Consider the following 138,754-nt stretch of genomic DNA (forward strand, 5'->3'; position numbering starts at 1 on the left):
TGTCAACGATTTTGATATTTTAGTTGTGAACCAAAAGTGGATTTGGCACAATCACTACTAACATTTTTAATGTTATACTTTATAAGAAAATGTTTGCGATGATCAAACTAATAAAGAATTTGGCATGATCATCGACAATAATTTGCATAATATCCGAACTAAAAGTGGATTTGACTCAATTAGTACTAATATTTTTAAAGTTGCATTTTATTAGAAAAATGTTTGCATTGACCAAACGAAAAGAGGATTTGGTGTAGTTATCAACATTAAAAGTTTGGATAATGATCAAAAGGTTGAACAAGCCTAAATATACTAGATGATGTTAGTTAAATAAATTAACGAGAAATGTTATGAAAACTTTTCTTTAACATTCTCTAACACTCAATCTTCTATTGAGTGAAACTCATATGAGTCTCACTTTATGTGGAATTTATTTCCAATTTGTGACACCCACATGCATTTCACCCCGTAAGAGAGCGGGTGTTAGAGACATGTTCAGAAAGAAAAGTCTTCGTAACTTTCTCATAGATTAATGGTAAATAAATGGATAGTGAGAACATTACCTCCCGAAGAACAAAGAATTTGTGAAAGCTTCTTTGTCTATCTTATTACTATCTGTGCTCACAATACTAATGAACTAAGGTAATATTTATCGATGATTTTACACTCTTATTTTCTTCTCAAAGTTTCATTCTTTTTGTGCCCATTCTTTTTAGCGATTCAGTAGCCAGAGAAATTCACACTTTTGTTATGATGTTGGTTCCTATTTATATTCAAAAATTAGGTTAAAGTATAAGAAAGAGACCAAAATATGCTAGGCTGGAGATAGTGCAAGGTTGGTGGGTGGTTGGCAGGAAATACAGTGTCTGAGACGTGCATGTGAAGTTAGATTTCAAAATGGGAAGTGGAGAAAGCAATTGATAAAGACAGGTTGAGAGCAACCTCAAAATGAAGGATCCATTAAATTTATTTTGCCACTGCTTTTCAAATTTGTTTTCTTTCCCTTGTTGTGAGAGTTTTAGTTCAAACACTATAAAAAAAAGACGGTTTTCACCAAAATTATTGAACATTTTTTTTAGCACCTTGCAATCTTGCATCGGTAACCATTACATTGCAGGTTAAATTTATATTGATATGAAATGCTTGCACATTGGATAGTTTAATGCTTATTAGTGCCCATGAAGGTTTAGATCGATCTTTCATGAACTTTTTATCTGTGATATAAATCTAAATTAAATTGATTTATATGGAATTGAAGCTTCTCTAAGTGGCAGCACTTGCTTCAAAGAGCAGAATTCATAAGCTTAATAGGATACACTATTAGTCTGATCATATAACTTGGTAGACAACATAGTCTTGCTATTTTTATTAGTTATATAACAACAAAATGATCATTGTAAACTCCATTATATGTAGAATCCATTTGGTCTTACAAAACTTGTAGCTTAAGGTATCTCATGTACATTTTTCACTTCCATAAAGACTAAATTTTTTCGAACTTGATACCTACACTTCCATAGTAGATTATACACTAGTTTTATGACCTAAAAGTACACCAAATATGGAGTATAAATGTGTAGAAAATTAGTTTTTTACTCTTGGTGTCATTAAAAAAAACTAATTTTCTACACATTTATACTCCATATTTGGTGTACTTTTAGGTCATAAAACTAGTGTATAATCTAATAAAGATTATTGTTGGTGTCATTAAAAAAATAGGAATTTAGATTATATATTTTTTTTATATTGTTAGTGTCATTTAAATATATAATCATGGTTAGTTTGATTTGTTATAATGTGAAAGCAAAAAACATTTACATTTTTGCTTTTAATCAAAATCAAAATTTAATTAAAAAAACACTGTTCATAATTTTCAAACGGTAGCACAATAAAAAGAGCGGAAAAAATACGCTAACTGACCCGTCTTTTCGCTAGTTAGAGTGTGGTAAGAATCTATGGTAAATAATGAGTTGAGTTGGATGCTTAGTTGACAAGTTTGTTTTGTCTTAATTCCTCTCAAAAAAAGTTTGTTATGTCTTAGTAAGACAAATAGTGGGGGATGATTTGTAGTGGGTATGCAAATTTATCGTGGGAACCATTATGAAGTATAGAGAGTGTGTTTTCCTCTGAGGAGAACGTGTGTTTAGCTGGCTCCAGACCCTACAACAAGTTCATGTTATGCACAGTGCCTTAATTTTTAATCCTTAATAAAAAAAAACACTGTTCATAATTTTCAAACGGTAGCACAATAAAAAGAGCGGAAAAAATACGCTAACTGACCCGTCTTTTCGCTAGTTAGAGTGTGGTAAGAATCTATGGTAAATAATGAGTTGAGTTGGATGCTTAGTTGACAAGTTTGTTTTGTCTTAATTCCTCTCAAAAAAAGTTTGTTATGTCTTAGTAAGACAAATAGTGGGGGATGATTTGTAGTGGGTATGCAAATTTATCGTGGGAACCATTATGAAGTATAGAGAGTGTGTTTTCCTCTGAGGAGAACGTGTGTTTAGCTGGCTCCAGACCCTACAACAAGTTCATGTTATGCACAGTGCCTTAATTTTTAATCCTTAATAAAAAAAACACTGTTCATAATTTTCAAACGGTAGCACAATAAAAAGAGCGGAAAAAATACGCTAACTGACCCGTCTTTTCGCTAGTTAGAGTGTGGTAAGAATCTATGGTAAATAATGAGTTGAGTTGGATGCTTAGTTGACAAGTTTGTTTTGTCTTAATTCCTCTCAAAAAAAGTTTGTTATGTCTTAGTAAGACAAATAGTGGGGGATGATTTGTAGTGGGTATGCAAATTTATCGTGGGAACCATTATGAAGTATAGAGAGTGTGTTTTCCTCTGAGGAGAACGTGTGTTTAGCTGGCTCCAGACCCTACAACAAGTTCATGTTATGCACAGTGCCTTAATTTTTAATCCTTATAACGTCTATTATTATGTCTTTACAACCCAGCTTCTATGTCATTGACTATTAAAGACATTTTGACAAAAAAATATATAAAGTAATGTACATCAGCAAATATGCAAAGTTATGAACCTTTGTGAGCCTTTTTTAAAATTAATTCTTTAAATTGTAATAACACCACATAATCAATTCACAACTACTACCCTACCACTTACTAATATTGAAAAAACAATGGTTTCTTTGTAGCACAGTATCCATTTGATGAAATTTGTGACCCATAGCTGCACTTTTACTTAAAAGTGTGGAATGATGATGGAGATCCAACAATAACAAACATTTTCTCCTTTTCACTACCTTCTGTACAACTTTTAAATAGTGGCACAAATATTTTGTATAGAAAATTTGTATTAATTTGGGTTTGTAACAGACAACTAATCCAATTAACAATACATCAAAGAGACAAAAAAAAAAAAATTGAAGAAAAGAAACATATGGTGGCAAAGAAAAATAAAATGACTAACCCCAATCAATATAAAAAAGTTTGGCAATCACCACCTTTTTAAAATAATTATATCTCACCAGGGACCCATTCCCCCTATGAATCGGAGGGTTATAACAACAAAAAAAAAATTGTTATATCTTGTTTATATATATTACATTGGCACGCAGATGTTGATGAAGACCTCAATCCCAGACCAAGTATGCTATATAGCTCAATGGCCAGCTTTGTAGCAATTCATATACTCCAGGAACTTAAGTATATGCACACCTTATGATTATATATCAGCCATGAGTGACAGAGAAAGAATAGTTCCAAGGCTGTACCTAGGACTCCTTTCTTTGGGTGCTTTCCCCACTAGCAGACCGGGCTGCCTGGAACTTAATGACATACTTTTTTTGCAACTCTCTAAGCCTTTCAAGCAGTTCCAGAAAAGTTGGTCGACGAGTTGGATCACTGGTTGGAATGAACAAGCATATAAGTAGACATAATATGTTTGGTGATTGCACAACATTGGCTTCAATATTAATGGAATAAGAATACAAGGCTGATCGATGAGATTAAGAATTTGCATAAAAGAGTATCAATATCAATAAGAGAAGTGCGCAGCACCCTTTTCTCAACCAATAACATACAAAGTGTTGGAAAGAGTGTCAAAGAGTGCACCGCTAGCAATTCTCAACTAAACAATCCAAAACCAAAGGCATTTATGCAACCACTAATATCTTATTGCATTGCGGTACGGAAATGAAATATGGGCTTCATGAAGTATGCTACCTAATATTAAATAAATAAAAACGCCAGGAATTTCAATTTGATGAAACAACAATTGATGTTTTAGGTAAGATGATCACCTATTTAGGACACAGATCACAATTGCATTGATCTATGTTCTTTTGGGTGATAAAATTTATGCTTTATTATGAGCAATGAGGAAAAAGATAACAAGTACAAAGTTTAACAATGGGATGAGAATGCACACCTGTGCCAACAGATCTCAATTAAAGAAGCCCACCCTGGATCAACATCTTTTGGAATTTCTGGACGCTGATTCATGAACCCTACAGCTCCAATTACCTGCAAGATTCCTAGAGGAAAAGTTGTTCATATATGAAAGTCACAGTAATACATAGTTGCATAAAAAAGAAATATTCAGAGGTCACATCAGAAGGAACAAGGCAAACAAAATTTAACTGCTGCCAACACACTGTTCTTAAAATATCTAACCAAATTGAGAAACATTATTATTTTGGCAGTGGCTTTTCATTCAATAGGTTTGCAATCTCCTTGTTTTGTACGTAGTATGTATGCATGAAAGCAATACCTGCATTGGGTTGAGATTATCCCAAGGAATCTTTTCAGTCGCGAGTTCCCATAATATCACCCCAAAGCTGTACACATCAGACCTGATGTTCACAAGAAGCAGAAAAATAAGATATTCAAAGGCTGAAATTTATGTTAAAACATGTGGGAAGAGAGAGTAATAAAGGGCATAGATTGAACACACTTCTCATCTGACGGTTCATTACGAAGAACTTCTGGTGCCATCCATTGAGGCTACAAAGAAGAAAAAAGGTAGAATCAATAAGAAATTTTGAGTCTCTTTAGTAGCGAAAATGTAAAGGAGGCAATTTCAAACAGATTTAAAATATTATGCTCCATGAAAAAGATGATGAGCCTACCGTGCCCCTTCCTGTCTTAGTTGTGAGATATGTTTCATGCTTAAGACGTGAAAGACCAAAATCACCAACCTGTATGGTTAACAAATAATTTAAGATATTGTTCAACCCGATAGAAAACAATGCTATGAAATCCTCAAGCGATCAAGCGCAAGTATCCAATCCAACATTGTAGGATAAATAGAAAATGACAAGTGACATACCTTCACAGTCCAATTCTTATCAACTAGAAGATTTGAAGACTTCAAATCTCTATGGACAATCGGCGGGTTATAATGATGAAGATAATTTATGCCTCGCGCCTGAAAAAAAGTAAGCCGTCAGTATACAACATTGCATTGCTTCAAACACAGTGAAAGAGGTGCTTTTTAAGATGGCAATGGAATGCATGTTTCATTACAATGCAATATATTTATTTTTAATAAAAAAGAAAGATATCATGTAGTAGATTATTCTATTTAACAAATACTCACAATATCCAAGGCCATCTGAACTCGTCGTCTCCAGTCAAGTTTGGGCGTGTTTCGGTGTAACAAGCGACACAAGCTTCCACTGAAGTTATCAAATACAGTTACAAATGACAACAACAATAATCGGCCTAGTTCAGTACTTTGTGAGACACAACACAACTATAATAAAAATGTGAGGATACGAAGAATCAACTCAAAAGTAAGGTTCAGAACAAACCGCGGGAGAAACTCTGTCACAATGCAGAGACGTTGGGGTGAAGTCACTGCTCCCATAAAGAGAAGAATATTTGGGTGCCGAAGTCTTTTCATGACAGATACCTTCACATAACAACATATCATCAAATTAATGTTAGGAAGAGTAAATTTTTAGGGGGCTGCCAAGCACTCGGGAGATTCACAAGAAGAAAGTGATCAAAGAAAGAGAAACTTCTAAGAAATAAGAACTTGATTTATGGCTAAACTCAATAACTAATAGTTCCTCTTCACTAATCCAAAATTTCTGCCATTCATTTAGTTGACAAAATATAAGAGATTTTAAACAAAAAAGATTGTAAAAAAAAATATAATGCAATCTTGGTTAAAAACTAAAATCACAGTATTGTGTATGATAAAATACTATGTGGGCATGTGGCTAACAAAGTAATGCTGACAAACTAACTAGTATTTTAATTGAAGGATGAGTGATGAAGACATAAATCCATCCAATCAAAAGGAAAACCAAAACTCTTTTTCTTTCCTCAATAAATGAACTGACCTCCCATCCTCATAAACATTTTAAAAAGTAACAATGTTATGTCTCCTAGCCCCTAGGTCCATGGATGTTTTGTTTAAGAGGATTGGTTTTGTCATCCAAAAAGGGTTAGTGGCGCAGCTTGTTGCCCGCTTGTCTTCCATTCTTTTGTAATTATATTTTTCAACAGTATATAAAATTATTCAGTTATGATACTTAAAAAAAAAAAAAAAAAAAACACTACTCCCTCCGTCTCAAATTAGGTATCCTCTTTCCTAATTTTCTCTGTCTCAAATTATTTGTCCCTTTAATAATACCAATACAATATTTATTATTCTTTTCCATTAACATACCTTGTTTATTGCATTTCAATCATCTATAACTACTCCACTAACTATAATGGGTGTTTTAGTAAATCATACATATTTTACCATTAAAATCAACACTATTAATTGTTTCCTTAATAATCGTGTAAAACTCAAATGGGACACCTATTTTGAGACGGAGGGAGTATCTCTTTCGGTTATAACTTAAGTTTGTTAAATCACTCTATGAAAACCATACATTCATCGTTAAACCTAAATGTATGGTTTTACGTTTTATGATGTTGATTAGATCCTTTCTAAAATAGGCCATATACCCCAGCAAAAGAAATAACATGAGCTCTCATTCTATGACAAGTCAATGTAAGTTTTCATCACCTTTATGCGTTAGATAAAAGCACATACCATACTGATTCCTTGCTAATTCAACATGATCACTGTTGATCCTTATAGAAAAAACCTAAAATACTGAAGCAATATCATATTTTCTATTATAGATCTGAGCCCAACTTGCAGTGCATGTGGATTAGTGTGTCACAAAATATGCAGTAGATGGTAAAACAAAAGGTAAACATCGTCTATGTTAAATCCTTAGAGGAAAACATATTATCTTTAATGATTTTTCCTCTCCGAATCATATTGGCAATGAAAAAATGTTTTTTCAACTTATGCCGACTACCCGACCTTATTGGATTAGATTCGGTCTTTGGCCTAACATAGTCAGCAAATTAGACTGAAAGAAAGCATACCTCTTGTCTGAAGGATAGTATCAAATCATCTGAATACTCTTGCTTTGAGAAAACCTTGACAGCAACATCCTGCAAAAAACATGAATATAAGCGGACATCAGAGTTGCAATCACCAAAATGTAGTTTGTCAACCTGTAAGATGCATTCTATCAATGTCAGGCTTAGAGCAGCCAAACACATTTTACAGGCCTACAAGAAATCTTAATGTTCTTTAGTCCCAGAACGTCGAATTCGACAAATTAAAGGACCTCAGTATATTAAATGCTAGTAACTCAAGTAGCAATATAGACGTAACTTTGCATGATCAACGTATATGAGAAACTTAACTATATACCGCAAGCGACAAAGAAATATTGTCCTAGTAAATTGCTTGTAGAATATACTTTTATAATGCATGAATACAAACCATAAATTAGAGGAAGAGAAAAGAGCATACCGATCCATACCACAGAGCATGGTATACAGTTCCACAACAACCTGCAATTCAACAACAGAGAGGTGAATGGGAAACAAGTAAAGCATAAAATTCATAATCACCATTGATAACTAGATATTGGGGTTCGCAAGCTTGGGCTCCATAAATTATCAAAATTCTTAAAGAAGCAAACAAAATTTCAAGCTGAACTCTGAAAAAAGATAATTTGTCAAGATTTTAAACAAATACTTATTAAAGTATAGATATAGTCAAAAGATTATTTTTACAAACTTGCCCCTTTAGTTAAGAGTGCAACTTACCCTGTCCAATTTGTTCTCGAATTGTCAAATCCTCCCACAAAATTTCATAATCAAAGCAATCATTGTCTGCGTCCACTTTACTGCTGACAGCACCACTGCCAGTACTCCCGCAGCTGCTGGCACTACTTGTGCTGTTAACATTATAGGAGGAAGAACGGGATAGTGAAGCCTCATTATTAGTAGGGTGATTACTTTCACCAGCCTGCTTTTCGTGCTTCAAGCCAGAAGAAATAATCTTCTGGTTAACTGACTCATTTTCTTGATCGTTCTGCCTCCACGGCTCAGCAGGACGAACGTTCCTTGCCTCTGATTCTTCTCGATCATTTGTTCTCCATGGCCATGTTGATGTTTTCTTTTGAATCCAGGTTTCAGGCTTAGTAGGTAAACTTTTGTTAACAGGTTTTCCTTCACTCTCATCACCAGAGTCTCTCGAAGTTTTTGCTTCAAACTTTTCCTCAACACGATAAAATACACCAACAGGGGACTGTGGCAAATCACCTTTAGGCGTGCTAGCTCCGCTTGAATTAGCATCTTCTCTGTGTTCTGAGAAACCAAGTTCAGAATGTTGACTTTCTCCATTCCCACCTTCACGGTCCATGTTATTTTCTCCCGTCCAGATCTTCGACTTAACTTTGTTACCCATCTTCGACGCCTGTTTAAGAGTTCTAACAAATCACAAAACATACCACAGGATACTAAATTGCATAAACATTCAAAGTTAACGAGCTAACCAAATTTGAAATTTTAGATGCTAGAGCAGTTTGTAGTGGCTGCTGAGAGTCAAAGCCAAGTTTATTTGAAACACTACTGCTACGACGGATACTATAATCCGATTCAGCATTCTTTACACCAAAGAATGGAGCTCTCATTTCAAGAAACGGACGAGAATCACTCGACACACAGATAATCCCAACTAAACTTCCATCATCATAAAAAGGAGTATTAGTTGTTACAGCTAAAAACCTTTCTCCTTTCTTGTTCTTGACTAGGAATTGACCACTCCATCTCTCTCCCTTCATAACACAATTCACTGTATCACAAGCTAATTCCCAATCCCTAGAGTCCACAAGCAAATCAATCCCATCCTGTCCCAAAACTTCATCTGCTGCATAACCGTATAGATTTTCAGCACTACGGTTCCTGCACAATTATCCCAAGAAAAAATAATAAAATTTTCGTTCACTAAAGTTCCTACAATTCAATTCACGCAATCAACATAACAGATCATTACACATTCAATAAACAACAAATCCAGGAAGCACATCAATTTTTTAACTATACATCTTATCATGATTCTAAATTGCAATTGGGCTCGTAGTTGCAGTGAAATTTTATATTTCAACAAAATAAAGTCAGATGCAACCAATGCAGTCGCAATTGCAATTCCATTGCAAATACCTCTAACCTTTATAATTAATATTGCAACTTCAGTTGTGATTTCAAACCACAATTTAAAACTACGCGTCTCAATTTCAAGTTCAGTCTATGTAGTCAAAATTGCTATGCCGTTGCCTCTAAAACCTTTATACTGCGACTTCAATTGCAGTTGCGGACCACAATTTAAAACCATAAATCTAATACATTGTATTGTATCTCACAAATCACAAACTTCATTTACCATAACATATAACATTGGAGTAAATAAATAAATAAACAAAAATAGTATTAAAAAAAGGGGGCCAAAATAGAAATATTACCAGTAAATGATACGAGAATTAAGATCCAAAATATGAAGAGAATGTCCCAAAGAATGTAAAATATTGAGATAATGTTTTTCAGTGAAATTAACAAGCGCGTGAGCATGAGTTTCCTTTCTGAGAGGTGAAGAGTGTTTGAAAGAACAAGAACCTTTGTTCCAAGAACCTAATCTAGAACGTTGAGGTGACACAGAGTGAGACCTTTGACGATGATGATGATGTTGTTGTCTTCCATCACTAAGTTTAAGCTTTGACATTTCTTGTTTCATGTAAGCATGTCCTTCTTCTAACTCTTGGATCTTCTTCTCAACTGCTTTCTCTCTTTCTTCACTTCCCATCATTTTTTCTTCTTTAATTATTATTATTCCTCTTCATTCTTCTTATACCTCTCTCTCTCTCTCTGTTCTGTTTATGTCTATCTTAAACAGTTAATTAAACTAACAAGAAAGTCTTATCTGGTTTCATTTTTTCTTAGATATTCTTGTTTCTTACTCCATTCATATGTATATCTAAAAATTTAGTGCAAAGTGTGTTCCATCTTTTTTTTTCGTTTTTTAATTAGATATTTATCTTAGATGCGGGACTAATTCTCGTATTGTAATAGATAACAAAACTCTATTTAATACTGTTTTTAAATTTAGATTTAAATATGAACTAAAGTGTGTTCTATCCTATCACAAAATTACATAATGAAATAATAATCAATGATCTCCATTAAAAATGAATCGTGCAAGAAAAACACAATTGGTTACCTTTCTTCAAATTTTAGGTTACTAAGGCACATTCTTTATTAATCAAATATAACAAAAATACCAAAAAGTTACGAGATTTTTTTATTGATAATTATTGTTAATTATTGTAATTGTAAAATCAAAAGTAAACAACCACGCTCAAAACTGGAACTTGTGATGTAACGACCTGTGATTGATTTGAAATTTTAATATTTGACCAATAGAAATGGAGCGTGTCATCCAAACATAGTTTGAGCGTTTGATTATGTGTGTCTCTCGTTTTAGTTTAAAGTCGCTTCATTCATCCATTTGCGTTAATCCTATTAGAGTGTGTTTACTGTTTTTCTCTTTAGACACTAGACATTGTCTTTTAGCTTGTGATTTGGACAATACTGGGCATGATATTTCCCTCTTTCATTTAAAATTGTGTGACGAGTTATCCCAACAAATAACAATATCTAAATTTGTTCATACATTTACATATCAGTTTCTTAACTTTGACCCAATGACCTAAATATCTAAATCACTTTTTCTTTTCTTTTTTTCTCAAAAGCAACACATCACTTAGAATTAAAATGAATTGTATTTTGTCTCTTCCCTTTACATCAATTAAAATGGTTAGTATTTCCTAGCAGATATTATGGAATAAGCTCAAGCAATTCAATTTTATAAGTAAATTGAGTAATATATAAATAAGGGTTTTGCTAGAAGATACATTTTAGTTTTTATGAAGGTGTCTTTTAGCAACTCACATCTCAAGGTGTAATTATCTATTTTTTAGTTATAACTTGTTAAAAGACACCTTCATAAAAATTAATGGATGTATCTTAGCATATGCATATAGGAGTTGCTAGAAGATATCCTTTAGTTTTTATGAAGGTGTTTTTTAGCAACTCACATCTCAAAGTGTAATTATCCACTTTTTAGTTATAAGTTGCTAAAAGACGTCTTCATAAAAATTAGTTGGTGTCTTCTAGCAAAACCCTATGAATAAATCAATATTGTTGATAGAGAAATGATATTTGAACAACCATTTTTGACAACTTTTGTGATAACTTTCTCTCTCATACTCACATTACCTTTTTACTTTCTCTCTCTATTGCTTTAGTTTTTGTGTCAATACCTCATTTCCTTTGTAAATTTTTGGTTGTCACAAAAGTTGTCACATATATGGATGTTCAAATAACACAACTCTTGTTGATATTATAGATTTATGCATAACAAATTATGAAGGATTTAAATATAGACCGTGAACGGGTCCCGAAACGATCAAACGGAGGTCAGGGAAAGAAAATAATTAATTTTTATACATTTGATGATGTGATGTTAAACTTGAAAGTTAGTCGAAGTATATATAACGCAGTTAACTCTTAATTATCTTTTTTCAAGTGATTGCGTTGTTGAAGAAATTATACCCCTTAATTGTAGGTTCTTTAACTACTCCAAAAAGTTTTAAGTATGATGTTTTTAGGGTGTTCGACCTATTAAACTAAGAAATGTATAAAATAAAGATAAAAGCAAAAAAGATAAAAGGATAAAAATGTGTAAAGAGTTGTGTTATTTGAACATCCATATATGTGACAACTTTTGTGACAGCCAAAATTTTACAAAGGAAATAAGATATTAGCACAAAAACCAAAGCAATAGAGAGAGGAAGTAAAAAGATAATGTGAGTATGAGAGAGAAAGTTGTCATAAAAGTTGTCAAAAATGGTTGTTCAAATATCATTTCTCATGTGTAAAATAGTTTGTTTGATTGATTGTGTGTTGAACAAAATGTACAAGTCTAATATTTGTTAGCAAACACTAGTCCTAGTGATGGCCAAAATGATGTGGCCTAAATAATGGACAGTGATTCACGGCAGTCAATTAAATGCCACAGTCACACAGTCAACTAAAACTCAGCCATTGGATCTATTACACGGTTCAGATCTAATTATTTAATTTTCTTCTCCATGTCCACCCAAAACGACGGATTAATAAAAATTGAAAAACACCATTTTTAACTTCCATTTTCTTCTTGTAAATTTTTTTTCCATTTTCTTCTTGATTCAGATAGGTTCATAGGTTGCACTGGTGATGGGTTTTTTCAATTTATTTACTCAATTTCAATCGGCAAAATGACCCACAACTGCAAACTCAATTTCACAATTATTCGACATCGGCAAAACGATCCACAACTGCAACGACCCTTTGGTTTAACTCAGATGGTTCGTTGTTTTTTGAATGGGGTGTACGACAACGATGGAAAACAGTAGATGTAGTGGTGCGGTGTGTTGCGGTTGAGGCAACATGTGGAGGTGTGTCGGCTTCAGTGTCGACATGAACCAGAATATGAAATGGAGTAAATTGGCATGAACTCGAATTCGATAGTGTTGGTATATATGAATTGGCATTCACCTCTGTTGAAATGAATTGACAAGAGAACATGAGTATCTTCATTGGAACAAAAGAATCGATTTATGCAGAAGCATGGGAACGAACTATGAAAGTGTCTTTTCACTCTTTACATTCACATGCTTTGTCCTTATCATGGGAAACCGACAAAGTATTAGATTTCAACCTTAGAATAGATTGGACGGCAAAGGTTTATTTGACTGCGTGACTGCGTATTTTCTCTGACTGTAGTGAATCACAGTCCCTAAATAATCTAGATTTACTTAGCTGTTTAGGCGGGTAATGCATGACTTCCCCTCTACGATCTTCATTTTTGCAGCATAATTTGTTGAGTTGGCCACATGTTTATAGCTTCTTCTACCGTGTGGCTTTAGTGCTCATAGTCGTTTCTATTAGTGGCACTATAAATACGGAGCGTGAGTTGATTTCCTAATTGTCTAGTTCCACAAAACTTGATTAAGTTTGATGACTTCACGACTTTTATATACCTCAGTAAACTAAAAAAAATAAATCAGATTACATGTATTGGACTGCGCTTGCGTTTGCGCTTGCCTAACCTACCATTAGAAGAAGATGTGGGATACTCTTCCAACTTTGAGTGATATGTAATCTCAATCTCACCAAAGCCTTCCAAAATGATGCATTGTTTTACTTCACACCTCCATATTTATACTCTACCCCTATCCAAGCATATGATATTCATAATATAAACTTAGTTGTAACCCACCAAAAATAATTGTTTGGGCTAAAAAGTCCAAAAATCCATATTTTGAAAAATCCGGTTTAATATTTAAATAGGAAGTTTTTTTTAAACAAAATATCAAATATGAATATAGATTTCCCCAAAAAAAAAAATATGAATATGGATATGGGATTCCGGTCCTATTTATAAGAAAAAGTTGATTTTTTAGATACATTGAATAACTTATGTATCTAGTCAAGAATCTAAACCAAATACATAATTTATTCAATGTATCTAAAAAGTCATTTGTTTCTTATAAATAGGACTGGAGGGAGTATATTTTTAATATTGAAAGTATTATTACAAACGTTTAAAGCTTTGGGCCAACTTTTTCCATATGCAAATATGGATGGAAATAGATTGATTTCCGCTCTTCCCCCAGCACATTTCGCTCCCACCCAACCAAACTGACCAAAATACCCCTGCGTTAGTTAACTAAGCATGTGTAAATCAAAAGTGACTTAATTTTACACATGCGTGACTTAAGTCACGCAGGTTATAAACTCAATGTGACTTAACTCACTCTTCATCTTTTTGGCCATATGAGTTACTACTTGCAACCATGAATATTGACTTCTGGATTTATAACGATTGAATGGTGCTTCTTCAAACTAACATAATGAAATCGAAATATATTGAATTTAATACATATTCGATTGTTAATCCATGAATATTGTGCTTTGTTTTATGGTTACTGTGAGAAAAGCCACACACAAAAATCGTGAAGAAGCCACATGTGGGAAGGGAGTGAGTCACATAGCCACACAAAAATCATGAAGAAGCCAATTGCGAAGAAGCTTTGTTTTGTGGAAAAGAGGATTCAATTGTACTTAATTTTGGATCTGTGCCTTGATGTTTTTGAATATTTTAGCATTACTCTTTAAATTTGATTTTCTAATTTGTGGTTATAATGGTAATCAAAGAGAAACTATAAATAAAAAGCGATAAACCAAGTGCAGATTGCAGAGTAACCATTGTGTAGGAGAGAATAGCAGTCAGTGTGAAAAAATGGAAGTAATGGTAAGGAATTGCATAAGTTACATTCTGAATATGTGAAAACAAAACCAGCGTGAGTTAACTCACGCGGGGGTATAACAGAAAATTATGCTGAGCGCGAGCAAAAAGTGCATGAGGAAGAGCATAAATCAAATAGATTAGTTCGACCGATTTAGATCCAGCTAGGTTTAAATTATTTTAAATGGATCAGACTAAAGCTTTTTAAAAAAAAAATCATATTTAGCTAAACATGTCAGACTTCAGGGCTCAGAGAAAGCCTTCTAAATCTACCATGTCGGTATGTTTGAGTAAATATGAATGTTTTTTTATCCTTTCAAAAAAATGAATGTTTTTTTTTATAGTTATTCTTGTTATATTAGATTGTATGCTCCGCGTTAAACATGATTATCTTTTTCTTTACAAAAGATATTTTCATAAATTTTAAAAAAATTAATTCACATTAATTTTTGACGTATTTAAATATATCATTATCAAATATAATAAAAATATTTTTGACAAAAATAAACGATATTCATTCATTCAAATTGATAGAATACATTGATACGAGACAAATTCAAAGCTGCTAAGAACAAAAATGATGAATATGCGAACAAACTCATAGTGTCCATGTTAATAGTATAAAACGACAAAGTAATACGCCTACAAATATGACTATATTCAAGCCATTGAAATACTCATGTTTTCGGATCTGCAACGTTGACGACGCAAAAGTCATTGATTGAATCTGCACATGTCAAAACTAATCTTTCAACCTGAATCAAATAAACACCGTACTAAGACGGGAAATCAACACACCGCACGAAAAATTAAAATAAACAAAGTCGTGCTAAACGACGAAATCAGAAAAGAAAACGAAAGAAAACTAATATATGTGAAAATAATTTATTTATCTAAAAGAGAAAGAAAAACAAATTTGAGAGGTGATTCAAAATCAAAATTGACCTTAAACCATCCCTCTTCAATAGATCAAGAAGAGGAAAAGTTACAATGGCTAGGATTTTGAGAAGGAGACACTCTCTAAATAGCATGTTAAATCTTAGGCTTAATTGCACCCCCCCCCCCCCTATATTTTACCAATTGTGCGATTTTGCACCCCCTGTTTTTAATTTAGCGATTTTGCACCCTATAATTTTCCCCTTTTTTGGTTTGAAGACCCCTCATATATTTTAGTGATGACATGTCTGGTTTTGATGATGTGTCTTCAATTAATGTTTGTCATGTGTGTAAATTATATTAAAAAAAAAAACAAAAAATGGAATTTTCAAATTAGACACATGGAAAATTTTCAAAATTCAAAAAATGAAGACATATGGAAAAAAATCTCACAAGCTACTCCTCTCTCCCGTCGGGGAAACCGTGTCTCCCTATTCAATCCTCCTCCAACATTCCCGCATCGCCGTCACCCCGACACCTTCCTTCTCGCCATCGACAAAAATAATCGCGGCCTCCTCATCAACCTCCGCCGTTATGCTCTTCTCCATCGTATCACGTTCAAACACCGAGTCGGAGCGGTGAAATTCAGGGCCGACAGGAAACTCATCGCCGTCGCCGTCGGGAAGCTTGTTCAGATCTGGAGGTCGCGTGCTTTTCGTAAAGAGTATTTTTTTTCGTTTGAATTGATTTGTACTTTTGCTGATTTTCATGCGAAAGTTACTGCTTTTTTGATTGGAGTAGTGATTCTAATTATTTGCTTGTCGCTACGTCTAAGGATTTTACAACGAGGATTTTATGTTTGAAGAAGGTTTATGGTGGTGTTGAGTATAAGCCTTTTTTGTTTTTAGGTCGTAGGGATGTGGAAGGGGATTTGATGGTTGAGGATGATGATGATGCGGATAAGAGGAAGGGATGCAAAAGGGCAATTGATGTTTTCCAATAATTTGAAAATTCCATTTTTTGTTTTTTTAAAATATAATTTACACACATGGCAAACATTAAATGAAGACACATCATCAATATCAGACATGTCATCACTAAAATATATGAGGGGCCTTCAAACCAAAAAGGGGGGGAATTATAGGGTGCAAAATCGCTCAATTAAAAACATGGGGTGCAAAATCGCACAATTGACAAAATATAGGGGGAAAAAGTACAATTAAGCCTAAATCTTAAAATACAACTTGATCACATTAATATACCATTTTACTAGTCTATTTAAATATGTGTTAGATTGTTTATTTAAAGGCTTAAAAAATTAAAACATATACATTGGTTGTTAAATTAGTGAATTCGATGTCATGCATGTTAGTTGCCGAAATCTGCAACCACGAGTTCGTAGTTGTAAATCAACCACCACTTTGGGTTGTGATCCATGAGTTAACAATTTCGATTACGGTGTCCGATCTAACAATTTCGAAGGACCAACCTAATCATTTGTGTTTTTTTTTCTTTTGTGTTAAATTTATGTTTTTTTTTTGTCATATAGCCTAGTGACTAGATCACACACTTTTTAAAATGTGGAAAAGTGGAGTAACTATCGACTAAACTACCCTTATGGAACTCGTTTAGCGAGAAAATAATTTTGACTTATGCTCACTATATATAATTTAGGGTTAAATATGTTTTTAGTCCCTATAAATATGTCAACTTATCGTTTTAGTCCCTCTAAAATTTTCCTTCAACTTTTAGTCCCTATAAAATTTTCAATCTTCACTTTTGGTCCCTCTTTTAAAGTAAACTCATATGTATAATTCATATTTTTTAATGAAATTTTCCAGAAAAATCCAAAATATTAAAAGAATCACTCCCAAAAAATTAGAATTTTTTAACTAAACATGAATTTAATATGAATTTTTATATTTTTTACGGTTAAAAATTCATATTTAATTTGTGTTTTGTTAAAAAATTCTAATTTTCTTTGGGAATTTGTTTTAGAATATTTTACACATTTGTGCACAATTTCATTAAAAAATACAAAAGTTAAATTAAAAATAGGGACAAAAAGTAGTGATTGAAAATTTTATAGGGACTAAAAGTTGAAGAAAAATTTTAGAGGGACTAAAACAAAAAGTTGACAAATTTAAAGGGACCAAAAACATATTTAACCCTATAATTTAACACATAAGTAGTACTTTTTGCTCTCTATATAATTTAACTTATACAATTTTTTTATATTACATATGCAATTTTTTTTTGTAGTGTCCGGGGTTCGAACCCCAGACCTTACATATATTATGCATTGTCCTTACCAACTGAGTTAAAATCACGGGGACATTACATATGCAATATGTTGCTTGCTCGAGTTTTTTAGTGACAAAATAATTACAACTTTATAGTCAAATTAATGATAAATTAAAATGGTCATAAATTACACTTGACATTCCTAAAAAAATAAAAAATTAATGACATCATATCTATTTAGATTCTCTAGCATAAAATTTGAAATTAATTAATTAATTTTTTTTCTTATGTCAGACTTAGACCTTATATCAGTGTTATGTCAAATTAATCATAAATTTTATGATATCTCTAAAATATTACGCTAAATATTAAAATGGAGCTTAATTTGATTGGTATATCATCAGCTCTTAGTCTATTAAAAAAGATGCCATATACTCTAAATGCGTTTTCATAAAATAAGCATTTAAAAAAACAGACCCAATAATTTTCAATAAAAAATGTTACACTTTTTGCCTGCAAGTGTAGCTTCTGTGTTTAAAAAATATAATGAAAAATAATTATTTGTTCTTGTTAAAAAAAATTGTTGGAAGGTCTAAAGCTATGATTTTATTTTAGTATGATATATGATAGATATACGTTAGACCTAAATCTTAAGTTTTTTGACTACAGCTAGGTGACTTTAATATTTTATGCATACCAATACCAGAATTTATATTTTTTAGAAAATTGCTTAATAAGTGTTTATGAATCTTCCAGCGGAAGTGGCTAAACAGTGTTAATTGAAATTAACTAGTAGAGTAGTGCTTTGTGCTGTACATGCACGGCTATACGTTAAGTACTACTCTTTCATGTATTTTTAAAATATAGGAGTAGTAACTAATAGTAATAACTTATAGAAAATTAGGAATTGTGTATGGCTATATTAAAAAAACAACTTTTTTTTTTGGAAAATAAAATACTTTTAAAATAGTTGAGCACAAATTAGCTAGTATTAAAAAAAGTTACTTTTTTGTTATTAAAATTCTATAGTGTAAATAAGTGATTTTTCTTTGTGTGTAAACTCGGTATCGTGAGGAAAGCTCGAGTTCAAACTCATGTTATCTCTTGAATATAATGTAAATAGTGATTGATATTCTAGCTTATATTTACTTTTTGTTAGTATTTTTTCTTGTAAAATAGTCAACTTTTTCTACTGTATATATTTACTCCATTAAATTTAAAATATTAATTGATATTTTAGTTTGAATAGTTAAACATCTAAGAATATTATCAATTAAGGTTTTAGCGAGTTGACACACCAGTTATGTCGCGAGTTCAACTCCAACCTTAATTAACCTCAAGCAGAATTCACCTAATTTTTTTTTTCTCATAACAAATAACACCCCAGGAATGCGAAGTTTTAAATTAAAATTAAATTTAGTCTGATTACAGGTTGTGAGCTTATTAATTTGGACACCGGCATGATGGCTGATAATCTACCTGATCTCATGCTAATTCCTCATGTGGTTAATTTTGTGGCAACAAATATCACATGGTGGGGGCAAGCTTGCCATTTATAGGTGACAGAGAAATATATAAAGACGTACTTCTTGATAGATCGATTCATAAATGCATTCTCGCTCATAATTTTTAATGCTAGGTACAGTTTTTACTTATAAACTCAAAATAAAAAGAAGTTCACCTTTTTTGGTGATACATAAAAATAGAAATTAATTAATGGTCGATCTATATATATTTATATATATATATATATATATATATATATATATATATATATATATATATATATATATATATATATCCTTGATCTAGATCTGTTATGGTTATTAATATTCTTACCAACTTGGAGAGGAGAAACAGGCTTGTTAATTTTTTTTTATTCGGACTCTATTATATTAAAATAACTGGAAAATGTTTTTCAATATAAAACAAAAAATAATTTAATGTTTTAAATTTGAAAAGTTTTAGGGACTGGTTTTTTTTTCCTGATTGATGTTCATTATTGTAATTTGCAACTCAAACCGTTCATAATTTTCATCTAAATTGTTAATGATTGTAGTCAAGCTTCTCCAATGTTATTAGTACACTTCGCAAAACTTGACATCTTCACAAATAGTAAAATATTTTCACGTGGAGTTTTTTTTTTTTTTTAGCCTCTTCTCTCTATTTTTTTTCCATCAGATTATTGATTAATTACAAATCCTATATTTCTCTCTCTTTTCTTTTTATTTCGCTATTCTTTTACACTTATTTAACAGTTTTCACTAGGTGCGCGGGAATAGTGTATTTGAACAAGACTAAGGTTGTTGACGGTTGGGACATGATAATTATGAATACACCGGCTAATAGATTGTCTTCCAACAAGTTTGACATTTAGGTCATGTAATTAGTCAGAAGAACTACATGAGAGATGCCCCTAAGTCTTTGTGTATTAATGGCATGTGCTCCTATAAATAGAACTCCAATTGCCAAGCATTCTCATTACAAGAGCAAATCAAGTTTTTCCAGCTCTATTACAATTTTCTGTTTTAATTTGTGCAAATTAAGATGGGAAATTTACACAAGTATGTTGTAGTACTTGCTGTGATATTTGCATTGGTGATAGGAACATCTGAATGCCGGAAAATACAAAAAGATGAATTTGTTGACAACTTTGGTGGAGGTGGCGTGGGTGGTGGTGCCGGCGGAGGTTTTGGTGGCGGCAGTGGTGGAGGTGTTGGAGGAGGACTTGGACACGGTGGTGGCTTTGGAGGCGGTGCTGGAGGTGGTGCAGGTGGAGGCTATGGAGGTGGTAAAGGTGGTGGTTTTGGAGGAGGAATTGGAGGTGGTCATGGTGGTGGACTAGGTGGAGGTGGTGGTGGAATTGGAGGTGGACATGGTGGTGGAATCGGGGGAGGAAGCGGTGGTGGTATAGGTGGAGGAGGAGGCTCTGGTGGAGGCATTGGAGGTGGTGCTGGAACTGGTGGAGGTGCCGGAGGTGGCTTCGGAGGTGGTAATGGTGGTGGTGTAGGTGGAGGAGGAGGAGCCGGTGGAGGCATTGGAGGTGGTTCTGGTGGTGGTGCAGGCGGAGGAATTGGTGGGGGTGGGGGTGCAGGTGGAGGTGCTGGTGGAGGCTTTGGAGGTGGTGCTGGAGCCGGTGGAGGTGCGGGTGGTGGAGTAGGTGGAGGTTCTGGTGGAGGCTTTGGGGGTGGTGCTGGAGGTGGTGGAGGTGCAGGTGGAGGGGCTGGTGGAGGATTTGGCGGTGGTGCCGGAGGTGGTGCTGGTGGAGGCTTTGGAGGCGGCGCAGGTGGTGGTTTTGGAGGCGGTGCTGGCGGTGATAGGGTTTGAGTTAAAATATTTTTAATCCTATTATGTAATGTGTTATTCTTGAAAGTAATGAAATAAATGCAACTTCTTATTAAATATGACACACGATCTTGTTCAATTGGTAAAGTTGATGCAAATTTTAAAATATTTTATGCATCTCCACTTGTACCGCCAAATTCTTACAAATCAAAGCACAATAAATCTTGTGATTTCCATTTTCGTAGAAGATCGATTTCTATTTATACTTGAATGAAAATTCTAAGGCCATAACAGAAAAATGGTATAAGTAACTTCTTACCTAATAAATCATGTGTATAGTGTAAAAAGTATAATATAAGGGTAAAACATATATTGTTTGGCTTGTTTTTTTTGGTCTTTTTGGATGCATATCTGTAATGTTATTTTAAAATAGAAAATAAAGATTTTTCAGAGGTAGTTTCATGTACTATATCATGTTATTATATGCTTAGTTTATTTGTAGGAAGGGGAGAAAATTCGGTGAGTATCATTCTAATTATAATTCTTTGTTTTTTACAATATCTCTAATTATAATTATAAACCATTAAAATGTTTAAGAATCATTCGAGTAGGGATTGATGAGTCAGAACACCCCTTATATTTTTATATAGGATATGTTTGTTATAAGTTATAAACTATTGATATTCAATAATTTATAGATTCAATTTTAGACATTGTTTTTAAAAAGTAGGGTTAATCGCACAAAATGACCTTGTAATATGTAAAATTTGAAAAATTACCATATAGGAAAAACACAGACTCTAATCATGTAATTTGAGGTTTTTTTTATTAAGGAAGAGAGAATTTTCCTATTCGTGACGCCGTATTTTGTCGTAGACATAAAGTAAAGAAAAGTGACTTAAAAGTTGAATTTTTTCACCATTTTTTGCAGTCATGTTTAAAACCTTAAAATATAATTTTCCACATAAATTAGAATTTTTTGATGAGGGACGAATTAATTATGATTTTTTTTTGTGTTGCAAATTTTCTCTCAATATCAATTGTTTTTTTTTTAAATTCAAATTTAAAAAAAGTTTAGAAAATATAGATACTATAAAACACAAAAAAAAAAGAATTAATTAAAAAAATGTGATACATGAAATATAAATGCAATAAAAGAATATTTTTTTGAAGAAAAATGCAATAAAAGAATATGTATCCGTCTTTCCGTTTTTATTATTTATATTGTAAGTTCCCTAAAATCAAGAGGAAAAAAAAAAGTTCCCTAAAAAAAGATAATTTGTGTTGTAATAGTTATTTCTATCTGCAATGTTCATTTTTAATTCGTAATTATAGCTATTTTACAAACTTGTGTAAGAATAGATATATCCATTGACGCTATGGGTATGTTTGGATGACAATAGAAAGTGAAAGGAAAGATAGTGAAAGGAAAGATTGTTGAAGGATAGAAAGTGAGTAGAAAGTGTGTGGAAAGTGGGATGATTGTTTAGTTGTTTGGTATGAATGAAAGTGAAAAGAAAGTGAAAAGAAAGAAAGATATATATATATTTATGAAATGACATAAATAGCCTTTGTTTTTAGTGTTTTTTTAAGGATAACCTTTGTATTTAGAGATAATACTTGATGCTATCTATATATACTTTAAAAAAGACGGTAATATTTTTGAAAAAGTTATAAAAAAAAAAAATAAAAAAAAACAACATGTCTGAAGCCTTGAAGTGAAAAGCATCTTAATTGAAGAAAAGAAAGAGAACATGCACGGCCCAAAAATAATTTGCTCAACAAATGAGGGTGTTTTAGTCAATTCATCATATGGGAGATTTACATCATGTTTCCGCGCTCCATGGGAAGGAAAGTTTTCAGGCGCGGGACCCACCAATCTGAGGGCTTTCCATCCTTTCTGACATGCATACCAAACAATGGAAATACGTTTTCCCACAAACTTTCAATCCTCTCATCTATCCATCCTTTCACTTTCTGCGGAAACAAACGATGCCTATATGCTGGAAAATCAAAGGATCCGTGTTCCACTAGTTGATCATATGATGGAAGTCATTGCCTTTTTTTTTTTTTTTATCATGGTTGAGCTACTCCTAAATGGACACATTGTTGTATGTCTTGTAGTCATAACATGTTATTTTGATGCTTTGTGCGGATAAGCTCTTGGTTCATGATGACGAGAGAGATGATACCAACGTCACATCAAATGTAATATACTCCATAAAGAAAGGAAAAAGAGCAAATGATATTTTAACAACCATTTGGTACAACCTATTTGACAACCAGCATTTTCACTCTTTTCATTGATCAAAAACAATGGAGAGAGAAAAAGAAAGAGAGAGTGTAAGAATATAATGTGAGTATGAGAGAGAAAATTGTCTAAAAGTTGTCATAAAATGGTTGTACAAATATCATTTCTCAAGGAAAAACTAGAAAGGAAAAAATATTACTCCCTCCGTTTCAAAATGAGTGTCGTTTTAGCCAAAAAAATTTGTTTCAAAATGAATGTCACTTTCAGTTTCCAATGCACTATTAATTACTTTTTCCCAATAGTACCCCTAAATTATTATTATGCACACTACTTCCAAAGTACCATATTTTACTTTAATTTATAATGATGGGAAATGCACCAATAGTTAACAAGGCTATTTTAGTAAAAATGTCATGTCTATAGATAACATTATTGTATTTCTTAATATGTGTGTAACAATCTAAAACGAAACTCATTTTAAAACGGAAGGAGTAAAACTTTTCAACTGACTTGGAAATGATTATCACTTTGAAAAAAGTGAAATACTTACCGTGACTGAGACTGAGAGTACAATACATAACTACTCCCTCCGTCCCTATATGTAAACACCCATTTGATTAAAAATTTGCACCTAAATGTAAACCCCTTTTCAAATTCCTAGATGCATTTATTATTTTTTTCCTAAACATACCCTTAATTAATACTACTAACTTATCTACAAATATAAAAAGTCAAATTTAATACACATAAAAACAAAGGATAATTTGGTAATGTTAACACATAAAGTAGACAATTTGGTAATTACACTAACAACTTTTTTTTTAAGAAATGTGAAAAAAAAACAAAAGGGGTTTATACTTTATAGGGACAGAGGGAGTAATTTTAATTGTGTAGTGCACTATTTATTTATAGTTTCTCACATCTCTCAATGTTGACTAAATTGCCGATGTGGGACTATTAGCTACTACTACTCTGTATGTGTTTGAAACAACTTGTATCTCTTTACAAATGTGAATTCATACGCCAACAGCTTTCTTCCTCCTTATTCCAATTTGGTGGTAAGCCATCTTCCAACAAATATGTAATTCTATTGGTTTATTTACTAGACAAGATAAAAAAAACATCATGAAAAAGGGAGAGAAAAAAGAAGTCAAGAACATAGAAACCAAGTTTTACAAAACAAACGGTGGGGTGGGGCAAAAATGAGTCACGACTCATTTTCATCGGTTCCTGCTAAAAAAAACAAATATCCAAACACAATGAAAAAGCTAGAGGAAGGAATTAAGAAAATTAATGGCTGCCATGGTAGATATATTGAGAAAAAAAGCTAGAGAAAAGAATTAAGAAAATTATATATATAAATTATCGAGCTAATCCATAAACCAAACGAGCCGAACTATGTATAATTCAAGTTCAGCTCATTTAGTTAACGAACTTAATTTCCAGCTCCAAGTTTAGTTCATGAACCAAACTCAACGAGTTAAATATCGAATCGAGTTCCGAACTATATTCGAGTTGGTTCGGTTCATTGTCAGCCTTGCTTGTGGGAAACTATTCCACCATATTGTGGGAGTATGGTCGTCGTTCCCGCAAGACTAAACCCCCACTGGTCATTTATATCTCTTTCTTCTCTAATAAATGTGTACATAGTTTGAAAAATATTTCTGAATAAAAAAGGACAACCTACATTATTTCCAAACTTCATTAATGATGAAAGGTGTTAAGGCTAGTTTTAAGTCAAAACTTCCCCATTACAGTTTACGCGGTTATGAACAAGATGCCAGACATGTTCAACTAGTATGGTGCACTCTCATTCCTAATTGTTGATATAACATGTATCACTGTCAGGTCGTTCCTACGAATCTGGAGGCTCGGTTCTGTAAGTGAAAAGATGTCCATAATAAAATAAAATGTATTTTTTTTTAAAATAACGATGTTCTATTTAAATTTTTTAAAAGATAAATACAAGGTGTCGTATATATACGGTACATCCAAAGGTGAAAATCACTACCGTATACATGAGGAACCTCAAACCACCCTAAAAAAAAAAGATCACCTAACACTTAAGGGATTTACATTTCCCACCCTGTGGGTTTCCTCGCGCGCCCTATTTTTTCCAAAAATGCCCTTGAGTTTTCGGATTTTATAATCTGGAAAGGTGTTTTCTTTTGTTAAAGGATGAAAAAATGAGTAACGGATTTTTCCGGATTTTGTAATCCGGAAACTTCAAAAAATAGGGCGCGATACATGATGTTTCCGGATTACATAATCCGAAAACCCCCTAAACACCCTTTTTCAAGGTAAAACAGTTCGGATTATATAATCCGAACTGTATCAGCACAAATTCTAAACGTGTTTGTAACATGGATAGTCATTTTAGGGACAATATTAATCTTCCTAACTCTCATCCTTCTGTTTTTGGGTCATTGTTACCTGTTCTTAGTCAAAAATCAGGTTTTCGGGCTACTTGATCAGATTGCTCCGAAACTTCCCCAGAAAATCAGAAAAAATTTAAGGACCATGACTCCCGTAAAAGGGACTTCTTACGGGACTCCGCCCCTCAAAATCCAAAATTCCATCGTTTAGACCAATTTTTCATTTTTTTTAAATTTTTCATATACTCAGAAAAATCCAAAAAAAATTTCATTAGTTTTATTTGATTTTTAAAATTTTTTTTGGTGCTATTTTTATATTTTTATGATTTTATTTGACAGATTTTTAGCATTTTTTACTTAGTTTTTTTGTTGTTTTTAAAAGCAAAACTCAGAATTGCTGAAATGTAAGAAAGTCTGATGACTGATTATACATAAGAATTGTCCGGATTATAAAATCCGAAATAGTAAACATGAATCCTGATTTTAAAATCCGGAATGCACAAGGACATTTTTGAAAATTTTACAGGGCGCGGGAGAAGGCCATAAGGTGGGAAAAGTAACACTCAACACTTAATAATGCTACTGGACTACAATTTTTTTGTGAGTCCCAAACCTCGGGGAGGCCCAGTTCCATTGAGCAGTTTGCACACTCCAAGGTCCGGCCCTGACTATGAAAATAAACATTTTATTTGTTAAACAATTTTTATTTACCTTTTTTTTTTTAGAGAACAATTTTTATTTACCTGTCATTCTTATTTCTTCCATATGCTGCAGACCGAAAAGGAATGGATACATTTGGTAGGTATCATCTTATCTATTGCAACGATAAAAATATTGGAAACTAGTATGGAGCCCGTGCCAAGCACGGTAAATAAATCATTATTAAAAAATAGGGGTAATAGTCACTTTAGTCCCTGAATATGTAATGATTAGTCATTTTAGTCCTTCATTGTATCAAAATTTCAAAATAGTCCCTGATTGTGCATTCTGTTAGTCAAAATAATCCTTGACACTAAAATAACCTCTCAATGTTCACAATAACTCTTTTCATATAGGGACTAAAATGATAATAAACATGTACTTATAAGGACTAATATGACAATAAGTAAATATATTGGAGGACTAATCCGACAATATTAATGAAATATTCTAACATTAAGGACTGTTTTGACTAACAAAATGCACAATCAGGGACTACTTTGAAGTTTTGATACATTGAAGGACTATTTTGACTACTCATTACAATTTCAGAGACCAAAGTGACTATTACCCCTTAAAAAATAATTTAATTTTATGTTATAGATTCACCGCACATATTTTAAAAAGATTTTAACTAAAAATAGACAGGTATTATAAAACATGATTTAACATAAATTAGATTTATAATGAAAAATATATATTAGTCTCACACACTATTGGTTGATATGTAGTAGCATATTCTTGTATGAATATAATTAGTTATTAATTATCTAATGTATATTGAATAATTTTTTTAAAAGATATAAGTAAATATTGGGTCATTTGGATGATAGCATTGGCCCAATTTTAATATCATTTTTGTGGATCGCCTCTTAGTTTAGGTGTTAATGATGTTTTTATTTAAATGTTGATTATGTTTTTATGATTAAATAGCTTTGTGGTGAAAACATCCTACACAATCTATGATCTCAGGTTCTCTACATTAGTGCTGTCATCATGTGTTAAAATTGTGTTTAGAAGTTTCTTGTGAATCAAGTCTTGTTAGAACTTATTATTTTAGTCATTTGATACGAAACATTGTGTTGATTCGTATCAATCATGCCCGCAGGTTCACTTGGTCCTCTAAAATGACATTTTGATACGATTCAATGTTTTTCTTTAAATCTTTGATACGATTCAGTTTAGCCCTCTGTCCAAGATTTTGGCCTGATTGATACATATCAATATTCTTTGATTCGTTTCAATCTTCATATGGGTTTCATGATACAATTCAAACTCTTGCCTTTGGAAGTTTGAATCGATTTAACCTTCATCTGAAAATTGTCTGATTGGTATCTAGTGATCCGTATCAATCTTCATGATGTTCAGATTATCTCATTTTACACTATTTGAATCATATCAAGCTTTTTGTGAATCATATTATTGCGTTGTTTTTCGACTAAAATCAACTATTTTCACTCACACATATATCTCATACCCACACATTTTTTATTCATTAAAACATTTTGCATATAGACTCTAAATTCTCCAAACTCTCTCTCTCTCTCTCTCTCTCTCTCTACATCTTCTTAAGATTAAACACTTTTTTCTAAGATCTTTGTAGAGTGTGAGGTGTAAATCATTAGGGTGCTATAGGAATTGTAGTTTTGTTTCTCTCAAGGGTATTGCTGGAAGATCAAAGACTTGAAGAAAATAAGGCACTTTTCACCTCCAAGTGTTTTAGGGGTTGTTTCTCATCTACACAATGATTCAAGGGGATCAAAGCTTCAGATTCGAAGATCTTGTGGGTGTCCAATTTCAAGAGGTCTTGAATATTGGATTTGGCGTGATTTCTTAGCATAGAAGATTAGGGAATCAAAGGAATATTTGTAATCATGCACTTGTAAACATTTTTTCATCACAGTGGAAGAACGTGATAGTGGCGTTTTCTATCACGAAGAGAGGACATACCTTTAGCGAGGACGAAAAGGAGGACCCTATATAAATGTCGGTCTTCTTCTCTTCCATGTCCTTTTGATTTCAACATTATATTTGTGTATATGAATTCATTGTGTGAAGTGATCATTGTTTGATTATGAGTTTACAATTTACCAAAATCTAATCTCAATTTTATTAAAGATTTTACCAATTTAATTTTCTCACAATCAAAGTTGAAAGTAAACTTCAAACAATTACTTCATATACCACGTGTTAATTAGTTGTTAGTGAGATTTATTGTTAATAAGTTTGGTTTGAGATAGTTTAGTTTTGTGATTTGCATGTGTGTATTGATTGTTGAATGGTATAATATGATTCAATAGTGAGCTTCTCATTCATATTTGAATCTTTATTTCATTTCATTTCTTTATTCATATCATCATAATCAAGCACAATCCGATAGTCATAATCGTATTTTAACTCACGCTTTTGCAAACTCTTTTAAAATCGAAAAATATTATTCACCCCACCTCTAGCGCACTCTTCGTATCGTCATATAAACTAACAATTTTTTAAAATAAGTGCAAAATAGAGATTAAATATCAGGGTCAAAATATCAATCCATATAGAACAATATCATATGAAAGAGTAGATACAAAATAATAAATCAACTTATTCATTACTATCCTAGTCAACACATGTGATGTAACATTTCCCTTCTTGCGAATGACATGCTAACATAAACCTAACATTATAATTTTCCTTTGTAATTTTTTGATATTATTTTGCTAAATTTTACAAATAAAAAACAACAAAATTTTTCAATTGAGTTTCTTATGTTACAACTTCCCCATCCAATTTGATTATCAAGTTTGTGCTTCCTACCGGTTCGGAAAAAATGTAGAGCATCATGATTTGCTTCTGATTTCGCCGTTTTAGCTTCATCAATTCATAGAGTGCATGATATAAACTCTTCCATCAGATTCATAACTCTAATACGTATGCCCCAACGACAATCAATTGATAGGTGAGCATTCACATTTTGGATGTAACTGCACCTCTATTTATCTGAATAGACAACTTTTGTGTGAAAGATTCATTTATTATGACTGATTTTTTCTTCATTCATTTCTCTTTTACATGTTTTGTTTGTAATTGCACCTTTATCTCTCAATATAGAATAAATTGCAAAACAATCATTGTCTTTGAAACAATTATACAAATGTATGGGTAAGTAGTTCACTCAAAAAAATAAAAAAATATTATGTTCTACGATGTGAAATTCTACATTTTTTTGTATAAATATAATAAATGTTGACTATACCAAATAGTTTGGATGAAATGTACTGCGTCAATCATACAATGAGCGACTCATTTTTTTTTATTAATTTATCCCAAAAAAAATTACCCTTTTAATTTTCAATGTAATGTTAATTATTTATTTTCCAATTTTATCATCTAATCAATATTAGTTTCATCACTTCCAAATCAACATATTCAACTATGCATCACTTCACTTATTTTAAAATCCTAATAAGTCATCCAACATTTCTTCCTTAAACCCTAGTTTTTTCCTTCCTAAACCACCAAATTAGTGGCCCCTTAATATATTATTTCATAGAGGAATGTGATTTTTAAATTTCAATCAACACACATATTAACCGTTGTTCTTTCAAAATCCTCATGGTAATTACCATTATAATGCATGTTGTACTTGTAGCCTTTCTCACTAATACTATGCCTAATTAGCATGTGATGTGAATGTGATGCTGCATTTTTTTAACACGCGTAAAATTAATTACCACCCCATTTTTTTATGCTTTAACGCCACTATATTGATTACATTGGGAGTGATCACTTTGGGTGGTGCACATTTTGTAGAGTCTCTCATTTAATCTTATCTCCTTTCCTTCTTAAAGAAATTAAAGAAACTATTTCCTCTAATCTCTTACATCGATTTTATGAGTCTGTAGAAACCAAAATTTTAAACCTTAAAATAGTACATGAAGGGATCTCCACTGCGAGATACACACCTTCCCCTGTTTAGCCGTGAGATTCGTCGTGGCTGCATCGCTGCACCACCCAATGTCGCCGTTATATCATCCCTTGATTAGAAATTTCTTCTCCAATTTTTCGAAACCCATCAATTTCTTTGAAAACCCTTGAGCACATTTCCATTTATGATCTTAGATAAAATATATTTTAATTGTTTTATCATGGAGGATTTTGGTTAGTTTACATTTTTATTGTCTTGGAATTTTGGATGGATTATTTTTTATGATTATCTTGCGTTTATCATAAAATCTTTTATTGAAAAAGCTATATCAAAAACTTGAAGTTCCCATTTGAGTATAACCACAATAACTCTCTGCAAAGTTATTTTGTTCAATGTTAATTTTTATATAATCACTCTTTCCGTTTTTTTTTTGCATTTTAATAATCTAGAATTTTGTTTTACATTTTAATAATCTAAAAAAATTGAGGTATTTACCGCAATGACATACATACGAAATATGAAGGCTCACTTGTTTTCAATTCCTTCATTTTTTTTAGTGTACCGATTGATGGGAAGGTGATTAATGGAAATAGAGGTGTTAGTTTTCAAAGGCGATGTTCCTTTTTATTTTATTCATCTTTTGACCTAATTCTCCAAATTTTCTTTCAAAAAATATCTCCAAATTTTAAATTCGGAACAAAACTCTTGATATAATTTTTATCTGCTCTGAAAATCTTTACAATCATGGTGTGAACCCTTTCGTGTATGATAACGTTTTTATCCTCTTCTTCAAATTCCATGTTTGATATCTTAGCACCCTTAATCAATGTTAGACACTTCTTTGCTGCTTTGGTTTACACGCTTAGACTATCATTATTGCTCTTCGCAATGACATTTACCAATTTCTCTATTAGACAATTTGAAGAGAGAAAAAAGTCAATTAAATGAATTGAAAATAAAGTTGTTACCTTTCTATCTAATGTCTAAATACTTGATATGGTGGAAGGTAGCAGTAACACATGTATTTGAAACCCCTCATCATCAAACAAATTAAAAATATCTCCTTGACGTTAAGATTGAAGCTCACAAAAAAGAGTAAAAACAAATATAATAACCTTGAATAGAAAAGGTAAAATGGAAAACAAACAAATTAAAAAAAATAGATTTAAGGAATACTTAGTTGTGTCACTACTATTTTCCTATCAGAAATGGAGAATACTCAGTTGAGCGTCGGCGGTGGTATTTAAATACATTCACATTTCTTATAATTGTTGTCATTTATTTTGATATGCAAAATTTATGCCAATTTTGAATTACTCTGTGATTAGAGTATTTTTTTTTTTACCATACATTAATGCTAGTTTTTGTTTTGACCAAATTTAAAATTTGTTATTTTGACTTTTATATGATTTGATTTGCATATTAATTTTCATTGAAGAAGAGAAGATATTCCTTTAACAATTTCATTTCATTAGACTTTTTATACTTATGCATTGAATTAGAAAATTATTAAATGCAAATTAGGCCAATAACATGCCACATGTACTATAGAATGAAAGGAGTGTGATTTATTTATATTGTAGATTATGGTTCATGCATGACATTTCAGAGGATTCAAATGTCATTAGATCTACAATGGAGGAGTTATAGATTACAAATAATGATTTGAAATTAGATGTAAAAGATAAATAATGATAGTGAATTGAAATTACATGATTTGAAAAAAGAAAAGAAAACCTCACCCAAATGTCATAAGACTCTATAACCTATTCTATTGTAACATAAAATTAAATAGGGTATTGAATCATATTTCATTTATAACCACCATAGAGAGTGAACCCAAGAAATAAAAGAAAGGGGGAGGGAAAAGGCCATAGGGTGGGAAAAGTAACACTCAACATTTAATATAGGGAAATAATCAATCATAGGATATGATAGTAATCTAACATAACAATAAACACAGTGGCATCAAGTAAGACGTCTTCGATTACAAAGATATCTTCCTATCAAACAACACTTGACTTCATCATATGGTAGTGGTTTTAATTTTTTTTAACATAGAACACCAAACTCTAAGAAAATTCAAAAAGCAAGTGAATTGTTTTGGTCTCACAGCCTCTTTCTATAGATTTTTAAGCTCACTTTGAAACACCGAACTCAAATTTGCCATGATTAGAACAAAAACCAAAACAACCACCATAAGTAACAATTTTTTTTTTTTGAAATACAGAGTTAAACATCATGAACAAACACACTGAAAAAACACATCATCTCATGCTAGAAATTATATAAAACAGAAATTCACAGCCCCGTTTAGTTCTTCAACTATTTTTATCAAAGCTAAAAACTTTGCAATACAAAAATTAACAACGACAAATCAAGCAGATTGATTGGTTCAAAGCTGCAGTACCTAAAAACCCAATTGCACTATTTTATTTATACACCATATAGTTGCCAAATTAAAGCTCATATTTAGAATCAAATTTGATTAAACTGATATCTATCATTATCACATATGAAACATGATTACATGAAACTTTTTCTGAAATACAGTGATTTGGCTTTTAATCAACCAACATGCAGAACTAACAGAAACACTAAAATTTTGGAATTCATCCAAACTCTACAGAAAATACCTGGGGTCAGAGCACGATTTGCAGAAAATCCCTGGAATAAGAGAACCTATTCCAGAACCAAATCATAATTTAGCTGGAAACTTTCCATCTATTATTGTCTCAATGAAATTCAGTCATATAGCAAATAACCATTTATTTCAAACACCTGCAACATTAAACGATTAAAAAAACAGAGAGCCAATATTAGATGCATATATGCAAATTAAACAACCAAAAGACCAACTTTTTAGGACGTCCTAAATTTTAGTCCCTAAAATCAAATATAGACACCACAATTAACCATAATTCATGTATCATATTATGCAAAATTGTATACTATAAATAATTTGTATAACTTATATGCAACATTTACTAAAGTAATAAAATTGGATGAAGTAAATTGAACATCAAATACACAAAAGAAAGAAGATGATTACCAAACACATTGGTTCCTTTGGCTCAATTGCTTGCTGGCTAATTGAAGGAAGAAGATTGGATGAGAGAGATGGAAAGGGAACAATGAAGATGGAAAGAATAGTCCTCTCTCACTGTGTCTGCCATGACAGTCGCCGCCACCGCTGGAAGCCATCGTCGTCGTCGACAAATCTGGGGTGGAGGAGGACGACGGTCACCAGATCGGGTAGGTGGAAGAACGATGGGGATGATGGAATTGGAGATTGAGAGGACCAAGGTGCAGAAAGAGATCGGAACAGTGAAAGAACATAGTGAGAGAGAGAGAGAGAGCAAGAAGAAGAAACGCGTGCTTGTTTTGGGAAAGAGAAAACGCGTGTGTTTTGTTTTGTTATCAGGAGCTCTTTTGTTTCCTATGCACTGTGTATCAATTTTCAAGGAGTGAGATTTGATCAACGGCTGATGTGCTAACCTCCCCTAATTACAATGATCTAACGGCTGAAATTGATTGGAGCCAAAAAATTTAGGTTTAGGGTTGGAATTAGGGTTTGGATGTCAGCTAGGATTAGATATAAAAGATTAGTTCCATTTTTTCTTACCCTTTACATTTAATAGGTGAAAGTTCATTGCTTCTCAACTTTGACCAACTTCCAAATTGATGGAGAAGATTTATTAAGTATATGAAACCCATGTCCCATACTCTGATTCCATTGTGTTGCACTTAACTTCACATGATGGATGAGGTCCCTGGAGGTCAGTGAAGAAAGCTAGGAAACAGTGTCACATGTCTAGGTAATATATGTATACTCCAATGATTATTCAATTTTATGACCAACCTCTAGCTATAGTTTTTTATAATTCCTTTTTAGCTACCCATCGAGCCAAATATAAAAATAAAAGATGATTTGATCTAATTAAATCCCATTTATTCCCTCCAACCAAATGGTTACGGCTACTACTAGTTACTTATATATATGCAGGGCAATTAATATGTTACTTCATCACAATATTATAATACTCTATCCATTAGTTTCTTTAGCTAGTGGCATGTTTTGTGCACATTATAAATCTCATTGATTTTGACACATTTTAGCAAAGAGATCCATAGCATAAAACAGGATTCTGATCATTCAGAACTTCATTACATTGATAACATATTTTTTAGTGCACTTTCTAATGGGGATCAATTTGAACAGGGTCACTATTGTTGATATTGAGCTTCGAATTTTCTTCATAGTCTTGGTCTTTTTTAGGATTTCAACTTCAGACAATCTACCAGCAAATTTTGTATTTGGAGATTCTCTAGTTGATGCAGGAAACAATAATTACATTATTTCTCTCTCAAAGGCTAATTTTTTGCCTAATGGTATTGATTTTGGAAGACCAACAGGGAGATTCACCAATGGAAGAACCATAGTTGACATCATTGGTAAGATTTTATCAGTAATAATTTATTTTATTCTACTTGATTGGTTACTATTTTTATATAATGAGTTATATATTCTTGCACCGCTGATACCGATGTCTAGCGCAAATGATTGGCACATAGTAACTAATTGAGTGTTGTAAACTTTGGGTACCGAGTTTGATTCCTAATGAAATATTCTTGTACTGTCAGGTCAGGAATTGGGTTTTGGACTCACCCCGCCTTATTTGGCACCTACAACAATTGGACCAGTGATTTTGAAGGGTGTCAATTATGCCTCTGGTGGGGGTGGAATTCTCAATCACACTGGACAAGTCTTTGTAAGTTTTTGCTTCACTTGCTCATGATTTAATTTTAATCTCATAATTATGCATGGAATAAATAACAATAATGATGTACTTGTGATTTTATTTATTTAGGGTGGTCGACTCAACATGGATGCACAAATAGATTATTTTGCAAATACCAGACATGACATAATCTCCTATATTGGAGTTCCTGCAGCTCTCAATCTATTCCAAAAGGCATTGTTTTCGGTTACGATTGGTTCAAATGATTTCATTAACAACTACTTAACACCGGATGTCGCATTTTCCGAGGACAAATTGGATTCTCCTGAACTCTTTCTGACCACCATGATATCAAGACTTAGAACACAGCTCACTGTAATTTTCTCACAACTTACAATCTTAAATGATGTTTGAAATTAATTAAAAATCATAAATCACATTATTAGTGTATATTGTACCATCTGCAGAGGTTGTACAATCTGGGAGCTAGAAAAATTGTTGTGGCAAATGTGGGGCCTATTGGGTGCATACCAAGTCAAAGGGATGCGCACCCAGCTGAAGGAGATAATTGTATCACTTTTGCTAATCAGATGGCACTATCATTTAACGCACAATTAAAGGGTCTAATTGCAGAGCTAAACTCAAATTTAGCTGGTTCAATATTTGTATATGCAGATATATATCACATTTTAGCAGACATGCTCGTAAATTACGCAGCATTTGGTATGTATATGGTGTGACAATGTATATTAAGCATTTTCTATACTATTTTTTAAACTAATTAATCAATAAGTACTTAATTTGAATATATTTGTGGCAGGTTTTGAGAATCCTTCTTCTGCTTGCTGCAACATGGCTGGGAGATTTGGAGGTTTGATCCCATGTGGTCCTACGTCAAGGGTTTGTACGGACAGATCTAAATATATTTTTTGGGACCCTTATCATCCTTCTGATGCTGCAAATGTTGTTGTCGCCAAACGCCTTCTAGATGGTGGTGCTGTGGATATTTCGCCGATGAACATTCGTCAACTCTTTCAATCTTAACTTGTTTCTTTACGTGAGAAACTGATGTTTCAGACTCTTTATAATTTGCATCTTTTAATTCAATGCTTGAAAATGAGATTTGACAAACTGTATTTAAGTGCTATGTCCTCCTCATTCTATGAATGATATTGTTGATAATTCAAGCCATCACCCCTTCACTTGCTTCATAACCAAGAAAAAACATTATGAGCTTAGTATTTCTACACACATTCCATCTTGCATCAACTTTATTAACTAAACATAAATAAAGTGATTGGATCTACAATTTTTATTTTTATTTTACAATGTGATTGGATCTACATGACACATAAATTTCACACAATATAAAAAAGGAAAATGTTAGTTGGTACCAAATAGAATTTCAGGAAAAGGACAAATTATTTTAGTCAACATGAAGTTTAACCCTTCATGTTTTCTGCCAAAATATTAGTTGTTTAAAGAGTAATGTTATTTCTCTCGAGGAAATCCATCACGAACGCGTCAAGAATAATGAAAAAATCTATCATCATCATTATCTTATTTTTTATTTCCTTTAGATCAATTCTTGCTCTTCATGTTTTTAGATATGAAATTTTTTGTGTATCTATTGATGGTGAATGATTTTTCATCTTCTATTGTGATTCCATTTAAGATGAATTTTTTGAGATTCAATGGATTTTTTTTTATCAGGATTTTAAACAAGAATGTGCGTGTAAGAGAGGGAGAGAGAGAAATAGAAAAATCAAATATGGATTTATTTGTTTTTTTAACGATCTGGATTTTCTTGATGAATATCTGGATTTTTTGTTAAATATTATGATGATGTTATCCATGAGTTTTCTAAATTTTTTATTTTAAAAAATGACAAAATTTGTAGTATTTTAAAACATGAGAAAGGTTAAAAATACTCTCTTTAATACTCATTCTTTATGTGAGAGATATTTATAAAGTGTGGAATCAATACGAATTTCATCCCATAAAAGAGTAAATGCTAGAGAAATTGTTTTTTTTTTTTACACAAAATGCTAGAGAAATTGTTAGAAAGTGCCTTTTTAGAATATTGATGATTTTTTTAAGAAGTCAAACTAGGTCATTAAAATTGACACACCAAGGAAAATCAAACTTAAAACCTTGATAGAACATAAATGATTTAAACATGAGGAAATAAATAAAAAACAAAATTGATATTTAAATTTATATTCAAAGACTACAAATGTATTTAAGAATATTTGAGTAAGTTCTCGTGAGCTTAACTCAGTTGGTATGAACTAAAAATATGTAAGGTTCGGGGTTCGAACCTCAGTCACCAAAAAAAATACCTGAGTAAGATATATCTTTCCACTTAACTAGAAATAAATAGATTGAATTTAAAAGATTGAATTTGAATCGAAAATAATTTGTGTTAAATCTCTTGATGAAGTGTCCTTAAATAATTTACAATGTCATTTTTACATGATCTTGTTAAGTGGGTAGACACATCATTTTCATTTCCATACCATACCCTTGCGCATCACGCACTTCAACACAATCAAGAAAACGATCCCATATTCCATAACAAACGAACAAAATAACCAGATCAAAGTAGCAACTGAACCGGACAAAATCGAATCGGGTCGAACATGACATCGGAGAAGCTGATACTCGTCAACCGCGAACCAAACGGAATCGCGGTGGTGACTATTAACCGTCCCGGTTCTCTTAACTCGCTAACTCGTGCAATGAACGTGGACCTGGCTCAAGCTTTCAAGAATCTAGACCGGGACGAATCGGTTCGGGTGATTATATTAACCGGAACGGGTAGATCGTTCTGTTCCGGCGTTGACCTTACGGCAGCGGAGGATGTTTTCAAGGGTGATGTGAAGGATCCGGAGAGTGACCCGGTTGTGCAAATGGAGCGGTGTCGTAAACCGATAATTGGAGCGATTAAAGGATTCGCTGTTACAGCTGGATTTGAGATTGCGCTTGCTTGTGATATTTTGGTTGCTGCTAAAGGAGCCAAATTCATGGACACTCATGCTAGGTGGTTCATTACTTTCCTTTTTTATTTCTAATTTTAGTATTTAAGATTCTTGTTCTCATTATCAATGATAATTCAATGTACTTACTTGCTTAAAAAAATTAAACAGCTACGAACGTGACTAGTTGGTAACATGAGTCTCCCTTAAAAAAAAAAAATGATAATAGAAATAGCTTATATGAGAAGCAGTTATGTTATAAGTTGCAAATTAAGTTGTTTATCCAAACAGGGCTTAAATATAAAATGACATAAAAATGTTATAAGTTTATAAGCTTGTGATAAGTTGTAAAGCTTAAACGCTTCTTGAAGTAGTGTATGAAAAACCGTTATAAGTTAGTGAAAAACATTATAAGCTTGTGATAGAAGTGCTATTACAAAACCGTTATAACTTTGATTGTATGGATGATATAATCTGTCCACTACTATTTGTTAGCGCTTTGGTCATGACAAATAGAGTCTATCATTATCTAAACTCCATAGATATCTCTATTTCACTTACTTTCAAAATCGTTTGTTGTTTATCTATTTTAACCTTTGCTTTTTTAGATTAAATTTTAACTTTTTTTTAAAGATTAGTTGTCGGGATTGTTGGGTATATGCAGATTTGGGATATTTCCTTCATGGGGTTTGTCTCAGAAGTTGTCGCGCATCATAGGAGTAAATAAAGCCCGTGAGGTATCTCTTACGGCCACGCCATTGACCGCAGAGGTGGCTGAAAAGTTGGGTTTGGTGAACCATCTTGTTGAAGACGGTGAACTGATGAAGAAAAGCAGAGAAATTGCAGAAGCCATTGCGAAAAATAGTCAGGACATGGTGTTGAGGTACAAGTCAGTGATAAATGATGGCATCAAGCTGGATCTTGGCCATGCTCTTTCCCTCGAAAAGGTTAGTGCTGTAGCATTAGTGTGTTAAAAATTACATAATATGAAGTCAATTACGCATATCATTACATAATATGGATTCAATTTCTCAGCAAATTATGTAGGGTGCAGCCATAAAGCCATTAATCATTCCTGTCCTTTTATGAACTTCATCATTGTAATTTAGGCAAATAAATTTGCACTTATCTCTCAAAAAAAAGATTTGCACTTAACTTAAGCATAGTTGATAGAAATAAAGGGAGCTTAGAGCAAAATTTCACTATCGAAAATTCACTCTGTATTTTGCAGCTGTAAAAACTGTAGTTTAAAACACTGGTTAGTAGTTATGTAGCATGATTGGAAAACGTCAGAAAGTTATTTCGCACGTGTCTACTCATTATCAGTTACATTTTTGTTCTGTGTCAGTAATCCTTTGCATATATTTTCATCCTTATATTTGCATTTTAAGCTTTGAGCTGCGCAGTTCAAACTATATTTATGTAATTTTGATTGAGTCATCTACCTGTGTACGAAATTTAGGAGAGGGGCCATGCCTATTATAAAGGAATGACGAAGGAGCAATTCAAGAAAATGCAGGAATTCATAGCAGGAAGAAGTTCCAAGAAACAGTCCAAACTATAGGTCTTTTATTTGCACCAATCTCTGAAACTGTAAAGATACATGTTTTGTTTCTCAGAGTTGAGGTTTTATGGGTTAGTACTCGTAAAAATCAGCAGACAATGTTTATCATATGGAAACTAGTTACAAACCCGTGCTTCGCACGGGGGTTAGCTACTTTTTTGACAAAATATTATATCGGACAGATAGATTGCAAAATGACAGATAATTATAAACCATAACACAATATTTAGAGCACTCCTGCATCACGCGTTAGAAAATGAAATGTTCAAAACGGCTTATCACGAGTAACAAATGAAAACGTCAAGGACTTTTTTTGTAGAGAGATACAAAGCAAGTTGCAGCGAAGACAACAATTGAGAAGGCTAAACGTGCATTGAAAAAGTAGTGGCTTTCAACAACTCAATAACTGTAAAGTTAATTTAGTAGAATAATTGTAAATTGTGTACTTAATCTGATCCACCACCCCTGCACTATGCAGAGTCAATCTAACCTCGTGGGTACCCACTATACGGGTACTCGTGGGTATTCAGGTATCCATGGGTACCCATGAAGTTTTGAATTTATTTATTTTTTGGTACAACCCGTGCCTTGCAAATTTTAATTTGTCTAGTCTATTTTCAACAATCCACCTGCATTTGATAGAAAACAGTTATATATCTAGCTCGGTAAAATACATGGTTCTTTTGCAGAATTTTTAGCCAAAGTCCATGACATTATATTGATGACACATTTTTGGATTAACTTTCTAGAAAAAATATAGGCTCTGTATTACCAGGTTTATTTTGGAACTAAAAGCTATTTTAAAATTGAAACTAATAAAAGAACTTTAAAAGTAAAGCTAAAGTTATTCGGTAATCTTGATATTATTCCCTTGATCTCAGCTTGAAAAAGAAAAAAGCAAACAAACATGCACAACATTAAATAACTTATGATGTAAGTCACTGAAATAAACACTATTCATATGAGCAAAGAAAAGCACGCAATGAGTTTCGACAAATCGCATATGTTTTAACTGCTCATACTCATATATCAAATAGTTACACTATCAAACTATAATTAGGGTTTGAATAAATAGAAAACTTCAGTAATTGTTCAACAATCATATAACCTTAGACATAAATTGAGTTGATGATTTCAAGTTCGCACATTCGTCACTTGACCGAAATGCATACTCGATCAACACAAGGTGAGATGCCAATAAAATAAAATTAGTGTTTCAATTATTCACACCATCTAACAAAGAAAATCTTAGATCCTCGTTTGCTTGTATAAAGGGCAGATTCTCTTCTAAGAAGATGATTTCAGGACTAAAAATTCAATGCCTTATCTACCCTCATTTATAAAAAAAATTACAAATTTCAACCAAATGGGTAAATACCAGGTGATCAAATCTTACATCCCGCATACAATATCACTGGAAAAAAGGAATTGAGTATTTCATCGGAGCCTTCTATTTACTTTTACAGCAACATGGTTTATGGATTCTCAATACAGCCTTTGAATGCTTTCAACCATTCGACACCAATCGCCACTGAACAAAATAATAAACATATTGTTAGTATGTTTCTCTGCGCGGATCACCATTTTGGTTAATAAAATTGTGGGAATCGGATGATTTAGCTCTTAAATTGGAGAACTTAAATCAATTTAGTCTCTCCAACAAAATATCACTTTAAAAAACATCCATCAAAACTTATGAAATGCCTGCATATTAGCTTCTCTCTTGCATGCATGAGAGTTGGACAATATAGAACATTTAAAATTTTGGTGTTAAATTTGAGAAAATGACTATTAATTGACGTTTTTAAATTCAATGGATTAAATTGTCATTTCCTATATTTGAGGGACTAAATTGTCAGTCTCAGACAATCACAATATTAAGGACAAATGGTGATTCAACCCATGATCACAAAAATAAGGTTAAATTTGAGTTACAAAAGGGATTTAGCTCGACTAAACAGTAGAGTAATATATGTCATGGATCAATAAATTATATAGCATAAGTAACATCATCAGATTAAGAATAATTACCATCTATAACACGATGATCACAGCTGGGGGACACGGCCATGAAGGAAGTAAATTTTATGTCACAATAAATAAAATAATTATAAGCTGATGCAAATAAATCTATGCCTGTTGATTTAAAATCACTCTACAATTTCCAAACAATTTTTTTTTTATATTTATTTATGTAGTTTCTTTGATCATTCATTGGCATATCAATTTTTCTTAACTGGGTTCGGTACATATATATCATGCATACAATCAAGTGAATCCATTGATTTTAATTAGGCAAAGGCAACTTATAATTGCCTAAGGTTATATACAATTACAATACATTCTATTCTATAGCTGCAAATTGAAGTGGTTGATTTTGCTTTAAACACGTTATATACAATTACAATACATTCTATTCTATAGCTGCAAATTTTAATCCTTCAAGTGCATTGATCTTCAATTGTTTGTTGCTAATCTTCCACCTCGGTGTGCAAAACAAAGTTGGGAAATGCCATAGTTATATCCCTGACAGGCACAACATTAATTTCAGTTTTGATTATGTAAATATAATTTAACAGTAAAAGATTAGAATGGAGAAAATCACGTATTCCAAATATAATAATAGCTATGAAATTGAAAATCCGTTGCCACTTGAGAACTTTGATTAATTTAGTCTCCGAAATTATGCCAATTTCAAAGACTCAGATTAGCCAACTTGCAATTTCATGATTAAATCCATGATTTACTAAAAAGGAAAGTAATGAGATGCACATTATATAAAGATTAAGTTTCATTGATTAGAAAAGAAACCTACTTTAGATATGGCAGAGTCATGATCTTAAGAAAAGAAGGATTCAAAGGGAGAACAACACCACAGATGTTTACAATGAAAAACTCAGGCCCACCCTGTGCTGCATATTTCTGCAAGTTAACAAAATTCATCAAATTGATTTTTCTTCATAATATAAAAATATATATATAAGTAATTACTTGATGGCTAAATATAATCAAAATTAAGAACCAAAACACCAAAGTCAACCTGCATAATGCTCCCAGGACGGCCACCAAGATCATCTTCCCTTCTGTCAGATCTCAACCAATCTGCAGCAACCATTTGCATAAAAGCAAATAGATAAGTGGTTAAGGATTCAAACTCTAACTATTGTGAATGAAAAAAATCTGATTGGTAAAGGACTTTCTACCTTTAAAGATTTCACAATACAGCAAAACTGTCGTATAATTACATGCGAGATTATCAGATTAATTTTCTCGTCCCCTTGAAATTGCATATTCGATGACAATCATCACAAGACAAAGCACATTCTTAAAGTATTCCGGGAAAGGGAACTTTGGTATAAGATAAGGTACACCCTTTTTTCGGATTCTTAAACACAATAAATTAACGAAAAGCTATTACATTTAATCACTGACATGTACATAACTCAACTTCAGTTTAGCCCTTTGACCTAGACGACTGGCTCCGTGAGTACAAAGAGGATAATACCTGCATGTGTCAAAAGGATTGTCTTGTCACCAAAATTTTAAAACCTTTCTTCCCCTTATAGAGGTGGCTAGGAAGGGATAGGTAAGGCATTATAGATTCTTGGTGTATGAAAGAGTTGCACATTAATAAGATGGAAATCATCAAACAAACCTCTATAGAGTGGAGCGTAAAAATCTCATCGCACCTGATATGTCTTTGGTCCTTTTTTGAGTAGATAACCAACGCTGTTTAAATTTTCGATGAAAGTATCCATATCAGGTATCAGCCAGACTGTATATTTCCTGAAAAATTAAACAACACATACGTCTTTTGTCGAGAACAAAAACAATTGACAACAAATGCAGGGAAAAATAGAAAGTACATACAGATACTGAAAAGAAATCTTTCTGTTCCAGCTCTGATTGCTTATTAAGAGCATTTAGAAAGCGTTTTGCCTCTTTCTGTTGACTGATCCCCCTGCTTCAACCAAAATCAACAACCCCATGCTCATCAATATATTTATCATACAGGGATTCCTTCATGATAGCAACACATTTTTCCTTTAGAACAATGAAATGAATCATGCCAACTTTTAAGGGCCAAACGGAACAGAACTAATGTCAATTAGACAAGATGAAAAATGCAAAGGCAAAGCTCTAAATGCAAAAGAGTTTGAGAAGATAACTCATACTTTGAACAATGACTTAACAGTTCTCTGAGTTGGTCAAACCTTGACATTCATAGCCCTGTATATACCAGTCACCTGATGTACAACAAAACACTCATGGGACCATTGAACAAACATGAGAATATCTATTTATCAGAGTGTCATGGTATAGTCTCACCTCAACTCTGTCACCTGGCTTTCCAGTATCCACCAGTTTGTCATGCAATAGTAAGCTAACAGTGTGAGGCGTTCCTCCCTCAGGTATCTCATCAGGTGTCTCCTGAAGCCTCATAATTTGTTTATCAGTAAACCTGAAATTAGAAAAGATATGTTAATTGCAGTTTCCAGGTTTATGAACTAAAATCCAAGTGAAAAACCTTACACCAAATAGTCACATGACCAAAACACATTGTTCAAAATAGGGGCTAATGGCCATGGCCATCATCCAACTTATCACTAAAATCTACCCAGTACAGTTTAAATAATTATTTTTCAAACTTGTAGTTATCTTAACATCTTGACATAAAAATGCAAGATAATATTGTCTTCTAGATCAATCTTATTGACCGTCTAATTTAGCAAAAAAAAAAATTAACCAAGAAACACTTATTCTGGCATTACATAAGCTGATATTATTCCCTTGATCTCAGCTTAAAAGAGATGGGAAAATATTGGCAGTGTTCCATCTCAAATACTTAAAAATCTCTCTTGCATACTTGTTATTATGCATCATATAGGCGCAAAACATATAAAACACATACTTGTAGATAGTATAGTTATAGTGCTAGTTTGCAAAAACAATTGTACATTCTATTTTAAGTTTATGATGAGATTCACAATAGTGTGTTGTAAACAAATTCTTATTTTATATCAAATGAGGTGAAATTCTGCAGTCCAAAATTTTGTAGTCATTGAGATTGTATTCTGTATTGTGACATTGGTTTGATGTTGGCAAGTTATATACCTACTATTGACTTTGATGTTATATATTGGCGATACTTTATTTAGTACAAAAGGTTGTAAAATAGCAGCTATATCAGCACTACAACACTGTAAGCATAGCAGAATTTCAACAAACCGCAAATTTTCACGATCTGCTATTGACAACATTGTGCAAAACTTATTCCTTTCACTTACCTCTTGGTGTGTAATGCTTTCCCAGCCTTCATCAAAAAAGGTACCCCATCCCATCTTGCATTATCTATGAAGTGGGCAGCCGCGGCAAATGTCTGGGTTAAGCTGTCCTTTGGTACAGTTTTGTCATCAATGTAGGCTGGATATGCAACACCTCCTCTGGTGTGGTTCTTATATTGGCCTAAAACTACATCCTCGAGTTTAATCGGTCTCATAGAACGAAGAACCTTGACCTGACATCCATTAAGCAATTGAAAGTCATGAAAAATCACAATTATTTAAAACAGATGAATTAAAGGTCCATAACCATGAGCTGAGGCGTAGCTCAAGTGGTTGAACTAAACCACCCAAATGATTTTGAGATGTTTGAGTTTATCCACTGCCATAAACACTTCTAGGATTGTTTGAAGGAGCTCAAGGAAACAATTTATGACATGTTTGTAAGTTGTTTTCAGCTTATTTTCATAAGCTCTCCAATATAGCTTATGAAAATAGATTATAGTTTATATGAAAACAATTTGACTTTTTTTTTTATCTTGTTATAGAAATAGCTTATATATAAGCACTTATATGATAAGTGTGAATGGTATAAGCGCTTAATATATCCAAACAAAGTCAAAGTGTAGTTAGAAAACCTGAAAATTTGATCCTCAGTCAGATACCGCTTGAATGATCTTGTTAAAGCAGATGAGGACGCAAATGATTATGCCATCGCTCTCTACACTGCTTGCCAACCCTTCCTTCTAACTTCTCAGCTATTTGAGCCCATTTTCTTTCACCATATTGCTTCACCAACCTTATCAGTTTCCTTTAATCATCATACCAAATAAAACATATTAATAAAATAAAAGTTTAGTACAAATCATATAGTTCTAAATTGCAGCACGCAGTTCGCATAGACATGATCAAAGTGTATCCAAAACCACAATCAAACAACAAAACAAACCAATAACCATCTCATAACCTCAAACCAACATAAACTGCTACCTTAGTAATCAAGAAAATCATTCTTTTGAGGCAGCAAACTCGATATACTTCCTTGACCCCAACCTTTTTCTACACGCTTCAGAATTTTCAATGCGATATTACTGCCAACATCCCTGTCAAGTAACAGAAAACATTTTGTCAAAATAAAAAAAAGTGACAGGGAACATATCATTAGGAAATATTGAAGAATGAGCAGCATGAAGGAATGGTAATTGCAATAATTAAAGAGCCATAGACGCAGAACTCATTGCAATCAAAATTTCCAAGATAATATCCGGATCCATGTTTATATTTAGTTTGGTATAACTTACATATTTGAAATGGAAGAAAATAATAATGAGATAACTTTAAATGTCACACCATAAAGCAACTCTTTCAAAGATGAAAACAATTCACGTAAACATATATGTTTATGTAAGATTATCAACCAACATATATGTTTATGCGAGATTGTTAACCCTGTTGAGTTGTAAACTGTCAACGGGGTGGATTGCTTTTTTTCGGATAATTTTGTTCGCAAATACATATTTGTTTATACGCTTAAAGGTAAACTGATTCGAAATTTAGATATTACATGCATATAATTATAAAATAACATGATCCATAACATATCAAATCTTAGATAAATATTTTAGAACCTTTTTATTCACTATGTTGGCATGCTTCTTATGTTTCCTTTATCAACTGCTGCAATAAAAGAAGCTTGCAGTTGTGGAGGAACCTGAACATATAATTCACTCAATTAGTAGAAGCAATATATGTGAAACATAAAAAAAAATGAGTTAATCATCTATCATTCAAAGCAACAAAGACATATAAATTGAAGTTATAAATTTTTGTAAATTTTTCTATACGTGACCAATACTCACACGAAGACAATGCATTTGGTCCCATATCCAAATTCAAAGTAATCAATTTCAGAAAAATCTAACACTAAAACTGATCTGTAGAAACCAATTCCAGCACAGCAGTCCATAAAACCTATGATTGAATCATTCATATGAAATCAAACATTTCTGATTATTTTACTGTATGCAGCCAGCTTATAACTGCAACTTATGCAACTGGTCCCGTCTAAAAATTCAAAATCAATAAATTATTAAAAATCCTGCACTGAAGCTATTTTCTGCAGTAATTTTAAGAAAAACCTAGCTCATTTTTATAATCTCCTTTTTCATATACAATAAGAATCACTTCACCATAAAACCCATTCAATCAAATTATTCCAGTGGCTAATAAACCTTTCAATCATGCTATCATTCACACAAAATCAATTTAGTAAAAATACACAAACAAATCAATGCAATAACTTCAATTCTTAAAATCAAACATGCATAATGAACAATTTACTTTTCATCAATCAATTTCATGTCTCATAACCCCTAAATTAGTTGATTTAGATTATGCATGAGGGATGAGGGAAAGGGAAACCCACCTTTAATTCTTTATGGTGATGGCAGCAAGCTCTGGTGCTCTTGTTTCCTTAAGTTCCTAGCTTCCATCTCCAATTACTCAGTCTTGAAAACCCCTAATTTTTCTTTAGTTACTTCTTCTTTCTCAGAACCCTAATTCCATTTCTTCTACTCTTCTCCCTCTGCCTCACTCTCGACCTCAGATCCCTCTTACCCAAACTTAACATTCTTCTCACAAATCCATCACAAATTTTCAATCAAACCCACATGCAAGATTAGAATTAGATTCAGCACTCAAACCAGAGAGAATTATGCATGCATGACTTTAGATTGGAGACAACCGTCTCTCTCTTACTCTTCCTCACCGGCGCCGCTGTTTTTCGCCGCAGTTGTGACGGCCCTTTCCCGTTCCCGTTCTTCTTCCTCCCGTTCCCGTTTCTCCCCTTTTTTTTTCTTTCTTTTCACAATCCAAAACAAAACAAAACAAAAATACATAAATAAAATTTCCAGCCACAATCCAAAACAAAACAAAACAAAAATACATAAATAAAAACATGCAAAGATGATACCTTCAACAATCTATCTATCACAACTCATCCTTCATGAATAGAGATTTCCCACCAGCAACTTCTCCTATCACTTTACTTCTACAGATAAAAACCAAAATCAAAAGCATCAAACCTAAAATTATCAATTTCAGTAAAACAAATCAAAAGGTAAGAGAATTTAATTAAACCTAATTACCTGGAATGAATGAATGAATTGAAAGATTGAAGGATGGGGTTAGGGTTCAGTTTGGACAGAACTGGAAGAGGAGAAAAGGATTGAATCTTGATTGATGATTAATTCATCATGAGGGTTTCAAAAATGAGTTTGCATGATGATTTTCATGGGGTTTGGGTGAGGATTGTAGAATTTTGGGGTTGAGAATGAGAGGGCCGAGAGAGAGATGGGAGGAAGAAGGTGGAAATCGTGAGAGAAGAGAGGGAGGAAACCGTGAGAGATGAGAGAGAAAATGAGGGGAAAAATGATCTTAATTGTGGTTTAGCCTATATATAGTATAAACACTCACCAATTACCAATTTACCAAAATGCCCCTAATAAGGGCAAAATGGTCAAAAAAACAGACATTGATTTTCTTATTTAGTTTAGTAGATATTTAGTTTAGTAGATATATCCCCCTAATAAAAGTTCCTTGTTATCATATTAAATGTTCTGTTTTTTTTTTTTTTTGAGGGGAAATTAAATGTTCTGTTATTACTTATTAGTTTCATGTTATGAATTTTTATTGGTTCATATGTGTTTTTAATTCCTTCAAATATAGGATTTTTTTTGTTTATCTTCCCCTGTGAGAAAATAATGCAGAACTACATTCTTTCAGGGATGTGTTTACATTGTGTTTGGATTTTTTTAAGAAGCAAAATCATATTAATAACAAATGATAGCAAATTGTAAACAGGAATGATAAATTAACATCCAAGCTTACAACCACACCGTCTATTCATACAGTCAACATATACCAATTCATTTTTTAATAATTTTTTATTGCCCTTGGGATTTGTGCCATCCTGGTCTGCCTTCCCAACAGCTCTACGGTGTAAGTAAAGTTGTCATTCTTTGATTGTCAAAATATCAATGCTCTTATTTAAAGTGGAAAAGGAATTAAGCCACTAGAATATAGTGGACTGGTCAAGCATCAAACTCAATCTAGTAAAAAAATGTACGTTAGTTAACTATCCCTGCAAGTTTCACTCGCGCCCAGCTGAAATACCCAAACTACCCCTGCGTTAGTTAACTAACGCAAGTGTAAAAAATTGCGCCAGTTAAGTTACGTTCCGTGACTTAAGTCACGCATAGTGACTTAACTCACTATGTTTAATTTATTTACTATATTCAAATTATTTTATTTACTTTATTCTAATTTATTTTATTTACTTTATTCTAATTTATTTTTTCACTTTATTCTAATTTATTTATTTTCTAATTTATTTGTTCACTTTATTCTAATTTATTTATTTTGCTAAATTATTTGTTCACTTTACTCTAATTTATTTACTTTATTAAAATTAATTTAATTACATATTTACTTTATTCTAATTTATTTATTAAAATTAATTTATTTACATATTTACTTTATTCTAATTTATTTATGAACTTAAAATAAATATTGATTCCATTTTATTCATTAAATAAATACAAATTTAAATAAAAAAAATGAACTAAATTACTATTTATTCATTAAATACAAAATTAGAAAATAAAAGCAAATATAAATAAAAAGGAATGAACAAAATTGAGGCATATAACAATATCTCATTTTATTAATAGAATTCATACAATACAATAATTGATACAATAATTTATTCAAATTCACTAAATCTACTTATTTTCTTTTTACCCTCTTGGGGTAAAAAGTGACCAACCTTCTTGGGGTAAAATAGTGAGCAGCTTTCTAGGGGAAAATACATCACCAACCCCTTGGGCTAAATTTAAATCTGGTTTTTTTTTAATACCCCAAGAAGATTCTTTTTACCCACAGTAAAAAGTTTCTAGGGTAAAAAAACAGATTTAAACTTATCCCAAGGGTTGATCACTTCCCCAAGTCGGCTACTCACTATACTATTTTACCCCGAAGAAGTCTGATCACTTTTGCCCAAAGAGACTATTGAAAAAAAAGAAGAAGAAGAGAAATGGAGGGAGAGAGTGAGGAGGGAGGGAAAATGATATGGTGTGAGGAAATATGGAAGTATGGAGGGGTATTTATATGTGGAAATGGTAATATAGGTTGTAAATACTATTAATGTGGTAAAAAAAACGTGTAAAATGGGTAAAAAAAACATGTAGATTGAATGTTGAAAAACTGACCAAAGACCAAAAAATGTTTGTTCTTCAGCTCTGACCACCGGCCAACGTGCGCGAGTTAACTCGCGCACATGCCAGTGGTGCGTGACTTAAGTCACGCAGAACTTATAAGGTGCGTGAGTTAAGCCACACAGCGTGACTTAACTCACGCAGGGGTATAACAGAAATCATGTTGGGCGCAAGCAAAAAGTGCAGAGGGAAGAGCAGAAATCAAAATGTAGTATATACATTCAATTTAGTTTTTAAATTATCGCTATATTATCGATTTGATTTCTAATTAAAAAAAAATCCTTAATATATATTTTCATCAATCAATTTAGTTCTTGGTGTGTTTTAGAGATCAAATTGGTGGATGGTATAATTTAAAGACATTTTAATAGTTTATGACCAAATTCATTTTGTCAAAAAGAAAAATGGACGAAATTCATGATTTATTTTAAAAATGTATCGTTTTGGTCACTACAAATTTACAAGAGTTTTTCTCAATATACTTCCAAAAAAAAAAAAGAGTTTTTCTCAATAAAAAAAAAAAATTTTTACAAGAGTTATCGAGGGCATTCTGGGAAAACCGGTTATTCACACTTCAGAACCAGTGAAGTCCCGGCGGGTGGACTAGTTGTTCTTTCATCCCAGTGAGCTTCAGCGACGGCAGATTAATTAATCACCAACCAACAAATTCTCAAATTCATTCATTCATTCATTCACAATAGCAACAACAACAACTCCGATTCCTGAAACGAGTCAATTCAATCAATCAATCAATCTGACTTGGCGAGGCAGCATGGTGCCTCGTTCGATCATCACACTCATCATTCCCATTTTTCTTCTATTGACTCAGTCCGAGTCAGCACGACAACCCTTCAAGAGAGAATCCGGTCACCCTCAATGGCACCACAGCGCCTTCCACGATGTTCGTGATTCCGTCCGATCCGATATTCGCCGCATGCTCCATTCTCGCGCCGAGGTAGTACCTCATCTCTCTCTCTCTCTCTCTCTACACAAATCGCATTTTAACTCGCAGAAATAAAATTGAAATAATCGCTTACTCTTACTGTGCTTTTTGTAGGTTCCGTTTCAAGTTCCGTTGGAAGTGAATGTGGTTTTGATTGGTTTTAACGGTGATGGAGGATATAGATACAGTGTTGATCCGCATAAATTAGAACAGCTTCTCAAAACAAGCTTTCCTACTCATAGACCTTCTTGTTTAGAGACTGAGGAGCTTCTTGATATTGAGCATCATTTGGTTTATAATGTGTTTAACGTATCCTACTTTTCATCTTTCATTTCTTTCTCTATCTTTCATACATTGTTTCATGAGATTCATGCTTTGCTGGGAGACCTTATGTAAACAACTTATGACATATTTATAACCTATTTTTACCTTATTTTCCTAAGCTCTCCAGGATAGCTTATGAAAATAGCTTATAACTGATATGAAAGTAGTAGGGACTCAAGGCAAGTGTTTTTTGTGATACTAAAGTACGCGCAAGCTGAATGGAACATTTTATCGGACAGCTATAAGACAGGCGATGTTGTACGGGAGAGAGTGTTGGTTCGTAAAGAACCAACACAAAAATAAATTAAGCGTAACACAAATGAGGATGTTGTGTTGGATGTTTGCTAAGACTTGATGGAATAGGATTAGAAATGACAACATTAGAGAGAGTTGGGGCAGCACCGATAGTAGAAAAGATGGTTTTGGGCATGTAGAGAGAAGATATGTGAATTCTATATTAAGGAGAGTAGACCATATGGAGAGGATTCAAATTACTAGAGGTGGAGGAAGACCTAGAAAGACTAAGAAAAACTATCAAGAAAGATCTACAGATTAATAATGAGTTGGATAGAAATGTGGTATTTGATACCATTATAGCCTCGTTTGATCCATGTAACCGACCCTACTTAGTGGGATAACGCTTGGTTGCTGTTGTATAGAAATAGCTTATATATACACGCTTATATGATAAACAATTATGCTATAAGTGTGTAATTTAAGTGTTTATCCAAACAAGACACTGGTTCTTTCTTGCATAATCACAAAAGGATATCCTCGTTACTTTCTTAAACTGCTCATAGTATAAAATAATAGAATTAGAACCACTGGTAAAAAGCTTCATTATGTCAATCTTGACTCAAATTGTCAAGTTTTAGAGTGCTGAAAGCAATGAACGCCAAGCTTTAGATTAGATGAACTTAATTTTTTTTCATGAATTTTAACCGGGTTGTGTATCAAAATCAAACTTTACTTTGAATTCTTGAAATTAATCAAGCCTACGTTCTTTTAATAGTTCTTCGTGCGCATACTACAATCAAACTATTTATGTTGCTTAATCATTCTTTACATAGGTCATCCATGTAAATATCCCTTTGTCTGAAATCTGAAAATTTCTAACAATTTAAATTGAAATCTTACCATAGGCCGGACAGCCTGAACTGATAGCACTTGAAAAAGCATTGAAAGAGGCAATGGTTCCTGCAGGAAAAGCAAGGGAGGTAACTGTTTCTTTTCATGTCACTTTCAACTTATTTTAGTTATAGGAAGCCAACAGTTATAGCCTCCATCCTGAGATATGATTCTAAGGTTTTTTTTTTTTGCAACTTACAGTCTGATTTTGGAAGGGAGGTGCCTCTATTTGAAGTTGAAGCAACAGCTGTGGAGCCAGTATTTCAAATGCTGTACTCCTACATATTTGACATGGATAGTGTGGGATCTTCTGTTACAGAGATGGATAAGCCAGTGCCAAGTGCAATATTCATTGTAAACTTTGATAAGGTATGACCAACATGTAGTGCGTTTAGTTGAGAAATGTAAATTACCTTGCTTTATATCCTACTAATTTAATTGATATTAACTTTATACCAATTGCTTGTAAGTTGTCACAAATAAAATAATTGGTAAGCTTGCTTTCACTAAGAAATATTAGTGACTGATTGCTTCAGTTCTTCATTTTTCCTGCTTGTTTAGTATCATCTTCCACTTTTATTCTGGCAGTTTATTTTACTGCTAATTTAAATTTTAAAATATATTACAGGTGAGACTAGATCCTAAACTCAAGGGAATAGATCTTGATAGTTTAATGTATGGAAAAATTCCTGAGCTAACTGAGGAAGATATGAAAAATCAAGAAGCAGATTACATTTATCGTTATCGCTATGATGGTGGAGGAGCAACTCAAGTTTGGCTGAGCTCGGGCAGGTAAGAAAGGCTTTTTTTATCTAACTTTTCTGTTAAACTTCAGTTTCTTTTGTTAAATAGAGTGTTATCAATTCTTGGAGGTTCTTTACTAGGAATAATTGGTTTCAACACATGTTTTGTGCCTCACAGTTACAAGCAAATTTTCAGTCTTAATTTTTTTGTTTGTTCAGATTTGTGGTCATTGACCTTTCAGCAGGGCCCTGTACTTATGGTAAGGTTGAAGCTGAAGAGGGAAGTGTCAGTTCTAGAACCCTGCCAAGATTACGAAATGTTGTGGGTCTAAGTAGCATAGCTTCTTATCGATCCAGCAATGATATTTTTCTTGGACAGCTTGCTTCTTTGGTATCAACCACGGTGGAACATGTTATAGCACCTGATGTTAGGTAACGTAATGTCATTTATAACAATGAAGCTTTATGTCACTATAGTTGGGTTTGCCAGTTGCTACAAGGTCAAGGGTTCATTGGACTCTCTAGCAACCGAAATTTTTGTAAAACTCTTTAGGGTGAGACATTTTATATTAGTTTTCTCCTAAAGTTTTCTTGGGCCTTTTATGGGCCTCCAATAAACAGAGAGGATCTTAACTGCCAATGAAGTTCTACCATAGAAGAGGGAAAAGGAATGAGGGTAGGCTTGTAAATGATTTGGGAAATTAAATACGAAAGAAGTCTGTTATGCTAAATTTTCACAGACTGGAAACGTAGCAGCAAGATAGAGGAGAAAGGGATGCTGGAATCATTGAGGGGGACATGAGTATTAGAGGAAAGGAGGGTTGTGGTAGAAGGTAGGCAATCATTTGGGTGGCTGTGCGACAGGTCGTAGAAGCTTTCTTCTCTGATGTTTCTTTCTATTCTAGTATCTATATCTTTCTGCCCTTGCCATTGTTATCAGAGATGTGTCAGACTTTTCTTTAATCTATATTATATCAATATAATTTTCAGTTCCTGTCGGTCTTCCATTACCCTTTCAATTGGACTGTCTTTCATTTGGTCTAATTTTTTTTTTACTGGAGTGTTTATTGGTCTTCTCATGTGACCGAACCTTGGAAAATGAGTAACCATCATTTTCATTTCAATAAGTAGTTTCTCAGCTTTCGCTTGGGGATGCATGTGTTTCCTAGATTTGTATTTTCCTTTTTGTCCAGTCATCTATCTTGCCATTCTTATATTTGCTGCATTATTTTGTTGTGGTTGGTGTTTCACTGCCCAATGTTGAATGCCATATGGCACATCTGATCTTATTGTTGTCTGTAAGATTTTTTTGTGTTTGTAGGCTCTTTGCTTATGCATGAACCTTTTTCCCATTTAAACTGTCTACCTGTAATTCTGTTAAAATTATGGTATGGTGTAAAGAACCCATATTTCTGTATGTGGGATCCCTATCAATGCCCCAATATGATTGTAATATGGTTCTAGATATCTATGCTGTGAAACTTATGGTATGATGTAATCCTTATTTTTCACCCAAGAACCATTGCTAACTCATCCCCTTTTTATGCACAGTTTTTAATACTTCTATGAAAGTTGGGTTGCCAGTTTAGCATCTAACATGCAAGTTATAAGAGAACTTGAATAATTAAATTAACTGACAGACTGATAACTGATGTATCATCTTTAGAATCTAATTATACTTTTATTGATATGTTCAGGTTTGAAACTGTTGATCTTACTTCAAGATTGCTTATACCAATAATTATCTTGCAAAATCACAATCGATACAATATTATGCAAAAGGGCCACAATTACAGTATAAACATCGACGAAATTAAGGCAGAGGTTTGTAATTTCCTATGGAGTAGGCGACCAATTATTTTACCTCGGAGTTTAAAAATTGTCTGGTGCAGTTACTAGAATCAATATTTTCTGCAACTTAGCAGGAGCATGCAAGTGTTATAATTTATTCTTTCCTCAGGTGAAAAAATTGCTTAATGATGGGCAAGAAGTAGTAATTATTGGGGGTACTCATGCACTGCATCACCATGAGAAGCTGTCAATTGCGGTTTCAAAAGCTATGCGTGGACATTCACTGCAGGAAACCAAGAATGATGGCCGTTTCCATGTTCATACCAAGACTTATCTGGACGGTGCTATTTTAAAAGAAGTGGGTGCTATCTAGTTTCATAAATCTTCCATTTTTAATTTCTTATATAATTTTACACCGGCAATGTGGTCTCTTCCATTTCACTGGATATTTAGTTGAGAAATTTTGAGTAACTTTTAAGTTTTGAATCATGAGTATGTCTTTGTTGACGTCTTTAATCAGATAGACAAAATTGAATACTTTCCGGTCATGGTACTGCTCATGATCTGTTTTAGCCTATCTGAAGAACATGCATAATTCATTATCCATAATAGATGAATATGTCTTCAACCTGCATCTTAGATGCTAATTATCAATTAATTTTGTTATTTTTTAACATTTCTATATGGACTTGCAACCACCTTTGAACAGGAGATGGAACGTTCTGCTGATGTGCTTGCTGCTGGATTGCTTGAAATGGCTGACCCATCTCTTTCAAATAAATATTTCCTCCGACAGAATTGGATGGATGAATCTGAGGGGTCGACTGATTCAGTACTTAAGCATAAGCCTCTTTGGTCATCGTATAACTTAAAATATGACAAGAAAAAGAGGAAGAATGTAAAGAAACTAGGAGATCTTCAACCAACTTTTGGAACAAGAGTAGTTCCTGTGTGCGTACACCACTATCTCTTTCCTAGATTCACGTTTAATCTACAACTTTATAATCAGAGTATCTTTGCAGTTGTGTTTTTCTTTTCGGCAAAAACTTTGCATGTTTATTTTTATTTATTTATTGGTTTATTTTACTAGTAAATAATGTCTACATTTTTTTAACTGCTCAAATTAAGCTAAATAGGACCCTTGACATTTATGGTGTACAAAGACAATATTGGTAAGGTAGTACTGTGGGCTATTCGGACACTTGACGGCCTTATCAATATGAAAGTGAATGCATGAATAACTTGAAGATGTCAAGACTAACTAGTCAAAAGAAAAAGGAACAACTCTAGGATGTGAGTTAGTTGTGTATTTCAACAATTGGATTGATTATAGTTGACAAACTCTAGGACTTGGACTTTCGTAATAAAAAAAATTAAGAATGTTTGGCTGTGTGTGAAAAGATATTATTGCAAAGCAGGGCGTCACTTGGTTGAAATGCTTTGGTATGAGGTGCATTATATTGCTACTAGATAAAAAATTGATTGGTGTTAGTATAATTTTTTTTTCAAAACCAGTTCAATATTGAAATTTTGAAATGCTATACTTGTTATCGTGCAGTTTTGTGCTATCATTGGCTGATGTAGATCCAAATCTTATGATGGAGGACGAAAGTATGGTGTGGACAAGCAATGACGTTGTAATTGTGCTTGAGCATCAAAATGAAAAGATTCCTTTGAGGTGGGTGAATATGATATACGGATATCCAGTACATATGAGTTGAAGATTGATGCATATCATTGTTACTGTAGACATTTCAACATGTAGATGATAGAGGAAGGAATGTAGTTTGCTTATGAGTGATTGTTACTTGCCAACATAATATGCATATTGTAGACTGTATGAAACATCCAGTTTTTCTAAGCAGAATTGACGACTTAAAAACAAAAACACATCTCAATTCAAATAAACCGACTATGACATATGCCTTCCCTTCTCTCAACAGGAAAAAGAAGATGCTATTGTATTATGATTATTTTTAACTTTGTATTTAAATATGTCTATGTCTGTCTTTGTGTAGATGTATTGTTGATGCAGTGAAATATAATTTCCTATAGATCCATTTCATTTAGTTCAGTCTACTGAAAACACTGCTCACTTTTCATGCTGATTGTCTATTTGGCTTTGATTTAATGGACTCTAAGAAGCCACTGAGTCCACTTTGATTTATCTTGGGTTTCCTCATTAGTTGTCTGTTTACTCTTGCAAAATTTGACATCACTCTTCATTGCCTTGTTTGACAGTTATGTTTCAGAAATACAGAGAAGGCATGCAATCCCATCTCAAGCACAACGTCATATATTGGCTGGTATTGCCTCAGTGGTGGGTGGTTTAAGTGCACCATATGTGAAGGCTTCTCATGTCCATGAAAGACCTATTGTGAATTGGCTTTGGGCAGCCGGTTGTCATCCATTTGGACCATTTTCAAATACATCTCATGTCAGTCAAATGCTCCGTGATGTTGCATTGGTAAGTGCCCTCTCAATATACCGATATTAATTTTATATACAAAGAACTATTTCTCAAATTGGCTTTTCGTTTGCTGACAGAGGAACTCAATATATGCACGTGTGGATTCTGTACTTCGTAAAATTCGTGAAACATCAGAGGTAATTTGTACTCATTTGAGTTATGTTTATATGTTACTTGTTTACCTGATTATGGATCCCGGTCAATTCTATGCGCAGACCGTCCAAGGTTTTGCAGCAGAGTATCTGAAAACTCCCCTTGGTGAGCCTGTGAAGGGAAAGAAGGAGAAATCAACCACTGAACTGTGGTTGGAGAAGTTCTACAAGAAAACCACTAATTTGCCTGAACCATTTCCACACGAATTAGTTGAGCGTTTGGAAAAATACCTCAATGTAAGTTGTTGTTACTCTATTGAAGTTTCTGATCTCTCTGGGCGTTTGGATTGTTGACATTTTTCAATATGTATATGTTTACCAGGGCCTTGAGGAGCATCTTGTTGATATGTCTTCATTATTATATGATCATCGGTTAAAGGATGCCTTCTTGAACAGTTCAGATATTCTTCAGAGCACCATGTTCACCCAACAGTAAGTTACCTTATTCAAAACATTTTTTTTATATTTTTCAAAAATTGGGAATATGTTTTTATTTTAGTTGATAGCAATCATGCCTTTTCAAAAAAAAGTAATAGTAATCATTCACAATTTTGTGAATTGCAGATACGTTGACCATGTTTTGACGAGTGAGAGGGATAATATGAAATGCTGCAAAATTGAGTACAAGTACCCTGTGCACTCTTCTCAAACGTACATCTATGGGGGAATACTGATTGCTGGATTCATCGTGTACTTTGTTGTAATTTTCTTCTCATCTCCGGTGCGCTGATCAAAACCATGAAGCCAGCAAACAAGAAGCCTTATCACACCAGGCAGAGCATACCACTGCCATGCCGATATAAAAAAGAATATAGGACAGTTTTGAATGCATAGCGATCAATGCAGGACAGTTGAATAGAAACAAATTCCCGGAGTAACATAACATTGACTAGGCTGTGTCTTTTGTAGGTTCTACCAGCAGGGGGCTTTGTGTATTTATATTTGCTTCGACTTTTATACAGTGTTAATAGCTGAACAAAATCTTGTGCACTTTTACGCCCTTCCAAAGGAGCGAGGAAAGCATGTTTTAGGCGTTTAAATGGAATGTTTAGGTCTCCTGAAGCAGATTTAGCGAAACTAAATGTTGAATTTGATGAGTTATGACAATATGAGTTATGACAATAGGGATAATTGTCAAAAACAAAACAATAGACAATAGGGTTAAAATGGTGTTGGACTTAGTCACGTGTGTGGAGGCATTTTGCTTGCTAATCTATCCGATTAAATTCCTATTTTTAATTGATCAACCAAATTGTCAAAAGAAAACCAAAGATGTTGTGAAATAAAAAAATTGAGTATAAAATTAAGAGCAAAGAGATGAAATTGTGAGATAAAAATTTATTATTCTCAAATTATAGCAGCCATTTTGTTTGCTTCGTCTACGATTGATTTATAACATTCAGTAGTTCCCTTTTTCTTTTTATGAATGAATATTGGCAAATGAACGGTAGTACTTTCATGAAAGTTGGCAAATGAGATTGATATTTTGAGCAATTTGGAGATCTTGTTGGGGGTGGCAGAGTTTTTGAGTGTCGAGTTAAATGGTTTGTTTGTTAGCATTTTGGGCAATCGGGAAGGCTAGAAATGACAAAGGGTTTCACGATAAGGAAGTGAGAGTGGAAAATTTGTTTGGAAGAGATAAAAATTATGTCTTAGAACTTTTCTACTGGGATTGGACTCTTTGAAGCGTGGACACCTTTGAGATTAGCCAGTTCAATTATGATTTAGATTGTGGAAATTTGTACAACGTGTACATCAATTCTGCTTTCCTTGCTGATTCGTTGATCTCAAAAGCATTTTGGATCAGGATTTGTGAACCGAAAGGATTGGCAATAGTTCATTACGTTCGTTGTTGCGTGGTTTTTCTTGGTCGTGGTATTCTGCTCGTTTTAGTCTGGGATGTTTGGAGTAGAGAAGATTGGATGGTCACAACTTGTATCTTATTTTTTTAGTTAGGTGTCGACATAGTTGAGATTTGAGTTTAATTTTGAGTTGGTTAAGATCTGAGTTTAATGTAATGCAATGTTTTGTACTCTATTTTTCAGTGAAGAAGGTGAAAATGTCTTTTTTAAAATCGCTAATAGATTAAGAAATGTTAATTTTGTATGGAAAAGAAATTTGGAGTATAAGTCAACTTACCAAGTTCATCAATATGAGTCAACAACTCATCAATAAGAAGTTGATAATGTGGCGTGTAAAATTGATCTATCGACCATAATAATCAAAACACAAAATGCTTTTCATGCCACAGTTATACAATCAAAATCCTTAAACTGGCTGGAATTCATCATGAAATTTCCGAGAAGTTGATAACACAAACTCAACATTTTCATTGAATACAATTGTCAAAACGACCATAGTCCACCAATGAGCCGAGTGAACACAAATGGGAGGAAATTACAAAAGGTAATAGTCATATTCGCCCATTAATAACGAATAGTCATAACCGTAAAAGACCACCAATGAACAAAGTTAACACAAATTAGAGGAAATTATAGGTAATAGTCATTTTAGTCCATAAATTAATCACGAATAGTCATAACTGTCCTTCAAAATAGTATGAAAAATACACAGATTATTTTGAAAATAATTTAATGGATTATTTTGAAATTATGACCATTCGTTATACATACATTTAAATGAATTCTTCATCATTCATTTAAATGGATTCACTTCTTCATCACTCATTTAAATACAGAGAGATTATTTTGAAACCTAGGCTATAAATGTCCATCAAATCATATGTTCAGAGCCCAGTGTTTCTTCATCATTCATTTAAATGGATTCTCTTCTTCAATGTAATTAATTTCACAAAATGTGCACTAAATGTTTTCCGCAGGATTAATTTAATGAGATTGTTTACCATGTCTTGGGAGAAAGTTATTTTACAAGTGTATTTGAATTAGCATTAACCTCGTTTTCGGAAATGACATGACAACTCCTATATCAAAATTGATAAAATAAGACATTCCATATTGAGCAATAAAACAAATTGAGTTTGATTAATCAGTATTACAAAGTGTTACAATCAAACTAATTATCTTCAACAAAACAACATTGTGTTATACTTTCTCAAATGTTAAACTGTTAATAGAATTATAAATGTTAAACTGTTAATAGAATTACAAATGTTAAATTGGTTGATATTTCATATCAACAAAATCTGAGGCACCTACAGTTTCAAGAACAATAGTAGCATATCTCCAAAGACTCCTCCATAGACTCTCTAATCCCTTTGTCCGAACCAATTTTCCCCCATATCTGGTTCTCCACTAAACAAAACAAAACGTAAATACTTACAGATTTGATGTCATAGGCTGATTTAGAAAAGTAATTACAAGTATTACAACACCTACATCAAAATACTCTATTACGGAACCAATTGAACCACACACGCAAAAGTAAAGGACCTACTGAACCAAATTTGACAGTCAAAATTAAATTTAACAAAATATTCAGCATTTGAGAATATTATCTCCATATTACATACATACTAATGTTTTCAAAACTAGGACACTGGCATATAGGATAAATTTTATACTGCCGTGTTTAATAATAAATAAACAAGATCAGTCCGTAATTGAAGTGAAGCTACCCTAATTAATGGGTTAAGAACATAAAGAGTCAGATATAGCTTTCTAGGCTAGCAATGTGCATCAAATTATATGCTCAGAGCCCAGTGCTTATTCATCATTCATATTCATATATTATTATGCAAAATAAGTAATTAACAAATTAAATGAGATAAATATAATTAAATGGATCCTCAGTGAGTATGCTTATAGCTGACATCAAATTAAAGATTCAGGTCTCAAAGATTTCATGCCATCATAGGATCCAACATTTTTTTACCCAAATATAAAATTGTTAATACTACAAAATAGAAAATTCACAAAAATTGGGGAATTAAGAGATTTAACAGTCTGTTTATTCACTGCACCTGTGGAAAAAAACGAAGGTGAAGTGACTCAACACGGCTGCAAAAAATCTATGCCTCTTATTATCATATCATAGATAGATGAGATTAACCATTAATCAATTGAATATCAATCAATGACATCTCAAGAGGCAATACTAAAATTTATAAACTGATAAATAAAACTACATAGCTAATTACATGGACGACGAAAGATAAAAAGGGTTTTCTGCATCTACAATTACAATATGAGGATGGAGGCGTTCTTGTGAAATTTATAGTGGGGGATGGTTGAATTAGGGTTTTTCATCTGCTGAAAAGACAATAAAACCCTCGTTTGGTTCGTTTATTACGAGTTTACCCTTCCTTTCTAATTCTTAATAAACGGCCCACTCATGTAGGATGACCTAGTAATCCAGCGGAAATAAATACTACTTCGTACCCCCCCCCCCACCCACACCCCAACCTCACAATCTTCTTAAAATCAAATTTAATTCATGCATTTTTTTATTTATGGTGTTTAAATGTCATTATACATGTTATTTATGTATGTATCATCAACCAAATATATTTTGTCATCGACAATTGAACCTATGGTCTTGCGAATGAATCGACTACTTAACAACTGAGTCAACATTTATTGGCCACATAATTTTCTATTTAAAACAATTCTCTCAAAATTATGAAACAGCTCTCTCCACCAATTTGATATCAAATCTCTCAAAATTATCAAACAACTCTCCACCAATTTGATATTTTCAGAATAAAAATCTATTATTAAAATATTTAAAATATATATTCTGCCAATTTAAAAAAAGTTAAATATTTTTTTAAAAAAACGTTAAATAAACTTTTAAAACAATCTAAACCCTTTGTGAAAAAAAATCTAAATCCAAAACTTTCACTAAAAAGGTTAAGCAGGTCGAACTTAAGTTATAGGTCCTTGTCAAACGGTTTGAGATATTTCCACATGATGAGTCAACTCTTTTATTACTAACCGAATATGTTGATTGACATTATTAGTTAGAGAGTGCGATTAGACTTAAACGAATAATTTAGTTATTTAGTTTAAGAGTAAAATTATATTAGTTTGTCTTTTTTTTAGTTGTTTCTAGTTGGACCTCTTAACTAGGTTTTTAGTCTTTAGACCTATTGGGGTTATTATCCATTAGGCTTCCTATATATAGTGTCTTTGAGACACTATGCAAGACAAAGAAATGAAAAGTTATTTTATTTTATCTTATTTAGTTTTATTCTTCTTTATCTTTTAGCTTAGAATTCTTTGTTTTATCATAGTTTGTTAGTGATAGCTTTTGCTTCCTAACATTATTTCTTCACTTTCAATTTGTTCATGGCATCTCGTGATCACTATTTAACTTTTTCTTCTTTGTTAATGTCGACAAAGTGAAGGAACACTGCGTAGCATAACAATTTACCACAACCAGCATGACAAACAAACAAATCAATGATGTCATGACACACGTAACAAAATCAACATATTCCACGAAAAGTCGAAAAAGTTTACAAAGTCCAACACCTTGCTGCCCAAGTCCCGTGTTCCATGTCTTACTAAGAATCGATTCTATGCATATGCGTTCCCAATTGTGTGGGTCCCCAAATTCTCGGAACCCCCTATTTATTCAACACACACGTAATAGCCAAACTCAAATACTCCCTCCGTTTCAAAATATAAGCAAAATTCACTTTTTAGGTTCATTCATTTAATGATGTATGTGGTCCATATTATGAACCATGTACATCATTAAATGAATGAACCTAAAAAGTGAATTTTGCTTATATTTTGAAACGGAGGGAGTACATAGCCACCAAAACCAACACAACAGAAACACATTCATATTTTTCTTCAAAACACAAAAAAACATCATCATGTGTCCATCTGGCCGTAGCCTCCGCCCACAACCTAGCAAAACCGATTTCCGACCGGCATTCGACATTCTTGACACCGATTGCGACGGCAAAATAAGCCGTGATGACCTCCGTTCATTCTACGCCACAGTCACAGGTGGCGTGAATGGAGGAGACGATGCAATCAGTGCCATGATGTCGGTGGCGGACACCAACAAGGATGGATTCGTGGAGTACGAGGAATTCGAGCGGGTGGTTAGCGGAAACAATGGAGAAAAGAGAGCGTTGGGATGTGGGGCCATGGAAGATGTGTTCAAGGTGATGGATAGAGATTGTGATGGTAAGCTTAGTCATGGAGATTTGAAGAATTATATGGCTTGGGCTGGTTTTGATGCTACTGATGAAGAGATTAAGGCTATGATTAAGCTTGGTGGTGGTGATCAAAACGGTGGCGTTAGCTTCGATGGTTTGATTCGTTTATTAGCTCTTGATCATTTTGTACCAGCTAATTGATTCAATTAATTAATTTCATTTCATGTGTTACTCAATGATTTTGGATTGATTATAGGGAGGTGTATTGTGTTTGTTGATCGATAGGATGTGAAATTGTTAAGGAATGTATTCCTATTCCTATGAATGAATTTTGCTCTTAATTGCTTCAATTTGAGATGAAATTTCAGAGTTTTTGTTGGTTTTGATAATAAAGAATTCATCGCATGGCACGCATGTCAAATTAAAAATACACAAAATAAACAACCTGTACATGGTTAGTGTTTCACAGAAGACGTAAAGAAGGATTGCAATCAACCAATTTCATTCGTTCCTTTACCAATGTTTTTTTTTTTTTTTTTTTTAATAACAAACGTTAGTATTGGTAATCGTTAAATTTGGATTTTAAAGTCAAAACCCACAATTTTTTATCTCTTAATTCAAACGAGTTCAGATACTCAACCTTCAATATGTTTCTTTATCGTGTAGATTGTAGAATAAGTGGTGGTCTCATAATAAAATTTCATTACTTTATTTGAGTTCTTTAGTCCCATAGTATATATCACATGGTGATAAACCTCTCATTTCCCCTAAGAACTAGTATTACAGGGATTTGAATTTATTGCTGTTACACAAGAAACTGAAACATATTAGGACTGTCTGATGGGCAAATGAAAAAATTGTGTGTGCTTCATTAACAGTTTATCTATGCTTAACAATTCAATCTACGAATAACAGATGGGATGCGAAACAACGTAAACCCCGTGTGCTTTTTCGGTTACTTGATTTGAATTGTTTATTTCTTGCACTATAAGTACACTACGATTTAATAATTTAGTAATGGTTTCGGCTGGCAAAATGTTTTAGCCTTGCTTGAATCGTAACTTTTGAGCCTTTCCTCTTAAGAATCGAAACTGTTTTATCTTGCTCTAGAATCCAAACAAACTCGTACTATCATTCAATTAAATATGCAAGTGATAAATTCCGTTACTAAAAAAACTACATTCAACATCAATATTGATGGATTGGAGTTGAGAGTCTAGACTCTCATAACAAAGTAATCCAATGTTTCATTCTTAGTTGAGAGAGACATCGTATTTAGTGTGTGATACACCTTTGATGGTGATAACCTATGAACAAAAAAAAAGAAAATAAAAACTACATTCAAAATTGTATCTATAAAAAGATGTTGATCATGGGTTACTTTTCAAAAGTGTCATTTTCAAGGGTAGTTCTTAAGACCAATAAGCACGTCCCTGATATTCTTCTTGCTTAGGGGCTTGTCTTGATATTGCACTATATAAGGTCAACTTTAGATCCCAATATCATTGTGAAAACTTTTTCTTTTTTATTATTATATATTCGTCTGATCCATAATGAATGGAATTTTTTATCATTTCACACATAAAGAAAAATGCTCTAAATAAAAAAAAATAGAATAGTAATTTAACAACGTAGTAGTGTATTCACTAATACCATAAATACAAGGAAAGATAGTGAACCCATGCAAGAGGAAGATAGCCAACCGGTAATGATGTATGTAGTATTAATTAAAGTAATATGTCATGAATTTAGACAACTCTAAATTTTTCGGTTGTCAATTTTAGGGTGCAGGAAGTGTCGAGGTAGGTCCAACTTTGGGGATAATTTTCTAACAAAGGAGAATTGCAAAAGGGAAAATGCTAAAAGTCACGATGGAATGCATATATAAATTGCTCAACAACTATATGTATAAGGAGTTTTGCAACCAGTTTGAAGACGTATAAGTACATTATGATGTGAAGGTTATCTATCTTGCATCTCTGTTGATGACCTTCCACACATTTTTGTTTTTGAAGGACCTTCCACACATGATCACCACTCCTTCAACCAAAACTTAATTTTCTATTGCCAACAATGGTGATTTCATACATGAAGAGAGAGGAAATCGCAATAGAAAATTAAGTTTTTTCCTTGAATATGTGATGGGTTCTATTCAAGGAAAAAAGCTAAAATATTATTATTTTTCAGAAAATAAACTTGAACCTAGAAAAACCACCATTGGTTTCAAGTCGTCCCACATGTGAAACATGAGATTTTCGATTGAGGTATAAACTTAAATGTAAAGAAATACCGTGCATATTCGACCACTTATGACGTTTGTCCATTTTTTTAAGTCACAATGATGGTCTATTTTAGACATTAGACAAATTATATTTAATACTATATTATAAAATGAACACAAAATCAAATTTTGAAGCAAATACTCATTCAAATTTTGAATGATTCAATCTTTGTTCAATTAGCTTGAAAGCATGTTGGATTGTCGATTCAGGTTAGGTCTTGTATACCGTAACTAATTATAATGGAACAACCGACACTAGACCAGAACATATAGCGCAACAAAGATAGTTATTTTTTTGCCAGATGAGGTATAAGAGAGGCTTAGACTTTCCGTTCTCACTCAATGCGACTTGGATTTAAGTTTGAAATTCTGTTTTTTTTCTTCTTCCAATTAAGTTTGAAATTCTCTATTTTATAGCCAAACCCAGATACCCTGTTACTAATTCTTCTGTTTTAAATTTTTTTTTTAAAAACTATATTAGACAAAATAATTTGAGATTTTTGTCCTTTTTCTGAGTTTTGACACTTTTATATTGTTTATACTAGTACTAGTGTAGTATGTCAATAACACTGCACTGTTCTTTCAGAAAAAAAAAAAAAACTAACTGCAATCTCTAGACCATAAAAACTCGTTCGTTACACCCTCAAGTATTACGCTCGTACCAACTTTCTCTTGTAATCGTTTTAAAATGCACATGAATATAGCCAACACGGAGTGTCCACAATAGAACCCATCACATACTCACAGGCTACTTAGCAACATTGCATCTATGAGCGTTAAGGTTGACCAAAGATGTAGATATGATGAAAAAACTTGAAAGTTTTTTTTTTCCAATTACATCTATTCCACTCTTTCTTGACTGTTCTGTTTTTTTAAGAGAAATCTCTTGATATTGGCATCATATATGCCAACGATTCAAAAACTTTTTAAATTGGCAGACGATCCACAATCCAACAGGCACCGGGCACCATACTGGCCCCAAACCCAGTGGCTATTAGGTTAAAATATATAAAGCATGAATAAAATAAAGCAAATACATAACATTCAAAGGTCCAATCAGACTAATATAGAATAGGACCAAAAATAAATCCATAGATGCACTCTACGTTCACCTAGGGTTATGTCTGATCACTCCTCGTTCTTCATCCAATACAAAACTGGCATTTGAAAATTGGTTGCTGTTGAACAAGGGGATAGATGCACTCTATTTTCACCTAGTGAGATAATGTCTGATAACTCCTCGTTCTTTATCCAATTCAAAATTGGCATTTGAAAATATGCTGCTGTTGAAGAAGGGTGTCAGATCATATATTTCATGCTCTTGAGCCTGCAGTGTCAAACAAAACGACAGTCAGCGACAATTACCTCAGTTAGAAAACAAACATAAAGGACTAGTGTTAATTACCTTGAAGGAGAGATCATCTACTTTGATATCTACATGGGTTAGACTTGATGTAGATCCAGTGAGAATGTCTTCCAAATGCAAAGCATTGGTTACGAGCCCACGGAGAATATAAATGAGCATATCATTATAGTCTTTCTTGAAAGTCATATACTTTCTAAAGCTCTGCAATATCAAGACCGTATTTTAGGAAGAGCATTTGTCCAGTACAAATTCCATGAATGCCAATCAAAATCACTATAGTAATGTGATGGCATATAAATAAATAAAAATGCCAAAAGAAAAAGTAATTTGTAAGAATATGTCAATATTATTTGCATTTCATAGAATTCTGATGCAGATTGTTTTTCCATACCTTTTGCAGTGCTTTCTGCACCCCAAACTTTTGGGTAGAAATGAATGAGTCAAGTAGTACACGAATTGCCATGTCCACATCCTCTTGTATGACATGCTGTCTGAGATGCATTCGCGCATGGGCTTCAGACATCCTTATCATTGATTCAATGTGCCTTACAGCGATGGGGACTCCTTGTCCGTGCTAAACAAGAGAATAAGAGCAGCATGTTACTGAAACCCTTACAAATAATAACCACAAGCAAAATTTCGTTAAGTAAAAAGAGACAGGACATTACTGATGATTCCTTCCGCAGTTCTGCGTATACATGTGAAAGTTTATTCAAATCAGCATCATGTAACCTTGGGAAAACATTCAACTTGGCATATGTAACGTACTTCTTCAACAGATCTTGAGGAAGTATCTGCAAGCAAACCAAAAATGTTTTGAGTCACAGAAGACACAGTCTAAGTTTACCTTAAATTGATGTTACTGGCAGCAGCAGGAATTTAGTGAGGACCTCTGGGTCAGTTGGCATGCCAGATGCATCTTGGGACTCGCTCACAGAGTCATTGTTACCACCCTTAGGTTGTGACTTGAAGTGACTGTCAACAACAAACTTTGCAAGCATTTCATCAGTGACTGGATCAACTACATCCTGTAAAATCAAGAACTCAATCAATATATGAACAAGTTAAAGAGTTTATAGAAGTATCGATGAATTTAAACATTACCTTCACAACGCAGAGGATATCGAAACGAGAAATAATAGGATCTGTCAATTCAACGTTTTGAGTAAACAATTTTGATGAATCATATCTGCGAATCCAACAGAGTTCAATTAGAAACCTCATAAAATTGAAACTAAACCATATATTAGTAATCAGTAGTTGATTCAATATCTTTCAATATGTTTGACATAGAAGATGAAGTCTTGGTTTGGACACTGATGAACAGTAACCTTGCATATTTGCTTACCTCCCTCCAATTGGATTGGCAGCAGCAATGACAGAACAGCGTGCCTGAAGAGATGTGACAATTCCAGCTTTTGATATGCTTATGCTCTGCTGCTCCATGGCTTCATGGATACTTACCCTGATAATATTTATCTTAGTGGTAAAGCATAACTGAAAACATACGATAATCAGAAATAACATAAAAGACTACAATATCTATTTTCCTACCGATCCTGGTCATTCATCTTGTCAAATTCATCAATGAGACAAATTCCTCTGTCAGCTAGAACAAGGGCTCCCCCCTCAAGGGTCCATTCCCTTGTGACTGGATCTTTGTGGACTGCAGCTGTGAGACCCACAGCAGATGCCCCTTTGCCAGTGGTGTATACAGCTCTCTGTCCAGTTTTTTCAACATATCTGACAGCAGAATTGTGTAATATTTAATAACTAATTGATCACCATTAAAAATTAAAAGAAGACTATAAATAACAAAGGATAAGTTTATACTTAAGAAATTGAGACTTCGCTGTTCCTGGATCACCGAGAAGAAGAACATTTATGTCTCCTCGTAGTCTATGCTTCCCTTCAACATTCTTTTCTTGACCTCCAAACATAGCTAAGGCTATTGCAGTTTTTATATCATCGTGACCATAGATTGATGGAGCAATGGACTTGATAATCTGAAATTCAATTTATAGCCCATCAACAACAAATAATTAAATGGAAAAAAAAATACAACTAGAAGTTCTAAGGAACAAACCCTTTCTCCAATTCGGGGGTCTTTGCCCAAATTTTCAATCTCCTCTTTGTCTTCCTGTGTAAGTTTGTAGGCAGAGAAGAGGTCTTGCTTCTTTGTAACATAATTAGCCTCAACAACAGTGGAAAACACCGGAAAACCATTCTTTGTGTTCAGGGACAAGTCGAAGTTATTAGTATAAACACCTGTGACCTCCTGAATTTTTTTATCAGAATATAGACAGAATAAGAAAATCATTACAGAACACCCACGGCCAATATAAACAAGTCAAAGTAGAGGATCTTACAATCTCTTCTCCAGGTCGAGCACAGTCAATCAGATCATTCAATAGTATCACTTCCTTGTATCTCGGCAGTCGTCCTGCAGGAACTATTCCAGGGCTCTCTTGAAGAGTGAGCTTTTGAAAATTCCTGTAAATTGTCTATAGTATAGAAGTAAAAAATAAATGTTACTTTTTATAGAAATATTAGCTGTCAACTTATTTAGTCACAAAAAATCCAAAAAAGTTCTATAATTCGTTAATCATGCTACAGTACATCTAAATTTGGCAAGTCTTATGCTGTCATTTAGCCCAGTCAAAGTGAAGAACAATAATCAATATGAATTGGGCTATTTCAATGTCCTCCTTCTTAACTTATTTTGCAAAACTTTGGTTTGAAATCCCAAGGATTTGAAAGGAAGTACCTGTTCAATATTGACAGTGAACGGTCCTTTTGATTGACACTCAGGACAGGAACCAACTTTCACCTCTGAATAAGAATTCTGAAAAAATGGTCCCAAAACTGCCCCACATTTGCCACAGTCATACTTAACCTGTTGCAACTGGGGGAAAACTCCAGAGCGCCTGGTTACAACTCCCCCAATTCGAATCATTGTATTCAAATGGATCTGCCTGCTCGATATAAGGCAACTATTAGTTTCTCATCCAATGGAAGATATGGGAGTGTAATATATCAGTTGGTTTTTTTATGTTACCTGATATTTCGAATCTGGTCATAAACTGGTAAGTTGGTAATGCGAACATATATCTTTTGATGTATATGTTTGTAATTTGCATGCAAGTTAAAGACAACACTTTTAGCAACATCTTCCATTACTTCTAAAACAGAATGAGGTGCATCAGCTAGCCAAATGGCAATGTTGGGATGGACATAGATAAACTGCTTGTAATCTATCTCCAAACTGCACTTGTTAGCTACAATAAAAGACACAATAAATTAGCTGGTGCAAAGAAGATACTGATGACTGTTGCAACTACAAATCTTGTTGAAAATGCATTACCTGACACCATTTCACTTATCAGACGCACATATTCAAAGTCTCCATGTTCATTCTTTGGGTTGACGTAAGAGAGTAAGAAATCCTTGAATTTCCTGGCTATGAAACGGCGCACTTCATCTCTTGTAACCCATTCTCTAAGAGTTCCTTGAACACGGTACATCTCATACCCAGCTTCATCATCAAAATCCTCCTACATTCAATGACCCCGTAAATAAAATAACAAGATAGCTGCTAAAATATCTATTTCTAAAGAAAAAAGTAATTCAAAACTGAAAGTACCTCATATTGATCATCCTCATTTTGATCAGTAGTTGGATTATCCTCCCTTGAGTGTCTTTGTGACCTTCCAGGTGAACTATTCATCCCATCAAGATCATCGTCGCTCGGTGCAGAAGACCTGTGATCAGCTCTGGCCCTTTTAGAGGGCCTGTAACTGTCATCATCCGTATCTGCAATACAAAGTTCACATATCAACAACCAACATCTTATAAGTCATTATAAGCCAAAAACTAAACCAACAATAAATCTAAGTATTTCTCCCTAATTCGCATAAAATAAGCATATAACTGTTAACCAGAGCGAATTATGATATATCCTAATCCATGTTCATTCTAAAAAACAATCAGAAAAACCGTCACTAACAAATTACAATACAACCAATTTCCCCAAAATTAGTATCAATTCATTCAATAGTTATACATAAATAAACAACGCCAGAGTGAAGTTGCCTAAAAAACATAGCATTTGCAAACAATTTTGATCAATTTTAATCACAAACAATAATTCAACCTAAACCCTAAATAGTAGTAACTAAGCATGAATAATTGATCAAAACTAAACGAAATGAAATGAAATGAAATGAAATGAAAGAGAAATGGTTTACCTCCGTCATGGAGAAGCTGAGGAAGTTTAGAGCGATTGGAAGCGCGGCCATCACGAGTATCAAGTTCAATCTCAGCAGCTCTACGATCCTCCATGATCTGATCAAAATCTCTCTCATCCTCAACCGAATCATCCAACCCAACCGATTCGAACTGATCGGCTTCACCCATCCTCTGATAATCACTGTTCAACAATCATCAATTCATTAAATCAATTAAATCAACAACATAAATTTAAAAAAATTGCAGAAATGAAGTGAGAAATGAAAAAAAGAGAAATAGAGGAACTGACTCGAGAAAGTTATCATTGTAGAGATCTTCTCCATCTTCCTCTTCCTCTGGATCGGGTTCGTCGCGGATGATATCGGGATCAACGGAAGCTTCATCGTCTTCAGATGCGCGGCTGGTGTGAGTGTGAGGAAGTTGATCGGTGTTAAAACCGGCGGAAGGTGAGGTAGGTGAATCGGGGGTTGATGCAGGATTTTCAGGATCCATGATTCTTCTCTTCTAGCTCTGAACTGTTTCAATTTCAGTTTCACTCTGAAGAATTCGATTATGTGTTTAGGGTTGGAAGTTCCAAGGGTTATCAATGGGTGCTGGTGGGGCTCTCTGATTTTGGCGCGAAAACGTTGGCGCCAATTCTATTGTTGGGCTTTAGCGTGCTTCCGATATCCGGCCCAGGTTGCCCCAAATCATTGGGCTTTTTCTATTTTTGGGCTTTGCAGCTTCCCTTTTAATCCAACTTTTTTTTTTTTATTAAAAAAAGTAGAAAATATTGACACTTTAAGTAGTAAAAAGTTGCTTAAGTGCATGCAATCAATTATGTGTGACTTTAAAAGTGGTTTTGATAAAAGTTAAACATTTTCAATAATCAAACTGTTATTATTGATTGATGGTGTAAAAACTTTGACACAATTTATAAAATTGATTGACATTGTATAAACTTTTGACATAGTCTAAAAACAATTTTGAGAATAAATTTGCTTATTCAGGTTATTAAAATTTGCAAGAAAGTCTTTGTTTGAAGGATTATATTTAAAATGAATAAACAAATTTGTTCTCAACATTGTTTTTAGACCAGTTTGTAGAATTATGTATGGTTTGAAGGTCTTGCGAGTTCAATATCTTTAATTGTTCATGCCACGAATATATCATTCGTACAATGTGTGTTAGCTTATTTTGGCAGCACATTGTGCAATTTGTAACATAGTTAAACATATGAAATATGTAACTTAATGTTTAGAAAAAGATGTTTAGCCTTAAAATTTTGATTAGACCTTCCTTAAGTCCTCGTGAGCTTAGCTGACAATGCATAAAATATGCAAGGTCCGGAGTTCGAACCACCACCAAAAAATGACCTTCCTTAAAAAAAACGATTGACCCGCAGTAGATTCAAATTTATTTCTTTCATTTTGATATAGGCTAACTTATGCTCTTGGGACCAAAGAGCTAGAATTTCATCTTAAGGGGAACCATAATCAACAATTGAAATCTTTAAGACTTTTTTAATAACAGACTACACAGTTTAATATCATACGCACATAAAGATGAACACATAAATTTAGTGCTACTCTCATCGCTCAAAATCTTTTATACATCTGTAAGTAGAACGAGGACTTGGATTTGAATTGAAACCTGTGCAACTTACACCGGCACATTTTTATTCACTTTTCTTTAGCTTTCTACTTTTGCATTTGAACATTGTATTATGTGGTAGACAAATTTATAACTCTTGTCTTCTCTTATATGGACATCAAAACTCTTGTTCATTTCCAAATAACAACACCATAGCAGGGGATTCAACATATGCTGTGTCTCAATATTAGTTATTTATGAAAAATTCAACCCAAAAAGATCTCAAACTTGATAGTTAAACTTACATTATCAGTATTGTATTAAGAAATCACAGCTCTCCAAGAGTACATGCTTTGTGGTTAATTAATATCAATGTCAAAGTTTTATTTAGCTATCCATTTTGCAAGATTATAATTTCTGGCATACTAGCTCGCCCTAAAAAATTACAGTATAAACAGAAAGTGTTGGAACACTAGTTAATTCTAGTGAAGAAAATTGGAAAGAAAAACACTATGAAAAAACTAGTGTGTGGGTGTGACTTAAAAATGTCCCACATTGAAGGGTCACCCCAACTAGTAAGTGTTTATATATGGGAAAAGTGACCTCCAAGGGTGTGCCCTTGGGGTACCCAATTTTGTGAACGGGTGAATGCTTAAAAAAAAAATTGATATATATTTTTTTGTCACTTGAAAATGTTAAATTAATTAATTAATTAATTTAATCATTATCCGTAAGCGCTACGCGTAACAAATAATTTGTTACGATCCGACCCGATCCAAAAGCATATCCAGAAACTTCCGGATATATCCAATTAAGAAACAAAACGCGTTTGCTTAAGGATTAAGCAGACTTAATCCCCAAGTCACTCGTTTTTTGTTACAAACTCTCCCTATAAAAGGAGAGCTCGCCCCATTTGATTCTTTGCACCGAAAATTCACAGTCGATGCTTCCTGTGTTTTTTCCTCTCTTCTCCCTCCGACTTGTTTTTAACAAGTTTCTTCTGCTTCTACTCCTTTCTGTCCCTTCGGTATTAAGAGTGTTCTTAAGACCATAGTCCCTTGGTCTTAAGTTCATAGTCCCTTCGATAATATATGATTCTTCGGAATATAGAGTACTATTAAGATCATATTAAAGAATGATCTTAACAGTATATATATATTATTTTAAAGAGAAATGGTGGTATCACCATATTTGAGTGGTCGTAGTGCCATATTCATGTTTTGGAGAAGTTAGAATGGTGATAACACCATATTTGAGTGGTCTCAGCACCATAATAGAACGGTAATAATACCATATTAATTTGAACGGTTTCGAATAGAGCGGTTACGTACCGTATCGAGTGGCTTCGATCAAACGATTGAGCCATATTTTGAGGGTGTAATTCTCGAACGATTTTTCTACAGTGCAGTAGTTAATCGAACAGTTGTAGCTGGGCTTGTTTTATCCTGGAGGCGGCGTGGTTTATAGTCTACCTTGCACAACTTTGGGTAGTGCCACGAAACGTCTTAAAGAGAGCGACCTGGTCGTGACTCAACCTAGTAACAACTTCGGTAGATGATAGAATTTTGGAAATTCAAATTTAACAGTTTGAAAATCCAAAAAACAACAATTTTAAGACGTTTCAATCTGCTATGTCTACCGGAGATGTTACTTATTGAGATTAAATTGTCCCTAAATAAATTATGGATAAATCAAGCTATAAGAATTACATATTTCGACTGACAATGAAGTGTTTGTTGTTGTTATAACAACAACACTAAAAAGTTTAAGATTATCATTGATAATCATAAAACAGACAAGTTTGTTACAAAACTTAAGAAAATATTTGAACGGAAAAGAAAATAACGTGAAGTTGTTATTTTGTTATTGATGTAATCAAAAGTTTCTTGGATGAAACTTACTGACACGCACATATTGTTTTTATTCAATAACAAATGAAAAAAAAAGGATTATGCTACGGTGCCTACTCTACCAAAAATTGTCTCTGTACAGAATATGAATTGATTTACTGTTGGTAAATTAAAGCAATAATATATATATATTTAATAAGTTATTTATTATAACTATTATTGGAGCACCAATTTTTGGTAGACGGGTATAAACTTGAGCACTCAAATTATTTTAAGATTTTGATCCTATAAGAACAGGTCTATTGACTTGTACTTGTATTTTTATTGGAAAAGACTACCTTTTTATGGTATATTAAGAATTAAAATTCTCCTTCTATTTTATTAGTTGTGTGATTTTAATATTTGACTCATGAACAAGCGATTAATTTTAAACTTGAGTAACTTGGACTTAATTCCAAGTTATATGGTTAGACAATTTTATTTATTGCAGTCAAGATATATGAACCAAAAGTTCATATAAATCAGAATTAGAGAATATGAATCTTTAAACATAATGATATGTGTTAATTTGATGACACATAAATTAGAAATGATAAAATGATATTTTTATCATATTTATTGATGACTGTGAACTTTGGAAAAATAAAATTGATATGCTTGAATGTTCAATTTTTTATAACGAAATTGAAATTTACAGAGTACCCAAGTCTAAGAACAAAAATTCCAATTAAGAAATTTTTGAAGAAAAGACAATCCAACTTGTCTTATTTTGAACTTGGGATTGTCTGGACTATATTTAGATCCTGGACCCCAAGAGAGTTGAACTCACTAGTAGAGCCTATGAATATGTATTCATCGGGTATGCGATAAATAACGAAACATATAGGCTTTATGACCTAAATGTTAAAGTGATCATAGAATTTAAAAGATGCCGAATTCTATGTAAATATTTACCCCTTTAACTAAAGAATAGTGGAGGCACTAGTGGGGGCTCTAATGGGAGCACGACATTAGTGGGGGTAAAATAAAATCCCTTCTAAAAATTAAGAACTAGTGGGGGCACTATATCTAATCACATTCATGTAATTAGAAATAGTTATGAAAACATCATACGACATGTTATAGAACCTCAAGGAGGTAAGAAAGCTAAAATTGCTAAAGAGTATGAACTTGGTTTATACATTGGAAGAAGATTCATTAAGCCTTAAAGAAGTTATATCCTCATTGGATGCTGAATTATGGCAAAAACAATAAACGATGAAATGAATTTTCTAGAGTCTAACAAAAACATGACACTTGACTTGTCTCATAGTTGCAAAACCAATCGGTTGTATTTGGATTTTGGAAAAAGGAACTAAAACCTGATGGTACGGTTGATGAATACAAGGCTTTCCTTGTAGTCAAAGGTTTTAGACAAAGAGAAAAATATAGACTTCTTCGACATTCATTCACCAGTCACGAAAATCATATCCATAAGAGTACTAGTCCCTTTAGCCGCCGTTTATAACTCGATAGTACTCCAAATGGATGTGAAAGTTGCCTTTTTATGGTGAACTAGAAGAACAAGTCTATATGGAACAACGTGAAAATTTTTGCAATTCATGGACAAGAAAACAAGGTCTGTAAGTTAGATAATTATTTGAATGGTCTAAAATAAACTCTTGAGGAATGGCATGAAAAAATTTGACATTCTAATGTTATCGAATGAGTATAAAGTGAATGAAAGTGACAAATAATATTTGCACGATCATATGTCTCTATGAAGACGACTTGCTCATATTTGATTTAAAGATTCATGTTATGAATTATGTGAAATCATTGTTTATCAACAACATTGATAAGAAAGACCTAAACAAAAAAAATTGAAGTAATTCTTGGTTTCAAGATTACTAGATCAGAAAAGATAACTTTTTTGATAAATCTCACAAAGTTGAGAAGATCTTAAAGAAATGTAATTATTTCACCGTAAACTTGCAATCACATATTATGATCCAAGTGTAAGAACACTTGATATGGAATTAGAAAAACAGAATATACGAGCATCATTGGCAACACTTAGGTATGCCACTGAATGTATTAGATCCGACATTGTCAATGTCGTGAAACTCTTGTGCAAGTTTACTAGTAGACGGATGGGAAGCATTGCCATGCTATAGAAAGAGTCATGAGGTGTCTTGAGAAGACTATGACTCTAAGATTACTTCACTAGGAGTAACATATTGTACTTAAATGGTACAAGATATAAAATAGAACATCTTTCAGATGAATATTTAGCGACTAGTGTTTGCACATTGAGCATCACTAGAGGAGTTGTTTGTTAAAACAAATGATATTGACTCAGTCCACTATGGAATGAATCTGAGAAGAGAACACTAGAGAAAACTAGTGAAGAAGCAAGTTGGCTAAGATTCTTGCTAATCCCTTCATGGGAGAAACCGTTACCGGCTGTGTTAATTCATTGCGATAGTACCGCGGCTATTGCAAAGATTAAGAATCGTTATTACAATGGTAAGAGACGACAGATAAGGCGAAAACATAGCACGATTAGAGAGTGTATCTCTAAATGGAGCGGTTAGAGTTGATTTTGTACGTACGAATGAAAACTTAGCTGATCCTTTGACGAAAGGACTTAATAGAGAGAAAGTCCAAGAAACATCCAGTAGGATGGGACTAATGCCTATAGCCCACAAGTGATGGTAACCCGACCTACATGAATGGAGATCCCAAGAAATAGGTTCAATGGGTAAAAACAAGTCATGAAGTGGTAGAACATGCTATGAGAGAAAGAATATAAAAAGCATGATCCTGCAGCGAAAGAAGGATGAGGTAATAGTAACTCTTAATGAGATCTATACTCTATGTTGAGTGGGGTACACAGCTACAGGAGTACCCTTGATAGACTCACCTATACGAATGTGGAACTTAGGCCAGTCCTATGGAATTTCGAGGCAGAATTCCTAGAGCATTCGTTAAAACCGGGATACACGTGCAGGGCCTTAAAACACACGGGCTTTTAGAATACACCTATGAAAAGGTTTGTGTGTGGATTCTATGTCTGAGATAGAGTTCAATGCTGTAAGCAACTCTTGTTAAATCAGAATACCTTCCACTATGCTAAGGTTCAAGTTGTTGGCGACACCTTTGTATATTAGCAAATCTTATGGAAACGTTTTACGTTATTTCTCGAAACCATTTTGAAGTCAAGTGGGGGATTGTTGGAACACTAGTTAATTCTAGTGAAGAAAATTGGAAAGAAAAACACTATGAAAAAACTAGTGTGTGGGTGTGACTTAAAAATGTCCCACATTGAAGGGTCACCCCAACTAGTAAGTGTTTATATATGGGAAAAGTGACCTCCAAGGGTGTGCCCTTGGGGTACCCAATTTTGTGAACGGGTGAACGCTTAAAAAAAAAATTGATATATTTTTTTTTGTCACTTGAAAATGTTAAATTAATTAATTAATTAATTTAATCATTATCCGTAAGCGCTACGCGTAACAAATAATTTGTTACGATCCGACCCGATCCAAAAGCATATCCAGAAACTTCCGGATATATCCAATTAAGAAACAAAACGCGTTTGCTTAAGGATTAAGCAGACTTAATCCCCAAGTCACTCATTTTTTGTTACAAACTCTCCCTATAAAAGGAGAGCTCGCCCCATTTGATTCTTTGCACCGAAAATTCACAGTCGATGCTTCCTGTGTTTTTTCCTCTCTTCTCCCTCCGACTTGTTTTTAACAAGTTTCTTCTGCTTCTACTCCTTTCTGTCCCTTCGGTATTAAGAGTGTTCTTAAGACCATAGTCCCTTGGTCTTAAGTTCATAGTCCCTTCGATAATATATGATTCTTCGGAATATAGAGTACTATTAAGATCATATTAAAGAATGATCTTAACAGTATATATATATTATTTTAAAGAGAAATGGTGGTATCACCATATTTGAGTGGTCGTAGTGCCATATTCATGTTTTGGAGAAGTTAGAATGGTGATAACACCATATTTGAGTGGTCTCAGCACCATAATAGAATGGTAATAATACCATATTAATTTGAACGGTTTCGAATAGAGCGGTTACGTACCGTATCGAGTGGCTTCGATCAAACGATTGAGCCATATTTTGAGGGTGTAATTCTCGAACGATTTTTCTACAGTGCAGTAGTTAATCGAACAGTTGTAGCTGGGCTTGTTTTATCCTGGAGGCGGCGTGGTTTATAGTCTACCTTGCACAACTTTGGGTAGTGCCACGAAACGTCTTAAAGAGAGCGACCTGGTCGTGACTCAACCTAGTAACAACTTCGGTAGATGATAGAATTTTGGAAATTCAAATTTAACAGTTTGAAAATCCAAAAAACAACAGAAAGTGCATGATAATCTATGGGATATAAAATGATATGGCAAATGACAATATATACTAGCATCTAAACCAGTGGTGTGTCATTGCGTAAATTAATAGGACACCCTATTTGTTTCTATGGTGAGACATGTCATGTGTTATTTTTTAGAGAAATGATATTTGTACAACATTTTTTGACAATTTTTAAACAACTTTATCTCTCATACTCACATTATATTCTTACTCTCTCTTCCTTTTTCTCTCTCCATTGTTTTTGATCAATGAGAAGAGAGAAAAATGAGGTTGTCATAAAAGTTGTTAGCAAATGGTTGTTCAAATATCATTGCTCTATTTTTTATTTTTTTTAAGATTTTAGTAGAACCATAGTCTCCATACTCCATAGGCCACCGTTTACTGTGGTGGCTCCACCACCATTCAGGTCACACGTTAAAAAACCAGAATATAGAAACATTTTTTTTAGAAATTATACATTTAGTATTTTAGAGGGTTAAAAATTTATCTTTTAGTTCTTAAGTTAACACGACTCTTTAATATAACCATGCAGTCATAGATGAGGGAATGAGATTTCTTTGATTCTTTCAAGTGTCATATGAAATTGTGTCTTAACTCATCAGTGTTTTGATCCTCAAACTCCCCTCGTTATTGAATATGGATCCGGTACTTGCCGGTGTCCACAAGGCAACTCTCGATGTTCAAAAGTATTTGGACTGATAGAATTTCAAACTACAGAATATTTTACACTCTAAATTATAATATTTCATGCTTAATTATAATAAACACGTTTAATTATTATTCTTCTCTCAAAAAAAAGTTTAATTATTCCTTTTCTTTTTTTAAGTTAAAAATATAAATTAACTTTCAACATAATAAAAGAATATTAATTCCATACTTAATTCATAAAGAATATTAATTCCATACTTAATTCATTTGTGTATGTTTTTAATTACTTGTTATTCAATATAAAAATAGAGAAATGATTGGATTTGAGACAATCAAACAACTTTATCTAATACTCTTGTTATGTTCTTATTTTCTCTATCTCTCTTTCACTCTCTATATATATTGTTTTTGTCCAATAAAATAAGAGAAGAATAAGAAAATTGTCTCAAAATTGTCACAAAAATAATTTTTCAAGTACCATTACTTATTTAAAAAACTACTCATTTATTCACCCCTTAAAATAATATACCCTTAGTCATGAGCACCTTGCTTTTTCTTCTTATTCTTCTTTTAAACACCTATTCCATCTCTTTGATGTTCACTGTCTTACGGCCGGTGTCTCACACAAGGGAAACAGCCTCTCTGGCATGTAATCATACCTTGTAGTGATTTTGCTTTTCAAAATAGTACATGGTTATTATGAACATTGAACAATTCTTGTTGGATGTTCCCATTATACACATGTGAGATTGAAGATTGTGCTTATGGCTATCAAATTTACGGGGATAAAGTATGGTGTTATTATTAGAGTGAAGAAGTGTCTCATAATTTATGGTATCTTGATACTTAAAAATTGTTCAAAATTTTAATATGTCATTAACTTTAATTAAAAGTTTAGAGTTTTTAATATTCTTACATCTGAGACTCTCTGTTAGTCAATGTTGATTCAGCAAAAATCTGAAGATAAAAAAATGTAAGTTGGATTTTCAAGTACTGATAATTATTTCTCTTAATTTTTTCTACAAACATCAATTGAGTCATGGTTTCGGTTGTTGCGATAAAAATTAATATCATGAATTTCTTCTATTTTTCTACTCAATAAAATAATCTGGATCATTGTTAGATCAGTTAACAAATTTTAATCACCGGTTCATCGTATATCATCTAACACGCTTCTCCACCTAAAGATCATAGTAAAATAAACCATCCAACCATGTAATATCATCTTGAAGTTTATGAAAAATAGAGTGTTCGCCTTAGCATATGTTTGATTTTAATTTAGAGGGTCAAAAGTGATTCAAAATGTTGTAGAATTGATTTTATTATGTTTCATTTATATGAGAATTGATTTTGCTCTTCTAATTGAAGTTAGAATTTATAACATTTGACTTCTATGATTAATGTTAGGTTTAAATTTAGAATTTATCGTTAAATCCAAACACAAATTATTTTAAACACAAATTTATTGACTTCTACAATATTATCAAGTCAATTTATTCAAGATCAATTTTTATCACCGCATAAGTAAACTTACACTTAGTTTATCAACTTTCACTTGTACAACATTTAGTTTTAGCCTTTCATTTGGAATTGGAAACTTATTTTTATGTGTAATTGTAACCTTATTTTCTAGTATCCCTCGAGTCCCGAGCTTCACCAATTGAAGTAGGGACAGAGTCCTAAATTTTCATTCGTAGTGTCATAGCACAATGAACGAATAGGAACATGGTGGAAGGTAATAAGAACAGAGAAAAGGACAAACATCACATTCAAGCTTCCTCATAGGCTTAATTAATTACAAAATTATTGAGAATTAAATTGATACTACTACTACTACAATATAGGGGGCTGGGACCTTCATTTGAAATAATGTGTAGTGTAGCATATTGATGGTTGTCAAGAAGCTGAAAAGGGAATAAAGATATCCAGAAACAACAAAACAAAGCCGAGGATACGGGAAGTGCCAGAGAAACAATCCACATAGCACATGCATACCCCTATTGTTTATTGTCCATGTTCTTGGATCATTACATTACACCTAATAATCATTGCAAGGGATGAAAACAAATAATTTGTGGGCCTAATACTTTGTTTTATAATGCACTCAATAAGTGGAAGCCAACACCATAAACTCATCTAACGGTTATCCAATTAATAGCTCAATGCTCATCTTTTTATGAAATTGGATATAGTATAATTAATTAATCTTACATAGTACTCCTACCAAAGTGTAATGCATCCAGACCCCAAAACTGTTCCATTATCTCAAACATTATGATTACTATGAGTTTAGGCAGAGCCAGCGAAAGCATACGCAATCTAATTGGTTTTCTAACTTACTTTTATTAAAAAATGTCCCAACACTTAATTTCAATTTCTTTCAAAAGGAATATAATTATTCCAACTCTCGAGCAGCCATATTGTGGTGCACTGATCTTTTATCTTTGAATCAAAATAGATTTAACGATGCTGGAGTATTTCGGTAAGATTGTGCAATTTTTGTTTTCATTCTATTTTAACAAGAGTGCAAAAACATCACATGGACAAAGGTGATTTGGTTATATTCTAGAAAAATTGGTTGGATTTAAATGATTTTCGCGATTTATATCCCAACCTCTATGTTCTTGATGCTGATCAGAACATGAGCGTGGAGTAAATGTGCCCTTCACATCGTGATAGATAGCATTGGCATTGGGAGTGTGGAAGAATCTATCGATGCTGGACGAAACAAATTTGTGAGTGTTTGTCCGAAACGTCAAAATAACTCAAATAACTTTAGGGTTGGTTAAGCACATCGTTGATTTTTATTTCAAGTTAAGGTTCTGTTTATTTATTTTGGAGGGTCTTGTTGGATCGTTTGTTAAATTATTAACGGTGATCATTGTGGTATTTGTGTGTTTTGCTTCTAAGCATGTTGAATCTATTAACCGTATGGTTTTTCTATTGCTAGTTAATCGTTATCATATGATGATGTGTAGTACTTTATCTATGGTTGGTTTTCTTGTGACTAGGGTTTAGTGTAATCAGGGTGAGTAATTTTTTGTAGCATGCCTTATTAATACGTGGAAATAAAATTTGTCAACATTTCAAATTTGTCAAAATTTGTAGCATGCCTTTTTGTAATCAGGGTGAGTAAATTGTGTAATCATACACAACATTTCAAATAATTTTTGTTACATGATTTGTTAAATCAAAATCTCAAACAATGTTTCGATTTTAACCCGTGCGTATGCGCACGGGTACCAAACTAGTATCACACATGTTCTAAAATAATCTTCTAATTGTAGATGAAGTGAATATAAAAAAAGAGTGAACGATAACTAAACTCAACTAATTAGGTGAGAGAAAAGGGAAGGAATTCTTGCAAAAGAAAAACTATTCTAAACTCCACCAATGTGCTACTTTTGGAGCACCCATCTAATATCTACTTTTATTTTGTTTTCTTCACTCTCTGCTTTTCAAACAAAATAATCTTGTTAATTTAGAGTTCGATAAAGACCAGTAAAATTTGATCAATTTATTCTAATTAGTATTCCCTCTGTCTCACATGTGTCTAAGGTTTGAACTTTAACCCTACATATTTTATGTAATGTTTCTCTTAGTTGAGTTAAGCTCACGATCAGGGAAACGTGATCATTTCCTTAATAAATGTGTAAACTCAAATGAGACATCTAATTATTCCAAGGAGGGAGGGAGTACTTGAATTCTACTTTTTTTTTTAACGCTTGGTTGATTGAAACTCATTAAGCACGAAACTTTATCCAATTGGTTTTTTTTTTTGCACTTACATTTATATTCTTTCTCCATTGTCACTTTAATTGAAGGCAAAGAGAAAACGACATGTGCTTTGTAATTGTGAGTCTAGCTATGAGTCTATTATTGTTGTGTTTGTGAGTCCTTTATAAGTATCCCACACCGTTACGTTCTTCCTTCAACCTCCCAATTGCAGGGACACCTCACCCACTCCGTCCCGTTCCGTTCTCATTCATCTCATCTACTCCAACTCAACCACCTTCACTCTTCTTTCATCTCTCAAATATAGGTTTCTTCATTTCTCTGACTCACTTCCTTTTTTCAACAAAAACAAAATAAACAATCATCACTAGTCTCTCAACAATCTAACCACAATCAGTTTCTCTTCCATTTTTACTTCAAGCCAAGGTACTCAAATGACATCACCATCTACTACAATACCAAACATAGTAACAAACACAGACATATCACGTGACACAAGGAGAAAGAAAAGAAAGAACAAGACACAAAAACATCATCAACAAGATCAAATTCAAATCAACCCCAAATGGAAGTCCCAAGCACAACAACAAATCTACTCCACCAAGCTCCGTCAAGCCATAGCAAGAGTCAACTACTCATCAACCCCGCGCCGAGGAAAAGCCGTTCGAGAAGCCGCTGATAGAGCCCTGGCCGTGACGGCCAGAGGAAGAACTCGTTGGAGCCGGGCCATTCTAATGACCCGGCTCAAGATCAAGTTTAGGAAGAAAAAACCTAATAGGGTAACGGCGTTGCCGTCAAGTAGGTCAAAGAAGTCAAGGGTCAACGTTTTCCGTTTGAAGGGAAAGGTGGTGGTACCAAGTGTGCAGAGGAAAGTAAGGTTTCTTGGAGGGTTAGTTCCTGGTTGCAAAAAGGAACCATTACCAGTGATTCTTGAAGAAGCTATTGATTATATACCTGCACTTGAGATGCAGGTTAGAGCCATGAGTGCTCTTTTTAACCTTCTTTCTGCTTCTACTTCCGGCGCCGGCGTCAGTTCCGGTTGATAAGATATCATCATAAGATACACTTTTGGTTTTGGGCCTGTATGTAATATATGGCAATTCATGTGTCCATTTTTTAAATTTTATTATTGTGAATTATTATTATTATTTGCCTCTCTTAAGCTAAATATTTCTGTTGAGTACGTATGTCCCTCCTTGTTTTATTTTTCTATTTTTGAGTAACTAATGAGTCTCGTACTTATTGCTTGAAGTGTTTGTGAGAATAGGAATGGTATCTTTCAATTGCCAACGACAAGGTTAAATTCTTGGAACTTGAAAATGTAACGTTTATAAGAAAGAAATGAATTGGTTGTCGTTGAAGAGTACTAGTTCTAGTTCTAGTTCTAGTTATAGGTCATGGCTCTCCATCAAAGGTTGGTTTAGCGTTTAGGTACCCGTTTCCTTACTCAACAAATGTTACCCTCTCCCTTAAAGTATAAGAAAGTTACTGGCTTACTGCATTCATTCCTAGTCCAAAATTATTGATAAATTATTACTAGTACTGCACTAAAATAATGGACCAATAAGCAGGTAAGTTTAAGATTTACATGTGGTCATTTTCTACAATCTAAATATAGTGTTTTGACTTTTTATTGTTCAGAGTTTATCTGATATTGCTGATGTATGAGAATTTATTGGTCTTCTTCTCAACTTAGCACAGAGCAATTAGGTGTTATTATGTGGAGGTACTAAAAAAATACTAGTAGTAAGTGGATGTATGTGTCATGGTTCTCATGGAAATTGAATGAACCGAATGGCTAAACTCCACTTTCTATAAAGTTTTTCATTCATTCAAGAAAGCGCCAAAATACAAGCTTATTGGACACAAGGAAATGGTCTAACATGCCATGTGAGTTGTCGTCCCCACCACCTATTACAACCTAACTGACATTTGACATTGTCCTCTTTACGGTCCTTGTCTTTTTCTTTCTTTATATTTCATCAAATTTCCAATTAAGTGTTGGAATATTTAACATTCAAATATTATTGGAGATATTCAAATTTCATAGATACGAGAAATGATACTATATTTGTAAATAAACAATATAAATTGTGTTCATTTTGCCATCTTAAAAGAATAATATTATTTGTAACTTGATGGAATGATCATCCATTTGGTTAGATTGAGCGTAGTGTGGGAGTCTCTCTATCTCTCTTGATGCTTATCACTAAGCGAAATGCTAAGTATAGCGAAAAACATGTTCCTGATATTATCACGACTGTTCAATTGATATTGTAGCAAATTATCTTTATTTATATCCATTGACTCCTGTATTCCACCAAAGCCAAATCTAATGGTTGTCATGTATTCACTATACATTCGTGATACTGTGTCTCGCTACAAATAGCAATCTATCACTAAAGATAGATTTTTTAAGTTTTAACGGCCTAACCAAACAAGTATAACATATATTGCAAAAATGGATTTGTTTACTTGATTGTGTGTGTAGTAAATGAAATGTTCTTCCCATTGATGGGTGTATGTGGTGCCCCATATTTGACCTCTTTTCTCCTATCTCATGACATTTTTGTTTTCATTAATCATGTGTGAATTACAACTGCAGATTCTCCGTAAAAATAATTGTTTCGGTCAGTAGAGCTACAAACGTAAAACATGTGTAAAAATGTTGAATTGTCAAGTTGCATGTATCTTTAATATGGTATTTAGGTGTATCATCATTGACGTGTAATTACCATGTTTTCATCAAACAATGTTAATTTTAATACTTCACAATAACAATATCAAATGAATATAGATTTATTTCAAAATATAAATAGATGATTTATAAGATAAAACCCTTTAATCCAACAATTGGTTTGTAAAGTATGCATGTGATGATAAGGAGTTATTAACCGCCGGTATTATATCCATATAATTTGAAGTTGAGATTATCTAATTTTGAACGGTTTATCTTTGATGATTTTGTCTTTATTTCTCTCTTAACTTTTTCTATTAATTTAGATAATTTATTTTAATCATCGATATATGTACGAAATAGCCTAAAGTCACCAAATAGTATTGTTAGAGAATTCTTTCTTTATAGTTTGGTCTCTAACAGGCCCGTCTCTGAGGGGGTGCAAACAACTCAACAGAGTTGGGCCTCCCTCAGCCATGGGCCTCAATTTTTTTTTTTAATACCCACTAGTACTACTGGCCTCCAATTTTTTTTTAATACCCCCAGCCATTTTTTGTCCCCTTGTTTTAGCCTTTTAGGCCTATTAGAATTAGGTCCTCTTGCTTTTAGTGTTAGGTGGGGGTTCCTCATGTATATGGTATGTATACGGTAGTCATTTTCACCTTTGGGTGTACCGCATATATACGGCACCTTATATTTATCTTTTAAAAAATATAAATAGAACATTGCTCTTTTAAAAAAAATACGTTTTGATTTTATCACTGGCCTCTTTTCATTCCCAAAGCCGAGCCTCCAAATTCTCAGGAACGGCCCCGGTCTCTAAATAGTAAAGAAAAGGCGGATTCTACTACAAAAGGAGAAAAAAAATTAAGAATGTGGGCATGATTATCTAAGATGCTTTGCTCACACACCCTTGCACACAAGGATGGATATATGGTCTAAATAAATACTACTATAGGTCGCTTTCTCACTTTCATTCCCGTGGCTGTGAGTCAATTAAGGCACACGAGTGCATGAGTTTCATCGCTTTCAACAGAGGTATATAGGATACACTATTCACCATACTCAAACCAGGTTACAGACTTACAGTTTCATGCATACCTCGGAAATTTGTTCATACGTGACTTTATTTTGGAGTTACGTGGAAACACATAACCATTGAGTTTTACTATCTCTATTTTTTAATCATTATTTTTTCTCGTGTCTGATGAAATTCAAATTAGATCGAGGAGAGTGTTTTTGTATATAATATTGGACAAAATGTCGTGTTTTGTGTGTCCAAATAATACATATTTTTTTTGGGTTTGGACTATGTTTGGTTACAATTCATAGCACTATTTCAACATTTCTTTTGAAGCACATTCATTTCAATGTTTAAAAGTGTGACCAAGCTATAGTTCAATACATTCCCATGCGGTTGTTGATGTTGAATCTTCTTACATTATGAATGAAAGCGGAAGATGAAAATAACACAAACACACTTTAAATAAATTGAAACAGGTCATTGTTTTATGCGTCCACATCCATCACTAACACCAAAGTATGATAATTTTCAATAAAAGGCAAATGGCCACAATTCTAACCAATCTTCATTTTCTTAATGAAACTCGTGTCACCAACTTTAAACACAAATGTTACCATCACAGCCACTTCATGAAAGATAAGAAAAGTTTGAATAATAAACTAAAAAATAAAACTGTGTTGTCCATTCATTGGTTCATGCGTTTCTCAAAATGTTTCCATCTCCAAAAAAATATTCTCCATTAATTTACCTAATGGAGGACCAATAATTATTTCCCTTAGCTTATTCTTTTCCTGTGCTATTATGTTTTCTATGGTATTTAAAAGAAAAATAGTCTTACACCACGTACAGACTGTTTTTTTCTTTCTATTGAATCAATAAGTTCCACCATGTTTCACTTGACAGTAGTAGGATTTAATAATCCATGGATAAAAATAAATTTGTATAGTACATATGCTTTCTTCACTTGGAGAAATAAACAATGTTTTCTATTAACTAAGAAACATATTAAACATATACTTTTTTGAGGTAAAAGAAATCAAATAATAGATTCCCGTCATATGATCTTAAAGAAAAATAGACAGAGACATTAAATAGGGCTCCACAAACTGACAGGAACACCTACACTTCAAATATATGTAGGACTTTATATATCTTTCTCTTCAGACGACACTATACAAAACTAACTAACCTGAGATAATCTACTCTCACAAAATTCTCTGATCATGCAGATAGGGATTAACAACAATCATTCTTAACAACGAAGCTATATAGTAAATTAATTAAGTATATTATATAATCATGATAGGATTGAAACGTGTGAAGTTACATTCTTTTTAACTAATAGTGTTCGAATTGATGTTTAATTCCATTTTGAGGTTAAAAATCGTATAAGAGAAGAAAAAAAAACATAAAAGTTAATTTTATACTCTAAATTATAAAATCAATAACAAAATATTTAAATTTAATTATCATTGGCATTTAAATTAAAAGAAATGAATTAATTTTTCTTAAATGGTGGTTCAAAATTAATATATATCATAAAAATATTTATATATGTTAAAATAGATTAAAGTGTAGTGCATATTTAATTATTAAGAGAGGGGGTTGTAATTCAAGCATCTTATAAGGAAGAGATGTATAATTTTTACTTTACAAGGGAGTGGAGTGTATATTTTAACATAAGAGGGAAGGGGAGTGTAATTCAAGTATCTTTGAGAGGAGGGGAGTGTAATTTACTCTAATATATAAAGATAACATTATTTTGGTGTAGCCTTTTTTTCCATTTCAAAATTACCCTTCACTTTCTTCAAGTTTTTAAAAAATAATCTCCACATATAATGAGTTGATATCAATTTAATCAAACAATTGTTTAAGATTATTGTTGAAAGTGCTCTGTGTAGTGTGTACAAAATGCCCCCTTTAATAGCACTCATTTTGGCTCTTAATAGCGCTTCCCAAGCGCTAAGAAAGCCCCCGCTATAATAGGTCAGGAGCCTATAATAGCGCTTTCCAAACGCTATTAAATAGCAATACGACAATAGCGCTTTTAGAAAAGCGCTAATATAGCCTTATTCTAGTGCTATTAAAATAGCTTTTCTAACAGCCGTTTCTTAGCACTTTCTGAAAAGCGCTATTGTATCCTTTCTACTCAAACAGGGGTTTCTTAGCATTTAACTGAAAGCGTTAATAAAAGATACATTTTTTTTTTAATTCTACAACCAATTCTGCTATAATTAAATCTTACAGATACTACTGAAATATGAATATAGCAAATTGCATTCATGATAATCTCATTACAAATTGATCATAATTTAATTACAAATGTCATAATATTAATCGATCCACGATTAGAAAAAAAAGAAAAGAGAAAAGCACCTAAAAGCATCCACAGTTACCAACTAAAAAAACACCTAAATTTAATAGGACTCGTGACAAGCTATCCAACGTCTAGTTGATAAATCTACCAGCATCATTTTTTCCTGTGTCGTATAATATGAAACGAAAAATTAATTAACATAGAATTTCCCGCACAACCAGTTACAGTTTAAAATAACTCAAAATTAAAAAACACAAATGAAAATTGTTAAAAAAGAAAATGAAACTCACTTAACAAAAGTTTGACATATATCAACCATGGTTCATTAGTGAATATATAATGTCATGAGTTACAAACTCACCCGTGCTGCAATCATGTGTTTTAGGCCAGCAACGAGCTCAAGAAAAATACTCATAACCAACGTTGTGTGGTTCCTGCAAGAACGAGAATTCGGTTCAGCAATAGCCACTTTAACAAAGATGTTGGTAAATCGTAAATGACGCTACCTGTATGTTAGGAGGCAGAGGCAATCCTTCCACCAAAGGAGCTCTTGGAACCTGCACAACTTGAGTACCGCCTGAACCATCCGGAAGTTGAACGCTCCAACTTGGAGCATTATATATGCCTAATGACTCGAAGTCAAATTCGAGCCTTGCCGCATTTTGAAGACCAGAAAAGGAAGAGGTTGAGGCTTCTACATCCTTATCAGCAAAATTAAGTTGGTTCAGATATTTGTCGTTAGCAAGCAATACAACATGAAAATGAGAAAAATAATGTTCTGGCCATATGACATCTCAAAGTGGTAAAAAGAGACATAGTGCAATGATGATATGGTCAATGTCTTTGGAACTTTATGTTTCATATTCAGCTTAACACATTTTTAACCATGTTATCATACCAGTGACAGAATCTGTCAAATTTATCTGTTGTTTGATATTAGTACTAGAAATCTAATGATACACAAGTTCTCAATTCAAGATGATAAGGAGGCAAAGAAGAAAATTAACATTCAAATTCAATCTCACCCTTCAAAAGAATTGCATATTTTTAGAAACTATAGGTCCAAATGACGTAGAAAGCATTCTGACTCATACTTGAGGGTTGAATCAATAAAAATACAATAGCATAGTATCAAAAATATAAAGCCGCAACACTAAATAGTGAATGCCACTTTAGATGTCAACAAAAAATTGAGACTAAAAATGAAATAACTTCACTTGATAACCCAATATAAAATTTAGAACAATAGTCGAATTCCTTTATGATGTGAAATATATGCAGCAAAACATTGTATGCATCTATTAGAATTGTCTATGTATTTACATGTAATTATACTCATTCATCTTATAGACTACAATTGACACTTGACACATTAGCAGAGGAACAATTATTGGAAAAGATATTTGCTAACATACAATTTGAAAAGAGCCAAAATGTCACAGATCCTAGAGGGAAAAGGCAGAATAGCTGCTATTCAAACACATCAATGGACTAAAAACAGCACAAACACAAACTCAGTCCACCAGGCTTAAAAACCAAGCCCAGAAAACAGGCCCCAAATACTGTCAGCACCCCCTTGGTGTAAGATTTTTCCTACATGTCATATAACTATGTACACGTGAGTATATATAGGATCGTTTCCACAGGGAGTTACGTTTATTATAAGCATTTTCGCAATAGTTCACATTAAGGGTTTGGATATAATTTGTTTGTTTGTAACACTATATCCATAGATTACAAAAGTAAAAACGAGAGGGTATTGAACTATTTCGCTTGCGGTATAAGATAACGAGCAAGCATAACAGCAGCAATCTCTCAATCGATTAACAGATTCTAGCTTTATAACCAATATTATTACAATCATTTCTACAATATCCTTCGTGTCCAAAGCGACATCGTTATTTCCAAGTTAGCGTTTAAACATTCGTGTCCAAATTCCTTAAACGATAACAAAGTCGATCGGATAACTTAATCGACCGTGTCCAGCCTGATTAAGTATCCGAAAGCATTAAAAGCTTGATTAAAAGTAATTATCAAAGGTTTACAAACTTGTCAAGAGTGATATAACATAAGATAGATTGTTATTCTAGTTCTAGATTCAAGAGTTTGTGTCCAAATCATCTTGAATCTTTGAAAGCATTAAAAGCAAGAATAACGACAATATTGAATCATTAAGCTAGAACCATATATATTAAAAGATCAAAAGATTACATAATAGCTTGATTGTTACCTCAATACTACAAAGAAGATGTTAGTTACATATAGACATGTAAACTAATGCAAGGAATGAAGGAAAGATGAAGATTCCATGCCAAGATCCTTGATGTCTCAATGAATCTAGGGTTGAATCTACTCCTTAATCACTTGCTTTGTGTTTCTCTCTATGAAATAGCTCTAACCTCTCTCTAGAAATGTATAAAATGTTTTAATGGAATAGTGAATACCTAAAAGAGAGGTAAAAATGCTATTTAAATGGCCTGTGTTTTTGCACCTGCGCTAATAGCGCAACTCACGCTAATAGCGTGGTAAGGCGGCCTATAATCTGGCCAATAGGAGTGTGCCACGTTGGCCCTGCCCTGCTGCTACGCTCCAGCCACGCCATTAGCGTAGCTCTCTGGAGTATTTACGCTAATAGCGTAGATTACGCCAATAGCGTAGTTCTTCATGGTCTGCTACGCTCCAGGTACGCATATGGCGTAGCTCTCTGGACAATGTACGCTAATAGCTCAGTATACGCTAATAGTGTAGTCTTCAAGAGTGCTCCAGATCCTACGCCCCAGGTACGCTAATGGCGTATCTCTCTGACCTTGGCCATTTCTTCATCACGCTAATAGCGTAGGCAACGCTAATAGCGTGGGACCTTGAACTTTGACGTTTCTTGCTCCTTGCTTGTATTTTCCTGCACAAAAAGGGTAAAATAAGGCTCAAAAGCATAAATGACATATTTACACAATAATTGGAGTTTTCCATAAAGAATCTTGCAAAACAAGTCACTAAGATGCCTAAACTCCCATATGAAATATATCACTTTTAAACACTTATCAAACTCTCCCCAACTTGGCTTTTTGTTTGTCCTCAAACAAATCAATTAAAAAGGAAACTAACAAGGCTTTGGACAAGGTTTTCAACATGTTGTCAAACAATTCAAAACAAAAATAAACAATGGTGATTCAAATATGATTGCGTGGACAAGCATGAAGTCCTCCGCTACTCTAGGTTCAAACTAAGAATGCGAAAAATGTCCTAAGCACAAGCTATACATCATAAACTTCAAAACATAAACATATCTATCTATGAACCACACCTAACACACTTCTTTAAAAGTAAATACAATGATATGATAACAATAAGTGAGGTAATGAACACACATCCAACAATCATGCTAACATCCTATTTAAGTTAGGTGTCCATCCAAATATCGTCTCAAAAAGCATAAAAGCATGGATCAAAAGGTCTTGCAAGGGTTATAACTTGGCCGGGCTACAAAAGAAATGTCATATGTGGGGCAATTGATCAGAAAGCCTATCAAAGAGGAACATTTTTTTTTTGTATTACAACTTGAAATCCAAATACTTCCCTACCAAAATTTACAACCTTTGGTGATTAACAATCAAACTTATAACCTTGACAACTTATTCTATTTTTGATTTTTCTCTATCTTTTTCTTCTTTTTCTTTTCTTTTTCAAATGTACAACTTTCTCTTTGATTCAATGTTGTCAGGTTATTTTACAACTTCACCAGAACTTAACATATAATGCCTCCTTTTTCTCCCCAACTTGAATACAACAAAACTCTAATTGAATGTTCCCCTATCCTAAGGCAAGGGACAAAGTACAAAAAGGTTAAGGGTTCAACAAAGTAACATTATCAAAGTCCTATAAGATTCAACCATGAACTGGATTTTTGAAAAATTTCAGGCAAATTCAACAAGCTTTGTGCTTATGAATATTGACTGTTCATGTTTGAGGACTTGATTCATTTGGCTCAGATTGGGGTATCAGATACTCACTCTTCTCACAGGTAGGCTTTATGTGGTCAAGTAGGTTACTCTCGATTCAAAAATTGCCTTGATCCTTTCCATGCTTTCAAACAGTTCAAAATAATTATCAGATTTAACATAACTAAAACAAGTTAGAAGGTGATTATCGGTCTCCAGCATATATACAACAGATTGAAGCTACCTCACATTTATGCTAAGTACTAAGTGGTTCAAAGATATTTATGTTTATGAAAAGACTTAAATGATATATATTTTGTGCAAAGTACAAGTTTCAAATTCTTATTAAAAACCTAGAATAACAGGAAACCAATACCTTAGCCTTACGCTTTCTCACAAGTAATATCATTATCACTCACCTGCTTTTGCTCAAACATGGCTCCATGGAGCACTTTAAAATTTATTGTTCATGAGCAATTTTCTTTTGAGAGACACAAGCAAGATGCAAACAAAAATTTCATCCAAAGCATAAGTTATTAAACCAAAAAGCTAAGTTATTAAACCAAATATAAAGTAACAAAGTAACAAATCAAGCACTAAAACCACAGTGCTTGAAGAGTACAAAATACAACCAAATAAACAACTGTTCCAACATGAAATAAAAACAAAGAGTTAGAAAGCAAAAAGAAAAACATCACTAAAAACCCAAAATATCACTGATCATCCTCTCTAGCATCATCCATGTCAAGATCCTGGTACACATCATCATCACCCATAACTCCAGCATCATCAGGTGTCGCCTCATCATCAACAGCATCAGCCACCCCCACATAAGGACTTGGCCTGCCCTCAGGCCAATGAACATAGCTCTGGTACTGGTCAGGTGTCATCACCGGGTAATCAGCATTTCCCGGATACATGTGAGCATTGTAGAGGTCCTGATGTATGCCCATGTTGCTCCTCCAAATTGCCTCATTCTGATCCATTAAGAAGCTATTCTGGTCCCTCACGTACTGGTTATGCATCTGATGCTCCAGCATAAAGGTCTGCAAACCTGAAAAGTCAAAAGAACCAGCACCCTCAGATGGGCCACCTTCATCATCCGAGAAATGGTATTGGGCTGCCCTCTGCTCTGATTTCTCCCAGGTGCGAATAGAAGTGTCAGTAATGACCCCTTCAATATCTTCATCAAAGGGTCCAGTAATGGCCACTCCATTGGCCTTAAGCAATCCCATAATCAAACCCGGGTAGAACAATGCCACCTTCTTAGCACCTGTGGCAACTTTCAAAGCCACAGCCTTCATCTCATTGGCTATGATGCGAGCAATATCAACAGGCACTTCTTTCATAATGCACCAGATGAGTGGCAGAACGGCTTTTGGGGCATCGGATGTATGGGCTCTAGGAAGGGCATTGTGGACAAGGAATTGGAAAACTAAGCGGGCAGTAGCGGTCATCTCCTTGGTTAGTGCATGCCTAATCTCTCCCTTGTCATTCTTTACAAAGAGCCTACCCTTGTTCATGATATCACGCTCAATTTGCTGAAATTTCCAATTTCCTTGAGCATTTCTCTTAGCATAGGTACACAAGGTGGGCATTGTGGGGTCAGGTGATGGCTCAAGGTTTAAGGCATTTTCAAGGAAATCATTGATTGCATCCCTATCAAATGGGATTTGCTTTCCTCGGACATAAGAAGTCCAAGAGAAAGTCTCAGCAAGGGTAGTGGGTGAGGCATCAGGGACAACATTACAATAGAACTCCCTGATTAGGTCGGTGTTAATCTCAGTTGCGGGCACAAGGAGTTTGGTCCATTTGCGACCAGTAAAAATATGGAGCATATCAGCATGCTCACCACTAGGGTGAATGTCAAAGGTTTTCTCGTGCCAGGTTTTGTACTGTGCCATCTTCTTAAACCTGGCAGAGTGGGCAGGGGTGGGGAAACGGTTTGGGATTGCAGGTGCAGCAGATGTAGAGGCACCTTTGCCTCTAGGACGTTTAGTCCCGGTAGTTTTTTCAACATTTTTCGGTGCCATCTGCAACAAAACCAGGAAACACCAACATATTGCATAGAAAATATTAGCACAAAGTAGAATTGGTTATTTAAAAACATCAAAAAATTTTAAAATCTGGGCAAGTATGAAGATCTACGCTATTAGCGCCTGCCACGCTAATAGCGAAATTTTCTGGAAAAATTTCGCTATTAGCGTAGATTTCGCTATTAGCGTAGTTCTTCGTACCTGCAATTTTCAAATTTTCAAAATCTTTGTTCCTGCAATTTCACAACACCAACCAGCAAATTTCAACCCTAGGTTTCATCCTATGTCTCTAAAACACAATAGAATCATGAAAAGGAATCAGAATCACAACATTGGCACACAAATCATTCAAAACCCTTATTTTTCAAATTTACAAAATGGGTCAAAATCAAAAGATGAATGTTTGTTGCATGTGGGTTATGATTATTGTTCCTTTTCCAACTATTATCAATGAAGAACAATCTCTATTCACAAATCAAAACTCTAACCCTAACCTAACCATCTCTAATCATGTCAAAAACATGGATTTTTTTCAAATTTCAGAACAAAGATAGGAAGAGAAAATCAAACCTTGTTAATGCAGAGAGAAGCAACACAAATGCAAGAAGAAATGATGCAAAAATGGATGCTTGAAACCAAATGAAAAGTGGGTTTGATTTCTAGGGTTAGTGAGTGGGAGAGAAGTTTATGTGTGTGGTTATGAGAAAATGAACAAATGAAACCGTAAAGAAGGAAAAATGAGGGGTTGTGGGAAGTTAAGGGGAGTTAATCCCCTGGGCCCACAATTTTTTTTTTCTCCCACGCCAAAATCACGCTAATAGCGTGGCTCTCTGGAGCTATCACGCTAATAGCGAAAAATACGCTAATAGCGTGAAGCTTCAGGATCAGTTTTTTTCAAAGTTTTTCATTTCTGCTTGTAAATGTATATGTACTACTACTATATGCAATAAACATAAAAATACTTACAAAACTGGGTGTGCCTCCCAGCAAGAGCTTGTTTTACGTCCTTAGCTTGACGCATTTTGAAGAAATCATGGCTCGATTAGTGAAATCGTCGTCAAACACCGATCAATTTCACCACCGAAGTAGGGCTTAAGCCTTTGCCCATTAACATTCCAGTTGGCTTTGGTGACTGGGTCCTCAAGTTCAACAGCTCCGTACGGTTTGACCTCTTTAACCATGAAAGGTCCGGACCACTTAGACTTCAATTTGCCCGGAAACAACCTCAGTCTTGAATTGAAAAGTAATACCATTTGTCCCGGCATGAATTGTCTCAGAATGATCTTCTTGTCATGATACTTCTTGGTCCTTTCTTTGTAGAGCTTTGAAGATTCATAAGCTTGATTTCGTAATTCTTCAAGCTCATGCATTTGAACTTTTCTTCTTTCACCGGCCTTCTCTTGATCAAAGTTTAGGAACTTCAATGCCCAAAATGCTTTATGTTCGAGCTCGACCGGTAAGTGACAAGATTTGCCATAGACCATTTGGAAAGGAGTGAGGCCTATAGGAGACTTGTATGCAGTCCTATATGCCCACAAAGCTTCATCAAGTTTAGCCGACCAATCCTTCCGAGATGTAGAGACCGTCTTCTCAAGTATGCGTTTGACCTCCCGGTTAGAAACTTCGGCTTGTCCATTCGTTTGCGGATGATACGGTGATGCTACTTTGTGCTTGACTCCATAATGATCTAGGGCCTTGGCAAGTTGTGTGTTGCAAAAGTGTGACCCCCCATCACTAATAAGAACTCTTGGTGTACCAAAGCGGGTGAAAATATTCTTCTTTAGGAACTTCACTACCGTCTTGCTATCGGCTTTAGGCGATGCTACGGCTTCCACCCACTTTGAAACATAATCAACAGCTACCAAGATGTACTCATTTGAATATGATGAAGGAAAAGGGCCAACAAAATCTATCCCCCAACAATCAAACACTTCCACTTCAAGGATGAGTTGTAGAGGCATCTCATTTCTTTTTGACATTGATCCGGTTCTTTGGCATTCATCACAATACTTGCAATGTAAATTGGCATCTTTGAATAAAGTTGGCCAATAGAACCCGGATTGAAGTACCTTTGAGGCTGTTCTCTCCCCGTTGAAGTGACCTCCATAGGGCGAATTATGACATTGCCATAGGATCTTCTTTGCCTCTTCATCATCCACACACCTACGCAAGAGATTGTCCGCTCCAATTTTGAACAAATAAGGCTCATCCCACACAAAGTGGTTAGCATCATGGAGGAACTTCTTGCGTTGTTGCCATTCAAAATCTTCCGAAATGAACCCGGTTGCTTTGTAGTTCACCATGTCGGCAAACCACGGTCTCACATTGATTGCTAGCAACCGTTCATCTGGAAATTCTTCACGAACCTCCGGTTCATTCTTGGTTACCTCATTGTTTGTCAACCTTGAAAGGTGATCAGCTACAAGATTCTCCGTGCCTTTCTTATCCTTGATCTCTAAGTCAAACTCTTGAAGCAACAACATCCAACGGATGAGCCTTGGCTTTGAGTCGGACTTAGTAAGGAGATACTTGATAGCTGCATGGTCAATATAAACAACAATTTTGGAACCTACAAAGTAAGAACGAAATTTTTCCATTGCATAAACTATTGCAAGTAACTCTTTTTCAGTTGTGGCATAATTGATTTGTGCCTCATTTAAAACCTTACTTGCATAGTGAATAGCATGAAAAATTTTGTCCTTACGTTGACCCAATACCGCACCAACAGCATAATCACTTGCATCACACATTAATTCAAAATTTAAATCCCAATTAGGAGCAATGATTATTGGTGCGGTGGTCAACTTTTCTTTTAAAGATTCAAATGCATCAAGACATTCATTATCAAAAACAAAAGACTTATCTTTGTTGAGCAAGTTGCTCATAGGCTTTGCGATCTATGAGAAGTCTTTGATGAACCTCCGGTAGAACCCGGCATGACCAAGAAAACTCCGAACACCTTTGACATTCACCGGTGGTGGAAGCTTTCCTATGACATCGACCTTTGCTTGGTCTACCTCAATACCCTTAGCAGAAATCTTATGACCAAGGACAATACCCTCGGTAACCATGAAGTGACATTTCTCCCAATTGAGCACCAAGCTAGTTTCAATACACCGCTTCAGCACGGTATCCAAGCTATTCAAACACATATCAAATGACGAACCGAAAACCGAGAAATCATCCATGAACACCTCCATGCATTTACCAATAAGTTTGGAGAAGATTGCTTGAACACACCGTTGAAAAGTTGCGGGTGCATTACACAAGCCAAATGGCATTCTTCGATAAGCAAAAATATCAAAGGGGCAAGTGAAAGCCGTCTTCTCGTGATCATCTGGGTTCATGGAGATTTGATTGTAACCGGAGTAACCATCTAGGAAGCAATAAAAGGATTGACCGGAGAGTCTTTCAAGCATTTGATCCATGAAGGGCAAGGGGAAGTGATCCTTCCTTGTTGCTTGATTGAGTCTTCTATAATCTATACACATTCTCCATCCGGTGACGGTCCTAGTTGGGATCAACTCATCTTTATCATTAGTGATCACCGTCATTCCTCCTTTCTTGGGAACTACTTGAACCGGGCTTACCCAAGCACTATCGGAGATAGGATAGATCATGCCGGCTTCAAGTAACTTCACTACTTCCTTTCGCACCACCTCTTTCATGTTTGGATTTAAGCGGCGTTGTGGTTGTGCTACCGGCTTGAAGTTTTCTTCCATCATAATCTTGTGCATACAATAAGATGGACTTATCCCTTTCAAGTCGGATAACTTCCACCCTATCGCTTCCTTGTTGGCCTTGAGAACCTCTACCAACTTTGTTTCTTCATCGATGGACAAGGAGCTACTAATGATCACCGGTTTTGTACCATCTTTCTCAAGAAAAACATATTTCAAATTAGATGGTAAAACATTTAATTCTACCTTGGTGTCATCAACTTTTGCTTCTTCCTTGGATTCTTCTTTCAAATCTTCAAGTATAGCTTGATTAGGAAGAACCTCCTTCAAGGAATCTAGCTCCTTCAAACACTCTTCAATGGCACTTGCTTCGTCTTCATCAATAGCATTGAGTGCGTCCACCAAAGCACTCTCAAGGGGTGTTCTATTGTGCAATTGCTTCCGAGTAGTCAAGATGACTTCTTCGGTTGCATCCATTTTGAAACACGCACCCTTGTCTTTCGAGTACTTCAAAGCTTCTCGGATGTTGAAGGTAACCTCTTCATCATTTACCTTGACCTTCATGATATTGTCATCAAGATCAATCATCATCCGAGCCGTTTGCATGAAATTCCTTCCCATTAAGATAGGCACATCCTCATCTTCTTCGACATCTATAACCACAAAGTCAGCTGGAAAAATAAATTTGTCCACTTTTACAAGAACATCTTCGGCCATACCTAGTGGTTTTGCAAAGGATTTGTCGGCCAATTGCAACATCATCCTAGTCCGCTTTATACAAAGGTCACCAACTCTTTTGGCAACGGACAAAGGCATGAGATTGATGCTTGATCCAAGATCAAGTAGTGCTTTACCTACAGGTGTTGTGCCAATAGCTACCGGTAGAGTGACTCTTCCCGGATCTTGCTCTTTCTTAGGCAACGTTCTTTGAATAATATCACTACAATTGGCATCGATTTGGATCGTTTCTTCATCGTTGATTCTTCTTTTCTTGGAAAGGATATCTTTCATGAACTTCGCATAGACCGGCATTTGCTCCAAGGCTTCTGAGAATGGTATATCAATTTGCAACTTCTTGAAGAGTTCAAGAAACCTTGCGTATTGCCGCTCTTTGTCTTTCTTCGATGGAGCATGTGGGTATGGTAAGCGTTGAGCCACCACTTGCTTCTCAACTACTTGTTTATTCCCTTTATCTTTCCCCACATCTTTATTCTTCCTCTCCATCTCCTCTTGTACCTCTAGATCTCTTTTTTGATTTTTTTCTTTTTCAACTAATGCTTCTTTATTCTTTATATACACTTCCTCCTCTATCTCTACACTATCCTCCTCGAACTTCTCTTTGTCCTCCTCATTGACAACTTCATCATCCTTCTTTTCAACAACAATATCATCACCTACCCCTTTACCTACTACTCTCCCACTCCTTGTAGCTATAGCTTTTGACTGCTATGCCTTGTGGTGCTCCTTAGGATTTGGTTGAGTGTTTGCGGTGAAAGTTCCCACTTGCGGAGGACCTTGAGCCATTTGTTGTGCTAACTGACCAACTTGCGTTTCAAGGCCTTTGATGGACGCGTCGGTGTTTTTCTGGTTAGCCATGGACATTTGCATGAATTGCTTCAAGACCTCCTCGGTACTTTGGGAATTGTTAGGTTGTTGGGGGTTATTTGGTGGTGGGAATTGGTATTGATTATTGAAGGGTTGTTGGAATTGGGGGAAAGGTTGTTGGTAGAAATTTGATTGAGGATATTGGTAGTTATTGTTGTAAGGTGCTCTCCACGGTCTCTGAAAGTTTTGATTGGCCGGATATCTTCCTTGAGAATTGGAAGTACCCGGATTTTGGGATTGTTGTGAGGTTCCGGCATGTTGTGGTTGGTTAGGCCTTTGTTGGTTTCCCACATAGTTGACCTCTTCCTCTTCAAAAGAACCGGGTTCGGGACAATAGCCGGTTGGATGATCCCCCGTACAAAGTCCACAAGTATTGACTTGAGCGGTTCCTCCTTCTTGCTTGAGAGATTCAAGAATTTGTTTTGGCATAGCTCTCATCTCCTTTTGCATAGCTTCTATTTGTTGAGTGAGAAGCTTATTTTGAGCTAAGACCGCATCATTTGCTTCTAGTTCAAGGATACCGATTTTCCTTTGTTGAGGACTCCGGTTGTGAGAAGATTTTCTTGTGTTGATGGCCATTTGGTTAATGATTTTGACAGCATCAGCTGGATTTTTCATAGCAATAGAACCTCCAGCACTTGCATCTAGCATCGTCTTGGACATGTCTTGTAGCCCTTGACGAAAAAGATATAGTTGCATTTGGCTATCAAAACCATGCTTTGGACAATTCCTTAGCAATGATTTATAGCGCTCCCAAGCTTCACAAAGAGACTCACTTTGGCCTTGAGCAAAAGTTGTAATTGAAGTTTTAGCCTCAAGATGCCTATCCTCCGGAAAGAACCTTTCTTGAAATGCTTTCTCTAGCTCACCCCAATTTTCCATCAAAGAAGTTGGTTGATCAAGATATCACTCCTTAGCCTTCCCGATCAAAGAATGAGGGAACAATTGCACAAACACACCCTCTTCCTCATCTTCCTTTGCACCAAGTGTACCGGCAGTAACATAGAAGTTGGTTAAATTTCTATATGGATCCTCATGATCCATTCCGGTAAACTGGTTATGAGTTATCAAGTTTATCAACCCCGACTTCAGCTCAATTGATTTGGCATTACGATTGCCAAGATTAGCTAGCCTCCTCGGACTAATCCACATAGGTAGAGCATCATTATCATTTTCCTGAGCCATGACTACTTCTGGTTCACTCTTCGGAGATGAATGTGGTGAAGAATGTGAAGAATCACCAAGTGAAATAGTATGCACCGAACCTGACGGAGAAGGAATAAAAAGTAAAGATTCCGGCTGAGCCAGCCTGGCTAATCTCTTAGCTTCCTTTGCTTGAGCTCTAAGTAACCTAGCAGTTTTCTCAATCTCAGGATCAAATTGTAGGTCTTCGCTAGCAACGGTACCTCGCATAAACAATGTTCACCAAGACTATACCAGGTGGTTAGCATAAAAAATAATGAATGATATAAGTGTATATGTATATGCATGAAAGAATTTTGTGCAAAATTGACTTAACATGACAAAATTGTTTCCATACTTATAATATAACAATACGCTACTCCCCGGCAACGGCGCCATTTTGGTGTAAGATTTTTCCTACATGTCATATAACTATGTACACGTGAGTATATATAGGATCGTTTCCACAGGGAGTTACGTTTATTATAAGCATTTTCGCAATAGTTCACATTAAGGGTTTGGATATAATTTGTTTGTTTGTAACACTATATCCATAGATTACAAAAGTAAAAACGAGAGGGTATTGAACTATTTCGCTTGCGGTATAAGATAACGAGCAAGCATAACAGCAGCAATCTCTCAATCGATTAACAGATTCTAGCTTTATAACCAATATTATTACAATCATTTCTACAATATCCTTCGTGTCCAAAGCGACATCGTTATTTCCAAGTTAGCGTTTAAACATTTGTGTCCAAATTCCTTAAACGATAACAAAGTCGATCGGATAACTTAATCGACCGTGTCCAGCCTGATTAAGTATCCGAAAGCATTAAAAGCTTGATTAAAAGTAATTATCAAAGGTTTACAAACTCGTCAAGAGTGATATAACATAAGATAGATTGTTATTCTAGTTCTAGATTCAAGAGTTTGTGTCCAAATCATCTTGAATCTCTTTGAAAGCATTAAAAGCAAGAATAACAACAATATTGAATCATTAAGCTAGAACCATATATATTAAAAGATCAAAAGATTACATAATAGCTTGATTGTTACCTCAATACTACAAAGAAGATGTTAGTTACATATAGACATGTAAACTAATGCAAGGAATGAAGGAAAGATGAAGATTCCATGCCAAGATCCTTGATGTCTCAATGAATCTAGGGTTGAATCTACTCCTTAATCACTTGCTTTGTGTTTCTCTCTATGAAATAGCTCTAACCTCTCTCTAGAAATGTATAAAATGTTTTAATGGAATAGTGAATACCTAAAAGAGAGGTAAAAATGCTATTTAAATGGCCTGTGTTTTTGCACCTGCGCTAATAGCGCAACTCACGCTAATAGCGTGGTAAGGCGGCCTATAATCTGGCCAATAGGAGTGTGCCACGTTGGCCCTGCCCTGCTGCTACGCTCCAGCCACGCCATTAGCGTAGCTCTCTGGAGTATTTATGCTAATAGCGTAGATTACGCCAATAGCGTAGTTCTTCATGGTCTGCTACGCTCCAGGTACGCATATGGCGTAGCTCTCTGGACAATGTACGCTAATAGCTCAGTATACGCTAATAGCGTAGTCTTCAAGAGTGCTCCAGATCCTACGCCCCAGGTACGCTAATGGCGTATCTCTCTGACCTTGGCCATTTCTTCATCACGCTAATAGCGTAGGACACGCTAATAGCGTGGGACCTTGAACTTTGACGTTTCTTGCTCCTTGCTTGTATTTTCCTGCACAAAAAGGGTAAAATAAGGCTCAAAAGCATAAATGACATATTTACACAATAATTGGAGTTTTCCATAAAGAATCTTGCAAAACAAGTCACTAAAATGCCTAAACTCCCATATGAAATATATCACTTTTAAACACTTATCACCCCTGCACAGAAAAAAACTCCCAACAGCAACAGAAAAAACACAACAGCCTCCTTTCCTAAAAAGCCAAAAACCACAGTCCCACCTCTTCCTACCGGCGCATACACTCCTTCGGATTCCAGCACCATTTGTAAAACATACACTATTGTTTATTACTATATACTTTTGACCACAACTTATCTACGTTAATTGTTATCCATTCAAGACATGCAAAATTATGTTAGAGTCAAATCACTCCAAGGACAAAATTATTTCTTCGAGCTTCTCTAGTAAGTGGAGATAAACAAATAACTGTCACATTCAAATACAATTCAATATCACTATAAGCACAAAAACTAAGTTTCAGTGAACATCATTCATAGTCAAATCACACAATATTGTGACACAAACATTCACAGTTTCAACTAGATAAATTTCATACACAGAAAACTGCACATATTACAACATCCGGCATACGAATTCATCTCATTCTCTATGTCATCCAAGCAGCCCATATTATCAGAAAAATATAGCTCCATTATGAAATGTCAAGGGCAAGATAAATGAAGGAAAATTAAAAAGAAAGAAAGAAATAAAAGAAAACAATTATGTAAGTTGTTGAGTCTTACTTGTATAGTAGCAAGTCTTCTCTCAAATCCTTTTCTCGTGCTTTTTCAATTCATTTTTCCTTATGTAGTTTTGCATCTGAAGTGTATAGAAGATAACTTATCAGATATAAGAGTTTGAAAATTTAAGAATTACAACTTTGCAGTTCTTCTAACAATATGATGATACTTAGCTAAGTTCACAAATGACTAGACTAGCATCTAAATGTTCCAAGTGTTTGAAGCAAAGATATGAAACACAATTACCTATAATAAGTTCTGTTCTAAAATTCACATTTCTCTACAATAGATGTCTTTCTTCTGGATGTGATAACACCAATAATGCATAAACCTGAAGAAAAAAAAATTGTTCTTCATAAACAATTGAGACATAAAGAAGCAATATGCAATAGCCAGTCCACAACTTAATTTGGTACTACTATTTATTTCCTTTCTTTTGATCAATATTGTGTCCAAAATAAAATTAGGTCAAAGACTGTTTTCAAAGAAAAACATGACATGTCCTGTTACAAAACAACAACTATAAGATTACACTGATCTAACACTAAACCATGCTCTTAGAAGACTCGTTCAAGTTTGGTGTACATTAAACGCTTCACAAGGCATTGAAAGGATTCCAACTCCAAAACCACCAATCAACAAAACCCAAATCACAACACTCATCAAATAAGCTTCTCATACATGTGTCTGAAGCTGGATTAAAAAAATAGTTGTTAAAAAACCCAAAAAAATTTAATCTTATAGATCTAAATCCTAAAATTAAATATAGTTGTCACAAATCAACATGGTGCAAAGATACTGCATGAATGTCGTCATATCAAAATTATAGGCTATCAAAATTATAGGTGACGTCAATGAGAAAAATGTCATCTCATCTTCACATGTATACAAAAAATGAAATAAACCCAATTTAGTTACTTTATATTTTAATCCTTTACCATCGTGAATAGATCAATTATGAACACAAACCTTTCAATAACTCAAACATTCAAAATTAGGGTTTGAGAAATCAAAATTTGGGATATTAAACATTTTTTCAACCCATTAAAAAGCATCAGTATCAGTAGATTCAAATTAGACAAACAATTGAACAAAATAGAACAAAGAAAAGAAAACCTGGAGAGTGGAGAGGAGAACCACATAAATCATTCAGTAGAAAGCTTAGGTGATAAGGAGTTTGAAAGCAGTCTTTGTTTTTTCATCGGAGTTTGAGGCGGCTGAAAACAGCGTCGGAAGGAGGAGAGTACGACGAAGGTTTTTGAGAAGAAACGATGGCACGGTGGTGAGTTGGGTGTTCCATAGAGTGAGTTATGGAAGTTGTTCGACGGAGAGTAACAGTGGTGTCCGCCGGAGTGAATTAGATAATGTTGAAGGAGAGTGAGATCTGGATGTGTTACTGAGTAGTGAGTGTTGTGTTTGTAAGTGTTGAAGGAGAGTTCGCAAAAATATATATATTCTCTGTGTTACTTACTTTTTATTTGATAATAGCACTTCTGTAAAAGCGCTAACAAACATGTAGCTAAATAATAGCGTTATTCCAAAAACGCTATCTAAGGGTAGACAACTTATAGCACTTTCTCAAAAGCGCTAACAAAGCCTTTTTATGAGCCACCTGTATTAGCGTTCGACCAAAAGCGCTATAACAAGCCTGTCAATGGTGTTTTTGATAGCATTTATTAAAAAGCGGTATTTAAATGCAAAGAGAAATAATATACAAAGATAAATAATACATTTGAAAAGCGGTAATAAAAAGCGGTAATAAAATGACACATTTGAAAATGTGCAATTTTGTCCTAACTTACTTTGACCATATTTTTCTAATAATATACAAAGATAAATAATATCGTATAAGATGTCGTTAGATTCGTCTCGATGAGTATTTTCAAAATATCAAATTTTCATAATTTTTTATAATATATTATTTAAGATATTTAAGCTCAAAATTATGCATTGGTATGCGTAATATGGTCAACTGTGTCATGTATTGTGGGACGGAGGGAGTATATGTTACATGATGAAAAATATGGGGGCTAGGGTGAGATAGCGATGCTCTAGCAATACTATGAGCAACTCAATTTGTTTGCCTCTTAATATACGACACTACAAAGTCGGATCTAGTAAGTAAGATTTCTACATCGGGATACAAGATCGCCAAACTCGTTGGTGGGAGTAGTGGTTGAAGCAAGACAAAACTTTTGAAGTAGTTTCAAACAGTACATCCTGAAAAACGCAAATCTATTGACTCAACTACTTTTTAAGTTATTTGCTGAACAAAGGAAAAAGAGACACCTATTTCTTGCATAAGGTTTATTAATTTTCTAGGTTCCCTAAAAATAGGTATTCAATATAATTAATCAAAACTTTTAAAAAAAATATATAACTAACCAAAGCGAGTTAAAAAGAAATATATCTATTTTTTAAATGAAAAAGAAATATAGTACTAATTACTAAGTAAAAATAATAATTTTGGTACCCCTAAAAGAATGGTATCATAGGCGACTGCTCATGTTCAGAACCACCACTGATTAGGAATCCTAGGTTCAAACCTGAACGATGGAGAAAACTAATCTAACATTGCAATTCAAAATTTTCTCTCACTTTTATAATACTTTTTTGTGAACAATAGTATTTAACTTTTTGAGAACAAGTATTTAACTTAATTAATATTTTGTTTGTACGACTTATAGATGTCTCTTTAAATTAACTTTTTGATTGATATTATAATATGGAGTTGTAAGCTTAACAGAAATACCCTTATTTTGATTCGTCATATGCATGACCTCTCAAAATTACAATAACATGTTATTTTTAAGTCTACCTGACATAAAAAAATCAGATATGTTGATTGGCTAGTTAATTTTAGTCTCAATCAAAACTCGTATGATGTAAGAATTTTTGAGGTTCCATCTAGGAAGTTTGATAATCTCCTCTTAGATGATATATGAGGGGCTTGCATGCCTACAAGTTTAGTATGAGTTTTGTAGTTTTTTTTTTTTGTTTTTTTATTTTATTTTGGGCTTTGGTCCTCTGTTATGAAAAAATTCAAGAAAATAGAGTGATGCCAGATCACCAATATTTGTAACAAATAGTATTCTACATTTTTTTTGAAAGAAAATAATATTCTACATTTTATTTATCTATTTATTTATGAGTTCAATGTAAATTAACTCAAACATTATACAAAACATAAATATACACGAAGAATGAAAAAGCGGATTGACATGCATGCATGCTCGTAATAATAATACAACAACTACTAAGCAGGGTTTTTTTTTTTTTTGAGGGAAAACTACTAAGCAGGGTTGATTACGTTAATAATAATAATAATAATAATAATAATAATAATAATAATAATAATAATAATAATAATAATAATAATAATAATAATAATAATAATAATTTTCTTTAAAAAATATTGTTTCCTAGGAAATAAATGATAAAGTAAAATAAAGTTTTAACATAAAATACAGGTTATTTATTAGTCAATAAGGTTTTTTAAATCCTAAAAAAAAAAGGTTTTTTAGAAGTAGGTCAAATTTTATTTTTAAAAGCTTCAACATAAAATAAGTTTTTAAACTATTAAAAAGATCACACCGACCTAAATTGAAACATTTGATATATAATAGATCATATGTTTACACCTAAAAATAATTGTCATGTTAATCGATCATGACATATAGATGATTAGAATTTTAGGTGAAGAAGTCTCTCAGTCAATGGAAGAATAGGCGATGCTGAACAATAGAGTGAAGAGAACTGATTATTTCTCAAGATCATTAACTAAGTAGGTAGGTCGTCACAGAAGCCTCAAACTGAGTCAAAACATAATGAGACTAGAAAATAATGCAAGAAAACCCAGCAACACCACCAACCACATTGAGGGACGAAAGAAGAGACACAATTGTAGTGGAGCAGCACACAAGGACGGTGTCAATAAATAATGTCACGAAGGATGAGATTGACAACCGAGCAAAGGTTTAGTAGTGTAGGCCACATTATTTGGTGAATAGACAATATCTTTGCTATAAATATTCGATTCATAGTTCATACAATGGAACTAAGACATCTCATCAATCAAGTTCTAAACAGTCAATGGAATTTGTTTTATTTTATGTTTTATTAGATCTGGTATTGAGACCATTCTGATGTTGTGAATAATGTTCTAAACAGTCAAAGTTTATAAACAAGGATGTTATATAACGGCAATGGTTCTTTGTGAGCTTAATTCAGATCCTTTCTGAACAAGGGAACTCTAACCTCATGGTGACTTGGAGGTTTCAAGAGTTGCCTAAATCTTCCAACAACCTCAACGAGAAAGTTAAAGCTTTTAGAATTCACAACGTTAAAAGGTACGATATTCCTACATAAGAAATGAGCAATGTGTTGAACAATTAGCTTAGCTCCCTTGCATTATTCCCACCACAATCTTTGACTGGTGTTTGCATTATAGCCATTGCTAGCATCTTCTTATAAGATACTTTCTGGATTTCGAAAAGCCCATCCATCGGGCTTTACCATTACTCTTGACCATTGCAGCTTCAGGTGTAGGTCTTTTTCCAGCCCTAATATTGGATATTCTTATTAGCCTTTTATTTGACATTAATTTCAGGACATAAACACATCATTAACTAATTTTTTTTTTTTTTTATCATAACTCTCTTTCAATTAGGGTTTTTACACCAACTGGTATTTATCGTGCAAAAATTTGTTTCTCCCCTTATCCCCTACTGATGCTTTTTCACTCTTGGTATTCCTCCAATTGTTATCTTGCTCTTATCTGTATAAGAATTCCACAGCCAGCCAGTATCAATGGAGTCACCATTAGGTTTAAAATAACCTTTGGTATTGACAATTGGTGTGTCATTTGCAGAGCCAGAGGTTGTTGCAGAGTAAGGGCAAATTGAACTAAACCTAAACATATCAAGAATAAACTATAAAAAAGATAATAAAACAAAAAATTGAGAGGAAAAACAAAAAATATAGCACAACAAAGAACAAAAATGAAGGTGCTTCATTTTTTTTGTGCTTTGGTTTTCATTTTTCCTGTCAACATTTTGTGTTATGTTCTCTTTTCGATAATTTATTCTTGCTCCTTTTAGGTTTTTTTTTGTTTGCCCTATTCATGCTATGTTATGTTTGCAATGGCATCATCATCAGGCTTTTCAAGTGGTACACCAATTGCCAACAACAAAGGTTATTTTAAGCTTACTGGTGACTCCATTGATACTGGTTGACTGTGTAATTCTTATAAGATAAGAGCAAGATAACAATTGGAGGAATAACAAGAGTGAAAAAGCATCAGTTGGGGATAAAGGGAGAAGTGCATTTTTGCACGATAAATACCGGTTGATGTAAAACTCTAATTGAAAGAGAGATATGATAAAAAGCAATACGTTAATGATGCCTTTATGTCTGAGCTTAATGACAATGAAGAGGACGATGGTGCTATGGAGGAAATATTCAAGCAGGAAAAAGACTTGCAGCTGGAGCTGCCAAGGACAAGAGTACTGTTAAATGCCCAGTGGATGAACTTATGTTTGAAAATCCATATGTATCTTATAAGAAGACGCTGACAATGGCTAGAATGCAAACATCACTCAAAGATTCTGGTGTGAACAATGCAAGCGAGTTAATTTTGATGTTGTGAATTCTTAAAATTTTAAGTTTCTCGTTGAAGTTGTTGGAAGTTTTGAGCAACACTTGAAGCCTCCAAGTTACGATAACCTTAGAGTGCCTTACTCACAAAAAAAAATGTTAAAGGGACTAGAGATAGAGTGAACTCAATACGTATACTCTATCATGTCTGATGCATGGACTGACCAAAAGTCGAGGATATTGGTCAATTCTCCAAGTGGGGCTATGTTTGTTAGGAATATTGATGGTTCAAGCTACATGAAGACCGACTTGATGATATTTGACCTCTTGGAATCATTTGTTCAAGAGATTGGTGAAGAAAATATCCGCAAGGTTTTAGTGACAAAGGCAGCAACTATGTCTTAGCAGGTAAGAATGTTATTGCTACTAATATTTAATTTTATTCATATATAAATATAATTGGTTGCTCATTTGTTTTGGTCTTAGGAAAATACTTAGAAGACAAATATCCTAGACTATTTTGGACTTCTTAAAAAAAAAGTGAACCAGCAGTGCTTACTAATGAAGACGAGGAGGTTGAAGAACAAGAATATTAATCAAGTGATGAACTAGATAACATTGTTGTGGTGGAACTTAGAAGTGAACGAAGATTAGGCAAACATGGATGTGGCAGGCTGCATGACTTTGATTAATGGCTTGTCATTATATATGTTTACTTTTAGAACTTGCTTTTGTCTTTTTTCTCATGGGATGAATGTCATTTTGAGCACTTTTAGATGTTGATTTTGATGGATTATTATTTTGATTAAATTTAGAACTTATTTCAATGGAAAATGATAAAGTTGTAATTATTAAGTATGATTGTCTCTTTAATTTTGTAATTTTTCTATTTTTGATTATGATAGAGACTTGACTCCAATGGGTTTTCAAGAAATTCGTGAGTCTTGGTCTCACTCCAAGACTTCGAGATTTGAATCTCCCAACCAATCATTTATCCAAATTACTTAATGCCCCCTCTCTTCCTATATCTTTATCTATAATGCTAACTCCCTATAGCAATTACATAGAAGTTATGCGGATAATAGTTAATGCACATGTAAAAGTTATTAATAATTCAACAAACAACCTACAATTTTTTCAATAAACAATTTACTAATATTATACTCCCTTCGTCCCAAATTGTATGTCGCTTATGGGAAAAAAATTGTCCCAAATTATATGTCATACCAATGCAACCTTAATGTTATTTTTCATATTATAACCTTAACTATTTATTACTCTCTCTTCTTTTAATTCTTTCATTTATCTTTCCCATATTATTTATTAAGGACAATTTTGTAAAACAACACATAATATCTTTTTTCCACACAATATTAATTGCATATCTTAATATATGTGAAATGCCCAAAACGTCATACAATTTGGGACGGAGGGAGTATATCTCTGGATCCCATTGAAATGAAGGGAAAGGACCCAATCCTATTTGAAAATAGTTGCTTAAAAGAGCTTATATATGTAGTTTGGGCTTCTATACATTTTCAGTTGAGGGTATGGTTACTAGTTTCTATTCACATTCTAGTGTAGATGAATTATTTTTTCTTCTTGTGTTCGTAATTATGGTTTCACTACAGCTAAACCAGTCAAGAATCTGAATAAGAACCAATTTTGACACATGTTGATTCACTTATTTGATCTCTAAAACCTTTGTAAAAATACCATATGCAGCAGGTCCATGGACATGTTTTATAATTTAGTTTAGTTGCTCAATTTTATAATTTTGGTGTTAAGGTTAATTGTTGTTTTAGCAAACTGTTATTTAAATTCAAAATCTGGGCTAGAGCCTATATGAGTAATCAAAAGGGCCCTACAGAATCTAAATTCGTGAGGAGTGTTTAGGTAAAACTATGCAAAATGAGGGGACATACTATTTAGTCAAATGTTCCATTCCAAATAATAAAGTAGTATTTGTTTGTAGTAAAGGATGCAACAAAATAATGAAAAAAATGCATGATCTTAGTCTTAAAGCTCTTATAGTTTGAAAATTTCTTGAGTTAGGTAAAGTGGCACTGTTATTCATGTGCCAAGACAGGATTCGTTGTTGTGTTCTAGCATGATGTGTGCTTGACTATTTGGTTAGCAGGCTAATAAATTTTATGGGTTTAGACTCTTCAAATGGGGACCCATAATTGATGGTAAGTGTCACAAGTCAAATGTGTAATCGACCTCTCAAATAGGCTGCTTCTCTTTCACAAGAATTGTTGTCCTTGCTATTTTTCATTAAGTAATAGCGTTAAAGTTGAGAATTTAAATTAGCTTGAACTCAAAACGGAGTTATGGAGGGAATTATAAAGGTTACTTTTCGTGATAACTTGGTACAAAAGTTACTTTACTTCTGAGTTTGTGATATATAGTACTCATATTCATTTTAGGATTTCAACAGTTTTTTGGGTAATAAATATTTTAACATTTGATATCTGAAAGGTGTGTAAAAAATATCTGTGAAAGATATAGTCTTCAAATAAATTTTAGTTAGTGAGAACACATTGGTTTAACAAAAATAAATAAATGCTTTTAAGATGGCGTAGTTTGTTGGAGTTGATTCAAGATTTGACTATATATAGGTTGAAAGTTGGTGGTTAAAAAGTGAGACCCAGTCTCAGTTTCTTACATGGATATTATCCAACCCTACCATTCCATTAGTCTATCGTAGTCCCAAGATTCTTAGAAGCTTACTTTTTTTTATCTCATGGATCTTAATTTCTCTATCAATATTTTGTCCTTATTATTATCATTATTATTATACGGCAACAGAGTTGAAAAGGCCTTAGTGGACCAAATAATTGTCACCACATAAACCAAAAATTTTTGCTGAGATTTTTCTTGGTAGGGTTCATGCATCTCAAAACACAATCGTCAACTAAACATTCAAAGTATAGGTGTGGTTGACCTTGGCCAATTTATTAATATTGATTGAGGTCCAATCCTACTCTACCGCCATGTAATTTGACACCCTTCACAATAGTCACACAATGCACGTTAATAGACTTCCCTTAATCATCATGAATTTGCTCTCCAAAACAAAGAAGTTGATGACGATGACTTCAATTTAAGCAAACGATACATTTGATCAATATTTTTTTAGTAGAAATCAAATTCTATATCCAAAATTTACGACCCTTATACACACCAACCATATGCCCATAGACTTTAGCATATGTACGTACTTCTTTGCTATAAAAAAAAAAATGTATGCTACTTAATTACTATTACTAGTACAAATCTAATTTTATAGATAAAATCCTTCAATAGGATATCTTATTCAAATAATCAAACACTATGATCATGTCTAAAATTCCTCAAAAAAAAAAAAAAAGATCATGTCTAAAAAGAGATCAACCTGAGCACAAACTTCCTAATATGTCATCTTATTTTCTGAAAATTATTGAAGTGCACCATTCTAATTGAGCATGCATGGCATATTCTACAACACAAACTAATATGTTTTTTTTTTTTTTTGAGGGAACAAACTAATATGTTAAAATCGAATATGTACTAAGCTAGCTAGCTAAAAAAATCTCCCCTTGTTTGTCCTGTAAAATAAAAAACGTCTCCATACATATACTATACCAGTATAATGGTATATTCCTGTTCACATGCATCCACCTTAATTAGATATGGTACGTCAGGAATTATAATTAATAAAAAAAATGTTGCAAAAAACAACGTCCACTTTATTAATGGTATAAATAAATGTATACCCTCGTATACCTTACAAATAATTGAGGCACGAAGTGACACAATATACTTTTTATTTTAGGAACATTATACTTTTTAATGTAAAAAAGAAAACGCTGGAATATTTCTGAAGTTGTATAATCAACAATGATATATATTATCCGGTAACTTCTTTAAATGTCGATAAAGATATTATACACAACGACAGTGGAGTATAAAGTATAACCCTCCATATACCAGTATTTGTTCTTCGTAATGTTTTGAAGAATCCATAAACCTAATATAATTTTTTTTTGGACAGAATAAACCTGATATCAATTAAAAATCTGTGTTTTCTAACTCATAAAAATGTTGGATGTAATTAATCTATGTTTTTCTCAAATATTTCAGTTCACTTGCTATTTAATCTTTAACATTGATTAACCGCTTAAAAATCCACATACAAAAGGATAAACTTCGGGATAATTGTAGAAGATATTCAACCTAACAATATCGCATTCACATCATCAATTTGGCTAGCTCTTAGAGACACATTAATTCATACACAAGATCATCATGCGATTCATCACCTAAGTTCAGCAAGTTATAAATAAATAAATATTTTGCAATTTTATTTTTGAGGTACAATATTTTGCATCTGTCATTCTAAAAAATGTTAATGTGATTTAAAATCATAAAAATATCCGATACGTTGATAGAGATCCCTATCCCATATTAGTATACTCCCTCCGTCCCTTAATGTAACCACCCATTTGATTTTATTTTTGTCCCTAAATGTAACCCCCTTTTCAAATTACTAGAAGCATTTATTACTTTTTTCCTAAACATACCCCTAATTAATACTACTAATTTGTCTTGAAATATAAATAGTCAAATTTATTACACATACAAACAAAGGACAGTTTGGTAATATTAATACACAAAATAGACACATTAATTACACTGACAACTTTTCTTAAGAAATGTGAAAAAAGCAAAGGGGGGTTACATTAAGGGACGGAGGGAGTATGTTTGAAGTATTCAAACTTCATAAAATACTACTCCCTCCGTCCCATATTACTTGACCTGGTTGACTCTGTCACGTATACCAATGCACAATTTTAAACTTAAATTTCTTTAATAATCTAGTAGAAAAAATTCCGAAAATTTGATATTTTGAAAATATTAATCGAGACGAATCTAACAACATCTTATATGCTATATTTTGTTTTTATATATTAGTTGAAAAATAGAGTCAAAGCATGGTACATGAATAGTGCAAATATTCTAAATAGGTCAAGTAATATGGGACGGAGGGAGTAGTACTAGAAGAAAAATTCACCTGAATAATTTCACAGATTAGACTGTTGGTGGAATTTTACGTGGAATGTGTTGGTGTTGCACCGATTCATCAATAGAAAATGGCATGGCTACAAAAAGTGCAAAGTCGTGCACGCAACCCTATGTTGTTCGATACGTCCTTATTATTGATTGCCTCCCAATTAAAGACCATTCTTTGTCTCTTAGTACTCTTCTACGCGTTTTCAACTCCGTTTCACCTTTGACTATAAAAAAAAAAAAAAAAAAATACTCCTGTATTCCTTGTCACCTTTCAAATTTTTTTAAATATATTATTGGAGTGAAATATTCATTAATTTTACCGGTAATGACTAATCTCAACAGGAGAATTTGATTGAACATCATTAATAAAGTTCTATATCAGATGAGATATGACATGAACAAATATTTTATAAGTGGAGACGATTCTCACCTTACGAAATGAGATAAATATATTTTTTTCAAAAAAAGAAGAGATAAAAATATATCAAACAGGTCTACAAACAGTGGCGTATCCAGGACCTTGAGTCAGGGGTGCAAATTTTTAAAAAAATCGTTGATTCATCTTATGAGATACAGTTAAAACTCTATAAATTAATAATGTCAGGACCGGAGAAATTTATTAATTTAGAGAGTTATTAATTTATCGATAAATTAATAATTATTAATTTAAAGAGTTTTTAAGTAATTATACTGTACATACCAAACAAAAAGGCAAATTAGTCTATGCCTCTTAGAATTACGTTGCAGCGAACCTTGGGACTCAACGTAAATTAGTAACTACTGTGTTCATATGCATTGGAAATCAATAATGACTTTTGAAGTACAGTAAATGTAATCAAGAGGAACAAATGTGTTCAATGTATTCTTAATACATTTTTTTTTCAGTTTCTATGAATTATTAATTTATGATTTTCTTGGGACCGAAAATTATAAAGGGATCTCCCGAAAAATTATTATCTTATTATTTTATCGAGTTTTTCAATTTTTTACATTGGCCCAAGTTGGGACCGGACAAATTTATTATTTTAGAGAGTTTATTAATTTACCGAATATTAAATTAAAGAGTTTCTACTGTAGTAGGAGTCCAACACCCATGAAATTTTTGAATAGGCAAAAAAACTAAATTTTGGATTATATTGAACAACTTGGTCCTTCTGCTAACTTCTATGTTATTTACTGTCAAAATCTAGTCTTAGAATTATTGCACTTACTTCTTCAAAAACAAAAAAAAAAATTAGTGCACATACAAAGTCCTTGAGTTATATCATTAACCGTCAAATTAGTCCTTACAAATTCCTACAACCAAGGTGTCAGTGTTATTTAAAATCACTTTTTAATGACAAATATTAGTAATTAGTTGTCAGATTAGTTCTTACTCTTTTGTCCGTTTTTAAACTCGAGGCCTCTAACTCTTTATCTGCTAACTTAAACTAATTGAATTATCCAACCCTCCAACTGCTTATTATTTTATTTTGACAAATTATAAATTTAGTATTTATTAGCACTTAATAATCAGAAGATGGAATGTTGGTAGAAAGAAATTAGAAGATGGGATGTTATTTGTATCAAGAAATTAACCATAGTAATGATATCCAGAAAAATATAATAGAAAAAAGAAAATATAGAATTAATTTTCATAATAATTATGATTTATCATGTAATATATACACAAAAACACTAGGTCCACACTTTTGCCTTTGGAGAAAGATTAAAAGGAAGCAAAAATGTAATAAAAGAAGGAAGCAACAGAAAAGCATTAAAAGAGATAGTCAGTCTATACACAGCAGGTCGGTCTCTATAGCATTGAAAAACCTGAGCCGCCTAACATATAATATGAGGTGAGAGATGTATATCTTGCCTTTGGGTGGATGGTGCAAACAGAAAAAACCAGGGTGTGCAATGTAGAATAAAACAGAATATCATGTGCATATATTGAAAATCCAGGGTGTGCAGGTGCACACCCTCACTACTGAATAGATCCGCCCCTGTCTACAAAGGCCTATGGCCTATCCCACGACATGCCAGAGCAAAAAAAAATTCTTAATTAGAGAAGACTTGGGATTTGAATCCTATTTAGTTAAAAATGGTCAAGCCATGAACCACAAAAAGACTTTTAGAACTATCAGACATACCTACTTAAGTAAATATGAATATTTTTTTAGGGGATGAATAATTTTTTTTTTGTCAAGTAGCCTAATGGCTATAATTCACTTTTTAAGCTGAATAAGTGGGGTTTTCAGGGTTCGAATTTTGCCCCTGCTAACTAAGTTATGCTCACAGAGATAAATAATATTATTTATCACTAATACTATTATATTATATTTTATACTTTAAATTAGAATATAAAATTGTTAACATTTTCAGTAATTTAAGCTTACTAATATGCATTAATTTTCGCATATTTAAATATATTACTATAAACTAAAATTAAAAATACGATATAATATAATATATAGTCAAATTATCTAAAAATTCATTGATATATATATATACTTCATATGAAATATACTTATTTAAAGATACTATAAACTTAAATCACAGTACTTATTTAAAGATGTTCATATGAAATATACTTCATAACAGGCCAACAAGTCATATCATGCTTTCAAAAGGCAACACACGTGCCTAAAAAATAAGTCTATGATAGATCGCATGTCAGGCTTGGGCCTAAATTTTTTTATATGTTTAAGCCTTGCAAAGCCTAGCTCGGTCTAACTTATTTCACCCCTACTCACAAACCAATTTTGTAAGGATGAGTTGAACTCAAATTTTAACATGGTATTAGAGTCTCCTTCAAGATCATTTAGGCCATCTACTATTAGGTTTTTGTTATCGGGGCATCCGTCATTTATATCCATGCATCAAACCCAATAGTATTGGGCGTGAGAGGAATGTTAAAAAGTCTCACATTGGATGAGATATGACCTGAACATGTGTTAAAGAGTCCCAAATTTTTAGGGGATCTTAGAGACATTGAAGAGTCCTAAAAAGAACTGTTCCTTCATTGATCACTACAATAAGGGGAAAAAAACATTATCGGCCAATTTTACCCAGAGGCATAATCTCTTGGGAAAACAACATTATTGAGGGGTATATCCTCATAATGTCTTGGGAAACTACGTGTGTCAATAAAAGGTTATATTTGAGCAATTTCGAGGGGTATGTCCTCTGAAAATATTATCACAGAAACTTTAAGCCCCTCGTGAGGGATATAACCCAAGGTAACAAAAAATGGAGCTCGAGGTCAAACCCTTATGAAGTTGTTTATAAAGGAGCCAGTCACAATTTCTCCCTGATTTCTTATTTTATTCGTCACTCTTCTTTCTCTCTCAACTCTCTCAACTCAAACCTTCATGACTTCCACCACCACATTGCCAGTGGATTCTTGAATCATAGACAAATTGGTTGACTTGATTGCAACAAAGTTAAATATTCTAATTACGCTTAAGATTATGACGATTAATAGTATTAAACAATTTATGACAATTTTCATTTTTTTCTTTAGCTTATTTTCATAAGTTATTTAATATAGCTTATAGCATAAAAAAAAACTTATATCATATCCAAAAACAATTTAACTTATTTTATCTTTTCATATAGAAATAACTTATGTAAACCTATATATAAGAGTTTTTAATGATAAGTGCTTATGCTTAAGCTACAAATAAGTTGTTTATTCAAACATATGTATAGGGTTTGATACAAGGTTGAAGAAGGTGAGTTGGAGATGGAAGTTCATGTAGATCGGGGGGGGGGGGGGGGGGGGGGGGGGTAAGGGTGTTTTGGTAAAACGAAACATTGGTTATTAAAGGTATTTTTGTAAAAGCACCATGAACAACTCCTCTAAAATGACATCAACTACTAAATAAATGATCAATTTTTCTAAAAGTACGAACTGACCCCTCAAATTTTCAAAAATTACAAACTTGCCTCTCAAAATTTATGAAATTTGCAAACTGACCCCTATTTTTCAATTTTCAAAGTTGACCAAAAAAATTGACGGGTTTATTTGTCACCCACCATAAAAATAGACGGGTAAGATTTTAAGTCATACACCTCTAATTGACCTACCCTAACTCAATTTTTTAAGACGAGTTAATGACAAAGTGAAATGAATCAAGACAAGTTGATCGGTTTTACTATCTTATCATTTCTCAAATTTACATCTACCACTTTCATAACATAACACCTCCCCCTCACATAACTAATTCAATTTTTTTCGTAATGTAATATTTTAGTAATTTCATATTTTCGTAATGTAATATTTTAGTAATTTCATATTTTAAAATTAGATAATTATGATTCAATAAATAAATTGTCTTTGAATTTTTGTCAAAAAAAAAATTGTCTTTGAAGTGTAATAATTCCAAATTATTAAGTGATCCATTTAGGAAACTTTTTGTTAGGCGTTGAGTTAAAGAGATTAAATATTTATCAAATATTAAAATTAATATTTAAAATGGAAAATGCTAGATATCAAGAATGATTTTATCAAGAAAGAGTCAAGAATGACATGGCAGAATAATCACCCTTAGATTTCAATCCCACCACCCCATGATTTCCGGCCAGGCTGAGATTTTATTTGCTAAAATTAATTTTAGGACAATTTCTTGATAAAATCTAAGGGTGATTATTCTGCCATGTCATTCTTGAATCTTTCTTGATAAAATCTTTCTTGATATATAGCATTGCTCATTTAAAATATAAATGATATGTACAGATTCTTGAACTCCCAAAATGACAAATTATGGTGGATTATCTTAACGGTGATTACGGCGGATGAAGATAAACATTAGTCTAATATGGAAATCAAAGATAGCGACACTCGTCTAGAAACATAGCTTTATATATTATTAAAAATAAAATGACCCTTCAAAAGAAAATATTAATAAAATTACAATTGGGTTTTGTTAAGATCTTTTAAAAATGAACCTTATAAAATTCTACCAAAGATCGGCACGTTAATGAATTTGGTTTCACATTTGCTAACTCAACAAATATTCAAATGTGGGAATATATGTTCAATGAGTTGCTAAGGTGATAATGCTTCTAAAATAGCATGAATCTAGGCAAGTATCACGAACCATAAGGAGAGGATAATTATTGAACCTAACTAAAGCATCAAATATTCTCTGATGGTTATAATAATAACAACACAATTTAGCCATCTTAATAAATTCTATACATTCAGTTAAAATATAATGGTCGGTTGTAGAATAAAGATGGTGGTTTCAATTATAAGATGGCAGTTGTTGGAAGTTGTAAATGAATTTGGATCCCCTTTGAATGAGTCGCATTGCAACATTTTTGTTTTATGTACCCAAATTGGTTTATAAATTGGATGGGTCAACGAGTTAGAGACTTATAAGGGGGACAAAGAACAAAATTGATGTGGTTGTACTAGAAACCGCCTCTTATCTTAATTTGGCTCGTTTGAAAAGAAATTCACCACTTGAGAAAATTAAATTTATTAATCTTCAAAAGGATTAATCTAATTAAGCAGTTGAACGCCAAAAAATACTCTAAGAAACATAGAGAGGACAAATTAAAAAAAATTATAATTAAATTAAGATTGAATAGCTCAATTGATTTAAGTTAAAGATTTAATGGAGTTAAAGGGAAAGTTCAAATTCTACGTAAAAGATAAAATACTATTAACATTATTTATTTATTTATTTATTTGAAGAAATTATTTATTTATTTTAAGGGATTATACTGACATTATTATGCATATGAAAAAAAAAATCAAAGAGTCTCCTAATACTTAGTATCATCCATGTTCTACCAAAAAAAAACCTAGTTTCATCCATGTGAGTACCAAATCCAAAAACTATTTGAACACTATAGAACTCCATCATTATAATTTATTTATTTTTCATAACATCATTATCGGTTAATATTTACCATATTTTTTGAGAGATTATAAACTTTTAATATGCCGACCATTAATAACTATGGTTTTGCTTTATAGGAGATGACTAGGATTTATACTAGGTTTGATTTTGGTTTGACAATATGTTGTGTGGTTTATTTGGAAGTTCCATAATGAATTTATCTTAAAGGGAAGACGGTGAATGTTAAGCATAGATATGAATAAATTTCTTTCTAAAAGTGGTATTTTGGTAAGAAGTATGATGATCTATGTAGTTATTACAAGTGGGCAGTAGAACATGTTCTTTGATGGTCTTGTCATGTTGATAGTGTTTTCTTTCTCGTTCTTATTTTTGGTTGTTTCTTCTTTTTCCCTCTACTGTTTTACATTGTTGTTTCCTCCTCTAAATGTTAGTCACTATGTTAATCATTTCTTGTACTCTTTCTACACTTATGGTTTTTCTTTACTTAGTGTGTCTAAGAACATGACAAAAAAAATAAATAAATACTAGTTATGAGTTTATAAATAAAAATATTGTTAGTGTAGGTTTTTTTTAGGTAGTATGAGTTTATAAGAAAGTCAAAAGTCAAACACAGATGATATAAAAACAAGTTTATAAATGTTGTGACTAGTCGAATTGAGATGACTAGTCGAATTTAGGCATGACAATGGGGTAGGGTGGGGACATGTTTTACATTCTTTTTTCCCATACCAGATTCTTATATACTTATCCGTTACCCTACCCATACCCAACGAGGATGAGAAATTGAACCACATCCCCGTCCCCGACGGGTTCGGGTATCCCGTCCTCGCATTGAATAATTTTTTTTAAATAAAAAATAGAAGTTTTTTTGCAACCCCTAGAGAAATGTAATGCATTATTCATCAATATGCTCACTTTAACATTTGTTTGACCGATTGATTTAGTTGCTACTTTAAATATCAATGGTAGTTTTTATAATACGACAATTATCAAACAAAATAACATGACATATCAACATAAAGTAATTTTCTGCATTTGGAACGAGTTTGAGTATGGGTTCGGGGTGGGTACTATACCGGTTAACCGTCCCAAACCTGTGTCTTTATATCGGAGAAAACTCAAACCCATACATAAACCCAGTCAAAACGGGGAAAACCCGTCAAATTAGGTTTCGTTCGGGCAGGTAACCACGAATATGGGTTTTGTTGCCATGCCTACTTGAATTCACACGAGTGGATCAACAAGTAACAAGTTCTTATAAATAAAGGGTAGCATTAGATTTGGTTAATTGATTTGTTTGGCTGAAGTCTAAAGAGAAACATTATTGTCTTCAAAGGATATACTTTGAACTAAACATGGAGTATTTGTGACTTTGAAGGAGGGCCATGAGTGCAACTTTTCCGACTGGTGCATAATCGATCAACCCTTTAATATGTTTAAAGCAACGAAGTTAAGTCTTTACTTTTACATTTGTGATAATCAGACTATTGTTACAAAAATGTAGTAATACTATTACTATGATCTTTCTTTCATTTATTATTCTTTCTTGATCCGTACTATCGAAATCATGTAACATGATACTACCTACATTAAAGAGGGAACAAAGAGAGAATACCAGTACTAGTATATGCACAGTGAACTAGTGTAAGTGAAATATATTTTGGGATGGGTTTTTTATTGTGAGGATGAGATGACATGGAAATGATGTCAGCAAATGCAACGATTGACATGCATGGGGTTTGGAGGAACAGAAAGCCAGACATGGAAGGCACGTGCCGAACCTTCTTAATAGGGATTAAGAAGATTCATTTTGATCCTTTGTAATTTTTTAATTATCTAATTCAGTTTCTAACAAAAATAAAATCGAAATTAGCCATTGATATTTTCATAATGGGGATTGATTAGTCCATGATTCATTATAATAGAAAATGGTCTTGTTAACGAGTGTTTCTGAGCATTTTTTAAAAGATTTTAAATTAGGATATTGTTCCTTAAAAAAAAATCAAAACTTTGATTTCCAATGCACTTAATTCACATGTTTTCACAAAACTTATAATTTAAGATTTTAAAGAGGCTCTTAGTCCCAGAGCATTCATTAGCATTTTCCTAAAATAATTTTTTTTTGTCTATAATATGAAAATGTCACTTGATTTTTAATTTTATCAGGACTAAATTGAGCTGTAAAAAAATTGTGAAAACAATTCATAGACTTCAAAATGCAAAATACATAAGAATATATTTGTATTTTCTTTAAGTTTTAGGAGGTTCAATCCCCCTCAACAAGATTGCCCCCACCCTAGGACAGAGATTACCCCTCAATATGTATACATTTGTATCAAATAAAATAAGAGAATGTTAAACAATATCCTGAAGACATTGATTAAACAATCAAAACAAGTACTTTTTATTAAAAGTAGTGTAATTATTATTTAACCAAAAGTCAAATTTTATATTTTAAAGACAATTTTTTTTTCTATAGATTTTTTAACCAATGCCCAGAGGGCACTGGTTAGCAAAGTCCTATAGATAATTTTTGTATTGTGAATCAATCATAATTACATACTCCCTCCGGTCCTATTTATAAGAAATATTTGACTTTTTTGATTCATTGCATAATTAATGTATTTGGTTTATATTCTATACAAAATACATTAATTACGCAATGAATCTAAAAAGACAATGTTTTCTTATAAATAGGACCGAAGGGAGTATCATATAAAATTTTTGACTTTTATTTTGAATCACTTTTAAAATCACATACACGAGTGATTGTCTGGTATAAAACTTTAAAAATGCTAACAAATGTACTTAAAACATTGTTTAAACAATTAATAGTAATAAATTTTACATAGAAAATTGTGTAATGTGACTTTTATATGTGTTTATGTTGTATTTTCAAGATTTTGTAAAAAAAAAAAGTTGTATTTTTAAGATGAAGTTTCTTTTTGTAAGTTCTTTGAACAATAGTCTTAGAACACTTGTTAGTTTAGCCTAAAATTTCTAGAAAAATGTTAACGAGTGTTTTCGGGACACTCTTTAAAGATAAGAAGCGGTAAATATTTATGAAAATGTTTGTATTCAATTCATTAGAATCAAAATATTTAAATTTATAGAGAATAATTGATTATTTTAAAATGCTTAAAGAGTGGTTCAGAGACACTCGTTAACATTGTCCTCGTGAGTTTAACTCAGTTGGTAGGGACAATGCATGGTAATATGTCTGGGGTTCAAACCTTGGCCACCACAAAAAAAAAGAAGACACTCGTTAAAAAGACCCAAACTTTTATACAAAATAAAAATCACAAAATAGATACATTAATTGTTACTTCCTCCATCATGAATTCTATGTCGCTTTAAAAAAAAAATTGTCTCAAATTATAAGCCGTTGTAAAATATCAATGAAAAATTAATTTTACTTTTCCTATTATTACTCTGTCTTCTCTTTCAACTTTTTCATTATCTTTCTTATATCATTTATAAAACAATTCATAATATATTTTTTTTAAACAAAATTAATTACAGTGAATACTCAAAACGTCGTGTAATTTGAAATGAAGTGTGTATTAACGAGCATCTATACTTTTGACTTCTTTTCCCTGGATTACGAAATAGATACTCATCTTTTGCGCAAGTGCATTAAAATGAGACAAGAAGGAACGTTGGATAACAATAAATCGAAGAAAATGAAGGGTGAATTTGATAAGAAGAGAAATTAAAAAAGAAGAAAATACCGCGAAAAGGAAAAAGGAAATCAATATAGAAAGGGAGAGACAGAAGCAATGGACCATCACATGCGGTTGATCAGAGCGTAAAACCTTTTACTACAATCCCACGTGTACACTCCCTCGTTCACACTAAATCCGGTTACCAGTCAAATAACCGCGTGAAGTGGGACCCATGCATGGTCCTCAATCTAGTCTGAAAACCGGTTGTTGCCGGTCACCATGCAAAGGTGGGAAACCTCCCTAGCCAACCTGTTTTTCCAAATACACAACTCCAACTCGATTAAATCCAAAACTCCATTCACACACCAAAAACAAAAATAATATAATTAAATGAAAAATTAAGATAAATTACCCTTTTTCATCTTAGGTTCATGAGATCATTTGAATTTGTCAAAATCACGATGACTTATCGCATGTTTGATAATAAAATGAGTTCGATAGTTTGATAATAAAATCACAGTGAATCATAGTAAAAACTATAATTTATAGTTTCAACAAAATTATGTTGTAGGTGTGATTTTGTCCAACACATCAAGATGTTAAACATGCACATGATATAATTTTTTTAAAACTACAGTAATTCACCGCGATTATCCCACTATAATATAAAACATGCATTTTTGGTTTTTGAATTCATTTTAATTAATTCCTTAAGCTGTTTTTTTTCTTTTCAATTTTGACTCTATAAGTCACAAACTTTTTATTGGTCATCTCTGTTTGAGTCTGTCAAATATTCATTCTTCTTATTTTTGAATCAGTCACTTAATTAATAACCAAAATATATAATCATCTAAAAATATTGGGAACTCAAATGAAACTGAAACTAAAAAACCTAAACGACAAAAGTCAAACTTAAAAATAACTCGAGCAAACAAAAATTTAATTCATTAAAAATAAGCTATATCTCATTCTAGTCGTGTAAGGTTTGAGATTTAGAAGTGTGCTCTTACTTTAACCAAAAAAAAGTGTGATCTTCCCTATGTCTTATATTCAAATAATTTTTGTGCCGATAATTTTTATGTTGGATTAATCGGTAAGAAACTTTGATGTAATTTCAATTAAGTTCCGCTAGTGGACAATAAAATTAATCTCCGGATTGGTCGGTCTTTAAGTCGAACTAAAAGGAAAAAGAAAAAAAAACTAAAACCCCTAAACCGTCCTTTTCTCTTTCTCATCTTCTCATCCCTTTGTCATCTACTCATATACTATTAGAAACAAAATTGAGTTAATAAAGAGGCTCACTTTTTTGGAGTTAAAACAGATTTCATTAAATAAGATAGAAAAATAAGAGAGAGAAAGGTGAGGAATATGTGCAAAGGTTATATAGCACTCACAAACACACAGTCCATGAAAACAAACAGTAGAGAAGAGAGATAAGCGTTCAAGAAAGAACATGGCGAATTCTTCAACAACAGCATTTTCAGGTGAGATTCCAAACAAGAAGAACAAGGGAAAGGGAAGTTGTGTAATCAATTTCCCTTTCTCGCCTGCTTTACCATCATGCAGCATCTTTGACATGATCCCACCATCACAATCTGATGATCAACAATCTTCTTCCTTTGCTGGTTACATCGATTTGTTGAGTACAAATGATTTCACTTCTTCTTCTTCTACTTTATTCGATTGGTTTCCCACCATTGATACTGACATGTCAGCACCACCTTCCACCACCTTCACCACCCAGCTGCCTCCTTTACCGGTACAGTCCCCGGCCGCGTCTGAGGTCTTGAATAATCCGGCCACCCCTGTCTCCGTTTCTTCTTCAATTTCTTCATCTTCCAATGAAGCTGTTGTTGCAGACAAAGTAACAGTAGCAGAGAATGAACATGAACATGAACATGAAGAAGAACCTGAAGGAGATGAAGCAGAAGAGAAAGATGAAGATGATGGAATCAGACTTGTAGAGAATCAAAATGATCAAGAACAGATGAAGAAACAGTGAGTTGATTAAAATATCATTTATTTATTTATTTATTTTTATTTTATTAATTAAAAATTATAGATTGACTAAAAAGAGAAAAAAGAAACAGCAGTTACAAATGAAGACGAGGAAGTTGAAGATGATGTATGTTTTTTGTGTGTGTCTGTGTATTCAATTACTTTGAGCGGGGTTTCCGGGTTATTCACTGTTGTCAGTGTCATTTCCATGTGTTCTTGCCGTTTTGTTTAATGTATGTTAGTTTGACAATAAGAAAAGTAATGGAAAAATACATTAAAATATTGATTTGATTTACTGAATAAAGCTGAAACTGATTAATCTGTTTGGTGATATAGGTTGAAGCCAAAGAAGAAGAAGAACAAGAAGCTAAGACCAGCAAGAGTTACTTTCAAGACAAAGAGCGATGTTGATCACTTGGATGATGGTTATAGGTGGCGCAAATATGGCCAAAAACCAGTCAAAAACAGCCCATTTCCCAGGTATATACATACATGTACCATCAAATCAAGATACTATTACATAGCCTTTAGATCTGAGTGCAAAAGTAGATGCATTTGATTCTTTTGCACTCAAATTGAAGCCTCCCTCTAAAATTGAACTTTTTTTTTTTTATTCCCTTTCTTTAGATTATATATATATATATATATATATATATATATATATATACACATACTCTCCAATTTAGCTCACTTTTTTTTTCTTCTTCTTTTTTTTTTTTTTATCTTGTATGTGCAAAACAGGAGCTATTACCGTTGCACTGCCGCGAGCTGTGAGGTGAAGAAGCGTATTGAGCGTTCGGCTGCAGACTCCTCGATCGTGCTAACCAGCTATGAAGGTCAACACACTCACCTATCCCCGGTTCTATTGCGTGCTGCTAACCTTGGGATCATGCCTGATACTTCTGGTTTCCAAGAACAGGTCCACCAACATCACAACACAACTAGCGGTGTTGTTGGTAGTTCTATTCTTGGAAACGAATTTGCGATGTCTCAATCACAACAATATCAAAGATTTCAGGATCAGAATCAGAATGTGCTTCATCAGCAGCGTCAAGCAGTGCCATCTTTGTTATATAATAGCCATTATAACAACTCCTTCAACATTTCTCCACTTTTGAATGTTGTTAACTCTGCTGATAATTTGATGAACTCTTCAACATCTTTTGGTGGATTTGTTCAAAATCAAGACAATTATGGTGGAGGTAATTCTTCTGTGTCTTCTTCTATGATGACAAATACTAATGATATGGTGAGGAACAATGGACTTCTTCAGGATATGATTGCTCCAATGGAGATGGGAGGAGCTGGAGCCAAAGAATGAATATGAAGCTGAAGATGTATGTTTGGTTAATGATACTTATTTATGGTATTAATTAATTTGATTAGTTTGACTTGTATATCAATTAGTATCTGGTATTAGTAGCTAGTAATTTAAGGTTCTTTAACTTAAATGATGATGGAAAACTCCAAGTCTGTGCCGCTGAAGTGCTTTAATTTGTGTTTTGAAGGTTATTTCTAGTGAAAGTGAAACCACACTTCGGCTGGCATGTGTTCATATGAGACTTGAGACTTTTTAATTAGAGTTTCCTTTATTTATATGATTAATATATCATGACTGTTATCTTATTAGATTCTGGTGATTTTGCTTTTTTAACTTTTCTTGTTAATTTCCTTCTATGGGTTATTTATTCTCAATTGTAACTAGATATTTCTTTCTCATTTTGGTACTTAGTTCTTTTTTGTTTCTAAATTAGTTTTTCTATTCTCCTTTTTTATCATGGCATCACCATTAATGGTTTGCATTGTTTTGATGGGTAGGATTGTTCTTGTTCATGGTGGAAAAAGTAACCAATATTTTTAGGGTTAGGGTTTTGGCTGAATTGTTACAATGCTTAGCTTGCATGTTGTGATCAATCTCTTCTTTTCCAACTCTATAGAGACCTTATGGGGAAAGGGAGACAAGATCGCGTAAGTTGATTAATTAGAAGAGATGAAAATTAACTTTGTGTTATGATTGCCCCATGACATGACACAATACATTAAGTATGAAAAAGCAAGCAACATGATTACAAGAGCATAGCTAGTAGTACCGTTTAGCTTTTTGTATATGATGGCCTTTTCTCATCATCTTACCCTATAAGCTATATACAAAGATGGGCTTCTACCATTCAATCATGATGTGTATTTCCTAAGAGGGAAATAGCAAGAGCATGGCTCGTTTCTTGTTGATGGCAAAAGGTAGATGATGTGAATTGTGATGAGATAAGCTATATGGATTGCCAGGACATATATATTTCTTCATGCCCTATTGCATAGAAATAGTAATAGTAGTTATTAGCAACAAATAATAAAATTGAAATAGTAATAGTAGCAGAAGCCATTCTCTATATACTACTATAATTGCTTTCCTAGCTTGGGTATTTTCAGCCCAAATGAATGCCCTTGATTGTTGCCTGCATAGTGTAAATATATAAATATGAATATATACCCCTTAATCAATAGTTTGTTTTTTTGAAAGACCCTTAGTCAATAGTTTATTTACTGTATTAAGTGATTTGTCAAAAAAAGTTAGTATTTAAGTGATGGAAATTGGATTCGAGTCCGAGTTTGTTTCATTTAACTACCCTTATTTATATATTTCATGCTTATTAAGAAATACTTGAGTAGTCATAATCTCAAATAAAAATCATTTGAGAGCACACACAAAATATACATAATTTAATTATTTTAAACATACACATTATTTAGCTCTTTATTCTTCTATTTTTTTTTTCTATTTTATATTTGTGATCTAAATCGTGTGTCTAAGTCTTGTGATCAGGCAAAACTTTCCCATGTTTGTATTATAAGTGGTGTGTTTGATCTTAGAGTGTGTTATTCGTGATTAGTTTTGTTGACCATCGGTAGATTTTAGTTGTTAAATTTTTCTATTGTTATGTTTGTGGTTTAAAGTACCCCAGCTGCTTAATATATTTGATTATTTATTGTTCATCTTATGTTCCAATAACAAGTATCTCTCGGATCCTCTAAAAAAAAGTGTCTCATTGGATATCTAGCATACATAGTAACATGTCAGTCTGCCCGATCCATGACATATTATTTCACATTAGATTAGATAGTATGATATTGATATTACTTGAATTAAAATTTAGAGGTTTCATCAGTTTCTAATTCTCGTTCATACTAGAGAGGGAGAAACATAATTAACCTTAAAAGGTGAGAAATACTCATAGTATGTGTATGTCTTTTTGAAAGACATAGTAGGTGTATGTTAAAACTAACATGGCACACATAAAGTACAACATAAAGTATCATTCATTAATTCATACACAGAGTATTTGGGGATCATAAAAAGGCATAAAGTACATAATCGGTGAAAAGATAAAAATGTGAATTGTCATAATTTCTTCGTAAGTGTACTAATTAGCATATACAAGTAGCTAGCACGTAGTATGAACACAATTGCACATAATAAAGGAGAAGAATAAAAATCATTTCAAAAAATGAAGAGGATTTAGATGTGATGAACCTTTTAATTTATGCTATTTTTCAACCGTGTGCTGCTGGTGAATGCATATTCTCTGCATGAAGCGTGACTTTTCTGGTATTCTAAAACTTTACAGCCATATATATGTTCTCAAATTGCAAAAGGCACGCAACAGAAAAGTGTGGTATCTATTTGTAATCCAACAGTTGAAGAGCCAATTAATTTGATGCTATAAAAGAAATAAAGCATCAAAGGAAAGTGTGGAGGGAGGTTTAGTCACTGTATACAACCCGTGTGATTCGTTGGAATTGTAATCAAGCATCTTAATCCATCCAAACTATATCAAAGCTAGTAATCCAAACTATATCAAAGCTAGTACAATGATTTACTCATTTTGTTATGATGTGAGTGTGACATTTGATATTCTAGTAGATATGAGAAGTGAGAGAAAATGACCGGATGAATGTATTTTTTCCAAGGGGACAACGATATTATCCGCAATAAAAAGTGGATTGAGTTACCATATTGAGTTGACACCAATGAAAATCATTTATTTGTCTTTTATTATTTTATGTTCTCTTGCACTATTTTATATCATAGAATAATAAAAAGTAAATGAATGATGTTGATTGGTATCAATTCAGCCTGAATAATCCTAATCACCATAGATAAGTTTTAACTTGTCTTTGTCTAATCATGTCTCTTTTTTTTTCTTTTTCTTTCTAAAACAACAAATGTCCATGTGAGCATCTAACATTCTATCTTATCATTGGTTAATTCTCTAACTCATCCTTCTTTTTTTGGAGAGGAAACTCTTTAACTCATCCTTATATCTTGTGAATCCGGTCTATCTAAATTTAAAGTGAGTATTATCATCGATATTAATGGTATGTTATAGCAAACCCTAAGTTTATTAACATGATTGACAATATTTAATTTTTTTCACTTTACAGTTTACACTATTTTTTTTTTGACGAAAAGGTACTAATTCATGTCATTAAAAATCAAAGGATTAATACAATCGGGTATGTCAAAATAAAGATGAGAACTGTCATTATATACAGCCGCCTTTGCAAGTTCATGAGCAACCATATTAGCCTCTCTCCTAGAAAACTTGACATAAGAGTTGTTACAAATACTAAATAAATTTACTCTACACCTAGCTAAGATGGAACCAAGCTCTGTGTCATCTCGAACCTGTGAGTTCAGAGAGTCTACCACTCCTTTTGAATCTAAAACAGAAGATAACTTTCTTGAACTCCAATTCTCTTACCCATTCCATAGCTGCTAGTAATCCTAATGCTTCTCCTATGTCAACTGACATAATCGGTTGCAGCCATATAGTTTTAGCTCCTATAAACATACCAAATTCATCCCTTAAACACATTCCAATACCCACTCTATTGTTGTGCTCGGAGAATGAAGCGTCAACATTACACTTTACAAAGCTATTGGGTGGTCATTGACATCTCACCCTATCTTGATGAGTTTGTTGCCGGGACGAGGGCAGCTCCTCAATTTGACGTGCATTCCGCCATCCTGTCAACATGTAACTCCCTCTATGAATAATTTCTACCATCCCCTCATTTTGATGTTCCCAAATTGATACATTTCTACTCTTCCACAAGCTCCAAATATTCATAGCAAAAATACATTTATCTTTCTTTGACAGTAAGTTCAATAAGTAGAAGATCATACCTCCAATATTACTGTAACACCCCGTTTTCCCAACATAAAAATTTCATTTAAAATCAGAGTATTTTGATCACAACGGAATGTCACATACTTCATTTAAATCATAAAATGGATAATAATAATAATCCTTCAAATTCAACATCATGAAAAATCTTAAACTATTGCAGCGGAAATTAGTTCAACATTTAAAAGTCTTGGCACGCAGGCCTTATTGAAAAATCTCATAAATTAGTTCATAAAAGAGACACATAAGGAATAGAAGTAAATGCAAGCCCCCATCCCGTTACGTATCAGAGCACCTAGACACCAACTGAGAGTCCACTCATGAACGCCTCTAATCTTTATTACCTGCACATTACCCACGGTCGAGGCAACATATACGCAGAAGGGGTGAGATTTCATAATCAATACATTAAGCATATAATCCAATAAAATGCATTTAACAACTTAAACATTAATAACATATCAACAATTAACAATTAGCATATTTTTCATTACATAACAAATACAATCATCAAATAACATTACTAATTTTCATCACAAATCATAATCAACTTAACACTCAACTTGACGACACAACTCATCCTTGACCATGCAACTCTATCAACTCAACAACAACTCGACAACTTAAACATCATGAACTTCTTGATATGAAAATGCATGTGGTACCAATCAGCAACAAAATGAGCATAATAGGCTCTTCAACGTGTGAGCACAAAGGCTGCCGGGCCTAAAGCCCCCAACTTTAATGAGCACAAAGGCTGCCGGGCCTAAAGCCCCCAACTTTAATGAGCACAAAGGCTGCCGGGCCTAAAGCCCCCAACTTTAATGAGCACAAAGGCTGCCGGGCCTAAAGCCCCCAACTTTAATGAGTATGCAATGAACTCAACTTCCAACAACTTAGACAACGACGTGTACAACTCATACGACTCATAATCATGGACGACTTCTTAAATTCCAACAACATAGACCGACTCATGCAACCTCAAGACACTAACAGTCGACAACAGAAAACAGCAGCAACATACAACAATTAACAACGCTTGAATGTGTTAACATTCATATAAAGAATTAATTACATCAATATAATTATCATAAAACATCATTATAGCATTCATGCAGCAACACTTCTAGTTTCAGTCACCATAACAGACTTCTGGAGCTTATGAAAGCATCCTAAACAGCTCTCTAACTTACTTCTAAGGTCATCTCAAGACTACACGTGCGAAAGGATCGCATCGGGACAATTTTGGGCAACTAACAGCCTAACTCGCAGTGGCGAGTAACTTCACTCGCAATGGCGAGCAAAGTGTGCATTCTGGGTTCCTACGTATTTACTCGCAGTGGCGAGTTATTCTGCTCGCGGTTGCGAGCTCACAGGTCACTCGCAGTTGCGAGTGCATTGCTCGCAGTTGCGAGTTCTGGGTTCTAGCTCGCAGATGCGAGTGTTCTTGCTCGCAGGTGCGAGCGATGAATGTCAGTACGGCCAGAAACCTAAAAATTCCAACTTTTCACTTAATCTCCTAATTCTAACCTCAATTTAACATCAAATTATCATCTTATGGTATAACTAAGTTCTGTACACTAATTTAGCATCAACCTAACATCTTTTCATGATTCAATCATCAAATTCGGTCTTAAACCTAATTCCCAATTCTCACCAAAACTTAACCTAATCATGCTAAATTCATCCTATAGAATCATACCCTTAATAGTAATGAAAATTAGTCTCACCCTTACCTTGTAATTGCAGAATCGATAGCCTCTCCCTCTGGTTCTCCTCTTCTGACTTTTCTCCCTTTTCTCCAAAAGCGTTTCACGTAAAAACGTTTCCCACTTATGTCTGTATTATTTATTTACTCTTATTACTCATCTCACCTATAAACTTACTCTTTCCACCTCACAGCCTAACTTCTAATATTTTTATTTTATTTCTAATATCTTATTTTATTTAATAATAAAATAAGTCACACCAACATAACAACTTCACAACATCCTATACTCCACATAGTTTCTTCATAAATCGTATAACTTACTCAAATCATAAATCACATAAATTACTCAAATTATAAATCATATAAGCATATATTTATAAATATATTCTAAACTTCATTGAATTAATTAAATAGTTAAGACGGGCGTTACAACTCTCCCCAACTTATAGAATTTTCGTCCTCGAAAATTTACCTCAAGAAAACAACTCTGGATAAGACTCCATCATCTTACTCTCTAGCTCCCATGTCAGGCTTTCACCAGTCGCTCCACCCCAAACAACTCTCACTAGAGGAATCTCCTTGCCTCTCAACGTCTTCATCTTGCGATCATCAATCCTCAAGGGTAAGGTCTCTACCGTAAGGTTGTCTCTAACTTGCACATCATCACTCTGAATCACATGGGACGGGTCTGGAACATACTTCCTCAATTGCGACACATGGAACACATCATGCAAATTCGATAAATGAGGTGGTAAGCCAACTCTATAAGCCACCGTGCCAATTCTCTCGGATATCTGATAAGGACCAATAAACTTTGGAGTCAACTTCTTTGACTTCAATGCACGACCGACACCGGTCGTTGGAGTAACTCTCAAGAACACATGGTCTCCCTCTTGAAACTCAAGGTCTTTCTTACGCTTATCATGGTAGCTCTTCTGTCGACTCTGCGACGCTTTCATCTTCTCTTGAATCATCTTCACCTTCTCAGTAGTCTGTTGAACAATTTCTGGTCCTAGAACCACACTTTCACCGGTCTCAAACCAACACAACGGAGTCCTACACCTCCGACCATACAAAGCCTCGAAGGGTGCCATCCCAATACTTGAATGATAGCTGTTATTATAAGTGAACTCTATCAACGGAAGATGACTATCCCAAGTTCCACCTTGCTCAAGTACACAAACTCTCAACAAGTCTTCGAGTGACTGAATCGTTCTTTCCGACTGACCATCTGTTTGAGGATGATAAGCCGAACTCAATCTCAACTTAGAGCCTAAAGCCTCTTGCAAACTCTTCCAAAATCTAGAAGTAAATCTTGGATCTCTATCTGATACGATGCTTGAAGGAACACCATGCAATTTCACTATGTCTCGAATATAAATCTCTGCCAACTGAGCCACAGGAAAACTAATATTAATCGAAAGGAAATGTGCCGACTTCGTCAATCTGTCAACAATCACCCAAATAGCGTCATTCCCTTTAGGAGTATTTGGCAAACTCGTCACAAAATCCATGGATATACTATCCCATTTCCATTCTGGTACATCTAACGGTGTCATCAACCCAGCAGGTTTCTGATGCTCTACCTTCGACTTCTGACAAATCAAACAAGAGTACACAAATTGTGCCACGTCGCGCTTCAAACCCGACCACCAAAACATTTTCTTCAAATCTTGATACATTTTAGCAGCTCCTGGATGGATACTCAAACTGCTTCTATGGCCTTCTTCAAGGATCATCTTCTTCATCTCATCATTATCAGGAATACAGATTCTTCCCCGAAACCTCAACACCCCTTGGTCATCAACCTTAAAGTCACTGTCTGCAACAGGATTGTTTGCAACCATTAAATCCACCAACTTCTCATCTACTTTCTGCGCCACTCTGATACTATCCAGAAATTCATTGTTGATCTTCAACATTCCCAATTTCACACTCCTCGGCGACATTTCGCAAACCAAACTCAAGTCTCTGAATTGTTCTAGCAACTCCATCTCCTTAACCATCATTGCCGACAAGTGTAAAGTCTTCCTACTTAAGGCATCTGCAACAACATTAGCTTTACCCGGATGATAATTCAAACTAAAGTCATAATCTTTCAACAATTCGAGCCACCTTCGCTGTCTCATATTCAACTCCTTCTGATCAAACAAATACTTTAAGCTCTTGTGATCACTTAACACCTCAAATCTCGAACCATACAAGTAATGTCTCCAAATCTTAAGTGTAAATACAACTGCAGCTAATTCAAGATCATGAGTAGGGTAGTTTCGTTCATGAGTTCTCAACTATCTTGATGCATACGCAACCACCTTACCATCTTGCATAAGTACACCTCCTAATCCCAACTTGGACGCATCATAATACACTACAAAAGGTTCATCAGGTTTCGGCAAGATCAAAATTAGAGTCATCGTCAAGCGCTTCTTCAACTCATTAAAACTGTTCTCGCAATGAATATCCCACACAAAGGTTTTACCCTTACACGTCAACTGCGTTAACGGAAGTGCTAACTTAGAAAATCCTTCAATAAATCTTCGGTAGTAACCCGCTGAACCCAAAAAGCTTCTAATCTCTGTAACTGACTTCGGAGTCTCCCATTGCGACACTGCTTCAACTTTAGATGGATCAACTGCAATACCATTACCTGAAACAACATGGCCAAGAAAACTTACTTCCTCCAACCAGAACTCGCACTTAGACAATTTAACATACAACTTCTTTTCCTTCAGCACTTGTAAAACAATCTTCAAATGCTCAGCATGTTCTTCTTCCGTCTTAGAATAAATCAAAATATCATCGATGAATACAACCACGAAGCGATCCAAAAATGCATGAAAAATGCGATTCATATACTCCATAAACACGCCAAGCGCATTACTCACACAAAAGGCATCACCTTATATTCATAATGTCCATATCGCATCCTAAAAGCCGTCTTCTGCATATATTCATCTTTTACTTTAATCTGGTGATAACCCGACCTTAAATCAATCTTGCTGAACACACGTGCACCCACCAGCTGGTCCATCAAATCATCAATTCTAGGAAGTGGATATCTATTCTTTATAGTTACTTTATTCAGTTGTCGATAATCAATGCACATCCTCATACTTCCATCTTTCTTCTTAACCAACAATACCGGCGCTGCCCAAGGTGAAACACTCGGTCTAATGAACTTCTTATCTAGCAAATCCTCCAACTGTTTCTTCAACTCAGCCAACTCAGAAGCTGACATACGGTAAGGTGTCATAGACACAGGCTTCGTTCCCGAAACAAGATCAATAGAAAATTCAACTTCTCTTTCCGGTGGTAGACACTTCCTGATGTGCCGGTAAGATCACACCACAATCTCTTCAGGAAAACTTCAGGAAATCTTCACACAATTTGCAACTTATCCCTCACTGCTTGATTCTCATTAGACAGTGTCGCCATCAACGAAAACATCAAAATTCCATCACGTGCTAACTGCTTCAGCTGCTTAGTAGACAAAACTCTGCTCCACTTTCTTCTTCGGCGGAGGAAAAGTACACCGACTTACTAAACAATTAATACGAACATGGTTGTACTCCAACCAGTTCATACCAGGTATTGGTTCTCTACATAACAATCAACAATAAGTACAACTTAAATACAGTACAAAACTGTAAAACGACACAACGCGACTCAACTACTTGGCCGGACGGACCGACCTGCTCTGATACCAATTGTAACACCCCGTTTTCCCAACATAAAAATTTCATTTAAAATCAGAGTATTTTGATCACAACGGAATGTCACATACTTCATTTAAATCATAAAATGGATAATAATAATAATCCTTCAAATTCAACATCATGAAAAATCTTAAACTATTGCAGCGGAAATTAGTTCAACATTTAAAAGTCTTGGCACGCAGGCCTTATTGAAAAATCTCATAAATTAGTTCATAAAAGAGACACATAAGGAATAGAAGTAAATGCAAGCCCCCATCCCGTTACGTATCAGAGCACCTAGACACCAACTGAGAGTCCACTCATGAACGCCTCTAATCTTTATTACCTGCACATTACCCACGGTCGAGGCAACATATACGCAGAAGGGGTGAGATTTCATAATCAATACATTAAGCATATAATCCAATAAAATGCATTTAACAACTTAAACATTAATAACATATCAACAATTAACAATTAGCATATTTTTCATTACATAACAAATACAATCATCAAATAACATTACTAATTTTCATCACAAATCATAATCAACTTAACACTCAACTTGACGACACAACTCATCCTTGACCATGCAACTCTATCAACTCAACAACAACTCGACAACTTAAACATCATGAACTTCTTGATATGCAAATGCATGTGGTACCAATCAGCAACAAAATGAGCATAATAGGCTCTTCAACGTGTGAGCACAAAGGCTGCCGGGCCTAAAGCCCCCAACTTTAATGAGCACAAAGGCTGCCGGGCCTAAAGCCCCCAACTTTAATGAGTATGCAATGAACTCAACTTCCAACAACTTAGACAACGACGTGTACAACTCATACGACTCATAATCATGGACGACTTCTTAAATTCCAACAACATAGACCGACTCATGCAACCTCAAGACACTAACAGTCGACAACAGAAAACAGCAGCAACATACAACAATTAACAACGCTTGAATGTGTTAACATTCATATAAAGAATTAATTACATCAATATAATTATCATAAAACATCATTATAGCATTCATGCAGCAACACTTCTAGTTTCAGTCACCATAACAGACTTCTGGAGCTTATGAAAGCATCCTAAACAGCTCTCTAACTTACTTCTAAGGTCATCTCAAGACTACACGTGCGAAAGGATCGCATCGGGACAATTTTGGGCAACTAACAGCCTAACTCG

The 138,754-nt window shown here is 33.6% G+C and overlaps 9 protein-coding genes, 3 long non-coding RNA genes, 2 other non-coding genes and 1 pseudogene across 29 annotated transcripts; 8 read left to right on the forward strand and 7 right to left on the reverse strand.

Moving 5' to 3' along the window:
• Positions 1-3,296: 3,296 nt before the first annotated feature.
• On the reverse strand, positions 3,297-10,144 carry LOC146902702 (uncharacterized). Of its 2 annotated transcripts, none has more exons than XR_015023779.1 (13): positions 9,792-10,144; positions 8,826-9,234; positions 8,095-8,746; positions 7,796-7,836; positions 7,360-7,428; positions 5,775-5,875; positions 5,561-5,639; positions 5,291-5,389; positions 5,091-5,159; positions 4,916-4,965; positions 4,733-4,814; positions 4,391-4,496; positions 3,297-3,864 (listed from the first exon to the last, which is right to left on the reverse strand). XR_015023779.1 is itself a non-coding variant. In XM_085738301.1 (13 exons), the coding sequence occupies exons 1-13, from the start codon at positions 10,130-10,132 to the stop codon at positions 3,735-3,737; spliced, it is 2,217 nt and encodes a 738-aa protein (XP_085594427.1). In that variant the 5' UTR covers positions 10,133-10,144; the 3' UTR covers positions 3,297-3,734. The 2 variants fall into 2 exon arrangements, 1 of the variants encoding a protein (XP_085594427.1); XM_085738301.1 differs by having other exon boundaries at positions 4,391-4,485.
• Positions 10,145-15,191: 5,047 nt separating this feature from the next.
• On the reverse strand, positions 15,192-16,574 carry LOC146902703 (uncharacterized). Its single transcript, XR_015021987.1, has 2 exons — positions 16,004-16,574; positions 15,192-15,401 (listed from the first exon to the last, which is right to left on the reverse strand). It is a non-coding gene; the product is annotated as an uncharacterized LOC146902703 (long non-coding RNA).
• Positions 16,575-20,247: 3,673 nt separating this feature from the next.
• On the forward strand, positions 20,248-21,201 carry LOC146902704 (uncharacterized). The gene has a single exon (XM_085732567.1). The coding sequence runs from the start codon at positions 20,342-20,344 to the stop codon at positions 21,119-21,121; it is 780 nt and encodes a 259-aa protein (XP_085588693.1). The 5' UTR covers positions 20,248-20,341; the 3' UTR covers positions 21,122-21,201.
• An 11,527-nt stretch (positions 21,202-32,728) lies between these two features.
• Positions 32,729-33,917, reverse strand: LOC146902705 (uncharacterized). The gene is made up of 2 exons (XR_015021459.1): positions 33,370-33,917; positions 32,729-33,098 (listed from the first exon to the last, which is right to left on the reverse strand). It is a non-coding gene; the product is annotated as an uncharacterized LOC146902705 (long non-coding RNA).
• A 516-nt stretch (positions 33,918-34,433) lies between these two features.
• Positions 34,434-36,250, forward strand: LOC146902706 (GDSL esterase/lipase At4g16230-like). The gene is made up of 5 exons (XM_085732568.1): positions 34,434-34,772; positions 34,962-35,089; positions 35,189-35,434; positions 35,527-35,782; positions 35,880-36,250. Exons 1-5 carry the CDS (start codon positions 34,520-34,522, stop codon positions 36,101-36,103), a joined length of 1,107 nt encoding a protein of 368 aa, XP_085588694.1. The 5' UTR covers positions 34,434-34,519; the 3' UTR covers positions 36,104-36,250.
• A 1,268-nt stretch (positions 36,251-37,518) lies between these two features.
• ECHIA (enoyl-CoA hydratase/isomerase A) lies at positions 37,519-48,581 on the forward strand. 2 transcript variants are annotated; one of them, XR_015021460.1, is made up of 4 exons: positions 37,519-38,102; positions 38,702-38,984; positions 39,500-39,716; positions 48,457-48,581. XR_015021460.1 is itself a non-coding variant. In XM_085732569.1 (3 exons), the coding sequence occupies exons 1-3, from the start codon at positions 37,702-37,704 to the stop codon at positions 39,599-39,601; spliced, it is 786 nt and encodes a 261-aa protein (XP_085588695.1). In that variant the 5' UTR covers positions 37,519-37,701; the 3' UTR covers positions 39,602-39,717. The 2 variants fall into 2 exon arrangements, 1 of the variants encoding a protein (XP_085588695.1); XM_085732569.1 differs by lacking the exon at positions 48,457-48,581 and having other exon boundaries at positions 39,500-39,717.
• LOC146902708 (glucose-6-phosphate 1-dehydrogenase 2, chloroplastic-like) lies at positions 41,858-48,317 on the reverse strand. 13 transcript variants are annotated; one of them, XM_085732574.1, is made up of 15 exons: positions 48,030-48,317; positions 47,855-47,932; positions 47,309-47,742; positions 46,512-46,594; positions 45,874-45,986; positions 45,522-45,694; positions 44,890-45,119; positions 43,931-44,063; positions 43,777-43,848; positions 43,472-43,565; positions 43,257-43,387; positions 42,805-43,106; positions 42,642-42,703; positions 42,417-42,523; positions 41,858-42,127 (listed from the first exon to the last, which is right to left on the reverse strand). In XM_085732574.1, exons 7-9 carry the CDS (start codon positions 45,099-45,101, stop codon positions 43,810-43,812), a joined length of 384 nt encoding a protein of 127 aa, XP_085588700.1. In that variant the 5' UTR covers positions 45,102-45,119; positions 45,522-45,694; positions 45,874-45,986; positions 46,512-46,594; positions 47,309-47,742; positions 47,855-47,932; positions 48,030-48,317; the 3' UTR covers positions 41,858-42,127; positions 42,417-42,523; positions 42,642-42,703; positions 42,805-43,106; positions 43,257-43,387; positions 43,472-43,565; positions 43,777-43,809. The 13 variants fall into 13 exon arrangements, with proteins under 13 accessions (XP_085588700.1, XP_085588697.1, XP_085588699.1 ...); XM_085732571.1 differs by having other exon boundaries at positions 43,472-43,621; XM_085732573.1 differs by having other exon boundaries at positions 43,472-43,645.
• A 2,144-nt stretch (positions 48,582-50,725) lies between the features above and the next one.
• On the forward strand, positions 50,726-58,784 carry LOC146902709 (uncharacterized). The gene is made up of 15 exons (XM_085732584.1): positions 50,726-51,111; positions 51,214-51,408; positions 52,566-52,640; positions 52,753-52,920; positions 53,180-53,343; positions 53,514-53,726; positions 54,992-55,118; positions 55,255-55,443; positions 55,795-56,036; positions 56,644-56,763; positions 57,327-57,552; positions 57,633-57,692; positions 57,771-57,944; positions 58,030-58,139; positions 58,272-58,784. Exons 1-15 carry the CDS (start codon positions 50,929-50,931, stop codon positions 58,435-58,437), a joined length of 2,412 nt encoding a protein of 803 aa, XP_085588710.1. The 5' UTR covers positions 50,726-50,928; the 3' UTR covers positions 58,438-58,784.
• Positions 58,785-61,328: 2,544 nt separating this feature from the next.
• LOC146902710 (small nucleolar RNA snoR118) lies at positions 61,329-61,405 on the reverse strand. The gene has a single exon (XR_015024437.1). It is a non-coding gene; the product is annotated as a small nucleolar RNA snoR118 (small nucleolar RNA).
• Positions 61,406-61,469: 64 nt separating this feature from the next.
• LOC146902711 (small nucleolar RNA R66) lies at positions 61,470-61,543 on the reverse strand. The gene has a single exon (XR_015024426.1). It is a non-coding gene; the product is annotated as a small nucleolar RNA R66 (small nucleolar RNA).
• A 1,896-nt stretch (positions 61,544-63,439) lies between these two features.
• On the forward strand, positions 63,440-64,151 carry CP1 (Ca2+-binding protein 1). Its single transcript, XM_085736288.1, has one exon. It carries the CDS (start codon positions 63,511-63,513, stop codon positions 64,000-64,002), a length of 492 nt encoding a protein of 163 aa, XP_085592414.1. The 5' UTR covers positions 63,440-63,510; the 3' UTR covers positions 64,003-64,151.
• Positions 64,152-66,883: 2,732 nt separating this feature from the next.
• MCM2 (minichromosome maintenance (MCM2/3/5) family protein) lies at positions 66,884-72,252 on the reverse strand. The gene is made up of 17 exons (XM_085736287.1): positions 71,986-72,252; positions 71,696-71,877; positions 71,092-71,261; positions 70,813-71,002; positions 70,507-70,726; positions 70,216-70,423; positions 69,818-69,952; positions 69,535-69,726; positions 69,282-69,454; positions 69,003-69,191; positions 68,797-68,913; positions 68,553-68,637; positions 68,339-68,476; positions 68,117-68,242; positions 67,840-68,022; positions 67,488-67,649; positions 66,884-67,409 (listed from the first exon to the last, which is right to left on the reverse strand). Exons 1-17 carry the CDS (start codon positions 72,186-72,188, stop codon positions 67,293-67,295), a joined length of 2,790 nt encoding a protein of 929 aa, XP_085592413.1. The 5' UTR covers positions 72,189-72,252; the 3' UTR covers positions 66,884-67,292.
• An 11,581-nt stretch (positions 72,253-83,833) lies between these two features.
• On the forward strand, positions 83,834-85,053 carry LOC146902714 (transcription factor bHLH148 pseudogene; annotated as a pseudogene). Its single transcript, XR_015021745.1, has one exon. The product of XR_015021745.1 is annotated as a transcription factor bHLH148 pseudogene (transcript).
• Positions 85,054-110,569: 25,516 nt separating this feature from the next.
• Positions 110,570-111,253, forward strand: LOC146902715 (uncharacterized). Its single transcript, XR_015023412.1, has 2 exons — positions 110,570-110,806; positions 110,885-111,253. It is a non-coding gene; the product is annotated as an uncharacterized LOC146902715 (long non-coding RNA).
• A 14,972-nt stretch (positions 111,254-126,225) lies between these two features.
• LOC146902716 (uncharacterized) lies at positions 126,226-128,622 on the forward strand. Its single transcript, XM_085732673.1, has 3 exons — positions 126,226-126,971; positions 127,308-127,451; positions 127,713-128,622. The coding sequence occupies exons 1-3, from the start codon at positions 126,427-126,429 to the stop codon at positions 128,290-128,292; spliced, it is 1,269 nt and encodes a 422-aa protein (XP_085588799.1). The 5' UTR covers positions 126,226-126,426; the 3' UTR covers positions 128,293-128,622.
• The last annotated feature ends 10,132 nt before the right edge of the window (positions 128,623-138,754 follow it).

This window comes from Medicago sativa, chromosome 8, assembly GCF_051527215.1.
Source record: "Medicago sativa cultivar Bolivia chromosome 8, Bolivia_mono, whole genome shotgun sequence".
In the NCBI taxonomy this organism is placed as follows: Eukaryota; Viridiplantae; Streptophyta; class Magnoliopsida; order Fabales; family Fabaceae; genus Medicago; species Medicago sativa.

Excerpts from the sequence above, each read along its gene's own strand:
- LOC146902702 (XM_085738301.1), bottom strand. The coding sequence starts at position 10,132 with ATGATGGGAAGTGAAGAAAGAGAGAAAGCAGTTGAGAAGAAGATCCAA. Across the intron at positions 8,747-8,825 it reads CATCTAAAATTTCAAATTTG|GCGTCGAAGATGGGTAACAA; the intron begins GTTAGCTCGTTA and ends ACTCTTAAACAG. Across the intron at positions 4,486-4,732 it reads ATAATCTCAACCCAATGCAG|GTAATTGGAGCTGTAGGGTT; the intron begins GTATTGCTTTCA and ends GGAATCTTGCAG.
- LOC146902704 (XM_085732567.1), top strand. The coding sequence starts at position 20,342 with ATGGGAAATTTACACAAGTATGTTGTAGTACTTGCTGTGATATTTGCA.
- LOC146902706 (XM_085732568.1), top strand. The coding sequence starts at position 34,520 with ATGGGGATCAATTTGAACAGGGTCACTATTGTTGATATTGAGCTTCGA. Across the intron at positions 34,773-34,961 it reads AACCATAGTTGACATCATTG|GTCAGGAATTGGGTTTTGGA; the intron begins GTAAGATTTTAT and ends TTGTACTGTCAG. Across the intron at positions 35,783-35,879 it reads CGTAAATTACGCAGCATTTG|GTTTTGAGAATCCTTCTTCT; the intron begins GTATGTATATGG and ends TATTTGTGGCAG.
- ECHIA (XM_085732569.1), top strand. The coding sequence starts at position 37,702 with ATGACATCGGAGAAGCTGATACTCGTCAACCGCGAACCAAACGGAATC. Across the intron at positions 38,103-38,701 it reads TTCATGGACACTCATGCTAG|ATTTGGGATATTTCCTTCAT; the intron begins GTGGTTCATTAC and ends GGGTATATGCAG. Across the intron at positions 38,985-39,499 it reads ATGCTCTTTCCCTCGAAAAG|GAGAGGGGCCATGCCTATTA; the intron begins GTTAGTGCTGTA and ends TACGAAATTTAG.
- LOC146902708 (XM_085732583.1), bottom strand. The coding sequence starts at position 45,101 with ATGAGACCGATTAAACTCGAGGATGTAGTTTTAGGCCAATATAAGAAC. Across the intron at positions 44,064-44,889 it reads AAAGCATTACACACCAAGAG|GTTTACTGATAAACAAATTA; the intron begins GTAAGTGAAAGG and ends TTCTAATTTCAG. Across the intron at positions 43,849-43,930 it reads AGCCAGGTGACAGAGTTGAG|GTGACTGGTATATACAGGGC; the intron begins GTGAGACTATAC and ends GTTGTACATCAG.
- LOC146902709 (XM_085732584.1), top strand. The coding sequence starts at position 50,929 with ATGGTGCCTCGTTCGATCATCACACTCATCATTCCCATTTTTCTTCTA. Across the intron at positions 52,921-53,179 it reads TCATTGTAAACTTTGATAAG|GTGAGACTAGATCCTAAACT; the intron begins GTATGACCAACA and ends AATATATTACAG. Across the intron at positions 57,945-58,029 it reads GTTTGGAAAAATACCTCAAT|GGCCTTGAGGAGCATCTTGT; the intron begins GTAAGTTGTTGT and ends TATGTTTACCAG.
- CP1 (XM_085736288.1), top strand. The coding sequence starts at position 63,511 with ATGTGTCCATCTGGCCGTAGCCTCCGCCCACAACCTAGCAAAACCGAT.
- MCM2 (XM_085736287.1), bottom strand. The coding sequence starts at position 72,188 with ATGGATCCTGAAAATCCTGCATCAACCCCCGATTCACCTACCTCACCT. Across the intron at positions 71,003-71,091 it reads ATGAGGATGATCAATATGAG|GAGGATTTTGATGATGAAGC; the intron begins GTACTTTCAGTT and ends CATTGAATGTAG. Across the intron at positions 69,192-69,281 it reads GCGAAGTCTCAATTTCTTAA|ATATGTTGAAAAAACTGGAC; the intron begins GTATAAACTTAT and ends TTCTGCTGTCAG.
- LOC146902716 (XM_085732673.1), top strand. The coding sequence starts at position 126,427 with ATGGCGAATTCTTCAACAACAGCATTTTCAGGTGAGATTCCAAACAAG. Across the intron at positions 126,972-127,307 it reads CAAGAACAGATGAAGAAACA|GTTGAAGCCAAAGAAGAAGA; the intron begins GTGAGTTGATTA and ends TTGGTGATATAG. Across the intron at positions 127,452-127,712 it reads AAAAACAGCCCATTTCCCAG|GAGCTATTACCGTTGCACTG; the intron begins GTATATACATAC and ends TGTGCAAAACAG.